This window comes from Scomber scombrus, chromosome 13, assembly GCF_963691925.1.
Source record: "Scomber scombrus chromosome 13, fScoSco1.1, whole genome shotgun sequence".
Classification (NCBI taxonomy): Eukaryota; Metazoa; Chordata; class Actinopteri; order Scombriformes; family Scombridae; genus Scomber; species Scomber scombrus.
In genome coordinates this window covers 12,560,036-12,704,214 of record NC_084982.1, presented here as the reverse complement: position 1 = coordinate 12,704,214, position 144,179 = coordinate 12,560,036, and the positions used below count along the sequence as shown (strand labels likewise).

General features: G+C 40.7%; 4 protein-coding genes across 4 annotated transcripts; 2 read left to right on the top strand and 2 right to left on the bottom strand.

Moving 5' to 3' along the window:
* Nucleotides 1-20,922: 20,922 nt before the first annotated feature.
* On the bottom strand, nucleotides 20,923-33,378 carry LOC133993053 (uncharacterized). The gene is made up of 12 exons (XM_062431896.1): nucleotides 33,132-33,378; nucleotides 31,710-32,000; nucleotides 28,385-28,636; nucleotides 27,708-27,812; nucleotides 27,361-27,384; nucleotides 26,870-27,022; nucleotides 26,184-26,237; nucleotides 25,886-26,050; nucleotides 24,477-24,608; nucleotides 24,097-24,240; nucleotides 23,670-23,822; nucleotides 20,923-22,591 (listed from the first exon to the last, which is right to left on the bottom strand). Exons 1-12 carry the CDS (start codon nucleotides 33,199-33,201, stop codon nucleotides 21,921-21,923), a joined length of 2,214 nt encoding a protein of 737 aa, XP_062287880.1. The 5' UTR covers nucleotides 33,202-33,378; the 3' UTR covers nucleotides 20,923-21,920.
* Nucleotides 33,379-35,893: 2,515 nt separating this feature from the next.
* klhl6 (kelch-like family member 6) lies at nucleotides 35,894-41,399 on the bottom strand. Its single transcript, XM_062431838.1, has 7 exons — nucleotides 41,043-41,399; nucleotides 40,798-40,963; nucleotides 38,805-39,254; nucleotides 38,351-38,588; nucleotides 37,650-37,852; nucleotides 36,595-36,808; nucleotides 35,894-36,367 (listed from the first exon to the last, which is right to left on the bottom strand). Exons 1-7 carry the CDS (start codon nucleotides 41,297-41,299, stop codon nucleotides 36,069-36,071), a joined length of 1,827 nt encoding a protein of 608 aa, XP_062287822.1. The 5' UTR covers nucleotides 41,300-41,399; the 3' UTR covers nucleotides 35,894-36,068.
* A 1,823-nt stretch (nucleotides 41,400-43,222) lies between these two features.
* On the top strand, nucleotides 43,223-49,054 carry LOC133992707 (immunoglobulin superfamily member 3-like). Its single transcript, XM_062431410.1, has 8 exons — nucleotides 43,223-43,345; nucleotides 43,837-44,211; nucleotides 44,308-44,724; nucleotides 44,911-45,315; nucleotides 45,502-45,876; nucleotides 46,893-47,264; nucleotides 47,386-47,769; nucleotides 48,696-49,054. The coding sequence occupies exons 1-8, from the start codon at nucleotides 43,276-43,278 to the stop codon at nucleotides 48,887-48,889; spliced, it is 2,592 nt and encodes an 863-aa protein (XP_062287394.1). The 5' UTR covers nucleotides 43,223-43,275; the 3' UTR covers nucleotides 48,890-49,054.
* A 23,782-nt stretch (nucleotides 49,055-72,836) lies between these two features.
* igsf3 (immunoglobulin superfamily, member 3) lies at nucleotides 72,837-142,308 on the top strand. The gene is made up of 9 exons (XM_062431409.1): nucleotides 72,837-73,795; nucleotides 91,928-92,308; nucleotides 113,734-114,153; nucleotides 117,496-117,882; nucleotides 121,341-121,748; nucleotides 124,554-124,979; nucleotides 135,791-136,201; nucleotides 138,592-139,038; nucleotides 139,765-142,308. Exons 1-9 carry the CDS (start codon nucleotides 73,756-73,758, stop codon nucleotides 140,013-140,015), a joined length of 3,171 nt encoding a protein of 1,056 aa, XP_062287393.1. The 5' UTR covers nucleotides 72,837-73,755; the 3' UTR covers nucleotides 140,016-142,308.
* The last annotated feature ends 1,871 nt before the right edge of the window (nucleotides 142,309-144,179 follow it).

Sequence of the window (144,179 nt, the reverse complement as noted above, 5' to 3'; positions counted from 1 at the left end):
TTGTACCGAACCCATTCAGGTGACGTTCAAAGACGACCACACCGAGGTTATGCAGTTTCATTTGTTTAACTCGGCGCAGCATCCACTGATTTTGGGGTTTCCGTGGCTTAAAAAACATAACCCTCACATAGATTGGCGCTCAGGGGAAATCAAGGGGTGGGGAGGAGACTGTGCACACTCATGTAAAGTTAATCAGGTGAGGCAGACCAACATCCCTGAGAGCCCAGGAAGTGAACACAGCAGGGGCATTGACACTGACTGTCCAGATTTATGTAATGTACCCTCATGCTATCATGACTTAAAAGATGTGTTTAACAAGAGGAAGGCCATGTCTCTCCCTCCTCATCGACCTTTTGACTGTGCCGTTGACTTGTTACCTGGTGCCCCCATCCCCAAGGGGCGTCTCTACTCCATCTCTGGGCCGGAAAGAGCGGCCATGGATGAATACCTGACCTCTTCACTGAAGGCCGGAATAATCCGACCCTCCTCCTCTCCAGCTGGTGCAGGTTTCTTTTTTGTGGGTAAGAAAGACGGTTCACTTAGGCCATGCATTGACTATAGCCCTCTTAATGACATCACCGTAAAGAACCGTTACCCGCTTCCGTTAATTGCATCTGCTTTTGAATTGCTCCAAAAGGCCACCGTCTTCACCAAGTTAGACCTCAGGAATGCTTATCACCTCATCAGGATAAGAGAAGGAGACGAATGGAAGACGGGCTTTAACACTCCTAATGGTCATTACGAGTACCTGGTCATGCCTTTTGGGCTTTGCAATGCTCCAGCTGTTTTCCAAGCATTTGTGAATGATGTTCTGAGAGAGTTTTTGAACATTTTTGTGTTTGTGTACATCGACGATATTCTAATCTTTTCACCAGATGAGGAGTCACATGTGCTTCATGTTCGTCAAGTCCTTCAGAAGCTGTTGGAGAACCAGCTCTATGTCAAAGGTGAAAAGTGACTTCCATGCAGCTACTGTCAGCTTCCTGGGCTACGTTATCACGGCCAACAAGGTACAGATGGACCCAGCAAAGGTCAGTGCGGTGGCTAATTGGCCAACTCCGGACAGCAGGAAAAAGGTACAACAGTTCCTGGGATTTGCCAATTTTTATAGAAAGTTTATTCGTAACTTCAGCTCTGTTGCTGCACCACTGCATGCACTCACCTCCTCCAAGATACTTTTTCAGTGGACCCCCCAAGCCGAGAAAGCCTTTCGGTGCCTCAAGGAAAGGTTCACCACAGCTCCTGTGCTCACGGTTCCGGACCCCCAGCGGCAGTTCATGGTGGAGGTTGATGCGTCCAATCAGGGCATTGGGGCAGTGTTATCCCAGAGGTCCGCCGAAGACAACAGGGTGCATCCATGCGCCTATTTGTCACGTAAGTTGACACCTGCAGAAAGAAATTATGATGTGGGAAACAAGGAACTGTTGGCTGTCAAGGCAGCTCTAGATGAGTGGAGGCACTGGTTGGAGGGGGCAGAACAACCTTTTATAGTCTGGACCGACCATAAGAACCTTGAATACATCAGGAAAGCTAAAAGGCTCAATTCACGTCAGGCTAGATGGACCTTGTTCTTTAACAGGTTCAACTTCACACTGTCTTTTCGCCCAGGCTCACAAAATACTAAACCAGATGCTCTATCCCGTCTTCATGACCCTGAACCTGTTGCCAAAGAACCCGAAACAATCCTTCCACTGAACCGTGTGGTTGGAGCGGTGTCATGGCAGATAGAATCAGAGGTGAAGCAGGCTAATGATGTGAGCCCAGCACCAAGTGAGTGTCCACAAAACCGTTTGTTTGTCCCTCTGTCGTTACGCTCCAAGGTAATCCACTGGGCTCACACGTCCATGCTCACATGTCATCCAGGCGTCAAGCGAACCATCTATGTAATCAAGCAGCGGTTCTGGTGGCCGACCATGGAAAGGGAGGTCTCAGAATATGTGGCGGCCTGCCCCGTGTGCGCACGAAATAAAGCCTCACCTCGGGCCCAAATAGGCCTGCTGCACCCGCTGCCAGTCCCTCAAAGACCATGGTCCCACATCTCCATGGATTTTGTAACAGGACTGCCGCTGTCTAAAGGTAATACGACCATCCTGACAGTGGTCGACCGCTTCTCCAAGATGGCACACTTCATCCCTCTTGTCAAGTTACCCTCTGCCAAAGAGACTGCAGAGGTCATGATGATTAATGTGTTCAGGATCCATGGTTTTCCCAGTGATATCGTTTCAGATAGAGGGCCGCAGTTCATCTCCAGCTTCTGGAAGGAGTTTTGCCGGCTCCTTGGTGCCACGGTGAGCATGTCCTCCGGGTATCACCCACAGTCAAACGGGCAGACTGAGCGCCTCAACCAGGAGCTCGAGACGTGCCTACGATGCCTTGTCTCCCAGAACCAAACCACCTGGAGCGACCACCTCGTCTGGGTGGAATATGCCCACAACACCCTTCCCTCATCTGCCACAGGTCTCTCACCTTTCCAGTGTGTCAACGGCTACCAGCCTCCCCTGTTCCCTGCCAATGAGAAGGAGGTCACGGTCCCCTCCGCTCATGCCATGGTCAGACGCTGTCAGCGGATTTGGGCCGGTGCTCGGCGGGCCCTCCTCCGGAGCTCAGCTCGGATGAAGGCAGCTGCAGATAGACACAGACAGCCAGCTCCTCCCTACAGGGCTGGCCAGAGGGTGTGGTTAGCCACCAAGGACTTGCCCCTTCATGTCGACTCCAGGAAGTTGGCTCCCAGGTTTGTGGGTCCATTTCCCATATCGAAAGTCATTAACCCTGTGTCTGTGCGTCTACGCCTTCCCAGGTCCTTGAAGGTCCACCCCACGTTCCACGTCAGCAAGATCAAGCCGGTCAGGGAAAGTGCTCTGGTGCCTGCCGCCGCCCCCCCTCCGCCCCCCCGGATTGTCGGTGGCGGGCCTGTGTATACTGTTAAGAAGCTCCTGGCGGTTCGTAACCGTGGTCGTGGGAAACAGTTTTTGGTGGACTGGGAGGGTTATGGTCCAGAGGAGCGTTCATGGATCCCTTCACGTTTTGTTGTGGACAAGGGTATGGTCAGGGACTTTTATGCCCACTCTGGGAGTCCTGGGCCGTCAGGAGTCGGCCCTAGAAGGGGGGGTACTGTTATGTCTCGTCAAATTTGTTAATGTCTTGTCTTGTGTCATGTGTTGGTCCTTTATGTTTTCATTTAGTCAAGTCACTCATGTCCCGTCCTGTCATGCACTTCCTGTTTTATTTTGTACTCACCTTTTCCCTCTTGTTTCAGATCTTGACTTCCTCCCTTTGTGTGCCTTCCCTCCGCTGTGATTGTCAACCCCGCCCCTGATTGGTTCCACCTGTGTCCCCTTACCTCATGTTCAAATAGTCCTTGTCTCCCTTGTCTTGTGTCAGTTCGTTTTGTCTTGTCAGCGTCACCGTCATGCAGCCCGAGAAGCCTTGTTTCATTCTGTCCTCCAAGTGAGCGTTTTTTGTTCCCCTTTTTCATCCTCCTTGAGAGCGTTTTTTGTTTAATAAATTCCCTTCGAGTTAAGCGTTTGAGTCCTCCTTCCTGTCTGAGGTCGTTACAGTCACTGGCCAAACCTACCTTGCTATGTTTCTTTAATTCTTCTGATTTTCTTATTTTCATAAGACTACTACCAGTTTTCTGCCATTGATTCTTGATTATTAGTATGACCAAATCAAGAACAGGAAGCCACAATATGTAAAGATAACACATAAAGCAAACATTTTTTTAAATAACCGCTGTAGTGGTCTGAATAAAATCCCTCTAGTAATCTTCTGGCCTCGCTGCATGATCTGTCTTTCATGCGACGACCAGTGTGGACTGCCAAGAATAGCACTCCGGCTGATGTGTCTGGCTCTTGTTAGCAGAGGATAGGTTTCTATCAAGCACAGCTTCTCTTTAGGCTGGGCCGGGTTTGTTGTTGTGGTTCAACAAAGATGAGGACTGATGAGGATGACTGTGTGCGATCGCTCACTGACAGAGATGTCGGGGCTGCTAAATGACACACCTCCAATCAACTGATCCTGTGCCAGTGTGAGTCATCTAATCCTCATGACAGAGGCCTAACAAAACGTCTTTGAACAGGTGTCCAAAGCTGTTGTTGTTCTTTCTCATCACTCTTCCCATATAGCTTCTTTTTTTTTTAACAGTACTGTTTGTGTATCTGATCCCATCATTTCACCCCTCTCACGCACCCACTCACACACTCTCGCTTTTTGTCTTGCTCTTTTCATACAAAAGAATAGCATTAGCCTCTGGCATTTATCAAGGATGAAATGTGTTCAGAGGGAGAGAGACTCTGCCTTTGAATTTGAGCCCATTCAACATACTTTATGAGAAAATATTGAATTGAGTTAAATTTTCATACTGGTTCTATTTTTTTCACAAGACAGGAGGATTATATTTCTTTGCTGCGATTACTTTGCTGCATTCTGATCCTCTTTCACTGGACTAAAACCTCTTATGACTTTCCTCCAAATGCAGTGTCACTGAATAAATATCCAATGACTTCCCTTTCTTGAAGGTCTGCCAGCCATTCAGGGGCTGTTTTTAATTGTCTCATTGTCCACATGGTTGGGATATTCACTGGCATCGCCAAGGGCAGAATTTCTTCTCATCAGAAGCTGCTGTTGGTTGAATATCTCACATCTGAGGCCAGTAATTGAATAGATAGGGTTTTGATTGATGTTTAGAGGAAGTTTCTTTCCTATTTAAATATTCATGGGTCTATAGCCTGCAGGGGTGAGACAGGAATCCAAAGCAAACCTGTGCACAACAATGGCAGCTCAGAGTTCCTCCTGTCTGCTTCTCATTACAGTAAGTACACTCTCAGAGCTACCATCCCTCCTGCATTCCTGCTTCCCACACCCCCTGGCCGTACCTAACGGAAGGTATTTGGCTGCTGAAGATGAACCCAAATGCAGGGAATGAAAAGCTTAATTCCTCATTATCTCACTGTTTTGGTAAACAGAGGTCACCACAGACATGACTGTTTTTCCTTTGGATTTTACTCACCAATATACTTCATTTTCTTGCAGAGCACACACACAGAGCAACTGCGACTTGTGTTACAGGTATTGCCTTTGGCGCCATGTCTCCACTTCAATGCACCCATGTTCTCTGAAAAATCCCTGCAGATCCCACTTGAGAGGTGTCAATCACAACAAGCCTGTTGCTACAAAACAGGTCAGTCGGCTAAAATTCGCCAAAAATATCCAAAACCACTGACCATGAAGCAAGCAGCATTATGCATGAATTAGTTTGTGGCTTTTCCCTCTTGGATCTACTCCCCACATTATATGATATTGCAAGAGGAATGCCTGTTAACTTCATGTTAAGTGGCTAAAAAAAAAAGTGACTAAAACAATTATTTTTAATTGTCAGGGTGTTTGATTGTTCATCCCTAGCAAGCTAGTTAGAAATCAGTGGAATCCCAAAGTTCATCCTCTCGCTCAGAAAACAACCATCTTGAGGACATGAATCATTAGACGCGGTGAAAGCGTACAAATCAAGAATGCAGGCTTTTCCAAGGAAACACCTCCTGACCGTACAGCAGGAAGGATGCCTCATTAGTGTCATAAAACCCACCACATTGTCAAGTATGGAATCCTGGATGCCTTGAGTATTTTAATTGCTCATATGAACCGAATATATGTTTGACTGTCAGCTTACAGCAGTGCAATAACACTGCCACAGCCTTGCAAGATGCTGACAGGAAAAAAAAAGCCTGTTGGAAATAAATTCACTCTCTTATAAGCCAACAAACACAGACACAATCTGGGTTAGAGTGAGAGCAGCCCTCTTTGGGAAAACAAAGGGCCACGGATTGTCTGCAAAAGTGTTTTCTGCACGGAATATCTCCTTTCTTTCAACAAACACTTTTTCAATCGAGGATTTAATTAAGCGAGTGTGAGAGTTCTTTCAAGGAGTGCTGGGAAGCAGCACAATAATAAAAGCTCTGTTAGAGAGCCAGAGAGTCAAGCAGCATGCTGCTAAACACACAGCTCGAGTTTCTGTCGTCTAACTTTTTGCCATTGTGAGTAATTTGTCCACACTCTGAATTTATGAGGTCTGTAGGTATAGAAGCCAGCACATTCCTCCCTAATGTTGATGCAAAGGGATAATGCTTGGCTGTGGGAAATACTAAGTGGAATAAAAAATAAAAAAAAGTTTTTAATGCTTGTTGCACTGTGCAGTTGTTCGATTCATTTTGCTGATCAAGAACATTTAAAAAAAAAATAAAAATGATCAAGTAATACACTGATAAATGTGTTGTATAACTACATTTATATGTTACATAATGTTTCAGTCTAGTTCATAGGACAAGAAAGCTCTCTTACTCTGTAAAATATGTCAGTTGATTACCAGCACTGCCTTTGAAGTGAGAGAATGAAGCATAATATCCCCAGGGTCCTGTTTAGTATTGGAAAATAAACATTTGCCAAGCCTGATCTTGTGTGACTGATTCTATACATACAGGTCTGGGAAAGCAGCCAGTAGTATCACAATATAAATAACATGATAGGTATTCAGAGATGAGTTGTTCTTTGAGGAGTAGTGCTGATTTCATTATTCAGTCATTTTCGTTGACTCCAGAGAGCACGAATCTCATGGCGGACACAGCAGAGACTGTGATGAGTAATGAAGACACGCAGAGTGAAATAAACACAGGGCTACTTAAAACAAATATTGCACATTTGATGGATTTCATATGCTGAACTTTTTTCACCTTACTGTCCGGGTTTTTCTTCAGTGTAATAAACAGAATGCTTTTCAAAGCTGATGTAATTCCAAAATCAGGAATAATTTGAGATATCGCCAGGTCCGTGGCTGTTCTGCATCTTTCAGTCATATCATACTTTCTTCATCAGCGGATAGATTTTGCCCATGTTGCCATTTTCATTTTTCCAATTAGAATATAATTTAATTCAGAGGTGTGTGTGTGGGGAATAATGCGTGACATAGAATGATGTGATTTTTGTGTAGCGCAGGAGGTATTAGGATTAGATTTTATTGCTAACTGAAGATCTGAGGCGGGAAAAGATGAAGTAAGACATACTGCAGTTAAGCTTTCAGAATTGACTCATCAAAGCTTATCTGTGCCTTTTTAATCACATATTTGCTTCTTGGCACTTTTTCAGAGGACCCATCCAAAAATAGGGAAAATAAAAAAATCTTTCTTATGATGGAGCACATATTTTTTTCATCCTTTTCCAAACCCCACACTTTAACCACTCACAATATCCCTGCAAAATGTCCTGATTTATTACATCTTCAAATTTCACAATCTGGGGACAAATTGGTCTCCTCAAAAAATGCATGAACATGGCTAAAAAAAGGAGACCATTTTAGACGAAAATGCATTCCTGATGTTGCAACACGAGGGAATGCGAGCATGGTTGTGTCACTGTGGATTAAAGGAGATGCCATGTTTTATGACCTGCAATACTGTTACTAATTTGGGGACACTTGATATGGCGCATTTCATTAGAGGGAGACACAAACACAGAAACCCACAGCGCTGTTTCTATCAGCACAGACCCTGTGCTCAAGGTGACAGAGACACACATGGCTGGCAGGGTGGTTGGGATAAGCATCTCTTCTAACAAGAGGAACAAAAGCATTGTGAGACGGAACAGGCTGTCATGCCAAAACACTCATAAAAAGGCATGAACTGGCAAGTCCTCGATCTCCACATCTTGAGAAATAATCACTCCCTTCTGGATGTGTTTATGAGGGCAGAGGGGCTGGGATATGACGCCTGTACAATATACTGCGGAGGATGTATACAATGCAGCTGATCTGAGCTTTGGACTCTTACAGGAATTAATAAATTTGATAGATAGAGTTGAATGCAAATTTAACTCAGTACGTCATTGAAAAGATGACTTATCTATCTGTGACCATGCAAAAAAAACATCATGCATTGTTTCATTTAACAGCTATGGCTGTTATAATCATAGGTGTTCTCCACATGTGCTTCAGATCAAATCATAAAAGTCAGGCATACGTTAACTTTTGCAAGAAAATCATTTATCCAAGCATGGGCTGATATAAGGCTTGCAGTAAAAATAAGAATATTTGTCCCTTGACGCAGAGTTATTGTAAAGTCCAAGGACAGAGAGGAGAGAGTTGAGACCTGCTCCTCTGTGACTACACCATCCAGTCAAAAACTATTTTCTGATTCAAATGCATGGAGCCAATGTCTGGGCCAAGTAGTCTGGACATGGCGCAGCATGCAATCACCTCACAAAGCAGCACAGAACTCACGTTCTTTGCACAAGACAACACTGTAGGAGAATTTCTATTGACTTTGTGGAATTATGTGGAAGCATATTTTAAAAGCATGTCATCGTGAGACAAGAAAGATACTGAAAAACACTTGAGCGTGCATGAGATATTTGAGCAGCAGGCTGTTTACAAGGTACCACAGGATTAGGATAGGGTGGATTTATGCCCTGACAGAGATTCAAATAATTCCATGTCAAATCCAGGGATATGTATATTTTGTCCACCCATTCCAAAACAGCCCTTTCAAGCTGATGGATATAGTGAGAGCATATGACATGCAGAGGATTTGCTATTACCTTTCATGATTGCTGCAGGATTGTTTCTGTCTAAGCTTTGCGAGCCTCTGAGGACGTCTGGGGGAAGCCAGCCATGTGTTTGTTTGTCAGACACCCATTTATAATAGATCCACATCTCAAAACAAAAGCAGACCATCAAAGTGTTCATCTTAATCATTACATCCTTGTCAGTACCATTATGAATTATGTTACCATGAGGAAATGAGTTTCAAAACATGAAGGAACAAAAGAGACTTTAGGTTTTAGTGATACTTGATACAATAGAATAAAAATTAGCCTCCATTTAGTAGAGTGGGTTTATATAATAACAACTCAGCTGAGTGTGTCTAAACTTACACCGTTCTTAGAAATGTTAGAATTTGTTTTCAAGCCACTGAACATGATATGATGATTACTTTTTGATTTATTTTTCTTCCAGTTGGATTTGCATTTGAAGGAGGAGAATTCCTCTGAGGATCTGCTCAAAAGAGTTGCATCAACCTTGTTCTCTGGATAGATGAAGGAGGCTTTATGTGTCTCTGCAAGCTTGTTAAAAAGCAAAGGAGAATGTCAAGGAAAGGAACACGTGGATATACCATCCCCAGTGGAACAACCCCGCCTTTAAGAGAGAACTGTTCTCCAAATCTTTTTCCTGAATGGCTTTTGCTATCAATATATTTTATTAAATTCGAAAAGTTCACAAACAAACTGCGCCAATGACCTGAAATATCATAACATTTTCCTGGAACGTAACTCGGAAGTGATATAAAAGTGTGTTTGTTATTGCTGGTTCCGAGTCTGTGCTATTGTTCATGGTGTCATTGACTTTGCTAGCTTCGAGTTGGTATCCAACCTAAATTAAAATGATTTTTCTCCAACATATGACCTTGGTGTAGTGTATTAAGAAGCTGTTACAAATAGATCTTCCACTGTAGCCAAAGCTATATGCAAGTGGAGCAACAGCACAGCAAGTTACCGAATAGAAGCTGCATGAAGCAAGAGGCTACAGTATGTAATGGAATCCAGGTTATGACCTATTTTTGTTTAGATTCACCTTCATTGCATGTCCTGTCTAGAGTAGTTCCTGTGCTGACATTTACAAGGCCCATGATAAATGTGGATGACTGTTGCAGGCTTTATCTTCTCACAAGGTGGGTGCTGAGTAGGGCATAATGTCAGCCTGTCCAGCATCTGCACCAACCACAGAGTATCCTCCTGATACGTCCACGTTACAAATCTGGTGACAAGACATCCGGACTTTGAGCTCAAGCTTCCTTGTAGCACCGTGGGGGGACTTCCTCTAATTAGTTTCCTCATTTATCAGTGACCCTTCAATACATACCATTGATATAAAGGGATGCCAAAACCAAGGTCTTTCTTTTGATATGGAAACAGTGCAATTCATCACCTACTCCGCTTCCCATCACACCAGGCAGCTCAACTTGGACAAGTGACATTGATTGTAATTGTTTGCCTTGTGCAGGTGCTCCCTTGAGTTACTCCTGATTTGACTTTAATCTGAATTTAAAGGTGTGATCACAAATAGGCCAAGAATCTGTATAACATTGCACATGAATGTCTCTGGAACTCATTTCGCTCAGTGTCTGGACCACGCTGGAAGGTGTGGATGGGAAGCGAGAAGCAACACTGTAGCTGAGAGTAGATCTGTTTCTCTGCCAACTGTCCTCTTTGCATCCCTCCTCAGGTTCAAATAGACAGCGCTGAACATGTGCAAGTAATTTGTGTAGAATAAATAACAGGATGATCTTATGACAGTCAGTGCAGCTGCTCTGGGCTTTGTTGTTGGCTTAGAAAAGGCAGCTCTCTGAAGGTAACAGTGCCAGGCTGCTAGCTGTCACTGTTGGAAACATGGAACTGCTTGCATCAGCTCTTTGTAAGTTCAAACTTGGCTCAGTTATACCTTAAAATGTTAACGCATCAAAAGATAAAAATGGGTTTCACCACACAAACTAGTTCTTACATTGAGATTATATTTAGACCCACTAACTTCACAGTGTAACAGTTACTAGCTAACTGACCATTAACTGCAAGCTAACGTTAGTTGGCTAATATAAGATCCATTTAGAGTGAGGAGTAAAAAAACGCAATATGGAATTTGGTCGACACATTTGTCTTGACTGAAATGACATTTCACAAAATAACAAACAACATACTTCAAAAACCAAACCCGACATTTGACCTAATGATGTCAGCTACATTAGCATGACTTTCACTTTAAACTGCGTGATTACTATTAAACTTGAAACACATACAATACATTTCCCCATTTATGTGTACAGTATATAAATAAATTTAACTAATTACAAAGGATTAATTATCCGTTATTATGGATCCCACTGCTTTTCTTGGCAAGACCTGCCCTCCTCTGCCTTTGATTGCCTTACCTTGATATTCTTACCCTTACCCGAACCGATCTCACTTAAACCTAATCAACTCAACCAACAAAGGCAACAAGGAGTAACCAGTAAGAGGCAGAGTATGCTGTGCCAAAAAAAGCAGTGGGATCCATAATAATGCATCATTAACCATTAATCCTTTAGTTAGTGTGTCTCTTTTCAATGGACATTGTCACAGTTTTTTTTTTCTAGCGAAGGATTTACACATTAATAAGGTATTTACTAAAACATTTAATGGTGGGACATGATTTATTAAATCACTATTTTTGAAACTTGTTAGTTACAAAGAACTATATGAACATTATGCCACCTGTTACTTTCATCAGAGATTTGGGAGAAGGGGGCATGACTCAATACATGCTTTCATCATTTACACCATTTATGTTAAATACACTTTCCATACTGAATCTTAGATTGTGTAGAAGTATGAAAGTCTTTTAGCCTATTTGTATGAGTTAATTTAGAGGAACAGTATATCCAGAGGCCCTTTATTATACATAGGTTAAAACACGGGCATGCAAATACTGACAGTTAAACATGGCTTCAGATTCACACACCAGCACACGTGAAGGGCGGGGAACTATTTGGGAATTGTCTAACAGCGTGCGAGTAACGGGCCATAAACCTATGTCTGTAGCAGCATTTCTTTCCCCTTTTTGATGTTTGATGATTCATGATATTGGAGCACTCAGATAGTAAAGGCAGCTTTTACTCTTATTCTTTTTTCACCCTATCATTCCACTGAGATATTTACGCCAAACAAAAATCTCTTGGACAGATAAACCTTATCAGATCAATCATTCATGTCATTACATCAGCTCACCTTGCCAGCACAGGTACAGATTATGGATCTGCTCATTTCCTCTGTATGAGCCAAAGAGCAGATGGATTACACATTAAAAGATTTCAGGCCTGCCAATGGCCATTTATAAAAGCAGGACAGAGGTGACATCCTATCAGGAAGGAGAAAGATTTAAAATGGCGAGATTTCCCAAAGGTCTCAGCAGCAGAAAAGCAGTTGGAGGGTTGACTTAGAGTGAAATATAACCATCTTGAATTTGTGCAATTTGTTCTGTATATGGATTCATAATATTTCAGATAAATGAAGGCTCTATGCAATACAAATTCAATGCAGCTCAAGGTTGAAATGCTTATTAGTTAGCATGGCTCAGGAGGATAAACAAAATACACACTGGGGAATTCAATTGGGTGCAAAAAATGGATGCATGTGTGTTTATGCATAAATGTCGAATATTGATACAGACATAATTCTTACCAAGGCCTTATTCTGGCCCAGCTATTGGAAGCAAAACACTGGCTGATGCAGTACAGAGATTAATAACAACCTTGGTCACACAGTACATTTACATTAGACGGATGAGAGCAGAACATTTTATCAGACATCTGTTCAACCCGGCTAATCTCAGACAGTTGGAAGTGAAGCTCGCCTGCAGAACCAAATAAAGCCGTGAACTGTTTCTAACACTGCACAGTGACTCGTGGTGGACTGTCATCCAAGAATACCACATAAAACCAAATCATTCTTATAAAGCTCTGCTGTCCCCACGGCTTTGAGCTGGGGCTTCAGAGCTTATAAAGGGGATACTAAAACTCCTTTAAGAGACTTTGTGGCCTTGGGGTTAAGGTAACAGCTAATTGTTTCGCTTGTGTCCTGAAGATATTCGCAGTGAGCTCATGAATCAAGCATGTGACTTATGCATCAAGCCATATCCCCTCGTTCTTCTCATGCAGCACGCGGCCTGTGATTTATGGCTGGACAGTGGCCTGCAGAGGTGTTGGATTCAATGAAATTCAAGGGAGAACATCTGGAAAGCTTATTAGCTTGGGCCAGTTTGATAGCGATGGCTGATGCAAGTCTGGAATTGACATGCTGGAGCACACCGAGGGACTGTGTGTCTTTCTCACCGAACGGACATGTGTGAACCTAGGTTGCTCACATTTTAAGCAGATCAATATTAATGGTCCTACTTAAAGCGCCAGGTGAGCTAACAAGAGCCTTAAATGAGCCTCTTCCATGTATCCTAATGTCTCCCAGATGTAGAGTACTGCAGTCATGTTGGCGTCCTTGGTTGGAAGCAAGAAAAACTCTTAATCTGAAAAATGAAAAGGCCTTGATAGGATAAAACATCCATTCCAAAGCTGCGTGACACAGCCAGTGTTACACAAGTCATTCTAGTCAAGGATAATTGGGTAAAAAGGAACATCAGCGGGGAATGTCTGAACAAGGTACCCCTGCCTCTGCTCATCTCAGCCCCGTAATAAGAGCATGGGGAGGTGTGTTGAAATACAACCCCGTCACTATTCATCCTCACCCCCTTGATGCAACAACGACTAGCATGCAGTCTGCTTTTCATTTAAGGGAATTACCTTTGGGAGGCCAACAGACGTCTCCTGAGTTGCTCTGTGTGTGTTCCTCTCATCCCTGCAGAGTTGTCTCATTAACACAGAGCCCAGCAGGCTTGGTTTAGCATAGCCCCATCTCTGTCCTGCTGAAGCCTGCTGCATGGAAGCTGAAAATAATGAGTCACACATTACAACGTCCCTGCACACTGTCCCCAGTTCCAGCACCACTCCCCAGGTTACTGCAGCTCAGACCCCCAGTCTCTCTAACGAGTGGACTTTAGTGTTGAGGCCATTTAAGACTGAGAACAAGAGAACGAGAGAGCCAGACGGGGGGATAAGGGTGTTATGTGAAGTGAAAGAAGTAGCACTGGCTTAGTCTAATTTATGACTTTCATGAGAGATTTTGTTACAGTTTGTGTAGCTAACCTAATGAGGTTTTTGACATGGTACATGAGTTCTTATAGCTTTTCAATATGAAGCATATGACCTGTTGTCTTATTTCAGTTTGGAGTGGAACAGCTATTACTCTTTTCCTCTGTAAAACATGTTTTACAGCCATTGAAACGACCTAATTATTCAATCATCAGTAGGGTGACTACTTCCTTTAGAGCACTTATGAGTTCAGGCGTCATCTCACCGGGGTGTGGCTCATATCATTTACATTTCATTAAAGCACGCTGTGAGACATCATTGATTTCTCAGCAAACCAGGAGTTTCCATGATGCAAGCTCATGGGCGGGGGGAGTGGTAGACGTGTCACCCATCAGGAGCTGTCAAGAGCTGTCAGAGGACAGGATCCAGACCCTTGGCCAGGAGAGGCCAGGCCAGCCAGCTGTCACCCCTCTGACACTGGCTGAGACCATCCATCTGGCTCAGAGAGGCCCACCATGGGTGGAAAGAAATTCGCCAGGTCCCAGACTATATTCACATGAGAGGAGGAATGTGCACACACTAGTAGACATGCTTTACGTGCACATACACACATGACTAAACATTTATGCACTTACAATAACATATACACTTCTCTATGTATTAATGCACATATGATCTTGTACAATGCAACACGCCAGGGCTATTTTGGGTAATCACCAACCCAATCTGTGGTGCTGTCCGCATGAATCATTCCCTCACAGTTCCGGGAAACAGAAGTGACACGCTGCCGTCAAGCTGAGCAGACACAAATAAACAATAACATTTGGCTGTAACGCTCCCTTTCACAAACAGTAACTGTCTGTCTCACAGATTATGCTTTATACAGCATACTCTGACAGTGTTTTTTCCATACACTTACTGTATGCATCATTATGGAGTACATAAAAAGTCCTCTGCTGGCAAGAACATTTGAATCAGTGGCAAGCTGATTACTCCAGATTTAGACCTGCCACAAAAGTAGATCCATCTCTCCTTGTTAGGTTTCATTGGAATTTTTTACTGCTGTGATACTTGTGCAAAGTAAAACAACAACACCACAGCGCGTTGGCCGAGCGTGGAACACATCCACACTAGCATGTTGAAGTAAGAGGGGTCAGTGGAGTTGCCAGACATATGGAGAGCATTTGGAAATATTCAGACTCTACATCGACCACAACAGAGCCAGACAGAGTGTTGTACATCTTGTTTTGGTAACATCTCATTTTCATAAAAAAGCTTAAGTAGCCACAATTGTCCCAAAAATTCTGGATCCATTTTACTAAAAGAACCACATTGAACTCAATTATAATTTAATATTTTCAATATATTTTTCCTCTGAAGACTTAATTCATTCTATTAGGACACGGGCTTTGATGGAAAAGAATATTACTTGGATAATTACCTTGAGTTTCTCTCTTTTGGGTTAGATCTTAATTGTTCAATTCCATTTGGTTAGAGAGTTCTAAGATGAAACAATTAACTGAGGCACAGTTTAAATGTGGGTGACCTCCATGTCAAAGCTTTAGTTTCTACCATCTGCACTGTGTTACTGGAAAAATGTTCCCTTTTCATGCTGCATTTATTTACATTTCCGCAAGTGTGAGAGGTAACTTGTGTCTTCTATAGTTTGAATCTTTAGTTATATTATCAAATTAGCAGCAATGTTCATACAGGCTCTAAAATATTGTGAAATATTTAATTGCTGTGAACAATGCCACTTGGTTCTTGCTGTTACAGAATACCCTACATGGGGCTCTGTGACAGTGGCAGGAAGCCATGCCATCTTTTCAGTGTGAAGACAAAGCAACCATAAATGCACCATCACACTGGCAACAATTATAGAGCTGTGGTCCCGACACATTATTTTCCTCCCATTATCAGCAGAGGCTGTTAAGTTTTAGAGTCAAATAAAAGTGATTATATTATGGGACAAAAGCAGTTAAAAGAACATCTCAGTGTGCTCATGTAGTATGCTATTCTGGTGAAATGATCATCTCTCAGGAGATGAGAGGCACCTGTAGGCCATATGAAATGTTACTGAAAAGCACAACACAGACTCAGAAAGGCAAACACAGACAGAGGAGGGAAGCGGGAGACTGAGATCAATGATAATGTGATCTGATGACATAGATGCGCGAGCTGTTCCCCTCTGGTGGTCTCGCCATCGACCAACTCACAGTCGAAGAGAGTGAATTTTGTTTGGATTGGCTTTAATCTTCTCATCAGACAATACAAAGCAGGCAATGTGCTGCAAGTGTTTTCCATTTTGCCACAAGAGAATTATGTCAGGTTCTGAAAGTGCACAAGCAAAGATACGTCAGCGTGGCACACTGACAGGCAGCTTGTTCAAATAAAGAACTGACAAATCTCTGAACTGAACGACTTGACTCTTGAGAAAAGTATTTACAGAAACACATGCACATGACAACAGAAAACAAAAACAAAGTGATTCCCTTGGTTTGTTCTCAGAAACGGTCTGTCCATGGTGCTGAGGGAATATATATCCATTTGATGAAAAGGGCAATGCATACTTTGTCACTCCAAACTAATTAGAAATGGTTACCGAGTGGGCTACTTTAAAAATGTGAGCAAATGGAAAACAAGGTTTTGTGAAAACTTTGCCGATGCAAAGTCAAGAGCATTCAACAACTTTTGTGGAGCTTATCTTTGACAAATAGCATCATATGGTGCTGGTTGCTTGACACAAACGAATGTGAAATCAGATGAGAAGTTGTACTCATGTTAACATGACATCCAACTATTATATTCTGTCTCAAGAGATGTCCATGCTCTGTAGGACCTTTATCCTTAACAGTAATATAATAGTGCTCATTCTAGTGGCCTGAACCCACAGGTCAGAGGATATCAGATCACTGATTGCACTGATAAATTGCACAAGAACAAGACTGAGCATCTACAGCCAAACTAGCAGCATTGTGAGACTGAACTTAAAGGTCCAGTCGTGCTCTGAGCTACATGCTAATGTTAGCATGTAAACATGCTTACAATGACAATGCTAAAATGCTGATGTTTTGCAAGTAGGCTATAATGTTTACCATGTTCACCATTTTAGTTTGTTAATATGCAGATGGACATTATTTTTGCAGACATTTGGACATAAACGACAGCACTGGACACAGTTTAACATGATGATGGTGCTTAATGAAAGGATAGGAGATCATCAACATTATCATCCTAAGGTGGACAGGAATGTCTGTATCAAATTTCATTGCAATCTATCAAATAGTTGTAGAACTATTTCACTCAGAACCACAAATGTCAACCTCATGGTGGCATTAGATGAAAAGTCAGGGGATTTCCAAAGTCATACATTCCCTTGAAACCATGAAGATCTACACAAATCATTGTACCAATCCATCTTGTTGGATACTGCAAAACAGTATTTCATTATATAAGTGAACATTTTGATCGGCAATCAAAGAGAATTGTCAGGGGATCAAAAAATCCAGAGGAGTCAACAAGGACCATGAATGCCTGTACAATCCATCCATGGCAATCCATCCAATAATGAGATATTTCAGTGTGGACAGAAGTGGTGGACAGATTGAACCACACTGCCAGCTGCTAATATGACTAACAACATACAGCACATTACTTATGTCAACATATTTTCCAATGTTTAACAAAAGATGTTTGCCCATACTGTTTAGATAAAATACACAAGTTAGGCTGGGTTCTGTGTTCCTTCTACAAAGATGAAAGCTGGCTCCAAAACAAATGTTCAAGTGAAACCATAATGAAAACATGTGGATGAGATTTTTCCTGGCCATACAAAGGAAAATATTTACTTATTAACTAAAAAAAAAGAATTATGTTATTGAGGTAAAGTATTATCAAGACATTGTGTGACAGAGAAAAATCTGACTAAAGCCAAGCCAGAAAGGACTTTAATAAGCTTTAAGCTGTCCTGATGTTAAGGAATCCACCATGACTCACACAAATATTGCTACTACAGTGCACACCTTCCTTGAGCCTGGAGGTCTAATAACTGTTGTTTATGCTGTGGTCACCAAATATGAACATGGCAACAGTGCTGTGTTTGATAAGCCATGTGTTGTTCGGGCACAACCAAACAGTACATAATATCCTAAAATTAAATTGCATATTAGTGGAGTAATGACAACATTATAGCTGTATAAATCTCTATAATGATCACATAATAATGACCCCCCCACACACGCACACAAACACACACACTAACAGCAAGGCCTCATTCAAGACGATCACAAAGAAGCTGAGATATATTTGCAGTTACATTAACTTCTTCTGACTACTGAGATCATTTTTGGTTCAGAGAGGACAGTCAAACAACTTTCAATCTACTCTACACCTTTTTTATCTGTCCCATTTGTAGCATTTATAGGAATATAAGTAGTATATTAATACGTGTTTCCACTGTGTAAGGCACTGCTGTGGGTATAATAATCTTTCTCCTTTGGGCGCAGTTGAATTTTACATGATGACCCAATGTTAGCAGAAAAATAAGAGCATACAAATTGGGTTGGACCCAAATATACAGTCATAAACATCATTCCTCAAGAGGTTAATTAAGCCTTGTTTAATACAACGTACTAATAACAGTGACAAACAATGGCCTGTCATTACTCCTCATACGGTAAAAGCAAATCATGTCTTAATAGAGGTCTTTTATAGAAATAGGAAAGGGATATTATTCCATTATAGTGTCTCAACCACACAAAAAATGTATCCACATAATTATAGAGGACGCCCAGGTTGCACACTTAAGTATGGCCCAGAGAGAGCCAAGAACTTTTATTGAGTTGATATTAATTGATTTGTCCTGACCTACCCAGATCTGGCCTCCCTGGGCTCAGCTTCCTCAGTGGAACGATGCCAAGGCTCTGTCCTAACTCTGCATAAAAATAAATGAGAAGCTATTCGGCTAGCCTTTAAAGTCAGAGGATATTGTTCGATTTCACGTCAGCCCTCCAGGAGGCAATTTAAACAACCCAGCATGCTAATCAACCTGGTATAAAAGACCGTTCTGGAGGGTGGCCCATTCTTCTTTTTTCCCCCTCTCTCCTAGTGCAACAGGGCCAAAAAGGACCAACAAATCTGAGGGGAAAAGTAATTGGACTTGTATATGAAGGAACATCACACTCCAGTGTAATGTAACTATACAATGTGGAAAAGGACACAACAACTCTTATATACAAAAAGGCTGGTGATTGTCTATATGTTTCTAGTTGTCAACAAATATTCTATATGCAGACACAAAACAACAATAAACTGATCTTACTTACAAGCAATGTTTGTGTATCCAAAGTCCAAATCCCATTGTCCAAAAACTATTAAAAATATGTAAATGAGCCACACTTCTGCATTGGTTGACATGTTCCTTTGACACGGTGACAGTAATTGGTTTAGAAAAAGCAGATAGCATTGTGCATGCATAGAAACATGGCTCCCTTTATAGTGAAGTTCTGTGAGAAATTTACAATGTAGCACAAAGTCAAGAGGTTGTGATATGTAGCACAACAAGCTAGCAAAGCTCTGTAAAATGAACGGCATTCATGTCCAGGGGTGTCAGCCTTTCAGAGAACTACTCTCGGGAGACTCAAGTGATTGCTAAAGTGATTGCTGTTATTAGTCTTTGGAGCCATTTATCAACAAACTACCATTCCCAAAACTCTTTGTGGTGAAGGAATATGTCACAATGTTTTTAATAGCTTTTGGACAACAATAGAGGTCTACGGAGCAGAGGAATGACACATATCAGACTTGGACACACAATACGTGAGTATGATCAATTTGTTTGGAAAAATATAGCCAGTCATATTAATGCTGTGTAAAATATATATATGTGTGTGTGTGTGTGTTTGTGTGTGTGTGCTGGCATGCCATTGTTACATTTTTCAAAATCCTGAAAAAACTCAAAAAGCCTTTTTGTTGTAGTTATCATTATGCTAGAGCTGGAATTTTTCTATAAAAATATGTTGACATGAAGAAACAAAGCAGGAGTCTGCTGTGGGAATCAGAGCCAGGATGTGAGCTCTCCTGCTGCCTTCGACACATTAACAATGTCTCAGTGGAACCACATTGTGACCCTCATCTGAAGAGGCAGAGCCCCGATCCCCACAAATAATTCAATACTCTAATATCCCCTTGGTATTTGCTGTGACCACAGAAATATGATAGCATTCATTCTCTGCTTGTGCCCTGAACCCACAGGTCAGGTGGTAGCAGATCACAGAGTCTTCTGTGACTCAGAGGTTAAACTAATCATGCATGACTTTCTCACATGGCCTGACCAGTACCCTTAGAAATCCACACCAGCTTGTCATCTAGCCATGGGTGAACCTGCTTTATATGCATTTACATCACTGAGGACTTTAGTTGGTTTGACTTGTGTTTACTGTAACAGCTATGTTGATCCTCATCGAATTCTATTATGTCGACATACATCAGATTGTGCGTGTCAAAGTTTGCGTGTCAAAGCTGCCCAGTATGACACATTTCTTTCAGTTGCACCAACAACTTCTTTGAACGTCTCACCCACAGCCCACACATACCTACATATTGCATTTATACAACTCCTCATGGACACCTTGCTCTGAACTCAAAGCAATGTCACATACTCGTGTGTTCTAGACTTCTGACGAGTTATCTGCAATAAATTCCTGTAAAGCCACATTTCACCATCACATTTTTCAACTTTTTATTTGTCAAGTCTATCTTTATAGCTAAGGATGTCCTTCAACCATGTCTGTGTTAATGTTTTAAAAGGACAAAAAAAAGAAGAAAGAAAATTCACAGCCTATAAGTGGAGGTAAAGGCTGATAAACACTGCCCCCTATTGACACAAACATGTTCTTACAGTTACTTGCAGTATTTCCCCCCGTGCATGTAGGTTATAGATGTGCTGTGTCAAACTGTCAAACACAACACCAGTTCATTCTCTTATTTCGCTAATGTACTGTGTTTCATTTCAATAATCATATTTCCCTTGATGCATGGTTTCTTCTGCACATTTTCTCGCTGTATTTCTCAGCTTTCTTCAGGAATTTTTAAGCAAATCCTGCAAACCTCAATTCTGATACAATTACTACAATTTTCTTATAGTCAATTTAAAGACACTGATATCTGAGGTTTTACTGTATAACAGAGACAGAAACAAGAAATAAACTGCTTACAAATTACAATCAAATTTTACTAGTCGATGCAATAAACAATTTCCAACACATCAGTAAAGAAGTACAGTGAGACAAAAGAATAATCATAAATATACCCTGTGCTCTGAGATTGTTCAGTTATTTTCACAGCAGAAATAAACCAGCTTCAAGATTAAAGAGTGCATTAAACTTTGTTTTAAAATACATTCAAGAACATACACGGTCGCGCATGAAGTTGGAATAATTTTGTTTTCAGACACATTCCTCTTTTTATTTTCTATTTATACACATCAGTAATCACCTTTGACCAGGTGCAATGAGATTGATCAATACCATTTTGAGAATATATACACTTTATCTATCAAGAATAAATCACATTATCACAATCATTTCATGAGAAGAAATAAAAAATATTGTATTCCAACTTTATGGGCAACAGTGTATATACTAAGAACCATCATCTGATCCTTTCAATGTGTGTCATTTCTGTAGGCTCACACAAGCATGCATGTCATGAGAGTGACTGTTTATTGCATGTAGTTGGCTGACACTGCTTTTTTATTCCTTCTTTAGTTTTGTTTTCTTCACCTATGAAGACAGCATACTGGTATGATAGGTTAACCATCATATTTCAACCAACATATTTAAAATACAAGGACTACCCACTGGTGTCCCCAGGGACCCCAAGAATAAACTACTGAATGAAAATACAATGATAGCAAAATATTAATTTACTTCTTCTCAAAACATTATTAGTTATTTAATCAATGTCTCACAAACATTATCATTGTTTTAGCAATGCTACAGTTAATGTGCATATTATATAAAACTAAAACATAAACTTTTCTTTAATACATATTGCAGCTCTCAAGTACAATCTTTCCACAAGGCCTTCAAAATGACCAATTGAGTGCCCCTCCCCCATGATAATGTGTGTCTGCTTTCTCCTTGGCTTTAGTTTTCATTTAGTATAGTTTATATGCAGTTGAAAGCTATTCAACAACTTCACTTTCTTTTATTCTTCTTTATCCTCATTCAGGCTTGTGTTAACTGGCTTTTCTTCTTTTGGGCCACACTGGTCCTCATTTTTCTTTTCCAAAGATTGACCCTCATCTGCTGTGGTGCTGTCTGGCTGTCCCTTAGACTGATCTGAGACACCTATGGTGTTGCCCTTTTGTTTGGGATCTGCATGGGTGTTTTCGATTGGAGACACATCAGAGGTACAGGTGTTACTGTTGTCTGCTGTTGTCAGTGTGGCGCACTCGGGGTTCTGGGAGGTGGCTACAGACTGATTCTGTGCCTTATCTATATCTTCATGTTCACCTACACTTTTAGAGTCATCTTGAGAAACTGGTTTGCCCATTTCTTGCTGGTTATCTTCTTTTGTGTCAGTTCCTCCCTGTGTCAAGTTTGCATCTTGCTCATGTGCTGTTGCTTCTGAACCTTTATGGTCAGAAATGGTGGGTTTCTCCTTGCCAGAGTCATCTGATAAGTCAGATTCTCTGTGATTATTCTCTGTAGTTTCTCCAGTTACCTGGTCTGAGTTCACATCTTCCTCCGGTTTAACAGAGATGTCCTCAGGTGGAGAGCTTTGGGGTGAAGGGGAATGACGCTGAGGGGAAGGAGGAACGCTATTGGTAGGACAATCCATTGCTCCCTCATCCTCTTCTGCCTTCTTTTCTGACTCTAAAAACAGACAATAAAAAGTATAATCAATTGTGAATAAACACTGCATCAGTCTGCTAAGAAGACATTCTTAATAGGCAGCTTTAGTTTAAAAATTAATAAGTTTCACTCCATGGTTTTAAAAAAGAACAGGGAAGTCATCTTTCAAGTGAGCCATGGACTGCACTAAAATGAACAAATAAAGTGAAATAAATCTTAATCGTGCAGCCATTTTTTAATGAAAATCATTGGTTGAGCTTAATTTTAATACTTTTCAGTATGGTTAAAAAAATTAACCATACTGAAAAGTTTCAAGTCAATAATTATAACTCCTGCTGCTACACCCTTTATAATAAAAAAAAAATAACTTAAATTTTGTTGGTTTGTTGGTTTCATCCAATCCACTGTACTGATGATCACTTTCATATCAGATTTCTTTATTGTACAATGAAAGGCTTAGCTTTACAAAGTAATAAAATATATGATAAACATTTGTATGGAATTTCTGGAAATTAAGGACACTATAAGAGTAAAGAAGAAGTAGAGTAGCGTAGTGTTCCCCAGAAACAATAAGCTCAGCCACCTTTGTAATAAAATGTGTTTTCAGGACGACATGAGTCTATGCCAGGGCTCATGAGAAAGCAGCATGTTAGAGATTTTGGGTTTTAAGAGTAATCATTCAAATCTTAAAGTCAATCCTTAATCTCAAAAGATTACCTAACTGTTCACAGATTACTCTAGGTTAATTATCTGCCAGCAGCATTTGGTGGATGGAGGCAGGAGATGGTCTTTGAATAGTAGAGCTGCTGTTATCTATCCAGTTGTTATGAACATGTGAATTACAGGAAATGACAGGAATGCAAGAGCAGGGCCGTTTCAAGGAATTTGGGGGCCCCAAGCAAAAAATTCTCACCATTTTTCATGGTTCTTCTGTAATTCTCTTTTGTGAATCTTCGAGGTGGATTTTCAGAATTTTGGGGGAAATCAATATCTGTGATTTGCAATGGTCCTTTTCTAACAATTTGACAGCGCACACTATCAGTTAGGACTCTTGGCCACTGCGCAGGGTCATCAGCTATAATTATGGAGCTTGTGGTACCTTGTGCTGTAGAGGTAACATCAGTGCTGAGGAGTGGTGCAGTCTCAATTTGTGTTGATGTTGAGGCCATGGTACCACTGGATGTAGTCTCTTCCATGTCTTCTTCTTCCTGGTTGTCTTCCTCATGTTTGAGAGCTGGAGTTGATGGTACAGCTGAGAAAAGAATAACGTTTTTATTTATAAAACACACTTTTCATGTACAGAATGCATCACTGAGTGTCTAACACCTAGACATTAGTACAGGCCCCATATTCACAAATCTGAAATGTCCATGGGCAAAGTGACTGGTATTTTCACAGTTTTGGGGGAATTCAATATCTGTGATTTGCACTGGTCTTTTTTTTTAACAATTTGACAGTGTACACGATCAGTTAAGACTCTTGGCAACTGTGCAGGATATCAGCTATAATTACAGAGCTTGTGGTACCTTGTGTTGTTGAGGTGCTGGGAAGTGGTGCAGACTCAATTTGTGTTGATGTTGATGCCATGGTACCACTGGATGTAGTCTCTTCCATGTCTTCTTCTTCCTGGTTGTCTTCCTCATGAATGAGAGCTGGAGTTGATGGTACAGCTGAGAAAAGAAGAACGTTTTTATTTAAATAACACACTTTTCATGTACAGAGTGCATCACCGAGTGTCTAACACCTAGACATTAGTACAGGCCCCATATTCACAAATCTGAAATGTCCATGGGCAAAGTGACTGGTATTTTCAGTTTTGGGGGAATTCAATATCTGTGATTTGCACTAGTCTTTTTTTCGTGGCAACTGTGCAGGATATCAGCTATAATTACAGAGCTTGTGGTACCTTGTGTTGTTGAGGTGCTGGGAAGTGGTGCAGACTCAATTTGTGTTGATGTTGAGGCCATGGTACCACTGGATGTAGTCTCTCCCATGTTTTCTTCTTCCTCATGAATGGGAGATGAAGTTGATGGTGCAGCTGGGAAAACAATTAAGTCTATGTATTATATTTTTCATGTACAGAGTGCATAACATAGACATTAGGAGGACCCCATATTCAAAAAATCTGAAATGTCCAGTGAAAAATACAGCGAAAAACATGTTTGACCATTTTATCAATGGGGAAGATCACGCGGTAACGGAGATACACTTCCACTACATATTTTGGTGCCACTCAGTGATTAATGAACCGACATTTAAAAACAACATGTCATTTTGTGTGTGCCTAGATGTACTTTAATGGCAACAAAAAAAGATATAATTAAATTAAGACCTTAAATGACCTTGAAGCCAAAATGTGCTCGGTAACGGAGTTACAGAAAATTAACACACTTTTTTAACCATAAAACTCAACATCGTCAAACATGGGGTTCTCAGAATATAACATTTTAAAAAATCATATGGAAATGCTTTTATACTTGTTTTCTATCATATGACCGAAGATCGTATAATTTTGAGGCATTTATGAGACATTTAATATAATATGTCATGGTAACGGAGTTACATGGTAACGGAGTTACAAATGTTTTCTATTATGAAACAAGATTTAATTGCATGAATTGTTCCAAAAAAAACTTTGCAAATCGGTACATATTAATTCGAAATGGTATTTATTATCATAATGAAACAAAAAAGCACTAATAATTTTTATTATTTATTTTACTCCATAGTTCTAATCATAGATTCATAGAGTAACAAAGGATACAGTTAAAGGTACTAACTGAATAACTGAGTGTTAACGGAGTTCCTACAAAGTTGCAAAGTTTGTAAACATCATTATGAATGTAATAACTTACTATGCTTATTTTGTTGTATATATGCAGCCATAGTATTGCGGTGTTCTCAGCAGCACTCAGTGGCATTGTTAAAGATGCTTTAGTACCATGCCATCAGAAACTACACTGGTGATTTCACTCACCTTCATCAGTGGAGGCATAATGCTGAAAATGCTGCAAAATGGAAGGTCCCCAGGAAGGTCCCTCTTCCTGGGGACCTTCCATTTTGCAGCATTTTCTGCAATGACCAAAAAGGCCTAGTGATATTACAGTAAAGGTTATCTGGCTAGGAACAATGATGCAAAATGACAAGTCTCCATCCTCCCACTGATTTTTGTAAGCCAAACCTAATATCTAATTAATAATCTTATGTTCAAAAACTGGAATGTCTTTTTATTGTGGGTTAGTTTCTGCCGTGTTCCCCTGAGTGTTTTCCCCTGCGATTATTTTGAATCTTGCTAACACAATGTAGTTTCCAAACCTGTCTGCTCAGGAGCCTCCTCACATGATGAGACCGCTTTCTCTGTGGGTTCTTTGACTTTATCTGCATCTGCATCTTCTTCTTTGTCCTTGCTAGCATGATGGGCCGTCTCGGTATTCACATCCGGATGTGAGCTTGGCTTACTATCAGGAGTACTAGGATTGTCTGGGTAATATTAGATTATAGATTAGATTATTTTGTTATTATTTTACAACTGTTAGACATACAATGATGAAATCATTAATCTATAAAAAGAGAAAATAAATAAAACATTGTTGCTTTAGCTAACAAAAAATACCTTTAATTTGGTCCTCCTTGCATTCAAAATGTTTTATACGGTCCCGGACACACACTGAAAACAATGAACAGTCAAAATTAATCAGCTGCACCCTTTGCACCAGGTATCAGTTATACAAACTTACAAACAAATATTGCTGTAAAAATATAAAAAAGAAGATAGGAATGAAACATAAAATAATTACTGCTTCAGTACATTGTAGGTGCAATCAATTATGATTTGTGTAATTTCCTGAAATTATGTAAATGTCATCACTCTATTCTGTAATGTACAATATAAAGATAAAAAAGCAATAGATACACAACATAACAAAAACTTAAAATATAAGTACAAGTCATGGATATTTATGATAGCTCTAAAAGGCAGCGTGAAGCATCCACAAGCCAAATACTTAAATACACTGAGGGTTCTATTATTATCATTTCAGATTTAATACAAATTTTGCTTTTTTGCACTCCCTGTGAGGTCTTAACAGCACAAAAACAAATGAAAATGACACAATTTTCTTTATCTATTCTTAGAAATGTGTTCCTAATATGCTTTAATCTTATGTTTTTGTCACTGTAGTAGCACATATATACATGTTAGCAAAACTGAAAAGTTGTTATAAACCTACTGTACCTGTAGCCTAAAACAGAAGCATACAACATTCAAAATCAGAGAGCATAACATAAAGCATCCTTTACCGTTGTTCAGATCTGAGTTTTTGACTTCATTGTGTTCTCTAGCAGAGTCATTAGGGTTCATACTGCTTTTGTTCGAAGGGAAAAGTCGCTGATTAGAGGGAAGTGTGGGTGCTCTGTCAAGGAAACCACGATTTTCCTCCTCATCTGGAGACTCTGAAAAATAAATATAAAATACAATGTAATTCGCAAGTAAAAATGAAAGATGGGACCTTTGAATAATGCAGGAATATGTGATGCTAACAAGAAACTGTCAAATTATTTAACATCAAAGCCATGGACTGCATCAAATAATTAATAATAATTAATAATAATAAATTATACAATCAAATGTTTTGGGAGTTTTGATCTGTTAGTCTGACAAAACAAACAAAGCAGAAGACATCTCCAAGACAACTTGTGATTATATTTTTTTCCTGGCATTTTGTGAACCTGTGAATTAATCTCAAATATAATGAGATGAACTGATGATGAAAACAAATGCTCAACAATACCTTTTTTTCCTTTTTTGCGACATGCTTGAGGAGCAAGAAAAGAAGAAAGAAACAGTAAGTTTTAGCTGTATACAAAACATCAACATGTACATGGTTTTATCTACATTACTGTTGATAGTGCTGTAGGAACTTGGGGTCTCTAAATAAAGAAGAACCTTGTCAAAGATAGAATGGCTCCATGAGTTATTGTTACATTTTGTAAACTGTTACACATCACTCAGAGAATACACAACAATGAATACTGTATATACTGTATAATGTATCAGCTAGTTCTCCTCATTTGCTCAAAAATATGTTCAATGATCGATGTTCTTGGTTAAGGTGAGCTTTTTTTTTTTTTACTGTACCTTCAATACGTTTTCTGCGGAACATGAAGCAAAGGCCCAGGAGCACCAATACAATAATAATTGCAAAGATGGAGCCGACAATCACTCCTACAGATGAACTTTTGTCTGCACAGGAATAAAGAAGTCAAAATTACAACACCCTATTGCTAATATTACATTACTATAACAACAATCACATACTGTAGTACCATGTAAGCATGGACATTTCAACCTATGAACATAAACTTGCTTTGAAAATCTGTTGACCTGAAACTCTGAAAGACCCAAGTCTCTTCACATTCAATGTTACTGTCAATGCAGCAAAGCAGGTATGAAACACATTATTAGTCGATTGATTAACTGGTCGATCTACAGAAAGTTAAATAGCAACTCATCAAATCACTGTTTTACATTTTTTTTAAGGAACAGTGCCAAAAATCTGCTGGCTGCATCTTCTCAAGACATTTGAAGGTGTCACCTTGAAAATAGTGTAAAGTGCCTGCTATAGAGTATAGCAGGCATTTTACACTATTTTCTTTTTAACATTTTATAGACTAATGCAATTCATTGAGAAAATACTCAGAATCAAATGAACCAGTAATGGAAATGTTAGTTGGAGACGTAATCCCATGTGAATTACCGTAGTTTTCTGAAAGTACATTTGTTTGAAATGACAAAATCTACATTACCGCTATTACCTGCGACAGGGTAGCAATCCATTGCAGTGAACGTAGCTGTGTCTTTAGTCAGAGGGTTGCTCACATCACAACTGTATACTTCATCATCGTCCCCCAGAGATATTGTTAAGTTGGGGCCAGGCCGCACGATTCCATGTGAACTCCATTCAATCTTCATCAAGGATTGAGGGAGGCTGGACTTTGCAGAGCACATCAGCGTTGCCTGGGTAACGTTGATCATCTGACAGGATATGGTGGGCTTGGCAACTTTGTCTATATACAAAAACATAAATATTTATACAACAGCACATTTCTGTATAACCCCTTAAAAAATTATTATATGGTATAAAGGGCAAATACAGGACAAAATGTAAATAATACTACCATAAATTTCATTCAGTATTACACAGTAATAGCAATATTTTCTGGAGGGCAAAGTCCCTAAGCTGATAAAGCCATTATAAAACTGAAACGCCAACGCCAGGTATGAAATTCATGTGATAAGTGATGCATTAAGAGATAATACTGGCTTGAGAAGTGCTGGATAATTGTCTCTACTAACTAGAGGCCTATGTGAATGGTCTGTGGGGCTTCCACACTAACCCTCAGTACAAGCAGCAGCAGTGGGTTTGAACTGTGTGTAGTTTGAACACAGAATACCCTGAAAATAAATGAAGCAAAAACTGCAGATTGACTTTAACGTCCCTCTGTCTGTCTTTTGTTTAACAGATTGCTTTAGCTTCCTGGTTCAGGAGCCAGTGGGTGGGATTGGACAGAACGTCAGGAAATTATCATTCTGCACCTGTGAAGTTTGGGCCTCAGTCTATTTAGTTGGCTTCTTTTTTCATTTCTCTTTTCTTTCTCCAAGGCCTCCAACAGTAAGATTGGTTAAGGTTTTGTATTGTTTGCAGACATCACACCTACCTACCTATTTTCTTAAGTTACTATAATAGTCATTTTAGAGGCTTTATTCATGTGTGATTCCCTTTTTTGTTTTGAGCCAGTTCATGGCAGATATTCATTACTGAACTTCACCTTGTTCTGTGACGGGTTCACTGCAGGCAGAGGTTGAAGTAATGGGTTACGAAAGCTCACTTTACTGTAACTGACAAGCTATTTCATTTACTTGTACTTTTTTTGAGTATTTTTAAAAGTAAGTAATTTTACTTTTACTAAGTATGGTTTAAATTAAGTAGTTTGTTTTATTTGTACATGTGATTTATTTGTGCTTTAGAATGATCAACTGATATTGCGAGCTAGAAAAAAACGTTGTCTTGGACCAGACAGTGTGACACATAGCCACAGATGGGACAGAAGACAGTTTGGAAGAAACACCATCAGAGACACAGCGGACTGGCATTGAGGAGTATGGACATGCCTGACTGCACTAGACAGACATATTTGCCTTTGCTAGACAATAAATTAGGTTCCAACCATTTCCTCTTTTCCTTTTTCACATCATTGCATGGGATGCACATGTAAGGTAACCTTGGGGAATAACTAAGTAATTTTTACTTTGTATATTTACTAAGTGAGCTACTTTTTACTTGGGTAATTCTTTGCACAATTACTTTTACAATTTCAGTCAAGTAACAGTATTTCTACTTGAGTAGGGTATTTCAGTACTCTTCACACATCAGTTTGCAGGTGATAAAAGGTTTCAACAAGAGCATCTATACATGAAGTTCACAAGCTTCCTAATGGCTTCTCTGTTTAAATTATGATTTATTAGGTTTGAAAATCAATACAGTAAGTGCAGATGTCAGAAGGGCAGTTTGTATATTTTAGTTTGTAGAGTTGTATTTGCACAATATGAATTTGTTTTTAGGGAACTAAAATGTTCCTCAAAAACATTCAAATCACACATTGTGCATGATTGTGTTTGCAGCGGGTTATTATTATTCATAGCACGTTTTGATCTTATTAGTTTGATTTGCAGTGAGTGTATTTTCTATTTTTGCATGTGATTTTGTTTTAACACATTGAGCAGGTCAGGACAGGTGTGTGCAGTACACTCCCTGAAGACACCAGAGGGACCACATGAGCTGAAGCTGAGACGAGGGACGCGCTGACTAATACGCCTTTTTTACGTTAAGAAACACTTGTCAATTGGCCACAGCCTTATTGTTTGAAGGGTAGGAAAAAATAAATTCCTGCAACACATTTGCTGTTTGGTTGTGTTGTGTTGGCCGGGGATCCTTTAGAGCCTGTCTAAATATCTAGCCCTCTGTTTCAGACTGTGACACAAACAAATTCCTTAATTGCAAATGTCAAATCGAAAAACATTATTTCCTAACCAAGTGATATAAACTGAGTGGACAGTAAAACATGTGTATTTGCCACACCTGAAGGCTACATTATTTAGTTGTAACAGCATTCCAGCCTTGACGCTGAGTGGAAAGGTCTCCATCAGCCTTGCACATCTGACCACAGCAATTTCTTCCTATTCTTTGTTGCTTGAGCTCAAAATTTGAAACAGATTCTGAACTGGATTGTTGAAAAATAAATCATCTGACAAGTCACCATTCCTTTACCAGCTGCAACAGGTTTTCCTCAACATTTCTCAGCAGTTTGCTGTATTTTGTTTCCCTCTCCCTTCACAAGCATTCCAAGGCCAGCATGCTTCTGATGTGGTGTTGGACATCATATAATATGGTTTAGGAGTAGAAAAAAAGGTGTGTTCCATCTTCACTGTGTAGGTCATGGAGACTGCTGTTCAGGGGAGCTTTGTCTTCAGTGTTTAGGGTTCGAAAAGCGAATTAAAGTCCAAAGAAGGGTGTAGCTGCATTTGGTCTTGACTGTTGTGTACGACCATTAAATTGTAAGTACTGTTAATATAGTTACACGTATGTCCCTTCTTTAACTAAGTCATTTTGCAGTTTTTTTGTCGGCTGTTACCGCTGGTCATGCTCATATATGAGTTAAGGTTTAGTTAAGTGATGTACAAGTTTGATTTGTTTTTTTTAACTTTGTCTTTTCTGTTTAAACACACGTGCACAGAAATACTTGTATCCTACTCTGTCACGCCATCTTTTTGACAAAAAAAGTCTCAACTGGAACTGGATTTGATAAGTCACTTCAGTGGTGGGCTGTGACAATCTGGAGCCCATGTGTATGAGAGACGCCACTGTCAGCCATTCTCTCATTTAGTCTCATCAGAACATAGAGCCATCTCCCACATCTTCTGGGAAACCCTAACCCAAACACCATGTGAAGTTGAGGTTTAAAAAAAAAAAATCTTTTGGTTGTTTTTTTAGCAGCTGACTAACATCTACTTATATAATATAACTGTATATCCACATGAGTAAGTACATGGTTGAAAAAGTTGCAAGGGTAAAAATCTTACCTATGACCTCTAACTTGTAAAATGAACGTTTGAAGACTTTGTTTAATACTGTTTCCAACTCATAGCTTCCACTGTCTTCAAATGTGAGTTGATTGATACTGAGCTCTGCTCCATGCCAGTCAAGAGTCAGCCTGTCTTCATACGGGCGGTACGCCTGTTGCTCCTGGCCATTAAACTCTACCACTTTGTTGCCGTTATGTTTCCACAGAATATCATCAGGTTGTCCTGGGATGGTTGGTATAATCTTGACCTCTTTCCCCTTGAGTGCATATATTGTAGATTGTCCTGCAACTGGACAAAGAGAATGGACAGTTGTAGAATAATCAGTATAATGTGGGAAATTGTTTAGTTAGCTTATTCTAATGATTAAAAGGCACAGTAACAACTTGCTTTCAACTGCATTTCATGTTCAACAGTGGATGGAGTTTGCATGGTTGTCATGGAGATTGTTCAGCTGCCATCAAAATTCACATTTGACATTAGAGATTATCTTTGAACAGAGAGAGGGGTTACCATCTCCTTCCCCATATATTACCACCTGTTATCACATCAAGGTCACATGTTAACAACTCCATCCTCTGATGAAGACCATTTGACAGGGTTAAAAGCTCCAGAAAAAGAAAGTAAAAATCAGACCTTGAATATTTTATTTGCATTGTCCAACTGTTTGATATAATTCACTTTAATACAGAAAACATCTCTGTAGAGCTGCGATGGTATGTCGATTAACTGATTAGCTGATTGATAGAAAAATAATCAGCAACTATTTTAATGATCAATTAATGGGTTCAAACATCCCCCAGTTCCAGCCAGTCATTTGTGAACATTTGCTTATTTTCTTATGTGACAGTAAATCAAATATCTTTGAGAAAACAGGCAATTTGAAAATGTCACTTTTTTTCTTCTTCTTCTTTTTTTTCTTTTACTGTTTTCATGTTTTATAGAACAAACTATTATCCCATTGATTCAGAAAATAATCAGCAGGTTTGATAATTAGTATCGTTACCGATTATTATTTGATAATAACAGTTGCAGCTGTAAATCTCTGGCACAGTGTCACCAATATGTACGAAGTTAACAAAGCTGGGTAGTGTGAGGGTATTGCAGAGCTGTTTTATTATAACATTGCACAGGTGTTATTACAGGTGTAACTAAATCAGTGAAATCCGCATACTACACAACATCGGTGTTTTGAGGTATATGTGTCTTTCCCTATAACACGCTGGGCTATAAATGGAGCAGTATTCACTGAAATAAATAGATTTAATACTCACAACTTGAATGGTGCAAAATGGATACATTATTAACATGACATGTTTGTCGAGCATGTGAGGCGGTCGATAGGTTTTAGCCCTCTGCAGAGTAGTTTTTATGCACGTACTATAGAGGTAGGGCAAAGCTCAAAAAACAACCATAACTCACCTAAACCGAAAGAACAGATGAAATAGGCCAGTATATGTCGATGAACCATAGCACGAAAACCACTGGCCATACTTTCGGTCTCTTTCTCGCAGGTGTTGAAGGTACAAACAGGTTAAATCCTTCCCGATAAAATAAGTCGAAAGGTAGTGTTGTTATATACCCTGGACGTAATTTGAAACATTACACTAAAAAATAACCGCAGATTAACTACAGGGTGTGTTCACTGAATAAGAGTTGGCTAACTCAGTGAAAGTTCAACGCGCAGGTAGACAACACCTGAGTTTCCGGTTTCTTTATTTCCCAATTCTTCACAATAAGTGCGAAACCAGACCATTCGTTTCTGCACACTAATAATAGCAGATACATTGGAATGCTGTACCAGGGCTTTTGTTTAAATATATCAGTTATAAAAAACGACGTCATAAATATTAAAATTAAATCAAAGTTGCTATGAAAGTTCAATAATAAGGTTGCTTTAATCAAATTAAGACTGTCTGAGACTACCTGCACCCCCTTGCAAAAATACAAAATGGTTCATTCCGCCTGGTAGGACTTGCTAACGGTTGTTAAGCGACTCATTCCTACTCAGTGCTCTGTATGCAAGCATGTCAGCATACATGTTTCTTTCAAAGAGTAAATAAGGCTGCCAGAAGAGAAAGGAGAAAGAGGAGAAGGAAAGAAGGCAAAGACTAAGCAACCAGATGCTTACAACGTGTTTTTCAAGGAAAGGTTAGTTCAGCCCAAATGTTAAAGCACATTGTGATAGATGAAATACCATGGTTTTAAACAGCTGTGTTGTAACTATTGCAGCAGCCTACTCATTTTGAAACATGCTTAGCAGTTATTATTGATGATATTGATGCTGATAATAATTTAAAAATAAAATGTTCTAGTTTTTGGATATAGAATTGTGTTGCTGTTTATTGTTTATTAAGGATCCAGAGTTTAACATTATCAAATCACAGCATTGTTGGCCAGCATTGTTGGCCATGTGTGGCATTATGGAAACCTGTTTACATTTCTTTTGAAAGTAAAATTTGACTGACTGGTGAGTCTTGTGTGGTTGTATATTATTGTAAAGTAGCCGTAGCAATTTTTTTAAAGTAACCTAGGAAGTAAATTATAACAGTTGTGTTATAGTCTACTTTGGGGGCCATTAATATGCCTGCATTGCAATCTCCAATACTGTGAGCTCAAACTGAAAACAACACAATTCACAACCCACAGTAAAACAACTTAAGGGTAGACTACAGTGTGTGTGTTCGGGGGGCGGCGGGGGTGGGGGGCCCTTCAGGAGGCTTATGTATGGGGGCCCAGAATTTGGTGCTACACCCCTGATAGCAGTACAGTGAGTTGTACGAGAACAATTAAAATTGGTCAAAAACCTTTATAATATAGAGAAATTACAACAAATATGTTGTGACTGTGTTTTTTCTACATATTTTTAGATATTGCCCTCAAATCCTTCTCTTCGTCAGTCTGCACCAAAAGGCTAAATTTCTTAATAAAAAAATGAAGCGTGGCTTTGTGTATAGATATTTTCTTATGAAGAAATGTCACAATTTAATTTCACACGTTTAATGACTTTTTTAAATGGCGATATCATAGCACATGTTTTAGTTTGAAAATACCAGACACAGGACAGTTGATATTGGTATGGATTGTAAAATAATGCTACGGCGGAGGTGGAGATACAGTAGTCTATGAGTTCACATGGAAGTGTGTCAAGAAACACCCAAAAACCTAAAACGGTTATGGCTATGAAACTGGGTTTTTCAGTGGTTTGTTTGGTTGACTGAAATCAGTTTGAATTTGAATAAAGCAAAACTTATGTTCAGTTCACCGCTTGATGGCAGTGTTCACAGGAAGATAGACAAGGCCAAGATCAACAGTAACAAGGGAACAAAGTGCAGACATAAACCACACACTATATTACACACAAAGACTGCTCTCTCTCTCTCTCTCTCTCTCTCTCTCTCTCTCTCTCTCTCTCTCTCTCTCTCTCCGTGTGTGTTGTGAATCAAAAGCACCAGGTGTCAAGGCTTTGGTTTGGTTCCTCATATTTCATTCTGAAAGCAACATTTCACTGCTTAGCATGTTTGTTTCAATGTTAATGTCGACCACTGTAAACTGTACAAGCCAACAATATAACAATATGTTAGTAATTGAGGTGTAATTTGAAAATCATCTGTTATAACTATACATGCATTTTTATCAGTATCAAATCAATTTCAAATAACATTTCCCCAATCATATTGTCATATAATATTATCCAGTCAGGAAAAGGCAGCACTCCACAGTTTAAAAAAAACACTAAAAAGAATCACTTCATGTCAATAAAGTTAATCGCTCAGATTAATATATTCATAATCAAAGGGATGACAAATCTGCTGACATACTTCATCATAGAGCCTTCCTCAGACAATAGTATCATACTATTAGAATATAAACAGGTGAGGGAGTGGGATATTGGAGCAGCTCTTAAATGATGGTTCTGGTGGTGATGATAGGAAAGAAAGAGATCCCTAGTGTTGCAAGTCTGCATGATTTAGCTGATGTTTCACACTTCATTTGTCCACTATTTTTGCAAGTACTGCATTTAATTTCCTTTCAAATGTTTATATTGACTAATTGCAACAATACTGCTTGACTATGATATTGTAATTAAGATGTTACATTAGTTTTTTTATTTAAGGAAGTATGGAAAGAGAATAACTATATCTGAATGTTTATTTAAAAGAAAGTCAGCATACCACTTAAAAATAATATTTTATGTATTTATATTAGTCTTAACCCAATTATTGACTAATATATGACAGTGCCCACTCACATTAAGTGAGTAATGTAGGTAAAATATTCATTTAAACATTTTTCTTTCCATGTATTATTTCACATCCATTCTCTTCAACAATAATGTCCTGTTCACTGGAGCCTGTGTCATTGGCACTCTGAAGCAGGTGCTATCCTGTGTATGTGTGTGTAGGACTTCATGAGCGTCACGCTGCCATGGTGTGACACTCCCATAGGTAAAACACACTCCTCTGTCAACACTCCTCTGTCAACATCCCAGCACATCACTGTGGAGATGACTTGGTTCTTGTTATCCCGGCCCCCAGTGATGAAGAGTTTGTTGCTACAGGCAGCAATGGCACAGCTTGCCCTCTCCCCCAGACGGGTCACAAGCGACCAGGAGTCTGATAGAGGGGAGTAGCAGTACATGGCGTGCATGGCACCACCTGAGTGCACACAGAGAATTGAACAGTGACTATAATAAGTTTCATTAAAAAATATACACATCCAGTCTTTACTCAATATGTCAGACACAGACGACCACAACATATATAACTTGAGCAATGTTTATTTTAAAGTCTGTCTCTCAATTTGGGATAAAACTCTCTACATATTTTCAAAGGCAAACACAAAAACACACTCACATTATCCAAATTTAAAGCCACCAACTCACCAACTATATAGATGCAGTTCTTGAAGGTGACTGCATTAGTGCATTTGGTTTCAATGGGAATGGGCGCCCGCAGTTCCCAGCAATCTGTACCAGGTTCCCAGCACTGAACCTTATCGGTTGCCAGCTTTCCATTCGGCCCACCACCAATTACATAGATCCATCTGTCAAAGCTTGCAGCAGCAAAGGAACTCACACCAACCGCAAGAGGTGCCACCTGCAATAAGTACAGCCAAATGGACAGTAAGGCTATGTGAAGTACAGTCAAATAAATGTAGAAGAAGAATTTGAGGTATATTGTTTAAAAGCAGTATGCTTTATGGAGCATGAGATGTACATGAAATAACAGCTCATGTGCACAATAATAGAACAAAAAGTAATGAGTATGTTATGGGCCCATTCCAGTGTCTGAATAAGACATCACCCCTAAGCTTTTGGTTGAGGGCTATATGACATTTCGAAGATCAAATTATATCCTTAAAACAGACATATGCAAATGTCCAGGTCTATATATTTAATCTGGAATATCTTTGATTTACATTTTTTTTAAACGCCTAATTTATCTTACACTAACTCACAATGCTGCCTCTCAATTAACCCAGCCTCTACCTGAAACAGACTGTTTTAGTTTCTTTAAGGTCCCCCTGCAGATGAGCCCACTCATCAACAAAGGTAACATCAACAAACCATGAAGCAAACTATAGCAGTAGGATTTCACTATTTTTTCTTATTCTATACTTGAAATGTCATCTTCTGAAATGCATCCGTACATGCTCCAGACAGAATCTGATCTGAAATAAGAGCACAACATTGCAAACAACGTATGGAAAAACCTTAGCAACAACCTTATCAACCAAGTACAGAATGGATGGCCATTTATGGGAATGTGCCATTGCAAACAAAGCGTTCAGGTAGCTTACATTGTCTCCACAAAGCTATGGGGAACTGAATAGTCAGTGTCAAAATATTTAAGCATAATTACATCTATTTATACAAAAGAATGTTGTTAAGTTACACATAAGCACCAATATTACGTTTAAAAAAATAATTATGTTTACCTGCGTCCAACGATTGTGAAATGGATCATAAGCCTCTACGTTAGCAAGTCTCTGAGCTCCATCAAATCCACCCAGTGCATACACTTTCCCCCCATGGACTGCCATCTTGTGTCTCCAGCGTCCAATTGTCAGGGGCTCAATCTGAATCCACTTGTCCAGGGCACCATTATATTTCCAAACATCATGTTGTGTCTCTTTACCTCCTAAAACAACAGGAGCATTACAGAGAACAGTCATCTACAGACTAAAGACTAGTTTATTATGTCTTTATTATGTCTGCCAAAATATATATTTTTTAAATTATCAGTCTGGTGGAAAATGTAAAATCCCATGACCCAGATTTAACTTGCACAGTTTACATGTTGCTGAGCAGTAACAGAAACCATGGCTGAGGTGTCAGTTCCTGAGTTGGGAAACATGTAAAAACCACAACTGCAGATGATGTCACATCCCCCTGTTGTTTTGCTCAGTGGATGTACTGAACAAAACAACATTACATTTGAATAAGAGAAGCAACATTTATTTCAGCATTTAAAAAAAAGAAGAAGGACTTAGTAGAGGATGTATTTAAAAATCTTAGAAACATCAACATCATCAATCACTATATGAGCAACCATACACTTTCATCGGCACTAGGCCCCCTACATATTACTTTCCCATTACTAAGCCATTCTATGAAAATGTGAAATTGCATTTCTCACCAGATATGTACAGTTCATTACGGAAAGTAATGCAAGCAAACTCCACCCATTTTCTGTTTCGGGACTCATCCTCCATCTCTGTGATTGGCAGCCTAGCGACCTCCAGCCTGCTGCGTCTGAGAGGGTCCAAACAAGTGACAGTGGAAATGAAGCGTTCATCTTTAGTACAGCCTCCAATAATCAGGAACACCTCAGATAGAAAGTGCTGCACACGGGGTTTGGTTCGTTCAGAGACCACCTATGGACATGGTACATGAAATACACAAGAAACACAGTAGATAATTTGATCACAAAATGAGTGGTTTTAGCTTTTGCCACTGGTGAACAAAGTAATATACATTTAGACCTTTAACACAGTCTATATTGAAGGTATAAGGTTTAGCTCACCAGTATTCTGTAACTCTGTTTATATCAGACAAAAGAAGACATTTTTTGGTCCCCCCTGTATACTGACCTCTCTGCCGGAGAGGTTATAGATGCGAGCCTCTTGCAGCAATGGAAAAACTTCAGTGCAGCGACGAATCAGTTCATCCGACTCCACTCTTTCTACAAAGTATGCTGGCTCCAATAATGGCAGTCGTACATAGGAAAGCAACCTGGCCAGTAAAGGATAGCGTTCCTCCTGCTGGGCTCTGATCCAGCGCATGAGTGCCTCAAAAACACACTCCTCACACTTCACATCAAGATCGTCCCTCTGCAGGATAGTCTCCATCGAGTCTGCTGGCAATTCCAAGAAGTCCTCCTGCTGCACTACCTGGGAGAAGTGAGATATGATGTAGCCCTGAGCGCTGGTCTTCAGAGCCAGCAGCGCATGGCTTTCAGCCAGATTCAGTATTCCAATGCAACTCTCTAGGTGCAGTGATTTGCTCAGAAAGCCAGCACATGCATCCACCACACGGAGGAACTACAAGAAACAAGCAAGCATGTGTATTACACATTAATCTCTTTTTAGCTGAAATGAACTCAGATGAAGATGTACAGAGTTTCTTGTTATTAGTGTTGTGACCACACTGACAAAAAGTATATATACATTTTTAGTATGCAACACAGAAAAACTGACAAGACTACATGGAAATTCTCTTGAAGGCCCAAAATGAGGTCAGAACAGACCCCTCACATCCCATGCTTAATCTGATTATAATTCTAACCTCAAAAAAGTAAAGACCAACCAGAATGCTTGAACTCAGATTGCTTCTCACAAAAATAGAAGTACTTAAACACCTGCCTCATGCGTTATGTAGCACAGCTGTGTAGTTAATTTAAGCCTGTATGGAAAAACTGATCCTGAGTGTAAACAAGTGGGCAACTTTCACTTCCCTCTCAGAGCGAATGATCTTTTTACTTATAAACTGTTTGACTCAATGAAGAGGGGAACAAATATTTAAAGACATGAGGTCAGAAACAATTTGATTATTTTAGATGTAGTTCCACACTATAGTGGTACCATGTCATTGATTAAAAAAATATCACTGTGATATACTGTATTTTTTAATGTAAATAAATACATTTTCTATATTTCTTATGCTTTTTGTTTCTAAGTCTGTTAGTCTACGGTGGTTTCAGTCATTTTTTCTGTGTGCTACATGTAAATTCTACGTCACTTAATCAAAAGGCATCAAAAGGCAATGTTTTCAATCCCAGACAATATAAGGTGATCCACTAATTGTGGCACAGTGTTGAGCATCAGAACCTTCTTTTCATGAATAGATTATGGCAAGGTTGCATCATTTGAAAAAATCTCATTCAGAATGAGGTTGATCAGTATGTGATCAAACTGGGGGTTTAGTTGGAGCACAGGATAATAAGAACATTGAAGATATATTAAATTAGTCTTATGAAAAATCATATATTTGTATGCAGCTTGGTGGGCACATGTAATGTCTGCATGTTTAAATGTGAACATAAGTTTAGGCATGTACGCATGGCTGTGTAAATGCATGTGTATGTAAACTGTATGTGTGCTAGTATGTGTCTTTTCTGTGTTAGTTTATACCAGCAAAATATAAGTCAAATGAATTAAATATCAGCCACACTATACATAATTGTTGCTGTTCATTTAAACCCCCCGACCCCTAGCCAGTTAATTTTTGTTTGCTAAAATAGTGATTTAACCACTGAAGAATCAGGTGATCCTTCTGGTAGTAACATTTACACCAAATGAGAAAATGTTACAAATTTATTGATGATAATGCATTTTCAAAACCAACTAAACCAATGTTCTAACAAGAAGAAAGAACTATGTTTCTCTTTACTAGTTCATTTTTTACTTAGTTGTTTTGAGGGTATTACAACTCTTTACTTGCAATCCATTTTTAATATTAAAAGTTTGTGATTGCTACAAATAATGTGCTCCAGTCTGACTTTATGTGTCTCAAATGATTATTGTGCAAAGTGATCTAATTTAGTATCTTAAAAGTTTTCGTCATTTAAAAGCTGGACTGTTTTACCTGGAATTGACTGGCAGCCTCCAGTATTCTCTGGACATTTGAGAAAGTGAAGAGCGCTTGGCTGGTGTAGGTATATTCCAGGAGAGAGCGCATCGTTACACTGTCCAACCCTTTCATTTCAACACGCTCCTCGTGACTCTCCTTCAGACCACTGCAAAACATTGCCCTACACACAGAAAGGCATTCACTCAGTAAAACTAGTTGTCCCATCATAATGGAGTCTGAAAATTCTTGATTGCTTTTACCTGAAGTACTGACTGGCTGCAGCGAGTATGGCTCTGTGACAAGGGAAGTCATGTCCTTGAACACAAAGTATCACATCAGTCAGTTCTCTGTTCACTCGTAAGGTTTCCATCCCTTTCTGCAGCTCTACAGGTAGACCTCCATCTTCCCAGCGTAATTCACTTGAGCCTATCACATTCCCCCTCTCCTCGTCCGGGCTGAAGTCATCTCCAAGAAGAAGCAAGGGACAGTCTGTAGTCCTCTCGAGTGAGTCACTCATCTTCACACCAGAAGCTTGTCAGAAACTCTTCAACGAAGAGCAACGCGCAGCTACTTTAGGTGCACCTGCTCTGGTAAATAGGAACAAAATAAACCCTTGTGGTTTATGCCTTCAACAGCTCTGTCGCTCTGAAATGTGGATTTGTTTTTTCCTGTCTTCTTCATACTTCCTATTCCTGTTCTGTGCAGAACATGCGCGTTTAGCAATGCTTGTTTCTAGACACTTCCTCTTCTTGTGCTGAGTAAATTTCCCCTAAGTTACCCAATTCTCCTCTTTTTTCAAGATGACATGTTTCATCCACCAGACAAAACAATGACGAAACTCAGTGTCTAATCTTGCTTGGGAGAGAAGCACCATTGAAGTGTCTGATGTCAAACAGTTTTTAAAATAGTAATATGTTCCTGTTTTTCTGCCAATTGCTTTCAACGCAAACTCTTTTTCTGTTTTATTTTCTTACATAACTCTATACTTTAATTCTGGCACATAAGTGGGATAGAATTTATCATAAATATGAAAACTGGATTGTGACCACCAGGTTGTCGGTTTGTTTCGCCAAGAGTAGTGCTTACCCATGACCACCAATGAGATGCCTTTTAAACTCTAATGCAGTGGTGTTCAATTATTTTGTCTTTTTTTTTTACTTTAAAGTGACACAGTGTCTACTTGGCACATGTATATGTATAGTCAAACCAAAGTGATTCCCCTTCCATAATGTTTTCTGAACCCTGAAGAAATTATACTACATAAGCAAATAATAAAGTTTAAAAACAATTATTTATGTGGCAGATTTTTAAAATTGTGTCTACAACACACCTGCTCCTTGTCCATTATATATCATTATTTGTTATATTATTATATTTTATTTTATTATTTTATTACCATTGAAGTAATAGTAACATATCTAACACTATATTACATTGTTTATATTACTTGTGGAGCTGCTCAATAGGCAAATCAGACTTGTACTGGGCTGCTTCCAGATATGTGTACACACGTGTGAACACATATGTGTGACTGTGTGATTGTGATATGCAAAAAGATATTTCTAAAAATAGAGATAAAGAATAAAGTCGGATGAAAAAGAAGGAAAATGGTACAGTATTTGATCCCACGTCTGTGCTACAATACAGTGGTGCATCCTATCAATAGCTGCAGGCTATATTATCATCTTATCCACTAAGTGGCACTATTGCCTCATTCACCCTCAGGTTAATTTCAAATCTGATCAAAACGAGTCACAAAAATGTTCATGTTTCAATGTTTAATCAGCTGCGAAACAGTTCAGACTTGGACCCAAGCTGCTTCCTACGAATGCAATTGAACCACAGAACCCTTGTGTCCAATAATCGTTCTGCATGATCGGCGTATTGGAAGTATCGATCAAGTCAATGAATGATCGCATTCGTGAAAAAAACGGATGCAATATTTATTTATATCTAGTCTGCGGAAACAATAAAATAAATACATTTAGTTCGCTACAGGAGCATAACACTCACAGACATAGGAGGATGCCGATGGAGTATCACCTGAAGGCAGCAGAGACAGGAACATAGAGCATCACGTTTTCTTTACAGATTTTCAGGTGCAACTGAAGTAGAGTGAGTGCCTTTTTTTCTTTTTTAAGTTTAGTTTTTTTGTTTATTTTGTTAACCTATGATGTGAATGGACTTTAACCATGAATGTATCCATCATCAGCCGTTGATTTAGGTCGGAACTGGTCTGGTATATATGTGACTTTCGATCATGCAGTATCACGTGCACTTGCGCATTTAAGTAAGTGGATGTCACATTAGCTTGTGCAGCGCATGAAGTAGGCTTTGACTGCCTGTGAATATTCTATGCAGGAAATATTTCAGACTTCCTCTTTGTGTACCTACAGGAAGCATGAGCCGCTGTAATACCACAGACATCTTCATACAAACAGTCAGTCTGGTAAGGTGTGAACATTGTGTTCCTTCGAGTACAGCAGTCTCAGGATGAGGTGTATCCTACAATCCTTTTGGGGGGCTCACCTGTTCTTCTGTCTTAGTGTACTCTGGCACTTTGGTAAGTCCTATGAACTAAGGTAGTTAAGTTTGATTGAGTTGTTGAGAGGTCATGTTGTGAGAAAATATGTTATAACTATGAGCAAACAAGTACAACCATGAATCATTTGGTTTAAATGATTCATAATTTAAGTTTTACTATTGCTACTGTATTTTAGGTATAATTTAATTGATTTAGACAAATAATACTTTTCATTAAGCTGAAACAAAAGCAACAATTTTTGATTGAAAATGAATGCACTGTAACAGACCATTTCCACTAGTTGCAGGTATTTGTCCTCATGGTTACTTACACAATACATACAGTACTTCACACATACTGTGAATAGTTAATATTTCATGCAATCTGCAGTACAACTTCAATGCTATAGAGTTAAGATGTACCATATACTGAATAATGTGACAGTGGTTAGAACCTGCAGTATGGCAACTTTGTAACATGATGGAAACAAACTTCTAACAATATCTGTGTCTCATCTTTGCTCCTCTTAGGGGAAGCCAGAGTGCATACTGAAGTTCAGGCTGGTCCTTTGTATCGTGTGGTAGGCTCCCCTCTCTTCATCTCTTGCAATGTTAGTGGTTTCGCCAATGAGAGCATTGACAAAAATTTTGAATTCCGAATTTTCAAGCCTGCAAATCCAAATTTACAAATCAACATCATCAGCACAAAAGATCCGGACTTCGGTTATGCCATATATCAAAGTCGTGTGAGAAGCAAGGATATTACTGTGAAACGTATGTCGCCAAACTCTGTTGTTTTTGAGATACAAAACCTACAGAAAAATGATGAAGGGGATTATGAATGTACTGCAGTTAACCACGAAGCTACTTATGGTGGAACCTACAGTGTTAAGACCACCGTCAAAGGTAAGACCCATTCATCAATCTATTTTAAGATATATTTTAAAATATCGTGTATTGTAAAACTATGTCTTTTTCTCTGTTTGTGATGTTGTACCATAGTGATTGACAACTCCCTAAGTGTTTCATCATCCGGCTCCACCTCACTGAACTACGATGAGGGTGATGCTCTCACTTTAACATGCCAAGTCTCCAGCAACACCATCCAGCACACCCATCTGTCTCTCACCTGGTATCTCCTTAAAGGCAATGAGGACAGCGCGCAGCCTATTATTTCTCTTGACAGAGATCTCACACTGAGTCCGGGCCAGGGGTTTGAGGGGCGTTACCAGGCTGGACTCATAATGTTAGATAAAGTTGGAGAGGCCACATACAAGCTGAAGATGGCTCAGGTGGAGCTGTCAGATCAAGGCAGGATCTACTGCCAGGCTGATGAGTGGATCCAAGATCCGGACCGCTCCTGGTACTCTATCGCACGGAAGGATGCAGGGGAAACTACCTTGCATGTCAAAGCCAAAGGTTAGAAGAAGCATCATCACTGATCATGACCTTGATTTTATCTGTTAAATAGCGCTAACATGATAACAACCTTGAGTTAACACCTTCATTTATTTTTGCTCTTCCTGTGCACAGTGGTTATGCCTTCTAGACAAAATGTGTGGTTTGTGTGATTGTCTCACTGTGTTTATTTTTTGCCTTGAGTAGAGGTGGTGGCAGACAAGTCGTCACTGGTGGTGAAAATTTCAGCACAGCAGACAACTCTGCAGGAGGGGCATGAGCTGTCGCTATCCTGCACCGTAGACACACAGAACCTGGAAGAGAGGTTTTTCTCTGTAGCTTTGCTCAAGGGAAGTGTTGAACTGGCAAAGATCGGCCCTACAGGCATTCTGTCTTTGGGGTCTGAGTACAGCAGTCGCGGAAAGGAAGGAGAGCTCAGGGCTACTCGCACCGGGAACAGAGATTACAATCTCATATTGAAGCCTGTCCGAACTGAGGACCAGGGACACTATATGTGTAGGGCATGGCTTCAGGAAAGAGGCCAGGATGGTGCCTTTACACAGGGTGCAGCCCAGGACTCAAACTCCCTGCTGGTCAGCATCTCAGCCACAGGTTAGTCAGCAAGTCATTTATTAAGGGTTTATTTTCTGGGTTTCATTCATAATATTGATTTTTAAAAGCATAAGGTTATTAGTAATTGTATTACTATTAATGAAGTTACTGTATAATCTTCTCCAACATACTTGTGCCCTCTGTCTGTTGTACATAAGACTCACCCTGTGTCTTGTCTCATCACAGAAAGTGGGCTCTCAGTTGAAATGACAAACAGCAATGTGAGTGTTAATGAAGGTGACAGGCTGAAGCTCAGTTGTACAGTGCACGGGGTCAACGGTCAGCTGTCCGTCACCTGGCAGCGCAAATTAACATCCACATCAACAGCCACCTTCACCAATGTCATCGGTCTGAGTCGGGAGGGTGTTATGGAGAAAGCGGAAGAGTTCAAGAATCACAAAGTCAAGGCAATGCGTCCAGCATCAGACACTTTCATCCTTGAACTTGATGAGGTCACACTCGCTGATTTGGGTATCTACAAGTGTGCTGTGTCTGAATGGAAAGTCAATAGTAAGACAAACAGCCGATTTCAGGTTGCAAATGTGAAAGTGGTTCCTGCAGGTAAGATACAGTATGTTACTTCTCTGTTCGTGTAGACAAATTCTTGCAGATCTGACAAATTATTGAAGGCACATGAAGATATTGATTATGTTGACCCACAGGACCTTTCTCATCAAATAGATGGTTATATTTGTCTTTTTTTGCTAAACTTGTTGCATTGCTAAGAAACAGGATGCTAATCAGTCTGCCCATTTGTACATCCATCCAGTCCAGAGTACAATTTACATCTGCTGGTCAGATTACCATTGAAATTCATGATTCCCTGAAGATCATTCCTAATGTTTTGATGATACCCTAATCTTCTCTTTAGCGCCAAAAGCTCAAAACTTTCCATTTGCATGCAAGAAATAGGTATAATAAGTAGAATAAGTATTTAGCTCTTTGTATTTTTAACACTGCATGTGCTCACCTCACCCAAGAAAATATTCAGCATTTTGTTTCCAAGAGAAAAATTGTTTTTGATTTTTAATGATCCTTCCTGGCATCACCCTCAGCACAAAGTTTAAACTTTCAGCCCTACGATGAGTAAAGCTCGTAAAGAATAACCCAAATCAGAATTTTTTATGTTCTGTCCTGCTGGGTTTAATAAATACTGCAGGGTTCTTTACCATGGCTTTAGATTTGAAGGTTTGTAACGGTGCATGTGTTGAAATGAGACAAACTTATCATCTTTGGAGCGCCTCACTGGATACATTTGCATACAACTTAGTGTTGTGTGAATACAAATTTGTGGACATAGAAAAATTTGATATGTAGTGATTGTATGCTAAATTTCAATATATCTTGATAATTATGGGCATATGAACTTTTTCTTGTTTTTGAGAAGGAAATGATATTGACAAATGATGTGCGAGACCATGAGCGCAAGTGGAACTGAGAGAGACAGACAGCACTTTGGAAATGTTATTTACTCATATCTTGTTCTTATTTTGAACACTCACCACATGATGATTGACGGAACCCCATCTTCTCCTTTCTTTGTCGTCACTGTTGACTTTTTTGGCATTGTGTCATAGATTCGCTTGTGAGAGTGAACCTGATAAGTCGCAACAGCATGGTGACTGTAGGAGATAATGTGGAGTTGATGTGCCGCGTCAGAGGGCCGCCCCTGCCAACAGTACTGACTTGGAGCTTGCAGCGTGATGCCTCAACCCTAGATAACATCCTGACTGTGCACTCTGGTGGTACCATCAGCTGGTCTGGAGACCAGCATCGCTACCAGCTGAAAGTAGAAAGCCAACCAAATGCGGTAATTTACTATCTGATTATCAATGGGGCAAGCCACAGGGAGGCAGGACGCTACCAGTGTAGTGTGTCTGTTGTCATGGAAAAAGTGTACAAGAAGCTGCCTGCATCCAACCAGCTAGCTGTGATGGTGCAAAACCCAGGTACTGCTGATATTTGTAAGGCTCAATGTTATATTGCTCAAACTGTTTTGGATGAAATTCATATTGTATGTTTTGTTTCTCACCATGTACTCTATGTCTTAACTTTGTTTCCCTCCCACAGAGAGCAAACTCGATCTGACCTCCACCCCTGGTTTGACAAGAGATATCAACACTGACATAGAAATAAAATGCTCTGTTACTTCAGCTTCCTCTAAATCCTCTCGCTATGCTGTCACCTGGGTACTCCAGCAAAAGGGAGAGAATATGACCATTTTAAGCTCAGATCGGGATTCTTTAGTAACATTTGGGCCACAGGTCGAGAGACAGCGAATCAGCATGAGGTGCACTGAGGGGCCTAGTTTTGAGTTGACTATTCGGCAATCTCGGATCTCAGACAATGGCTCGTATGTATGTGAGGTGGTAGAGTGGCTACAAGATCCTCATGGTGAATGGTATCAACTCTCATTAGTCTCCACAACTACCGAGCTAACACTGATTGAGCCTGGTAAGTTTGTTTATCATTAATTATCTTACTGAAATCTTCAAATTTCATTCAAACATAACACACCTTATCATCCACATTCAGTGCAAACAATTTTGTCAATAATTTGACAAAGTTTTTGATTAACTGGGAGTTCTCCTCTCTGAAAAATCTTTTTCAGACAATGACCTTCATGTAGATACGAGTGGTGTCATGCTTTTTTTACCTACAGTTAGATGAGAAGATTGACACTACTCCTTTGTCTGTACAGCAATATGAAGCTAGCTTACTTTAACATTAATCCATATGAAAACAGAAGTGTGAACACAATCATTTTCTGTTGTAAGGTGGGTTATGTCCTCAGCTTTAGAGGTGATGATAGATGGATTTCGTTATGGCTGAACAGGGCCAGCATAGCTAAGATTATTTTCCCCATTTCCAAACTTGGTGGTAAAATAAACTGACACCACAGTGTTAACTTAAAATTTACTGTACAGACATAATGGTGGAATATGCTTATTAATAAAAAATGTAAGCTATTCCACACTTGCAAAAGCCATTACATTCATATAACCAAACACATTTTTCTAGGTTGTTCTACAGTAAAAGAACCACTTCTCTAATGGTGTAGTCACATGTTTTGCCCGAGTGGGGTTTTTCTGGTTTATGCCTTTTGCTCTCTCTACTTTTGCTGCACCTGTCCTACTTGGTTAGCTTTACTACCTCTTTAAGTATTACCAATATATTTGTGTTTTCGGTTTATGCCCTTTGCAAATACTCCTTATCTTTCTTTTGTGTCATTTCCCCAATTGGTTTGCCTGGATGAACTAAAATCGAATCAAATAAAAATGTGTCTTTTTTTCCTGGAACTTTTTTTACAGAGAAAGAAAGTCCATTGCAAATGAAGATGAAATCATGTAAGATCATATGTTTCTTTGTCTACTTTGCAGGGGAAGCTGCCTCTAACACTGGATGCAACTCAGGTACCTGGATAGGTGCTTTCATTGGTACTGTCATCTGCTCACTGATTGTCATGTCCCTATTGGTGCTGAAGATAATCCGTACCAAGGCGTCAGGAAGGAAGTCAGGCGAGTCTCTGTGGGTGGAGCAACCTCTTAACAATAAACCCAGTGCAGAGAACTGAACACAATAGATAATGCTGTTTTATATGCAATCTGTTACGTGCAATAATGTTTTATAATTTAGATAGTTGCACTTGTTTTTTTGTTTGCTTTTTTTAATCATTTTAGAAGTGTCCAAGAATTCTTGTTGATACAAATCTGTTTTAGTCTTTGTACAGCTGGAAATAATTTTGCCTGTCTGAATTATTAAAATGTATTAAACCTTTAAAATTAAACAGCCATTTCATTTTACAACGAAAGTTTCTTTGCATAATCACCCAGTTCTTACTCTCTGCCATGGATAGTCAAGATAGGCAGCAGCTTTTTACACTACCAAACCAGCCTACTTTAATTGACAGACGGGTTTTTAATGCAGCATTATGATCAGAATAAGTCAGAACATTGCATGAGAAGGAGAGCAGTAAGGGACAATGTGGTAAGATCTGAAACATTCTGAGAAAAAAAGTAGCCCGCCGATGATTCATCCAGGAAGTGCTCTCTGTGTTTTTGCGAGACTGTGGTCTGCAAATCTGCTGAGATGTGTGTCACTGGCATTTGTGCAGACAGAACATCCTCATAGAGGTTGTGTGTGCGTGTGCGTGCTTGTGTGTGTGTGTGTGTGTATGTGTGAAGTAATCTTTTAAACTTTTGCACAGAAGGAAGGCAAGTAGATTTAGAGTAATAAGTTATTACGTTATTGGCCTGGTAAAAAAAAGCTCCATTTGCAAATGTAATAACTAGAGCTGATAACGTAATAATGTACTAATATCACTTTATTTAAGTGTTTATTTAACTGTGAAAATGCAGTGAAAATGTACACACACTCTCTCTGTCTGTCTGTCTCTCTGTATCTCTCTCTATCTGTCTGTCTCTCTCTCTCTCTGTCTCTCTCTCTCTCTCTGTCTGTTCCTCTCAATTCAATTCAATTTTTTCAATTCAAATCAGGTGCTTTATTAGCATGACTGTTTAAATACAGTGTTGCTGAAGAAAGTGCTCCTCTGTCTCAACTTTCTCTGTCTGAAAGTGAACACATATTCTTTGTTCTCTGGGCAGCCAGGTTTTCCTGTGTTTGCCTGTTTCCACGGCTAGGTTGTGGTCACTGAGCCTGTACTTGGTCAGGATTTGCCTCTGCTTCGTATCTGTCTCTCTATCTCTCATAGCATCGGCAACAATGTATTTAAACAGTCATGCTAATATAGCACTTGAGAGACAGAGACAGACAGATGGAGAGAGAGAGAAAGAGTGTGTATGCATTTTCAACCATTATATCCAATAAATGAAACGTAAGTAAAGTGATATTAGTATATTATTATGTTATTGGCTCCAGTTATTACATTTGCAACAGATTTTTTTTTAGCAGGCCAATAACATACTTACTAATTATGGTTCAGGACTTGTATTACGTTATTGGTAAGTTATTACGTTATTAGCTTATTACATTAAAAACGGGCATTGGCTTCCACACCCCTCCTCCAGGTAAGCATTTTTATTTGTATTTTTTAAGTTAAAGTGTTCACATTCAAAGTAAAGATAAAGTAGTAAAATAAGTAAAGAAGTCAACACTTTAACCTTAAAATCAAATGTGCCAAATAACAACAGTGTGTCACTGTCCAAATACATAGCTACTGGCTGCATTGTACTTGTGTATGTTTGCATGTGAATGCATGTGAAGTTTTGAATCTCTCTCATAATGTCGTTCCTGTATTTTAACAGTTGTTCCAACTCAATAAATGTGGATACTAGAGAGTAATCAAATCAAAACTAAGGAAGAACAGAGTATATCTCACTCTCCTTCTCTCCCTTGCTCCTTGCATCAGCCCTATCAATGTTTAACACCCCATCTGTGTAAGAGACTAGAATAGAATCCATTTCTCTCTCTCACTTCTGAAGAAACAGGCCTCGGCACCAGATTACTCCCATACAGAGAAAGGCTCTTGTCTGATGAGTGTATACCAGTTATGTACAACTTAAGGTAAAACCAGCAGTGGCTTTAAAAAAGATGTGAAAGACTAAAAGTACACTGAGAAACTCTAAGGCAGGATGTAGTCTTGTCAGCCCCAGAGACATGATGCAGCACTGTCTTTGGTCTTGAATTATACCAGCTCTTCACAGTCTGGTGGACTGCTTACAGCCTCCCTCTTAACTTTACTGTAATTCCACTCCCTTGTGTTTCCATGGCAATGCCTGTCAGAGCAAACAAAGAAACATCGAATTTGGGAGGTGAATCAATGCTTGTGCCTATGCAGGAGAGACTACGTGGAAGAGGAACAAACTAGTGTTTACAACAGCAGCCATGCTAGAACTCGTAATAAAGTCTGAGCATTAACAGTCATATCATTGTAAGATAATTCCTTGATAACTTAACTTTACTAACTTTAAAGTAAGAGACCGAGAACAGAAGTAGTTAAACAGCCGACTGGGATCTTTATTGGAGATGCGGTGAACACAGCATACAACAACGAAGACTATCGAAAACAGCTGGCGCTTCTCTCGTCCCCTAAGCAATTTATACTACTGGTTTGGCACGTAGGCGTTCTTTGGCATTATGGTGTGTGCGTCCAGCTAAGATCTGGTTTCCTGTAAACTGAGACTGTTCCAGTAATGCTGTCTTCAAAACATCCTTTTAAGGCTGTGGTCATGGCAAAAACTCCCTACACAGGCTTGTTGCGAAATGTCCACAATGGTACATCTGTTGACCTTTATGGTTGTTGTTGTCACGATCTGCCACTACATCATCAGTTCTTGTTGTGACATTGGTGCTATTGCATGCAGTGCATGAAGTGCAAAATGGGATTTCTAACTCTGCATCTCTAATACTTCTCTCTCCAAATATCCAAAATAGGTGACATGTTGGTTCCCAGTTTCCCAGCATGTAGCTGGATGCCCTGAGCCGGTTATCTCCATTGCTATAATCTCATTCCAGATTTGATTTGGCATTAGCTCGATGCTCTGTCCTTCATGTGCCACAAATGCACTGAATTTATGAAAGCTGTGTGGCCACTGTTCCATAATATTTTGAACTACAGCTACCACAGACAGAAACATGAGTGAAACAACACTATGAACAGTACACCACACTGTAAATCAGTAATATCACAGCAGTGTATTATCGGGATTAAAGCAAAGGCTACCTACCTTATGGGCAGTGAAAGTGAAAGAATGTTACCCATCCAAAAACAACATTAAGTTCAATATGCAAAACTGTAGACATGTCAGTCACGTGCAATGAGCAACATTTATAATAGTTTGTGAATGCTGTCTTTCTGGCTTAATGACACACCTAATTGTCACAGTGTCACCATTCATGTTGCACACGTTTTGGTTTTGGTTTTCTCTAGCACCTGTATGCAGTTGACAGTTTCAGTTGAAATTTTTTTTGTAAAATGCCTCACACTAGCAAATCAAGTCAAAATCAAAACCAAAACCAAATTTGTCACAGATATCCATGTGGCCCAGAGGAAGAATGCTAATAGTTTTGGTGATCTAGTGCCACCTACACAAACACGTCTAACACTTTGGTTTATGTACCTAATAATTAACAAAATCAAGTTACTATCTTTCAAAGTTACATTTTAGTGCCAAATTCTCTCTTTTTCTTACATCCATCGAGACACAAAGAGGGAACTCTGGCAGTCATCCACTTTTTTTTTCAGGGACTGGATTTTGTCCCTTATCACTTACATTGTAAGCATATTTGAAGAGGACCTTCTGATGTTAATCTCTGGGGACCACCATTTTGCAAACATTATTTTAATGAGTTGTATTGATGTTGGTAATTAAGTACATCAACCATATATTGTGTGTAACTACAACTTGCATTCATTGATTTAAAACAAAATTCAAGTAGTAACTTAATGAAATTGGCTCAATGACTTCATTTCTCCCCACCTTGAGTGCAGCATTTCAGATACCCCCACCTACCTAATATGTCCTGCAGGCTGAACAGATATCACACAGGGGTACAAAGGACACTTTCAAGGTGAGTATCATTTCATTTTACAAACAAATTCTGCTGAAGTAATGTCTTGCAATGTCTGACGCAATGACCAATAGTGGAATCATGTACAGAAGTTAGGCTACACCTGCTAACAGTTGATTAGAATAATAGAGTTTTATTTGTGTGTGTGGGTAGCTCTGAGAGATGCGTAGGTGCAGTGCATTTTTTCCCCTCAATCTCTTGCCCATTCCTCCAGTGTTGCTTGTATGGCTTTAAAACCTACAGTAAGAGATGTTTAGGATCATATAGGATTTTGGTTACTGTGATATTGTGATACTACTTAAAGTTTCCTGGTCTTAAAGGTGGCATTATATTTTTTCTTAAGATGTCAAGATGTGTAAAATATTTTTAATCTAAACAATCCAATTGATTATCCTAAACATGCTAATCTATCTTTTAAATTGTTTTACACAGAGTTCTGGGCAGGCATTGACAGGCAAGTGAAGAAAACTGCCTTCATCAGTGATTGGTCCCCACAGGGTCTGACCACAAGACAGCAACACTGTGATCAAGGGAAACACAATCCCAGAGGGACAAGCTGCAGTACTTTGCTGATAGGTATAGCATATGCACTGAATCTGAGCTATCCCAAGGAACATAAATGTACTTTTGAAGTGTTTCTTGGACTTGATGGTCTAAAAGTCAATGCAAAAGACTCAAGAACAGAAGACTGGGGACAATTGCAAGTTAATACTTCATCAGCTTTGTTAGCACCTGCTAGATTGCAACTTTGTTACTGTCATTTCATAAAATGTTTTACAAATGATTTTACATTTGGAATTGTGGTTTAAAATACTTTAGGCCTATAATTTTGTTGCAATAGCATAATGTCGTATACTTACTTAATTTCCAAAGGCGATTTGGATATTTGTGGAATAATTTACATTTGTGGTATTGTTTTAAAAAATGAATGTCATGTTCAAATATACAACTGCAGTGGATTTTTTTGCAGTTGATTGCCTAACAATGTTGCTGAATTAATTAATTTATTGGAAACACTAACATGAAAAACAAAAAACGAAAATGAAAAAGCTAAAATTGACTGAGGAAAATGTAATTGGATGAAATCGATGTTTTACTGGTTGTTCACTTGTGTTCATAATTATGTTAATTAAATACATGATACTAAATTTCTTTTAAATATTGTGGGGGAAATAGTTGGAACAACTTAATTATATCAATAATCAACTTAAAAACATGTGTTTATGCTGCCAATTATTAAGTACTTGGTAATTAAAAATATCTTTGATTGTAGAGGAGAAGCTGATTCCCCAAATTGAATCTAATGTGTTGGTTCACCACTGTCATATCTCAAATAGCTTCATACAAACTGTGGTGCCTTTTTTTGTTGTTGTCATTTTTGTTGAGCCACAACATTTGTTTTTCAACTGCGTAAACAAGAGGAATGATTACAGCAAGCAAAATCTATTTTAACATATAGGCACATGACTGTTAAGACTGATCTGGAAAAGTGTGAACCAATCTTTTGGAGCACCATGTATCCTCCCATCAATAGATGTTTTTAAAACCTTGTTACCATGACAAGTCAAAATGTCCACTGTATGAAAGATATTGGGGCTTACTATACATCCAGCACATTCTGACTTTCCAATGCTATTAAAGAATAAGTAATGAAATAATAATTAATAATTTGTGGTGTTTGCAAGCCACTTGACTCTAATGATTTACATTAATTTTGCCTTTTGTCTTCATAAGGAAGCAAGTCCTCACAACATGACTGTGTAAACAGATTTATGTCCCCACTACCTGGACCACACTCACACACACACACACACACACACACACACACACACACACACACACACACACACACACACACACACACACACACACACAGCACAGCTGATCAAAGATATCCTTGAAACACCCTCCTGAGCAGGAGGATAATGTGTCCTTGCAGAGGTAGGGATGACACAGGAGAGACACTCAGACTACCATCTGCACAAATTACGTAACGCCTCTCCTGAAATCTGAAAGTCTTCTCTGAAGCACTTTTTTGCCTCTTCTCACCTCAGCTCACTGAATCTCTTCGCTTATACCCTCAACTCTGCTCTGGTCCCCTATGGCCCTGTCTTGTCTTTGATATGCCCCTTTCTCACAAGAATAAGACGCAGGCCTGACAGAAATACCTTCTGTTCCTCATCTGAGCCAAAAGCTACATGTTTTCTCTCTCTCTCTCTCTCTCTCTCTCTCTCTCTCTCTCGCTCGCTCTATCTCTCTCTCTCTCTCTCTCTCTGTCTCCCTCTCTGTGTGTGTGCATCTCTGTCTCCTAACTTCAGTCTTATCATCTTTCAACACTAGAGGGAGCTGTTGCTGCCCATAGAGACAGAGACCAACAGTAGTCAACAGGTAAACATAAAGGGTGAGTCAGGGTGCTTCAGAGCTTGTGATTGCAGCATCCCGCCTGACATTCTGATAGCATCTTCAACCAGAGGACCATAAACTATTTTTCTGCATTCACTTGTAGATACAAGCTCCCTCAGTGCTCAGAGATTAGTAAGTCTGTATATCAATGCAAGTGGAAGTCAGTGTGAGGTCTCAGAGCATGTGATGGTGTGACTAACCCATCTAGAACAGCAACATTTGAGAAAAGTTGTGGCAAACTGAGTGTGAGTGGCAGCCACAATGTCTCCACAGAAACACACAGAGTATTACCTCCTTTATCCAGCCACACCCCTGTGCACAAATATTTAGACACACATACTGTATACAACTCTCTGTTCAGGGCTGCCTGCCTTTTCTTGTTGAGGCCTGATTGCTATCCCTAGAGAAAGCGCCGGCTGGTAGAAGGAGCTGGGGAGTCCAAAATAAAAACAGCTTAAATGGTGCAATATGAAGTAATAGCCTATTCTGCTCCCTGTCAAGGGAGCTCTCAGCAAACTCAGAGCTCCTATTTTCTTTCAAAGCTGTACTCTCACATTGTGGAACTGCAGAGATGAACACCCCAATGCTGTTGTATCTGTGTGTCTCCTGTAACTTAAAGATATGTTTTTAATGTTTGCGTGTGTATCTCAGCGCACATGCCGTCACTGCTACCTTTAATCATCTTTGCAGAATGTGGTGTGCCTCCCCTGACAGAAGATAGACACAAGATGGAGAGGATGATGACAAGTTCAGATTTCATTTTTTACAGCGTTCTGAAGCATGTGTTGATTCATGTGTCAAAATGAAATGTACTTTTCTTTTCTTTATTTATTCGCTGGAAGCAAATATTGCACCAGTAGGCACATGAATAAAACAATAAATCTTAACTGACTCTTGATTTAGAATATTTCTCCTTTGTCATTCCTTCTTTCCTCGTCTCCAGGGACCACTCCGTTTAACAAGACAGCTAAGACATTTCAATCCCACTGACAAACAAGAAGTAGATTTTTCTTTTTGGGATTAAATACAACAGGGTACTTTTTACTTCTTTATAAGATAACAGGTGCCTTTACTATCAGTCTGCTGTTTTCTGTGGTGTATAGAGCACCCTCTGGTTGCTTTCTTAACTTCATTCACTCATACTAGAATCATTCATGCCTCTATTTGGCTTGCAGGTGATATACTGGAAGGGCATCTGAATCAAGCATCACCAAGGAGACATCAGGAGACAGAAGTAGCATGAACCCACGGATGCCAGCTAGAGCAAGACTTTTTAATTTAGCACAACTGTGATTTCTGGCTATAGCTGCCGATTTGAACTTTCTTGGGTGAAAAAATGGGAAAACAAACAGTTAAGCTGGTTCAACACTGTCTCTGTACAGTTTGACATTATCTGATTTTGATACAGACAGAGCTCCTGCAGAGAAGAGGCCTCTTAGCTGAGGGATGAGAGCAGAGCAAAATGTCAGCTGCTTCCAAATTATTCTATCATTGGTATCTCAGAGCACTGGAACAAATATATCTCTGCAGCTATCAGGGAACTCTATCAGCAGAGGCCATGCCAACTGCGTATCAGCCAGTATATCAGCCAGTACCACTGAAGGCTTTCCTCACACCCACTGCCCATCAGTGCCCTTCCAAAATGTTTTCCTAAAAGGCAGAGGGGAGAAAATGTCATGGTCGGTTTGACATTAACCACATTGCACCTTGTTGTTACACACTGTGTGAAGATGGAACGAGGCCAGTTATGAAATAGCTGTCACAGTGTTGCTGTTGTTTCAAAGCAAATATGGAAAATCCTGCATAAGCGTCTTTGCATTGTCCTCTACACTTTATTTGCTGTGTGTCTGCTTCCATCGCTATCATCTTGTATGCTGCTCATTTCACCTCATGCCACTTGTTTAAGGTATGCTTATCTCTATTTTGATTTGACTTTTAGGTATCCAAAAATCATGGCCATGTGTGACTTTTTACTTTATTTCTTAATGTACACCTACATTACTGTAAAACCCTCTGATGCACATATAAGAAATGTATGTTATTTTTCCATTACTGTAGGTTTCCTTCAAATTGTCATGGTAACAACATAAGCACAATAAGAAAAGTGAATGATTTTCAGCTTTCACCTTTGCTGTTCATCTATTCTATTTCAGCAGCTGTGGATTACTGTATTTGTCTGCATACCCTTATTACGCAGGCAAATACTGTACAGTAGGAAAGACTAAGATGAAGACAACTCAAATCAGACAGATGCATCAAACAAACAGTGTCAATCTGATAGTCTTTGATGTTTTCTTATATTTTAGTTCTGCACATTTGACTAGCTGTGCATTGCCACCAGGACACCACCATTTCTACTGGAGTGAGATGATTGTGTGTTCACAGGCACCAAATGTTTTTGTTCTCTGCACAGGCATGTGTACGTGTGACGATTCTTCTGCACCGTCTCATCAGCTTATTCACGCCACAATGCCAGTTTTGACGTCTGCCTCGTCTGTGACTAAGATGACTTGGCCAGTCAGCAGATGTCTTCATTAGCAGTGGTTTAGATGCTGTCACCCCACTTCCCCCTCCTCCTCCTCCTCCTCCTCCTCCTCCTCAGTAACCAGCATAGATGCTCTGCTGCGCCCATCAGCTCCCATCAGTTTTTCTCTGCATGTAAGGAGCTTTCACAACTGCTGTCGCACTAACTCATGTTGCTAATTAGCTGACAAACACTGTTCAGTTCAACTGAGGGCCTGGCACATCTGCAACACATGTTTGTATACATCTGCAACCTCACACGTGCACGCACACACACACATGCGCGTGCACACACACACACACAGACACCCACACACTCCTTATGATACAGTTGCACATTAGCATTCATACTGCCATGCACACATTCACATCAACAAACATTCTCCCTCAGTGTATCACTTTTTACTTACTGAGCACATAAAAAGTCAATTTAGTCAAGTTAATTTACATTTCTTATTCTACACCCACAGGAGTACTGTAGAAATTCTATAATTAATTACAAATTTTTCCTCATATAGCAAATATACATTATATATTGATGCTTAATGTGCACATAATATTTTCAACTAAAATAGAGGATATGATTATCAACCCCCCTTTCAAATCAGTCTGTGGTTACCATGGTAACCAACTCCGTAGGACTATTACAGTTTCTCACATTTGCTTTAAAGCATGTGTCCATTCAGAAGTTACATTTTAAAGACAGTTCACACACAGGTCTAAACTGAAAACACTGGTTTTCCCGTGCCATATGTTGATACTTTACATAGTTACACTATGTGTTACAAGGCAAGCAAACATATTACAGAATGAATCCTTTTCTTTCCTCCTTTACTAGAGATAACATACCCTGCTGCACTCTGCACCTGCACTTTTTACACTTTTTTTAGATGCCCTGTTGAAATACAGTAAAAAAGAGGCATTTTCTAAGACAGTTTTCATCTTTCATTTTATTCTTGTTTGCAGGTCTTTCCGTGCCCATGAACTGTTGTTGATATGTAAGACTCACACTAAGTACCTACAAATTCTAAAATTCATTATTGTTCAGTTTTTGTTAACTTCATTGTTCTTTCTTCGCTAAGGAATGATTAAAAATGAAATTCAAACTCAGGAATACACAGAAACAACATTTTTCTTGTATGGCATTAGATTTCTTTTTTCCTTACTTTTCAAATTCAGAAATGCTGACTACCGTAAATAAAAATAAAGTAAACATAACAAAACAATCACAGGAAACTTATGGGTGGTAATGTCCAAAAATCTAAATAAAATAAATGGTTGAAATACTCAGAACTTCACATTTAGTCCATTTGTTAATGACAATTAGACCACAGGTTCTCATCACAACTGCTGTTGATTTTTTTCCTTTGCAATGCACCAAGGAAAAAAACCTCCTTGTATGACGTATCCATCCCTCACAGTCCTCTGAACCTATTGCCAGGCAACCAGCATTCATCGGCTCCAGGAGGGACATCTGGTCATATGGCTGGTGATCATATACCGTCCATCTCCTAGTAGAGAAGAATTCCTTAGCTGGGTTCAGAAAAGGAGAGTATACAAGTAGGAATTGCATCATCATATGTGGGTGTTCTGCAAACCATTCATTCATAAGGCTAGAGTGGTTGAAGGCAATATGTCCCAAATGATGACATATAGAATGCCAGACCTCAACAGCTCTCTCTCTTTGGGTGGAACCTGTCTTTCATTCAGTGCATCACGGAAATGTTATGTGATTGCATGGGCTAATAGTTGGTATGTGGTAAAGGACACCATCATTAGAGAAAGCTGCACACATGGTGATACCTGGTGCAACTCTGACCTGGCACTGTAACAGTGGCCCTCTGCCCAATGATGTTCCTCCCACATTTCCTCACTTTAGAAAGGTTGAATCTGGCTTCGTCCCCGTAAAATAATATGTTAGGTGCCCCTTCAGCTTTAAGCTCCATTATTCAACAAAGAGAAAATAGAGTTCAAGTTTCAAGTAAAAATCAGGCAAGAATTACTGACCATCTGATCAATCCTGGCTTGTCATTTAGACAGGCTGGAAAAAGGGTCCAGCCCATTCTGAGTAATGTGACATCTATTGTCAGACTTTTTCAGGAGGAGAAAAGTAAGTCACAATGTTACTGTATACCACTGTGTGTTTCAGCTTTACTGTATTGCCCTGTTGGCAGAACAAACTATGTCTACACTAATGCAATTGTTTCATCAATCCTGTTTATGAGACTGTCACAATGTCAGTTTTGACATGCTTTTTGCATTTACTTTATAGAATCCACATTTTAACTCACACCGGTGGCAGAGGAAAGATTTTTAGTGCTGAACAGGAGGGTGCCATTGTAGATATGTTTGTGTCAAACAATGTGATCAGACTGTGTGAAATTCAGGCAGCAGTAATCGTAGATCAGGGAGCATTTATGCGGTGTGAGTTTGGCTACTATTGATCGAGTCCTTACATGAAACCATGTTGCAATGAAGTGGCTGTACAAAGCTTCATTCCAAACAAACTCTGACATTGTGAAAGAGGTAAGACTCCAATATGTGCAGGTAAGGATTTGTTTTTGCAATGCCTTGTCACACTGTACAATTACAGGCAACTGGCTTGATGTTTTATGAATTTTCTTTTTTTAGAGAATAATGAAGCTTGAAGCTGAAGGGGTACATCTAGTATTAATATCACCATGTGTGCTGCCATCTCCAATGATAGTGTCCTTTGCAACATACCAACTATTGGCCCCTACAATACGGAAACTAATCACATTTCTGTTAAGCCTGGCATATTTGACACTATTTGTCATCATGTGGGACATATTGCCTTCAACTGCTCACTTTGTGAAGACAGAATGCAGAACAAAAGCTGAGCGATAATGTCTGAATTTGTCTAGTCTAGGTGTTGACTGTGTCTCTTACATGTCAACAACAATTCATGGGCACGGAAAGACCTGCAGGCAAGAACAAAATTAATTAAGAAAACAATTCATGCTATGATATGCTTGTTTTCCTTGTTCCTTGTTGCACATACTGTAACTACATAAAGTATCAGCATATGGCACAGGCATACAGCACAAATCATGGTTGCCCTGGTTCATATTGATAGCCGTATTTTCTTGTATTTTCTTGCATGTTTTTAATGTTTTGTGAGGGTTAGAGCATTTTACAAACAAAATGTGTCATTTGGGGCAGTGACTTTGAGTTTAGGCCTGTGTGTTAAAAGTTTTTAAAATATAACTTCTGAATGTACACATGTGTTGGAGCAAATGAGAAAAGCTTTAACACAGTTAATCCAGTAGAGTTTGGGGTCTTGCTATGAAATCTATGTTAACTATTCTGAAAAAGGGTTTAAAAAATGTGTGAAACCAATAAAAAAGTGTAAACACATATGCAAGAGAAGACTTCTGCTGTGCTAAGAAGGTGATGATGAACATGTCTTAGAACCTGTTCACACCTTGCATGAATATGTATGTTGGGTAATCCAATCACAAGTGGACAGCTGTAATATGTCAGTCCACACCTGGCATTAGAATGTGTCTCAAGTGACCACTTGTAATTGGATCTCACTCCCCAATCTATATGCAAGTAAACATGTAAATCATCTTGTCCATCATTATTTCCATTTGCAAAGACCAAATGCATTGTTGTTTTTAACTGGTGGGAGGCAGAAATGCACTTTCCTGGCCTAGTCTCTCAGAAATGTTGCAAAGACCTTGGTGTGCACGCACAATCAAAACTATTCAACCCACATCAGATAGCATGTTTCATGCACATACATACACATGTGTATTCCATCCATAAGAATCCATTTTGCCTGCTGTAGCTTCCTCTTGTTGTTCTGCACTCTAATATGACGCCTTTGGCATGTGAATGAGTAAATACATTGAGTAAGCAGTCCTTCAATGTAGCTCAGGTCAAATCTGCGTACTCACTGTTAAAAATGTGGCCGAATTGGGTCTTAGCAGACAAATCTTAATGCATCCTCGATGCTTCTTGAGTGCATTCACCCACAGTACTTATAGCTGTCCATTTGTGATAAGATCACTCAAGACATATTTTAATGCCAGGTGTGAACAGGACCTTAGCAATGAAAAAAAGCAGTTAGTCATTACCTTTGTTTACATTTCTTAATCTGTGCCACCAGGAGCACTATAGAAATGATACAGTTTATTAAAATATTTCCTCATACAGAAAGTATATATTATATATTGACGCTGGAGTGCAGGACTTTTGTCTCCCCCTTCTTGCAGTAAGAATAACTACAAAAACTTGACACATGCTTAGGTCATAGTCTCTGCTGTAGCATGCGGGTTTAATGTGGACATAATCATTTAAACTAAAACAGAGGGAATGATTACCATCCCCCCATGAATCCACTCTGTGGCTACCATGGTAACCAACTCCTTAGGTGTATTAACTCTAAAAGTGAAAAATAAATGTTTTCATAATAACCAGGTAAACAGACATTAAGCTCTATACATCAAATTCATAATCATTATGATTATATTTTCTCTGAGACTTGTAATTGTTCTATGGTGATATCAGGTACGTATCCAAAGAAATATGAAACTAAATGACTTTAAGTCTTTATCTGTCTGTGGCTCTCTTTCACTTTCTCAGTTGTGCAGCTTCTCTCATTCTGAGCAGCTGGTTGAAGTGACACTGAGGCGGGCAGGCCTGTCACACATCATCATGGTCTTACACTGTGACACGTAGGCCTGGAGGGCAGATAGATGGTCTGGTCCACGTCTATGTGTAAGTATATCATTTTTTTCTAATCCAGAGAAAAGGCATCTCAAAGTCAAAAGGAAGGTAATGAGAGGTCCCATGGTACTTAAATGTGATGTTTTCTTTTATTCACCATATGCCAGTCTGTGTCTAATAACATACAGTACTGGTGCAGCCATTCATGGTTTGCACCCATGAATTAGTAAATGATCTGGCAGGCATTGGCACAATATTACTATTCAGTGCAATTTGCAGGATTTTAATTGCATGTTACTAATTCAGTGCTGATAGGGAAAGTATATAAAACATAATTAAGAAAACTATCATAAAGCGTGTGTTTCCTCTCTTTTCGTCTTCTTTAGGTGGCAAATCTATTACGATTCATATAGGACAGACAAAAGCAGGTGCAATGAGAATCGTTTTGCATCTCCAAGAACAATGTAATCACAAATGTAATAGCAGGCCACTGTCCTTTTTCAAAGCTGATGAAAAACATCAGCAACAGGGGTGTGAGCAGAAATGCAACACTTTTGACAGTTTCACTCACACAGAGAATGTAAATTCACTGTTCACTGTTTTTATTTATTCTTTTGAGAACTAGAATCTCCAAAACTCTTTTGTCATAAACATTTTTTTAAAATCATCTTTCATCTTTCAATTCAACATTTTGACTTTTGATCAATATTACATAACTTTTTCACACATAACACTTCACATACAAGACCAGACTACTGAGCGTTGAATAGGGTGATCATACAGCATACAGGCCATCCATGTATTCACAGGTTAGAAGTGATGCTGCTTGTTTTTTTTTAACACTTTATTGACACAAATATTTTTCTTAGCATTGAATCAAAGCTTGTGAAGCGCAGTTTCAGGAGCTGGAACACACCCCAATTACACCCCTTCCGGCTCCTATATAAACCAGCCTAACCCCTCTTCCCCCTCTTTCGCTCTCGTATTCGAGTTCCCCCACCCCCCCGCCCTCTCTTTCTGTTCTTCTCTCCTTTCTCATAGGTTCCAAGGGGGTCCTCGTTGCCCGGGCGCAGCAGCGGATCCTTCATACGCCCTCCCCACACCGCATCGAGAGCACAAACGATTCATTCAAATCTTGTTCATAAATTTGTCAAACGTATCTCATTGGTGGTGTGGTCCTTGCTCGTGAATTACCTGTTTACAGCAAAGATAGCCAATCTGCTACCAGCTAACATGAAAGGCTGACCCCAGGAGAAAAGCATGTAGCCCACTAGCGTTTTGGTCATGCATTTCTGTGTTAAAATGTGATAGCAAAAAATCTGGGTTACGGTCACTTACTGTAAAGGCAGATGCTGTTACTTCAGTGAACTGGAATATTTTCTACTGTATGCAAGCTGAACAAAAAAAGCACTGTGAAGCTTTGTCATAACCAAGTGTCCACATCAGGTCCTTCAAAACTGTACTGGTAGTTTTCTTACAACAAGTTGCTGAGATACAGGTTTTACTGTAAAACAACTTACAAGTCTTTTATCCTGTGTTTCTCTCTGCCACAGCAGGACCATTAGGCCTCACGATGCAGTGTGCAGTAACTGGTGTTTCTGTTGGTAAGCAGCTTCTTTATCCCAAGGCTGAGCCTCACGCTGTGCAGGAGACTGTATGATATCAGAAAACACATGACTGAACCTGTATAGTGAGCGACACACCAGTTGGATGAACACCACAGAAGATGAACAAACTCCAATACTTTCATTCACAGAGAGATTTGGTTTGGTTTTTACTCAATATCCTGCTGTGGTATGTAAATACACCCCGTCTCTGTATAAGCATGAAAGCAAAAATCCCTCCCCCATTGGATAATGGCTGTTGCATATCTTGAGCATACTCAATAGGATGACCCTGACACAGCTAAGGGGAAATTCATAAATTAGCATCTTTCTAAAATGCTGTTAGTCATCAAAATTGGCAGTTCAGTTTACACAAATGGCAAGAGGGCGGTTACCCCTTTGATGTGGTAATAGGTTTTGATTTCTGTGTGTCAAGCATGTTTTAACGGTGAGAGGCATTCCCAACAGCTACCACTTCAAAATAAATTAAAACCCTTTCACTAACAGCGCTGCCTGGTTCAGAAGGAGGAAAACTAATTCTCTCTCGCAGTCATTTGAAGAATGTGGACCAAGAAGAGCGGGGATAGGGTTCGCCGGGGGAATGAGAGTAAGTCCTGGATTCTGATAGCTCGGGTGCAGTGTTATCTTTAATTTGTGTGCTACTCACAGCACACATAACGTTAAGCATATAGTTAAGGGACATGGGCCAACTGGGCCTTTAGTGACTTAACGTTTTTAACTTCATGATTGCATTTGCAGTGTTGATAATAAATTGCAGAATACAGTTTGTTGTTGCCAAAGGAGTTAAAGCCAATTTACATATTTTCCTCTGATAAAACTCAATCAACCACTGATTGCTTTGAATCGTTGTACAGCTAATGCTCATTAGCCATGCGATCCAAGCCGAATCTGTCAACGACAATCTGATTAATTCCTGAACTTCCTGTAGCATTTCCCAGTCCTTGAATTAATATCCCCTGAAACGGTTAATCAGTTTGAACTAATATAACATGATTTGATAGTGTTGGCTCTAAGTATCCTACTGATTTAAAATGATCATATATTGTTTGCTGATGAAATCTCTAAAACAACATTCCAAAGTGTAATTACTTTTGTGAACAGCTCTCAGTGACAAAGGTTGAATCCAGAAATCAATACAGATAAATAAAGACAAAGATTTGCAGAGTATGGCATGTTATGATTCATAGGAGCGAGGTTCCTCTAATGCGCAAGTGCTCCCAGTATTTTTTGAAAACACAGAGCTGGTTTGGGCAAGATTAGTTTTTGTGCACGAGCATGCATGTCTGTCTGCAGGTACGTGCATGTTTTTTACTTTTACAGCCTTCTTCCAGGTTGTGACATATTGATATTTTGCAGAATCCCTACCTCTCAAGAATAACAGTTCTCCAGCAAGACAATAACAAGGAGCAAAGCTACAGCACTGCATACCTCCATTTATCAATAAGGAAAGACAAAAGTGTATACGAATGTGACTGGTAAAAGCTGGGTGAGATAAAAAAGAAGAGCAGAAAAGCAGACTTAAAAACATGTTAGGGATGTGTTTTGCATGGGAGTGATATCATGAGATGGTGTTTGCATCAGAGGCAGTGCCTTTTATAGTAGGTGTATGCATGTGCTAAACTGCGTGTGCGTCTTTGTGTGAATGTGTCCGTCCACACAGATGAATATGCAAGTGTGTTTGTTTAAGAGAGTGAAGTGCATGACTCAGCCTGAGGTAGGCAGGCAGCTCATGTTTCTCCTGCTTGGCAGGCAGCAGAGAAAACATTGGACTGACCCGATCATTTAAGAAGCCCTGGGCTCCACCTCTGCCAAATATTACGCATGCAGTAGGCTCAGAAATCTTTATCTGTAAACTCTCAGCTCCCATCTGACTGGTTTGATTAAATATCTGTGCACAGATTGCATTGATCTAAATCAAAACAATGGTATTTAATCCTCTATTGTCCTTTTTTATTTAACTTGTCTGACTTCAAGTAAAACATGGATAGATAGATAGATAGATAGATAGATAGATAGATAGATAGATAGATAGATAGATAGATAGATAGATAGATAGATAGATAGATAGATAGATAGATAGATAGATAGATAGATAGATAGATAGATAGATAGATAGATAGATAGATAGATAGATAGATAGATAGATAGATAGATAGATAGATAACATTGTGGGTGTTGAATGTGCTTTATGGTGTGTTAACAATGAATTGAATGGTTTTGTACTTCAATTCATAGGATGTCTTGCTTACATGTATATTTTATTAGTGAATATGTTTTGACTGAATTGAATGATGCAACACAGTGGCTCAGTGAAGGGGTCTGTCACTGTAAAGCAATAGCTCAAAATGTTGAGGGGAAAATGTGCTTATTCTCTTTCGTGCAGAGAGAAGAGAAGATCAATATCCTCTTCATGTTGAAATGTTTCTGTTTCCCTCTCCCTGCCTTATAAATATAGTTAGTATAAAAATGAGAGTATAGTTTGTCTGTCTGTCTGTCTGTCTGTCTGCCTGTCTGTCTGTCTGTCTGTCTGTCTGTCTGTCTGTCTGTCTGTCTGTCTGTCTGTCTGTCTGTCTGTCTGTCTGTCTGTCTGTCTGTCTGTCTGTCTGTCTGTCTGCCTACTGATGAAAAAGCTGTGTGTTTCTATGCTTTGCACTACAGTGCATGTTTGAGAGTGGCTGCATCTTCCATGACAATGTAAGTATTACACAAGTGAAGAAAAAACAATTGACCTCCCCGTATGCTTTATAAGACAGAGGTAAATTTAGATTTTACAGTCCCCACTTATGTGCCAGCTAAAACCCATCCTTTCTTATAGCACTTTCACACATAAACCCCCATTTTAATCAGGTTTGACCTTTTTCTGCATTCAAGGTTCATTTTTAAATGCAGGATTGCACATCGAAATTCAGTTGTAGCCTCCTCCACACTACACACATAGACACACATGTCTTTATAAATATTAGAATATTTTAAATTACAAATAATATCAAATTGGCAATACAATACAACAAAGAATATAAAAGTAACACTTAATAAGAAATAAAAACAGAAAAACTATATTATATATGCAATGAATATACAATAACATATACACATACAAACAGTATATACACTGCATATACACACAACTATTTACATGTACTATGTACATATGTGCAAAATGAATGTAATATTCAAGTTATAGTCCAAAAAAGTAGTTTTATTCATTAGACAAGTTGTCAGTAACATTGTTCTTTAATGCACACTAAATCACAGGCTTATACCAGACATAAACAGAGCAGTAGACTTTCATTTATAGTTTCTTCAATATTTTCATTAGTTATTCAACATCAACAATGGATGAAATTGTTAAGTGAAACATATACGGTATAAAGGATATAGGTTGAATACAAGTAAACATCAACACTCTCAGGCTAATGAAATTTCATGAATTTGATGTTCAAATTAATACAATTGTACATGGTGCCCCTCCTTTGTTGCCAGCTTGGATAAAGCTGTGATTCAGTAATCTGTTGGTGTATTAACTGTGCCTCCAAAAGCCTGTTTTTCCCCCACATACTTCCTCTTCTAGCTATGAGTCATGTCCATTTTTCCCACCTTGTTGTGCAACACAAACCTCTAGTAAGTGTGACCATGAAAAGCAATGTTTTTTCGCCTGGAGATGATAGATAGCATCTGCTTTGTAGATGTTGTTACTCAACAGCAAAAAGGACAAGACTGTACCTGTGAGCGATGATGATGAAACGTGCCTGTTGTGTAATGCAGTCAGTGTTTTGGGTCGTAAAGTCTAACAATCTGAACAGTGTGTCTAACCTCACCTTGATGCCTTTGTTGTCATGAGCTAGTCCCTGAGAATACAATATCTGTGTGTGTGTGTGTGTGTTTGTGTGTGTGTGTGTGTGTGTGTGTGTGTGTGTGTGTGTGTGTGTGTGTGTGTGTGTGCGTGTGCGTGTGCGTGTGCGTGTGTCAGTCTGACCAGTACACTACAAATGAATAATGTATGACATCCAGCTGTGTTTGCACGTTGAGCAACACCCACATGATCAAGATGAGACACAAAGACAGACAGACAGGGAGAAAAGGAAACTCTTAGACATAAACATTACTGGAAATATTTTTTAATGAAAATCCCAGAAAATTATTTCTGCTGCATTTCAAGGAAACAAACAAGTGTAAACATGCTTCATGATACAGGAGCATTTTAATGCTGCCAGGAAGTTTATTTAAAGTAACTGAACATGGCCTGCTTTGTTATTCAATCTGGCCTGGTGGCTCTACTGCTAACAATGGGTGTATATGAACACCTGGTCTAACACAGGGTAACAGCACCAACAGTAAGACAACTCAGGCCGGGTGAAAGGATCTATTGTTATTCAGTTGTTCACAAATTTGTTCACTTCATTTAAAATCCTTTAATTGTCACTTTTGGTTAGAGTTATCACTCGGAATGAAATAAATGTAGGATATTTCTTGCAGCCACCTGTCAGCTAATGATTATGAAAATTACATGTGGTGTTCAGTCCTCTTGTAGCGTCAGTTCTGCTGTAATTTGAAAACAAAGGGGATTTAAATAAACATATGTTAGTCATCTCAACCACCTGCAAATGTACAAGGAAAAGAGTAGACACTTCCACTGTAGTGTTGTAATTACTGCAGTACCTGTGTGTTACTGAAAGCCTGTACATGCTTTCATGTATGTAAGCATGTAAGCAGTGTATGCTCATACAATGGGGGAAAATGTCTGTGCTATCACTTACATTCATGTTAAAAAACTAATACACACTCACACAAAAACACTCACTCACACACACACACACACACACACACACACACACACACACACACACACACACACACACACACACACACACACACACACACACACACACACATAAACATCGGAACATATAATTATCAAGTAATCATGGCAATCAAAGCTTTCAAGTTGAAAGAATAACAGATGAGGTCTGAGTAGCATGTGACACAAAATGACAAAGAAAGGGAGAGAAAAAGTCTATCAGAGATGAGGTATGGAAAATGAGAGAGACAGAAAGATGGCAAAAAAATGGTAGCTTGACAGTTCTTTCATATTAATACCCTGCATTAAAAGCCCCTATGATGAATAATTAATCTGCTGGAAAATGTAGTGATTTGCGCTCCTGGCAGGCTAATGCAAAGTAAAATAAAGCCTTGTTACAGTGGCTGTGAACACATATACTATAGAGAGTAAGTTTGTTGTGCAGTACTGTAGGTTTGGAGAACTGAGCTTGATTTTTAACTTGTTCACAACACTTGGTTTACACTATAAAGGCAAAAATTACATCTCTGACTGCACCACTCTGAGCTGTAAATAATCACAGGTTATCTGGCAGTGCAGGGTGTAATCTTCTGGGCCGATGTGAAGTGTGGCGTGAGAAATTGGAGTGTATTACTTTGACTGTGTTAGTGACTCAGCGCACATTAAATCCTAGATAGAATAACGGCACTGTTGAATCTGTTTGGTTCCAGCTGGAGGGTTGACTTCTGTCCGCTGTCTATATGCCAGGTTGGCACCTTCCACAATACTCTTTATTTGCACTTTTGACCCCTGGATAAATGCTGGTTAAAGGGTAGGTTTCACAATTTTTCAATTATTTTCTAAAACAACAGTCAGGTGCCCATATGAACATTGAAGCAGGTTTTACTTGCTGTGATCATTCCTTCTTTTCATACTGGTCATCCAAAGCTCCCTCCTTAATGTGCTTTCAATAGAAGTGATGTCGGAGAAAATCCACAATCTGAAGCTAATATAAAGTTTCAACTGTACACATTAGCCAAATCAAGGGGATATGAAGATCCTGCTTTTTGGAACAAAAGTCCATCTTTTTATTACTATCCTTCCACTGTAGCTCAGCAAGGAAACATTGTCCAGGGAAACACAAAAATGGATTGTTTTTATTAAAAAGACTAATTTAAGAAGATGCCCACTTGATTTGACTCATTTGAAGACTGTGGAATTTGTCCCCCATTACCCCCTTTGAAAGCATGTTAGAAATTGATTTTTTTAATGGTCCGTATGAACACGAGGGATGATTATAGCAATCAAATCTGTTTCAATGTTCATAGGTACTTGACCGTTGCTTTGGAAAATAGTGACTTCATCCTTTAAAATCAGGGCATATTAGGTTGTGTTTGGGATTATGAGTAATGTTATTTTGATTGTGAATGTGTCCATATGCCCAATCCCTTTTTACCAACCTGACTTGTACTCATCTTTAATTCAGACATTGTAGCATAAGTTTTGTTTGACAATGAAAAGTTATGCCTGGTCTCTTTTCTGTTTATCTTTACCCATCTGGATTATTTCCCTGCATCCCTCTCTGAGAAGTCTTTTAGTGTGAACATGGTCAGAAGTAGTTTCAAAAGTTTTTCCTCTTGTGTTTTGGCTCCATCAGAATAAAGAGCTTTTGTTGACTTATTTATACATTTTTCATTTGTTTCAGAGATCATTTATGTAACAGGAGTCATTGTATAATCTGTGCACACCATTTCACAGTCAGGATTCATTAACAAAGTGGCAGCATGTGTATTGAATGATATGTATGTTTTCATGTGTCAATGTGCTGTCTCAATTAGAAACTTCCCCCAGAGATTTTTTTGGTCTGATCTGCCTGTTTTAATTAATGCATGCATCTGTATGTGGATGTGTTTTTGTGTGAATTGCCTCTTTGTTTAATGAGACTGGCAAATTCATTTGAGACTGAATGATGAAATAAGTGAACAAATCTTTCTCCTTCTCTCTCTCTCTCCACACAGAGCTTCTGTCAGCTCTCCTATGTAACCTTGCTGACACCAGCTCAGCAGATAATGCCGTAAGGGTACTAAAATATTAAGAATTTCAAAAATTAAGTCTCATACAGTGCTTCAGAGGAATGCTGTGGCTACCAAGATTTCATCTGGGTGATGGACTCTGTTATGAAGTACACACAAAGCAGACTCCTCTGTTTCCATGGAGACCTATTGTGATCCCCAGCTCCCACTATATTTGCAAACATTCCTCTGAATCCTTTCCCCCCGACCCTCGAGGGAAACATACTTTGGATAGTTGACAAAACTGGTTTGAGGAGCCAAAGGTTATCTGATCATCAATGTTATAATAGATTTGCCTGCTCATGAAAACTGTGCCATCACTGGGCCGTGCAAGGAGGAGTCTTTGGAGAAATGATCTAAATTTAGGTGCAGCAGTATGTAGACCAGGTGTAACGCACATGGCCTACCTAGCCAGCTCTGTTTGGCTGTGTGTTAAATCAGCTGCGTCGGAACTGGATAGACCTTTGAAGAGACTGAACCAACAGCCAGTATGCTCTATAACAGTGTCTAGTCTCATTTTGGCTCACTTTTTGTTGGCAACAATGTGTGCTAAAGCCTTTGTTTTCTCTATACAAACATGCCAAAAGCTTTCTGTCTTTTCTCTTAATACCATGACACAGTTTTAGACAGAAGGAGGGACAGTGTTTTTCACTGAAGTGATAAACTATAATTCAGATGTCAAGTTGTGGTTTATTAATGGACTGTTTTCTGTTCAGTAAGTTTTTTCTGAGCTGAAATCCATGAGCGCAGCAAACAGAGAATAATTGTTTTTACTGCTTCCAAAATAAAAGGTTTTCATGTTGCATTCAGGCAGTGTTCGAAACTTGCAATTCCCAGCTGAAAAAGCGAAGACCAGATGGATCCATTGCAATTACTTTTTATATGCACATGCAAAGACCTGCTCATTTATTTATGGATTACACAGGAGGAAGCTTTGACTTTCATAAAGCTTTTTAGATTTTATATTTCCCCTTCTTTCCCAAAAGCAGCGCTCTTTTCACAGCTTCACACCAAGAAAGTATTATCTCACTGTGCTATTTTCTGTTTCCCAGCAAACTCCCATTCACCCTGTCTATTTTGAGATCCTCCTAATAACGCAGCAGTCGTGAAAATCAGTAAAACTGAGCGTACTGTATGTCAAAGTAATGCTTAGTTATGATCTGAATCAAAGAGGGATGGAATTTGCTACTTGCTTCCACTGAACAGTTACTGTAATATGTTGAGGGGGGAAAAAGTGTTACCCAAGCAGAGTGACAGCTCATTATGTGTATTTCAAGTTGTGTCTATGGTGGCGTGTGTGTGTGTGTGTGTGTGTGTGTGTGTGTGTGTGTGTGTGTGTGTGTGTGTGTGTGTGGGGGGGGGGGGGGGGGGGGGGGGGGGGGGGTTGATATAAAATTCCTGTCTATAACACACACAGACTGCTGGGTAAATTATTCATGAGAGGGTGACTTTTGTGATCAGCACAAGACAAGTAAACACCACGAATGAAAAGCCTAGTGTTTAATACAATGATTAGTGTCTCTTTTCTTAGAAAGAACCTATCATTATGTACTTAATAGCTCGGCTATACAGTATAATATGATTTTTTGGCATCATGATTCAGTCAGCTTCAAAAGGTGGTTAAACTCTAGTCAGCAAATAAAAAGCAGAGAAAATTGGCACCTTTATACGCTTAATTACCCTCCACTCCATTTAACCTATTCAAACCAGCAACGCCCTGGCCTCTAGAATTTTAAATTCAGAAATGCAAATATGGCTTCATCCACAGCGGCTGCTGGTGTCCCACACGGCCGGGGCGTGGTCTCTGTCTGGGGGGGTGGGGGTAAGCAGGCAGCACGCTGTGAAGTTTTCAAACTGCCGGTCAAACAAAGTGCTTTGCCAAGCAGGAAACAAGGAAATAACCTTGGAGAAGGAAACGCCGGACTCTTCTTTTATGGGATCAGGGGATCAGATCACAATCAAAACAGATTATAATTAACCAGGAGTGTTTGGACTCTTGTTCACGCTTGTTGACGATCAAGCCGTTTGTGGAGTAGATTTTTTTTGTAGTAGTGGTGTATGGATTAGGACACCGGCTCAGTAGTGGTGGCACAACTGAGGAGCCGACGCTGTGAAGTGAAAGTATTCATTGATTCATCAGATTTATTGTGTCAGAGCACAAAGCCTTGTCTGCTTCATCTAGAGCGCCCGCCCATTGGGGTTTCTGCGGAGCGATAGTGGGAGATTGATTGTAGTCTCCGGGATTTGCCGTGGAGAAAGCCAGAGCCTGTCTGGACTGCGATTTGCTCTCTCATCAGAGGAAGAGCTGGATAGGAAATTTGACTTTATTTCAGCCTAGCTGCGTACAGATCTGCCTGTAGGCTACACGTTTAGTTCTCTGGCCGTGTCTTTAACCAGGTATCCGAATAACGCGCGAGTCACGCAGGACTTTTTGTCTTTCACCGAGGAGGCTGCAAGCGTGAATCGCCTCCGCAGTCTCGGATGCGTAGTAAACGGGGAGTGGGTTGGGTCGCCCAGGCGCCTGGCATACGCACACGTCGTCAGCGATAATTAAAAAAAAAGAGAGAGAGATAGGTGAGGGTGAAAGCGAGGGGAAGAGAGACCGGAGGCTTTGTGAAGCAGGAGGACACCGGGGAGGTGAGTCGGACACTGACTGTGGATTTGACTCCCAAATACAAGCCCCGGCAGCTTTTGTCGCCCGGGATTCGTAGATCCTCCTCTTCTTCCTTATTCCGGACAAGTGGTCAAGCACAGCGTCAAACCCGGCCAGGCATCCCCTCGTCATATTGGAAGTGAATCTGCGGGGCAACATACAATGGCAACCGGTGCGCTCCTTCTAGCCTGTGCTCTGTTTGGTAAGTCATCTGAAGGTCTCAGTCTGCATTTCTGCCGTGATTTGTTTAATTTGTTCTCCACAAATTCAGAGTAATGAGGTAAATCCGCATCTCCTGTCTGTGTCTCTGTCACGGCACACCTGTATGACACATTTCAGCGGTTTAGTTGTGAGAGCAACTACTAGTCATCGTGAGTCAGGTGGAAGCAGGGTGCATCGATAATCACTGCAATAATAACAGATGCCTGCGAACAGCTGTGTGTGTGTGTGTGTGTGTGTGTGTGTGTGTGTGTGTGTGTGTGTGTGTGTGTGTGTGTGTGTGTGTGTGTGTGTGTGTGTGTGTGTGTGTGTGTGTGTGTGTGTGTGTGTGATGAACTAGGTTAATGTGATATTTGGACTTTAGTCGCAGATTAACCCTATAGCTACAGTCTGACCTGTGATGCTGATGGGCACCCTGCTATTGTCTGTAATTAATACACACACACACTCGTAAATACATACATACAGATAGGCCCTATAGGCACCCGTACACACACCTTATGGACACACCTGGATCACACATCCACTCAGGATATGAAGTCATCCAGAGGTTGGGAAGACACCCAGTACAGTACGTCACCAATCAAGGTAAAGCCTCAGTGTATTCAGTTCTCACATATTTGTCACTTACCTGTTCCAGTTTATTGGATTTTCACAGACAAATGCCAGTTCGTGCATGTGAAACCTGATGATGCTGAGTGACACATACAAACATTCATACAAGCGTGATTGCTGACACACACACACACACACACACACACACACACACACACACACACACACACACACACACACACACACACACACACACACACACACACACACACACACACACACACAGAGCACATCCTGCCTGTGAACTGTCCCAAACAAACACCAGATGGCTTTTCTGTTCCTGGATGGGAGGCCTGTCAGTGCTGCCGGGGAGGAGGAGGAGGAGGAGGAGAAGGTGGGGTGGGGGGTAGGAGGGGGAGTGGAAGTCGGCCCGCTGGAGGCCCCCACTTGGCCAAGAGGATTACCAGTCTGTGCCTTGTTTTGCCTTCACGCTCCTTTCAGTGCATCAGAAGTCACTTTCACTGGGCAGCAGACGGTCAGCGGTTTTTCCCCATGAAAACGTGAGGTGTATTGTTCTCTGTACTATATAGAGCACTGCACACAGACACAATACAGATGTAATCACAAGTAAAGGCTGGACAAGGGAGGGTTTTGATATTACATAATAATCATGAATCATTTGTTTAAATGGGAAGCAGTGGGAGCTGGTGAGGAACATTTCAGGTGTCAGGAAGGCGTATGGCTTTGTTGAAAGTGGTGTGAATCATAGATACAGATCACAAGGGGGACTCGTGATACCCTCTAATGCTATTATGATATGTTGCCAGCATTATTTGTGATGTTAGACTGGCCGTTCTGCAATATGTGTCATGTAGCAAGTCATTTTCTAGGGCTGGAAAATGAGTCATGTATTGGGCAACAGTTTGACGATCAATTTTAGATTATTATTTTTGTTTATTTTTTTATGCAAGACTGAGTCTAGCTTCATGAATATGGATATTTTCTTGTTTTCTGCATTTTTTATCATAGCGAACTTAATTTCTTTGGAGTTGGATTGCTGGTTGGACAAAACGAGACATTTGAAGGATTCAAATTGAGCTCTGGAGACTTTCACTATTTACTTAAATTAGTAGAAAATCTGCAGATGAATCAATATTTAAAATAATAATTTGTTGCGTTCCTTAAATCATTGACTGCCCATTAAAAAATATTGAACATATCTGCAAAACTGCAAAATTATGTTTCAAAAAAACAAGAATCAATATATATACACAAGAACCTGCAGTGTTGGTTGAAATAGACAACGGAGGTCACACTGTGTGCAACAGTGCATGCATTTGAGTCTTTAGTTAACACATCACAGCAACATGTAATATCTAAATGTAAACTAGAGATACACAGGCAAAAGGCTGATTCAGCAGAAAATAGGGCAATTATAGTACATATTTGAAATGTCTCAAGGAAGGAGGTCGGTGCTTGTGTATTAATAACGTATTACAAGAAAATGTATGCTTTTTTTTGCTATATTGATTTTTTTTATCCTATTCCTATTGTGCATATGCAAGTGTCTGTTGTAAGTGAGATGTGCTCGTGTCTGACAGTGAGTGATCAGCTGTCTGATTTTGCCATGTGTGTCGGCCTGCACACATGTTTGCACTTGGATTTGTTTGTGAAAGCACAAAAACAGAGGCTGACAGCCATGTTAGATGGAGACCATATCAGTCATTGTTAAAACCCAGAGCTGCCACTTACACATTTTTTGGCAGGCAAATCTGATATTGGGGTTATTGATGTTGCTGAGTTTGCAACCAGGTGTGAGTGCATGCGTGTGATTATTTTTGGCACCAATGTATTTGATATAAAGCATATAAAAAGAGTTGCCTGAAGGAACCAATGTTTATTAGCTTTACAAACAGAATGTCTTCCTTCTCCCCCACAGAGAGTGAGAAAGATGTCATCATGCTTTTGGTGTGGTGTGACATAGTGTGCTTTTTTGAGGGGATGAAGGGTGTGAGTGCTCCGGTTTGTGGAAGAGTGTGTTTGAAACGGGGAACCAACCCAAAGTACCCAAGATGTCTCCGTTTATGTAACTAAATTGAAAGTGTAATATGTGTGAGGCTGGCTGGTTTAACTGTGAAATGCCTGAGCGGTTTCCATTTACCGGGCTAAAAGGAGAGCAGCCTGCAGTAGCAGGTTCAGATGAGCTGCCACTGGTCCTGTTTATCAGCTGGTCTCAGAGCAGCCACACATTGTCCAGATAAAAGTCTTGAAGCGTATGTTTGGCAAGATGCACATCCTGCCACCTGCTGTTATTCACACATTTGACATAATGGGATGTCATATACACATATATATATATATATATATATATATATATATATATATATATATATATATATATATTTTGATTAGCTCTGCCAAGTCAGTGACAGGTGCTGTTTTCACCCTTCTCTGCTTGTTCACGTAATGTCCTAAAATTTTAAGAATACATGTGCACAAACTGTAGTGTCAAGCTTTGTTGTGGGGGCAGGAAAGATGTCATACATTTTTTTATATAGCTAGGCCAAAAGAGGGGGGTGGCAGTGGGTGTGGCTTCTCATTCATAAGAACAAAACTTTTGAACAGCTGCACATTAACACCACAATAATCTCCTTTAGTCATTCAAAAGTAACCAATATACTTAACTGTACTTACATAACACAGTATAGCACTGAAAGCTGCATCTTTATCTTTTATCTCAATATACAGCAAGCAGTTTTACATACTTTAGCTAATTTTCTATAACAAAAAAATGTGATTACTGATTTTTATTTGTTTTATCCATTGGTTTCCATTCATTCCTGTAAGATATGAAAATATATGAGCAGACCTACATTTATTTTTGTTATATTGTTATATTATTCATATTTGAGTTAATTAAATGCAGTTAAACAGTTAAACTTCATTACCACACAACAATAATGGAACTCAACAAAGTGTTAATTATTTTTTATTTTATGGCAATATGAAAGAAAACCAGTGGCTACTTGGAAAGTTACAATAATACATTAAAACAGTGGAAACTCTATTGCATGCTTTGATAATCGGTCAATGGTAATTTTAAATCCATGTTTTGAGGTCAAGGAAGAAAAACCTGATAAATCAAGAGCATGTTTGTCATTCATTGTCCTGCATTTTCTGTTCTGTTCTTCTGTGTTTGCAATGGATATATGTATATATATATTTATATTTCCTTTCAGTCATCATTTTAGCTTTGTGATTTTATTTGATGCTATTTTTGATCAATTGCTTCAAGTCAGACAGGAAGCTAAAAAAATAGTGTGTTGTTACCCTGGCTCATCACAGTGCTATTGATTTGAAAAGTTTAAAGTAGTTGTAGAAACACCATCATACTTTGTGCTAATCATTAAAGCTGGCTCTACATAACTTGCACAATCAAACATGAGGGTACTTAAGAGCTCATTTCCATTTTAGGCAGAACTGCTCTGTCAACTTTTTTCCCCAAATAATTTTTGGACAGTGTAAGGAGGACAGCACTTTTTGATTTGATTGTCCATGTGCTGCTGTGACAATTATCACAAATTCTTAAAAGGTTTTTTTTTCTTCCAATCAATCTATTTTTTTCAGTCATTAAAATGTATCAATTTCATAATTTGAAACAAGTTTATAATTAGGAATGAAAGAAATTAGAAATCTGAGACGAATGGTGTGCCAATATTATAAATTAAGTTTAAAGAGGATGCTGTCTGTTTGTTTAAAGACAGGAAAAGAGTATTGAAGTAATCTGTCTTAACTAAATGGAGGCTAAAGTGAGAACAGCTGGCGTTAAAATAAGTCAGACACGCGTTCCATCATCATTTTCTGGGAATGTTGAGGTCAGCTCGGACTTATTTCAAGGATTCAAACTTTGTCAGGATTCAAAGTTTGCAGTGCCACTCCCTGATGCCCACCCCAGCCTCTCCTTAGTCCCACATGACAATGACAGCTGGAAGCCTGTGCTCCAGAATGATAGGGATTTTAACTTGTGTGTGGTCAAGCCATGCGTCCTCTGGCTGTGCATCTTGAGTCAGCTGTTATCACCCCGGGAATGCTGTCCATGTGTTTGTAAGCCTCAGCTGACATGAGAGAGAGTTCTGTCTAGACAGTGGGGTAAAATGTAATAACTCACTGTCATGTTGTTTGTATAGCTGATATGTATATATGTGTGTGTGTGTAAGCTACGGAAAAGTTTGGCATGTGTGCATGTGATGGTCTTGAGTTTTGTTGCTCATTATTTTTGCCTTTTGTCGCCACTAGAAACAGCAGACCTTCTCTCTGTTAGGGGGAATGTGGGCCTGTGCAGCTGTCTGATTTTGGTGCTGTTTGCTCCCCTTGTTATTTACTGTGCCTGCTATATTCTGTAGTTGTATTCATGCTTGTTTGCATCATAAGCACTAGACCCACGTCTTTGTGTATACTCATGACAAGACGCTTTTTGTGCTATTTCATATCATAACATTGTTGACTCAATTGACAAAAAAAAAACAATAGAAAAGCTGAAACAACACTATTAACTTGGCTGTCTTCCAGTTAATATTCATTAAAGACGTGATGCATATTGAAAACACAGGACATTCGTAGGTCGGAGTTCTGCTGTTTGCTGAACACTAAAATGGCATAAATTGTGGATTAATAGGACTGGAAAAGGGGTGTGTAATTGTGCTAGCATCAACATGTTTTTGTGCATTGTTGCATCACGTGATGGCCCACCTTATGGCAAGTCAAAATACTGGTTACTACCGAGTCTACTACCCAGAGGGCAAATCATGGCCCTGTAATGCAGATTTCACAGTCAGCTATGGAAACTCACACCCAGCTACCACTGTAGTCACTACAACCCCACTGCCCTCTGTTATCATAGAGAAATATTGCCTCTCTATTGGTGCCCTTTCAAAGTTTTAAAGTTATTAGGAGTAAAATAACTTTTCGTCCAATTCAGCATTCAAAATGGATCAGGGAGACATCTGAAAACATTTGCGATTGAACTGAATGAACTTTACTGCTATAGCAGAACAATACATCAAAAACTGAAATGTTAGTAGTGGATAACCACAGCTAGTGTTCTCATGCAGTGTCTGTTGTTTAAATGATGATCCCTGTGACCCAGATCTAAGCTGTAGTTTCTCTTCGGTTCACATGGAGGGATGAGTGACTGTGTGTGAAGTGAAACAAAGGTCTTGAGGGACACTTCCTGCCTGCCACAGACAATCAGGAAAGTGGCCCGAGCTAGAGCCAGAGCAGAGACAGCGTCTGCTTTGTGTCAGACTTTTTATCCCGCAGTAGCACCTATGGTTAACTGTAGGCACTCCCCCCACATCACCACTTCCTGCCAGGATCGCATGGTCATGGCTGCACATCTCTTCATGGCCGTGGACATATTATAAGAGCTGGATACTCGACCGAAAATGGCATCCATTCAGTCCAGTAAGAATCACTTCGTATCTAGCTTCCAAGTTTTCTCCTGTGTTGTGCGGCCCACTGAATCTGCACAGTAGTGTCTCTCCTGCTGGCCCTGCCTGCGAGTTCCTGCTCGGCCCATAGACTTTACACATTGTGATGACGTCACATATTTTTAAATAACTTTTCTTGGCTCGAGGAATGTTGCACAAATATAAAACAATTCATAATAGAAAGAGTCATAATTGACCTTATTTGTAGTTTGAGGTGTCCTGTCAGCAGTTTTACAGATGTCTCTTTTACAGTGGTGGTCTATGAGGAAAATGCTTGTTGGTCTGCTGGGGAATTTTTCACTGCAATACCGTAAGTGATGAGTGGGAAATATTGGCTGCGAGGCTGAGTCTGCTCTTATACATCCATGTTCACGCCTGAGATCGTATCTCGTGTTTTGTGATAACAACCCCAACAACAACCCTTTAGCCATTCGGTTTGTAAATTGTTAAGTGTTCTTTCTGGCCGATTTGCATGTATCGCTGCCTCTCCTCACTCACACATAGATGGTACTCCAGCTCCCTCCTCCACCTCTTTCTGCAGTGAATAGGCCCTGACCTCCCTCCCCCACTTCTTTCTAAACAATGCCCAGCCCACCTCCTCTTCAAAGAGCACTAATTAGAAACTGCCCTGAAGTATTATCAAAAACAGATATTTTCATCTCCTTCACAGTGTCAGAGGGAGAATCTGCGTTTAACAGTCATTTATACCTTGGACTGTTTACGAGTACCTTTCTTGCTCACTTCTAGACCCACCCACCCCCTGCCTCTTGGGACTTTTTCTGCTCCTCCCCCCTCCGCTGCTCCGTGTTGAAAGTGATGATGACTGGCCAGCCAGAGGATTCCACTTTACTCCTCCACACACACACACACACACAAGCACCCACAGTGCTATGAGCTGCTGTCCTTCGCTGTAGCTGTACTCCCCTGCTCTCTGCTCGATCCTCCACCCAAGCAGATCCCACACTGGTGGGATACACACCAGGCACTGTAACTATGGCGACCGCTCCCTACCTGCACACCACTGATCCACATTCAGCGGCACACACTTCTCTCAGTGTGCACGTTCAAAGATGAGTGTGTGCACATGAATAGCTACATGTCTGCATCCCTGTTATTTTTCTTCTTTTTAAAAGATACATTTATGTAATAATGAAGAGCACTTCAGTCACTTTGCCATTATGTTCCATTAATGTGTTTCTTTTCCAGTTTACACCTAAAACCAAAAAGAGGTGTGTGTGTGTGAGTTTCTGTGTGTGTGATTGCTTATGCATGAATGTATGAGTTTACAAGCCCATGTATTTTACTGCCTGGAAAGCAAAGTGAATGACAATGGCAGAAAAGTCTGTTGGAAGTAGACTAATTAATAGTTAATTAGTTTTTTTCCCGATCTGCAGCTTAATGAAAAAACATGGGAACTGATAGCAAGCTGCCAGTCACACAAAAACTAACCACTGTACATACAGTAAATACAGCTGTCAGGCTTAATTGTGCACCAGCAGAAGATGGATATTTGTATAGCCTTGCACTCTTTTACAACAGTTCATTCAACAACAACAAAAAAGAAAGAAAAAGTTGATCATCGACAGGATATTATGAGTTGAGGGATGGTTTTTGGCATAATCTCTGTGTAAAAGTTTTGGTATGGAAAGTGTATAGATTTGAGACCTCAGTGCTTTGTCAGTCAGACAGGGTGGGGGATGTTTGTATTTGACTTGGAGTGGGGGTGGTCCTAGATCGGAGTTGGGGGATGGGAAGATGAGGTTAGTGGGGTAGCAGGTGTCCATATAGAGTTAATGGATTTGGCTGAGGGAGTAGATGGAGGCAGTTAATGCACTGGAGGTGTGTGTGTGGAGGGGAGTGTGGGTGTGTGCAAATGGGCTGAAATGAACGAACCAGTTTGACAACTTGCATCTGTCCCCTATCTTCTTGACCTTTTTTTCCCTCCCACACCGTTAAAAACAAAAATAAACCCTTGATGGGATAATGGCCATACTCGCTATCGAAGGATGATTGCCACTTTTAATAACTTCCACTGACAGTCCCGCTTCATGGTCTTTTTATCACATTCTCAATCTAACTGTAACCATCTGCCACACTATAAATGTTTACCAAGCTATATTTGACAAGATGCAAACAATTACATCATACAATTTCTAATATAATTATTACTCTTCCTGTCATAGAGGTCTGCGGCGAATGTGTAGGTCTGAAAATTGCTTCTTTTGTCAGGTGCCTTCAAATATTCCGCGCTTAGTGAGCTGATGAGGCAGAATTAAAGGCGAGTTGACGGGGGCGTTCACAAGGAAAATAATAGGGAGTATTATTCTTTCCTGCATACAGTACTTGATTTTCTTTATATGCAGCTGTTGATTGATAGCTCACATTGTCACTACTGGGTTGAATGAAAGTCTTGTATTCCTGTATATATGGTGTAGTGTAACATATAATGTTTTTTTGATGTGAATAAGCAGTATGTCTGAGTGAACTGGCCTGGCATTGCTTGGCCTGTGACTGTAGGCGTTATTCAGTCCAGTGATTTGATCACAAACGCTAAATGTATTACTTTGGCCTTTATGGACAGGCAGGAGAGTGGCAAGAGAGGCATTGCTACCCAGCTGCAGTTTCTCACTGTCTGCCTCTCTGTGTTTGAATTATTTATCCATAATAAGGTTAGTAAGGAACTGTCTTCAAAAGCACACAATTTTTTAGGCCTTAATTACATTTAAATGTCAAGATTTAGCTGTAGCTGTGCTGTATGTGACTATGGTGTAGTTACTGAGTTTTAGCACAGCACATCCTCTGTCTGTTGATGCACTGCTGCAAAACTAATAAGCAGTCATGTAATCATTCTCTAGTAAAGTTCTTAAGTAATCATGTTTGCATTCTCAGACTTTCATGCAATAAAAATATGTATTATAAAGAGTAGCTTTGTTGTTTGAGGAACCAACTACCTTTGATTGGCATTCACTGATGAGGATTTTGATGAAATTTCTTTGAAAATGTGATTTTAAAAGTTTACAAGAATCACTGAGTGCTGATAATTGGTTTTTGAAATGGTCATTCAATATTTAAACAGTAAAGCTGTTTTCCATCATGGTCCAACAGGAAGTCAATGCAGCTGAGGATGTAGGAGGAAGGATGAGGAAGAGAGGCAGCTGTTTAACAGAGAAGAATAGATCACGATCTGCTCTGTGATGTTGACACCATCGACAAAGACTGCCGGCACTGGGAAATAATAGGAGAAAAATATGAATCAGCCCACATAGACCAATCACATGCTTTGCTCAGTGTACAGAGCCCCTACGCTCAGTTACATTTAGAGCACAGTGGCTGCCGACTCCTACAGTGTGCAGCAACACATCGACACAGGAGTATGAATCAGGCATGAAACCCCCCCCATTGCTCGATTCCTGGTCTCACCAGCTGTTATGAGCAACAACGCAGGTGGGGTTATGACTGTTGTAGCCCTGGGGGTCCATAAATTAGGACTACTTAGCATAGTGAGTGCAGAGGACAGCATGACCCAGGTGTGACACAAAACAGAAGTCCCAGTTCAGGGCTGTAGACTTGTGAATAGGATTTGAATTAAAACAAACAAAACAATTGACTTGGACTTGATTGCTGTGAGACTTGACTTCCAAATGATTTGACTTGACATGAGACTTGAAAGCAAAAACATTTGTGGCTCATTTTTTAACACTCTAATTATTGCTTGTATGGTGAATGTAAGACTACAGCCAGCAGACAGTTAGCTTAGCTTAACATAAAGACAGAAAAAAATGAAGCAGCTAGCCTGGCTCTGTAAGTAGCCTAACCAAATAATTTCTTGGCAGTGAGCAATCATTCGAAGACTTCAGGAAATTACTGCTTGCAGCATAGAAATATTCCAGGACATAACCCTTAGTAAAGCTGCAACTTCTTGTTGCAAACAAGCAAACAAGATAACATGTTAATTAGTGAGCTTTGTTGTTCATAAGCGCATTTTGTTACCTTTGGACAGAGCCCGGCTAGCTTTTTACCCTTATCTCCTGGCTCTGCATTCAGCTAAGCTAATCAGCTGCTGTAGCCTTATATCTACCGTACAGACGAGAATAGTATCAGCCTTCTTATGGAACTCATGGCGACAAAGCAATAAGCATATTTTTCCATAGCGGTTTCTTTAAAACTCTAGTTAAAGATAGAGGGATCCTCACATTGTGCATAAATATGCAGTACATGCATGGGCATTTGCTGGCTTCTCTCTTTACCCTCTGCTTATGCTAATGTGGAGTCCTCCTTCAGTGCTGCTTACAAATACTCCTTCAGTGAGTTATTTTTCTCTCCATGTAACTGTCTTTATCTTGAAATCCTTGCATGTGTAGCGCAAACATCACCTGGCTGCTTCTCTTTACTTGAGCCATATAAAGATGAAATAGTGAGGCACAGTATATCCACTTCATCTCCCCCCACTCTCAAAAGGCTCCTGTACTCTCTTGTTCTCCCTCTGATTAAAGCTGTGTGGGTGTAATGGGCAGTTGTTGTAACAGTTTGTCAGCTGTTAGAGCAGCCTGCTGGCCCGTCTAACTGGCCCTCTAATGGGAGTTGACCACTCAGCCTCTCTGTCTCGATTTGTTTCTCCATGTCAGATACTCACACACACACCTGTCTCGCAGCTGACAGACTTCCAGCGCTCAGAACATTCTGCCTCCAACGCTGTAAAATGATGTCGCTTTTTCTATTGTGTTGAAGAAACGCACAGTTTTCTTCATCTGCCTTTTTAAAACATCCCAGTAAATAAATCATGCGGTGGATATGGGATTTGTTGAAGGTTTTGAAGCTGAAAAAAAAAAAAGTCAGAGGTTGATAATGACAGCCCTCGTACACTGATGTCTGCATTCTGACGCAGATGATCATTATTACCACGGGAAGGACAAGGAGTCACAACTGGGAAAAGAGTGAAAGGAGAATGCTTCAATTGTCATATTTTATGCTGCGTTGAGCCCATCAGTCAAAGATCCAAGAATCTGAGGAAGCTATGAGGGGAAAAAGGATTGCCATTGATCCATTACGTGGTTTACATTAGGATGACATGCTTACTCAGTGTCATGTACAAAGATTCACTCTCTTTCTCAAGGACAGAGTTTTTATAATTTCTCATACCGCTACACTACTGCATCAAACCAGCGTCAGCACACGCACAAATTCATGTTGTTAAATTTAGATGAAGAGGATGAGAGGCAGTGACAGAAACGCTGATTTATTATCTTGCAACAAAGCAGATACAGGCTTACTTTGTTGCGTGATTTCAGGAAACAGGCATGATTCGTACTGTACCATGACCATATCCTCTCTAAATGTTAATGTTTCCCTTATATAAAAAATGTCTCCTCTTTCTTCTGCTTTCATCTTTCTCCCTCCAGTTTTCTCTCCTCTTGGAATCTCCCTGTTTCTTACACTCTTGCTCTCTGGTAATGATGTTAACAGGGTCAAATGCTTTCAGGGGCCTAGAGGGAGAAAGACGCGGAATGAATTTGAAGAACAGTTAACCAGCACTGAGAAGTGTGGAGAGGGAGATAATCTTACGTTCTTCATCTTTCCTCAGCGTTTATTTCTCTCTGTCACACATATATGTACCACACATAAAGAAAGTGGTACACTCATATATTCACTTAGTTCTGTGCATTTCTATGGTGTTCAGCATCCTGAGGGCAGCTGTCGTTTTCTTTTCTTGCTTCCTCCCTCTCACCCCCCGCCCCCACTCTCCCCCTCTTTTTTTCCTCTCCTCTCACCATGCCTTCCTTTTCTCTCCTCATTGCTACCAGGCTGTCTGGGAATCTTCACAAGACTTCAGATCTGCGGTTTGAGTCTGAACCTCCCTTGGGGAGATGGGACATTGACTGGGTCCATTTTCTAATGTCTAACTAGCATGTTCATAATTAATTCATATTTCATTGCTTCGAGTTATTTCAGTTTCCCCTCTGTTCAACTTTCCCTGGAAAAGTTTTTGTAGAAAAGTTTATGGGTGGTATGTTCATTCTCACACCAATGCCACGATATTTGGTTACAATCTGATATCAAGTAAAACCACTGCCAGAGCCAACATTACTGACGTGGTTAACAATATGTCTTATTGTTAAAGCCCCCTGAAAACTTGGTCTCGGATTGCAGAAGTATTTCTCCTCCAGCACATTAAATATTCATGACTAAATGAGCAACACTTAGACAAGGCACGTTTATTTATGTAGCACATTTCATATACAAGGAAATTCAAAGTGCTTTACATAAGAAAAAGAATTTAAGAACAGGAATTAGATCAATGGAAATAAAAACATGACTTAAAGAAGCAAGTGGAATTAATAGAACATAAAAATACATTATTGTAGTCTTTGTTAATGAAGAATTCAACACTCCCAAACTCAGCTAATCAGCTTCAAAAGGTGTGTGTGTGTGGTCAGATTCGATTTACAGTGTCTTGGCAACATAAGGAAACTACAGATTTTGATTCATTCAGATATTGCTAAATTCAGGTTGACGCACAGAAGTTGTTGACATCACCTTTTTCGAACTGAGCCCCGCCCATTCAGACTAGTGAGAAAAACACAAATACAGAAGTCTCTCATGTGAAACAACCATAACTGTTCTGACCTTTGTGTCAAGTAGGACCCAGTTTCTCGACTGTCTTGTAGGGGGAAACAACCTCTGACCATAACCCAGTGATTGAAGTAATGAATGTAACATTTTTTTGGTTATATGTCAAACATTAAGCATTTCTATTTACTGTTGACTTAAAAATGTTGCATGTAGAATTTAGTGGCATCTAGGGGAATGGCCTCGGCAAAAAGGCTATATAAATATTCATAAGTATGTTTTAATTGGTGTATAATCACGTGAAACTGAGAATAATTGTGTTTTTTGTTTTATTTTAGCTTAGAGTGAGCCGTTTATATGTGCACATTGAGCAGATCCTCTTCCATGGAGTCCACCATGTTGCACTGCCGTGTTTCTACAGTACAAACCAAACACTGGCTGTAGAGAGGGCTTTTGCATTTTTCACGGGTATCGCGGTCACTGTAGGTTCTCCTACAGACTTAGAAGTGAAGGGGGAGGGGAAGGGAACGGGAACTTCACTGCTGGATGCCACTAAATCCCACACACTGGTCCTTTAAGTACTACTTAAAGCTTACTTAATCACATAACTCACATTGTGAAATAATTCCAGCTGATGTTCCTCTTTCATTCATTGTGTCTGTATGTATGTGTAAGTGTGTTTGTCTTCTCTGAAGTAACAAGGTGATCGCTGTCTTCATGCACACAACAACAACAACAGCAGAGTCAGGAGATGACAATGAAACATTGTTTGCCAAGACAGTTTCTACTCTAAATAAAAGTGGGTACAAGATAGAGGAGACAGAGGCAGATCGCTTTTTCCCCCTTATCCATCCTGTTGTCGCTAGTATTAATCATCTAAACAAGAGTTAGCTTTTGTATTGCAGGATGTTGTACTGCTGGTTTCCTTCTTAGTGTTGGTGTTTTAATTAGGAATGGAACAAAATGAGAAGCCGTGACAGACTACTAGAATTTCTGCATTAGCACATCTCCACACTGCTGTGACTGTCCTCTAAATTACTTTCACCCTGCCGTGTTTTGATTATACACCTTTTAGGTGTATAATTATCATGTGTCATAGAAGAGTGAAGTTGTGAGTAGGCATGAATGCTAGTGGCCTCACTGCTGTTTCCACTGAGAATAAGACACTGGCCACAAATGATTGGATTAGTGTTTAACCCCCCTTTCACTTAGCATAATCCTCTTTGCAGCTTTCCGTGTGTGTGTATGTGTGTATATGTTTTTGTTTGTGTGTGTGTATGGTTATGTTTGTGTATTTAGAATCATCTAGTTCCATTTCTCTGTATGCTCCAGCCGATGAACGGCAAGGTCGGTTACAGGCCCTGTCCATAGACATTGACCATTGCCTAACATGGGATGCATGTTGTCTGAGCTCACTCAACAAGCTGTGTGGGAAGCAACTCTCAGCAAAGATGAGAGTTAAGACACAGGAGAGGAAAGCCAGAGAGCGTGAAGGCGGGAGGAGAGGTAGCAAGACATCCGCGGTATGCAGAGATGGAGATGAGCGTTAATAATAGAAAATCTGAGGCCTTGTTGAGCAAATATGGGCACTGCGCGATCCAGGCAGCGCAGCCAGAGGTGACGAAGTGGGGGAGGTTGTGGGCACAGGATTATTCAGGAAGGGTGGTGGAATACAGCAATCAGTTGAAGGTCTGCAGGGTTTGGTATGTCATTGTCAGTCTTTCTAAACAGCCCGCAGAGCGATGGGCACTTTGAAGTTTCACAGAGCGGCTTAAATCCTGCCTGAAAAGACGCAGAGAACCGCGAGGCAAAGAGAAGAGACAGGAGAGAGAGAGAGAGAGACTGTATGGGCAGGACGCAGGGAAGGATTGATGATGGGTGAAACATGGAGGAAGGGAGTGAGAGTAATCAGAAGTAAGGAGGCAGCTTGTTTCAGAAGGATGACAGGAGATAGGCGAGCGGAGGAAAGCTCTTAGTGCGCCAACACAGTATGAGTAGTATGAGGGTTTTTTTTTTTGGATGTATGAGTAATATGTTTCCAGCAGTTTTTAGATGAGTAGCTGCAACATGAGAAGTAGTGATGCAGCGGTACAGCTCTGAGCTGATCTGAGCTGAATGTGGGTAGACCCGGTGCCGCCAGATTAGCACACTGACATCACAGTGAAGAAAAGCAGAGAACGGTGGTCTGAGTTTGGTCTGAAATAAATAATAATAAGCTGAATGGGCTGTCTGTGTACCATTCATATGACCTACTGATATCATAAACCTCATCACAGTTTAATATAACACTATTTCAAACCTATAACATTTCTACTCATGTATTATGCTTCTTAAGTGGCTTATTATGGATTAATATGCATTTCAGAAAAATAGCCTAAAAGGTGAACTTGTGTTATTATTACATTATCTGATATATTTTATAATATTTGCAGGAGTGCAGTGTGCAACACCTGAATAAATACAGAGCAATAGTTCACTTAGCTTATCATTTCAAGCCTTGTATGATGTCCCTGCAGTATTATTTCATAAAGAGAAAAAGAGAAGAAGCTCACAGGATACAAAAGAATAATTTTATTTCATGTGAAAAAAGCGACACAGTAAAAAAATGTGACAAAAAACGAACATTTCAGTTAAGGGACCAGTGTGATGAAATAAATTGATTCTTTGCATGCTGGGAGATTGTTCTTTTGTTGTCAGTGGGCAGTCAGTCTCTTTATAAAATAGGACTGTTGTCTTTGGCCATGCACACCTGACGCCAGCTTTTCAAAAGCCTGGATTTAATAGTGCAAACCGTGTAACTTTTCTTAACCATTACTACAGTATTTTCTCAATATACATAGTGAACATATCAGGCAGAGCTTAATATACCTTTCAATATTTTATGTATTCTACACCAGCAGTGCAATTTAAGATATTCCTTCAATAATTTAGAGGTAGCTGATATGAAGAAAATTGTGTCATTCAGCCAAATACAACAATTTTCTCAGTCCCTTTCTCCCATTTTTCTTTCTCTTTTCCTCCAAACAGAGTTAACAAGTTTACATTTTAAAATCAAAGCATTCAGAATACCATTTCAGAATTTATATCCTGATTAGTCCTGTGGAGTCCTTTGGGAAAAATCAAACCAGAAGGAATGATTACTCTAATCAGTTTTCACTTTTGCTAACCCACTGTGACTGAGTTTAAATCCCAAATCAGAGATTTGTAAAGATTTTATTACCCCATAGGTTGAATGTGCTTCCAAATGCAAGAAATAGAAAAAAATACCTGATGCTCCAAGCACAGGAAGGAAATAAGATGTATGATCCACACACAGATATGCAAAACTACACACACACACACACACACACACACACACACACACACACACACACACACACACACACACACACACACACACACACACACACACACACACACACACACACACACACAGACATACACACACAGGAAAATGAATGTGGACCTTCCTCCCATTTTCCTTCGTTTTGCCGACTCAGTGAGCACAATCTGCAAAGGTGTCTTAATTTTTCAACGAGATAACCTTTTGCAATACAGACACGCAGGCTCATGCATGCCTGTGCACAGTCACACACATACACAGGCTTAAATGGACTTGCACTAATAATGGAAGATGGGGGGTGTTGTGGAACTGTGAGAGAGAAAGTTATTATGAGAGGATAGAGGATGTTGAAGTTAAAAAGCTGTTCTAGTGAATTATTAATGCCAAGCATTGTGCCCACAGACACAGCCTCTTACAACACTCTCACACACACACATGCACATGCATACACACACACACAGCTGCAATCCCCAGTTGCTTGTGCAGGCAGGAAACGGCGTACTTGTCGCTCTGTCTGGATTTTGGATATGTGTAAGTGCTCTGTTGTCTCCGGCCCCAAATGAGAGGGGCGTTTGTAGTTGTTCCCTGAATGGTGAATGCTCTGTGTGTGTTTGGTGTATGTGGATGTGGGTGTGCATGTGCATGCAAGGAGTTGTGGCATAATTCACATATGCTGTCTGCCTAAATATAGGCTACAAAGCAATGTACAGGAAAGTAATAATCAGTCTTCACTTGGGATTTAAGCCACAGGCTGCTCTCAGTCTTTTACAATACTCACTACATGTTCATTGTTCAATCCACAAATAATACCCATTGTTTAAATTAAAATATTGTATTATAATAATAGAATATTTCTGATCTATTCCTTCTTAACCATATAATTTGCAAAAACTGTAGTAGTGTTTTGAAGTTCAGTAGTTTTCTGTTTGCAAAATGCAAATTATAGAATCTCTTAAATAAAAAATAAGCCCACAGTGGTACAAGCAGATCCTCATAAAACTGAAAAAATGTTAACAAGAAGCAAACTGCTAAACTTAGTTGGAATAATGTCCCCAAACACCTAAAAATCAAATTTAAACAATTTCAGAGAAATATGCACTTTTTTATCTGATGTATAAATCTGTATATGAACTTTTTCAGGTTTGACTTATTACAATAAAGTGTTAACGTATGTAATTAAAGTGCACCATTTATTTACTCATGTAAAAAAACCCAATGCAATCGATTTGGAGGCGTAGTTGCAAAGATTTAAGTGATTATGACAATACATACTGATAAATTATGACATATAGTGGCGGATACTCATATTTTTACATAAACGAATAACGGTCTTAATTACAATCCTTTTAAATTTGTCTGTTAAATACATTAATTAGTTGAAAAATAAATATGTCTGTGCTCTCTGGTAGGCAAACTGATGGTGAAACAGTTTCTAAATTGCCTCAAACATATGTTTGGCATTTCTGCACTGAGAGTTCTGGTTACTAATCAACACCATATGTGTTGATATATCGGTGATAAGCCAACATTGGGCTATATATCAACCTGGCTACATTTATTGGTCTAGCTCTAATCAGTAGTCTTCACACATCCATGCTCAGGAAACATGGCAAGGACTAAAGACTATGGAGGTGTCAGGCAAAGGATTATTTATTATCCATTTCACAAACACCTGTACTCTGTACAGCTTGACACATTTTACATGCCCGGTTGACTTGTGTTTTACCAGCTCACACTGACCTCTCTCCTGACTCCCAGATGGCTGACTTCCACCTACAGTACGTGTAGTACAGCTGCAGTGCTGTCCTGGTGTTGAAGGGTTAACGTGAGTGTGTGTAATAGCAGTGAGCGTGATTGGATGACAGCTGTTAAAAAGAGTTACTGTGAATGTTTTGAGCGGTTAGTAGTTCTAGTTCAAAAACTGCCTGTGTATGTGCACACCTCAACCTCAGTAAGGGCTCTCGAGAAAGCTTAGCTGCACATGTCAGGCTGTTTGTGTATTTCCTAGGAGATGTGGGGAGCATAAACTCTGCTAATGCTAAATATTTAAACCACATTTTTGTAACCCATGTTCTCTGTTTCCTCTCTCCTTCCTTCACCCCATCCACTCTCCCTCTTTCTTTTTCCCCCTCTCCATCTCTCTCACCACATCCGTCTGTAGCCGGTGTTGCCGTGGCCCAGAGAGTTGTAACTGTGCAGAGTGGACCGTTGATACGGACCGAGGGCTCCCATGTGACCATCTTGTGCAACGTGACGGGCTACAAAGAGGGGCTGGAGCAGGACTTTGAGTGGTCCATGTACCTGCCATCAGTACCGGACAGGGAGATCCGCATCGTGAGCACTGCTCAGCCAAACTATGCCTACGCTGTTTATGCCCAGAGGGTGAATAGCAAAGAGATCTATGTGGAGAGGCTGAGCGGCGACTCATCCATGCTTCACATCACCAAAGTGCAGGCCAAGGACCAGGGTCTATTTGAGTGTTACACACCCAACACAGATGGCCGGTACCTGGGATCCTACAGTGCACGCACCAACCTCACTGGTGAGTCTCTCAGTGCACACACACAAACACACTGTCAGTGTACAGATAAACCACATGTTGTTACTACAGATGCTTATAAATTTACAGCTGTAAATGTATCTGGCTTATAAAAGATTAAGCTGTTAAACACAAACCCAACCCTAGTCAAAAGTTGAACCAGTTGGCGCGCATTTGGTTGAGTGGATAGAGCGCACAAATTACCTCTCCAACCACCTAAATACATCATATGGATATATTTGTGCTAATAGAGAGCCTGCCTGCAGTTCTTTTAAGGTACCCTGTTTTTTTCACTATTGGTGCTATAGAGTAATAGCAAATGCACAAGGAAACATGTCCCATAGGAGCATGCGGATGAGGCACACACATTCAAACATAATTGGAAATTTATGCTGTTTATCAAATTGGCATTCAACCTCAGCAAGGCAAATATGTTTGTCTAGTGCCTTTCAAAAACAATTCAAAGTGCTAATTTAGGGCCAATCTAATATGACCCATTTTTGTAAGAGTGTTGTGATTATACCACTTGACAGATTTGAGTTATGTTGGAGTATTTACACTATTTTCAATGCCGGATTAACAAAGTAGAGCTGTGAGCCTCTGTTGACCCCTTTTCTCGTATGTATCCTGTTATTTCTAAGTACTGTCAGTTACAGTGCACATTGTAGTCTACACATGGCAGTTTTATTACATTTTGCCCAGAGCCCCAAAAACCAACCAGTACTCCTTCTGTTCTTCTCTCCTACTACCCTAACCCAGGCTTGCTGTGTGTGTTAGTGTTAGTTTGTGGTAATTTGATTAAACATACATTTATTTAGGATTAAAAGATTATTTGTAAGCACAACATCAATTAAATTAAAAAGGTGTTAAAATTAGATGTTGGCACAGGGCCGCTACATAAAACAAAGGCTCATGATTAGGTAAAAATGCAGAAACTGCTTTGAGTCATGTCAGTACATATTGTGCCTTAATGTTGCATACTCCGAAACACATTTACTGCAACATTTACAGCATAGGGCCTTTTATCCCCATGAGGTTTTTGGAGCATCAGGCAGCTGCCCTGCCTGTGTATGTGCTGTGAACTCTTGTTGTTAGTGGTTTGTAAGTACAAGTAAAAGCAAGGCACATTCAGTGACGGTAACACAAAAAAAAGCTTTGGAAAGAATGTCAGTGAAAATGTTGCACTCCAGTGTCCCACAGAGTCTCACCTGTTCTGAGCATGGAGAATCAAGCTCTCCTTTCTTTCTCCCTCTCTCTCTCTTTCTCTCTCTTTTTCAATCTCACACGCACACACATCACTTCTTCCCACACCTATTGTTTCCTTGCCCTTAGCTGTTTCAATAAAGCACCCAGTGTGTTGGCGTGATGTGAGTGTTTCAAACAGTGGGATGAGTTTCCCTCTTCCACCCCTTTCCAATCTCTCTCTCTCTCTCTCTCTCTCTCTCTCTCTCTCTCTCTCTCCTCTCTCTCTCTCTCTCTCTCTCTCTCTGTCTCTCGCTCTCTCTCTCTCTGTCTCTCTCTCTCTCTTTCTCCCAGAGACATATATCCACCCCACATGCCCGCTGCATTGAGGACACAGCTGTCATAGTTTGGAATTCCCTTGCCTTCATAACTTCATTCTTTTATCCCATACGTGACTGACCTTCCTCTCGGGGTCAAAGTGCAGACCAAATGCTTATTGGCTGAAAATACCAGTTGCACTTATTTGTGTCCCAGTGTATCCAGGTCACTCTGTGCTGAGAAACACCAATACTGTCTTTCTTTCATTTGAGTCTGCATCATGTAATCAATTGTTTTAAGAAACAAAACAAATTATGCTCTTAAACAGAAATGTTTTAGTTTTTCATTGAATAAGTGTTATTATTAGCACAGTTGTATTTGTAGTAGGAGCTGTATGATTTGAATGTGGAGCAAGGCTCAGGGCACTGTAAAACAGCACTGCTGATAGCACACAGTATTTATAGATCTGTGTGTGAGAGAGCTTGACAGAGTATGCGAGCGGAGGTGTTGAGGGACTTTGTTATCTGAGCCTTTCTGTGTCTCTGACCTCTTAACCCAGTTTCAGAGGTCAGGGGTCTCCTGTCTTTTCTCTGCGATTTTCCCCGGCAGCTGCACATCTTCTCGGACAATTGTGGGCAAGCAAAAGCTTTTCCTCCCACCCCCACATTTCCTTTTCCTTGTACCATCTTTCACACTCTAGTCACCTTTCTGTCTCCATTCATCAGCCCTCGCCTCTTTCACTAATTTGCTCAGGCTCAGTTGTATTAGAAAGCTCTTTGATAATGCTGCCTTTAAGGATATGTGTTTCAAAGGTGATTTCAAAGCACAACCACAAGCAGAGAAGGGCAGACAGAAGGTGTGTGTGTGTGTGTGTGTGTGTGTGTGTGTGTGTGTGTGTGTGTGTGTGTGTGTGTGTGTGTGTGTGTGTGTGTGTGTGTGTGTGTGTGTGTGTGTGTGTGTGTGTGTGTGTGTGTGTGTGTGTGTGTGTGTGTGTGTGTGTGTGTGTGTGTGTGTGTGTGTGTGTGTGTGTGTGTGTGTGTGTGTGTGTGTGTGTGGCTAGAAGGCCATACAGTAATCTGTGCCCTGACTGCTTCATGAGGGCTTACTCACAGGGATGTGTCTCATCCACAGTCATCTCTTTGTACTTCGAGACCACTGTACCTTATCCCGTGACAGTGTTGTATTGTCTGTCACATACGATCAGACTTCTCAGCTGTGTGTGTGGTTGATTGCCTGGTAAAATGATCCCCTCTTCTGTTTGTGTATCTGTTACACGTCAGCAGTCAGAAAGTGTGTGTGTCTTTTATACCCTCTGTGAAACTTAGATTAATCAAATGAAAATGTAGCAGTGCTCAGCCCCCAAATACCAATACTGCCTTAGGCGGTGCAGTTATATTACACATGAGAATAGGTAATTGGCCATCACAGCACAAATACCAGATTATGTGGGACACAGAGATGCAGTACCATCACCTTTCTGTAATATAGAAAAAGGTTATGTTTGACTTTTCATTTGTTTTCATTTTAATTTTCTTCTAAAAGTTTGAATGGGAAGGCAGATTAGCCTACTGGCAAATAAGCTTGTCACAAGCATGTCTCCACTGTGGCCAACCATACCTTTCAGTGAACTAATGGCCTAAATTCTCAACACTGTTTTACTTTAAGCACCAATTCTCTCTGAAAACACCAAAACCATCAAGGAAATGTATCCTACTAGCAAATATTGTAGTTAGCATTGTAGTTAATATTTATTTGTTAAAGGGAACATGTGATGATTTTTGTGATTTATACACTATTATGATGTTGGATGTCCTAGTTAACGTGATTACAATTTCAAATCTTTAGGTGTAATGTATGTAATATGCTACCTGCAAGACAAAAGCACAGGTTTCAGTCTGCCCTGAATACTTTGATTGCAATGTTTTTTTGTTTTTTTAAACTTTCCCAAAAAATGACATTAGCTTGTTACGCATGTCCGTAAATGGCTTATTCAGTCTTTGTTGCTAAGGGTGTTCCACGGGTTATCCATGTCGTCCACTCATATTTTTGGATCGCATTTGGACCTGAACCTGTACAGATATATTTGAGAAGTTGCCATTTTGAGCAAAGAACCAGAAAAACAAGTCCTACTACTACTACTGTTTGTTTATGTAGCCTCCAAAGCTGGAAGCTGGCCATTTAGAACTCAAAGATTAGATTAGGCAAGACAACAAGATTGATGAGTTGGAAGGAATAAACTAAACTTGTTGTGACTGTCATACTGAAGGAACTTGAAGGCAATAGTCCTCTCTTTTTTCTGGCTTGATGCACTTTTTATGTGTATTTTTGTTTTGATCATGCAGTTCTAAAGCATGGAGGTATAAGATATATTGTTGCTACACAGGCAATGCTCAGTTAGTTAGTTAGATTAATTATTAAATTTGTTTTTCAGATGACTCATTGATAAGAATAATAAAAGGGAACGTATAGTTGCAGTGTTTTACTTTCTCCAGTGGTGCTATAACATGATTGACCTTCTTGGTAAATGGCTCAACTGACACAGCTTAACTTCTTTGATGTATTTTTCTTACTTTGTGAGTGTGTGTCTCAGTCATTGGTTGTTTTCCACTGTTTTTGGTTAAGTCTTAGACAAGGCATCCATTACCCTGGGTTTTATGAAGCTCTTTGAGGTCAGATGTCACCTGTAGTTTCTGTGTGCACACCTCCATTCTCTGATCTCAGAGTTTATGGCTCCTAAAGAGGAGGTTGAGTCCCGAGAGATTGACTAAGCTCCGTCTGTTGCATGTGAGTGTGTGTTGTTGTTGTGTACTTGTTTGCGCTTTTATGTGTCTGTTTGATATCCTCCTACACATCAGATTGCAGAAGAAAAGGACAACAGCCTGACACGGCCATCATGGTTGTCCTTATCCTACGCACCAGCCTGTGTGTGAGCGAGTCCAACAACTAGCAGAACAACAAGCCCTCGCTGAGACAAGTATCACATTGCTCTTACTTATAAAGCCCCCATATCCCCTCGCTGTCATAGAAAGCACCATAGGACTCACCGTGCTGGCAGATATACAGATTCTAGCCTCCGCATTTGGCAGCAGTCATCCATTCCCAGTATTGTAGTAATGTAGTAATAAAGCTGGAGAACCAAAGCCTTGTTGAATTCTCAAACAGAAGCATTTTTGCTCTTCTGTTACTCACCACCCGACGAGAGAAAGGAAGAAAATGTCAATCTTCAGATTTGTGACACTGGAAAAAAAGAAGTTTTGCAGTGAGCAGTTTTTAAGAAAAGAAAGTGAGATGGATTGTACGAAAAAGCCGAGATGAAGATATTAGAAAAGAGAGGAATGGGGACAGTGTGGGCAGTATTGGAAATGGGTAGTGGGGCGATGCTTAATAGTGTGTGTGACCAATAAATGATGAGCTCTTCCTCTCAGCTCCAGTGTGATTGGTTACACCTCCCCCAGGCATTACCCACAATACATCTGGCGCTATAGGGGTGCCTTTTAAATAGTCTCTGCTTAATGTGACTCCTAAGGTTAATGCAGATACTAACCGCCATACAAGTTCTAAATGCAATTAACCAGCACAAATTGAGGAGACTGAAAACGAAAAAAGGAAAAGGGGAGTGATGAGACCTAGAAATTTCAATTAAGGCAAACGAAAGCTGTTGGGCGAATCATTTTCCAAACAAGCCACGGCAAAACACTACATTTCTGAAGTCACACTTTTCATTTTCATTATATTTATGGCCTATATTTGATTTTTTTCCATCCTCCAATGAAGTAAACGAATCTTTTCACCTGATGAAACGGTGGCCCATGTAGGCTAGAAATCTGTTTATATAGTGAAGCAATGCCATTGCCTATCCAAGGTCAAAATGCAGTTATCTTTTGTGTGTTTGTATGTGTGGGTGTGGGTGTGTTTTTGTACATGTGCGGCCTTCATGTCTGTATGTTTGTGGAAAGGGGAAAGAACAGGGGAAAGAGTGTTGATTTTTCTTCGACTAGTTGAGCCTGTGCACTGCTAAACATACATAGAGTGTAGAAGCAGCTGGATCATGCTTCTGCTGAGCTCAGCGTTGTGTGTGTGTGTGTGTGTGTGTGTGTGTGTGTGTGTGTGTGTGTGTGTGTGTGTGTGTGTGTGTGTGTGTGTGTGTGTGTGTGTGTGTGTGTGTGTGTGTGTGTGTGTGTGTGTGTGTGTGTGTGTGTGTGTGTGTGTGTGTGTGTGTGTGTGTGTGTGTGTGTGTGTGTGTGTGTGTGTGTCTCTTCACGAGGGAGTTTCCACTGCCAAGTTACACTCCTCTCCTTCACTTAATGAGATAGACGGAATGGGCAGATGTCATCTCGCATTCTCGCATTCTTTACACCGTTTGACACAGAGACCCCACCCACCAATTTCCCTGTTCTCCATTCTAGCTCCCCATCTGAATTCTGCTCTCTCCATCAATCCAAAGCTCCACAGTCGGGTCCCTGGCCCGGCCCTCAACTGGAGTTGCTCATGCAGGTATATGGTTTTGTCAATACAGCTGTTCATTGAACTTCATCACAGGAGAAAGGCACGAGGGTGATTGAAGCACATAGCATGAGAAGGTGGAGGTAACCAGTGATTGAATGGAGACAGAGGAGGAGGTATTGAGAGAGAAAAAAGATGAGAATAAGCATCTTTGTAGCAAAAACAAACAAATGGGTGAAGCCTTGTCTCTAAGAACAGATATATAGCAGGACGAACATAAGGAAAAGGTGGAGAAAGGAGAAGAAAGTGCAGATAAATAGACAAGGGAAGTTGTATTTCTGTGTCTGTTGGTATTGATTGGGAGCAGAGGCCCATGTGTGACTGCAGCATTTTATCTCACAGTGACACTTGGAGCCTTTTCTGTCCCCCCCCCCCCCCCTCACTGGCCTTACCATCACCTCTCACTTTCATTTACAATTACTTTCCCCTTCTCTGCCTTTTGTGCGTGCGTGTGTGTTCACATAGTGTCTCTAAGCTGTGGACCAGGCAAGACTCCAAATGGAAAGAGATTTTATCACTATGTCTGGCTTGCCATTTCCTTGCACATCTCATCTACTTTGGCAGACAGGGCTTCCTGCTCTATAACATTACTGCTGTTCGGGCCCAACGTACACAGGCACATGCATATACCCACACAGAAACACAGTTGCAGTCACACAGTGTAGCACTGTCAGTCAGGACAGATGTCGCACCCATAATTGAGTCTGAGAGAGACAGTACTGTAGTGCTCCCATCGGAAAACATGCTTTCTGCTGAACATCACTGAAGAGGGCTTTAACAACCCAGCGGATCACTGTGTTAGACAATACAACTGCTGAATATAATGTGGAGCACTGTGAATAAAACTAGCTGTTGAACAAGGCAAAGCAGACGTCTTGAAACTCTGTAGTCCTGCAGGGAAACCATACTCTACTGTATACCCATACAGTGTAGAGTTTTGGGACCACTGCGCCCCAGGCACAACCAACCAACCAATGAGCAAAGTGAACATTCTCACATGGTTTTTTAGTGATGCATTTTGTTTCACTTAAATTGTTTCTGTGTGAAAAGAAACAACCAATGGGAAAACACAACACGTTTTGCAATTCATCCACTGATTCAGACAAGAGTAAACAAATGATAGGTTTGAAAATGCCCCGTGTAAGAATGAGTTTACGGTCTCTCTGGACCTGAGAAACTGCATATTATTTGTGGTGTTTGGATCCACTCAGCTGTTAGACTTCATGACACACGAACCCAAGGCTTCCAGCAATGCACCCTGCCAGCGCCCTGCCAGACCCACTTGAAATAAATGTGATTTGGACTTGACCCAACAAGGGTCCTGGGTCAAGTCTTGATACTAGGGGAGAACGAAGAGGACCTGTGACCTCTAAATGAGGAGGTGTTTTTGTCCTGCGTTTTCTCCAAATATTGCTGTAGAAAACTACAGTTGGTCAGTTAAGAAGCTGTGGCTTTTAAAAATGATATAAATGCTCTTGTACCCTACAGACAAACTTTCAAGCATACACGGCCTTGGAAATGTTGGATTTTACCCGTATGAAAACATAAATGATGTCAGAGATGCATTTAGCTCAACACCCACGCTGCTGAGCTAGGCTAATGAGAAAGGATTTAATAAGTTAACAAATACACATGTGTGTGGTTGTGTGTGTTGGGTGTATATGTTTAATAATGTTTATATAATGGGCTAAAGATGCGCCACTCTTTCTCTAGTCGATTTGATTAGCTTAGCTAAGCGCTAACCCTCAGGGGGCTACTGCCTCCTCTCTGTGAGATTAACAGAACACAGCCACAGTTTGAATATGAATTCAACATGAATATGGATGTGCTAACGAGTATCTGTGTTCATGCTGTTAAAATGTGTGTTTGTAAAGAGTGGAACTTGTGGTATAATAGCCTCCAGGAGTCATGCGTTGTGAGTGTGGTCTAGGACAGGCTGCTACTTCATTGTTTGATGTTGGCAGCGGCTTTGAAGCCTTATCTGAGCATGGGGCAGGAGGTTTTTCTTGGTTCAAGTTATACATCTGATAACCCCTTTTGACACTAACACACACACACACACAAGCATGAAAATGTATTTTCACACATTCACAAGCACAGGCATTTGCACTCATTTCACTCAGGGCAGGTGATTCAAGCACTTAAAGACACACTCTCTCCAGTGATCTAACCTGTGTTTGGAGAGGTGGAGAACTGGCTTTTTAGTAAATGTACCCATACCATCTTTCTTGTAATGTCAACTGCTGATAGCAGCATATTTTCAGGATGCTGTTGTATTATTAGTATTATATTTTCACAGCGTCTAAGAGTTACCAGAGGGTTATGGGGAACAAATATAGACCACATCTGATCACACCTAGCTATGATAAAGGGTGTGGTCAGAGGTTCAACCCTTACCTCTCAACCCACAGAGGTACAAAATCCGGAGTGGACATGTCACCTCCTGGGGTTTTTCCATTGGCACTTTTGGCCACGCCAAGGCAAACCATGCCACTGATTTGCGTTTCCATTTCCAAATTAAACACACCAAGTTGTGCCAATTTGCTTTCTTGGCATGGATATATAGTATATAGTATTGGTACAAGTTTAAAGATTAGCATTTCACCCACGTCATTGCATGCTAATCACAGCCTTATTATTTCCAATGGGAAACAGAGGTTTAGTCAAAACGTCTAATGTAATGGATTTGACTGTGGGCAGTAGAGCCAGCCGCAGGCCATTTTTGAGTGCTGGTGTGGAAGTGAATAAAAAAGCAAAAGTGAAGAAACCAGGGAGGTTACTCATTTTGTGTGAAGCATCACCAAACAACGCAAACAAGCTGATGACCCTCAATCTCCGTCTCAGGGACACGCCATAATCTGCAGCACAGAATCTAATAAGGCACACAGACTTAGACATATCTAAAAGCTTTTGCAAAGACTTTTGACCTTGTGTAAAGACACACTGCACACACACGTGCACACACAGACAGACAGAGGAATGACTGGTCCCACCCTCTCAGTTGACTGAGGAGTAGACAGCAGACATATGCTGTCACCTGTGCCCCCGTGCCAGTGCGGCCACCTCGGGATGTGGGTAGAGAGATGAGTGTGAGTGTGTATCTGTGTGTATATGTGTGTGTGTGTGTGTGTGTGAGAGAGAGGGGGGGGTGGGTTTAGCATATGCCTAATTCCCCTCAGTGCTGGCAGCTCAGACAGACAGTTGCTCCCTCATCTGCTGCCCTGCTGGATCGGTGCCTTGTGATTGAGCACTGGCTACCTCCCTTAGCTTCACTCTGTTTTTTTCTTTTCTTTTCTCCCTCAATGACACAATAAATGCAAACCAGAATACTCTGCCATTTCTGTTGCACCTTTGGCCGGCCTCCACACTCTGCACCACTCAACCTTACCTGTGCTCTAATGAAGTGATACTCTAGATCTTGTCATTGTGTATTTATGCACAATACAAAAAGGCTTTAGATATGACTGTTTTCATGGACTTATATGCCAATGGACTCACAGGCGTATGGTACTGGCCAAAAGGCAAGGCTTTGTACACTGATTGAAACACAGTGATATGTTTTGTAAGGTTTAACCACACGCACACACTTGCACACAGACATGGTCAGATGGCTGAGGCTATAACTGGTTCTATCCTCAGGGAAGTCTTTAATTGGTCACAGTGCTTTACCATCTGGGGCTGGAGCGACGGTTGGAGGGAAGGATGAAGGGAGATGGTTGGAGCTCCTGTAAGGGGTATATAGAGAAAAAAGAGGTGGAGAGACAGTAAGTACAGCATAGGGATGAAGCTTATTAGTTTTAATACTTGCACCTCCGGTAATACTAGAACCATAATATACTTGATAAATGCTGTTTATAGTGTGTGTGTGTGTGTGTGTGTGTGTGTGTGTGTGTGTGTGTGTGTGTGTGTGTGTGTGGTGTGTGTGGTGTGTGTGGTGTGTGTGGTGTGTGTGGTGTGTGTGGTGTGTGTGGTGTGTGTGGTGTGTGTGGTGTGTGTGGTGTGTGTGTGTGTGTGTGTGTGTGTGTGTGTGTGTGTGCATGAAAGCACCAGGTGTATTTGTGTGCATTCATGTATGCCTCTAGGTAGACAGGTTATTGCATGGCGACGTGTGTGTGTGTATTAATGCATGTGTTTGAAGAAGTGGTAATGACTCTGGGGTGTGTTTTTGCTGATGTGGGCAGACGGAGCAAAACCCTGCACATGGGCTAACAACCTCCAGGACAGCAGAGATGGAGAAGACAAACAGACACACGCAGGGCTGGCTGTGTGTATTTCTCTCCTCTTGAGCACCGAGTGTTTGCTGTGATTCATTTTATTTGAGTACGTGAGCAGATCGAGTCAGAAAATGGTGAAGAAAGCGTATGACAGATGAAACGATGGAGAAAGTGGGTCTAAAGCTGGTGGAGATGAGGAGAAAAAAATACAGGGAACGAAAGAGAAGGAGGGTGTACTGAATGTGGGGTGGTGGTTGTGGTAGGAATATTTCATGTGTTTAGGCATGTTGAGTAAATCTTTGATGCTCTAAAGGATTTCAGTCAACGATAGCTTTGCACACAGCTCTTCTCAAACGCTCTTAGGAAGATTTGTCTTTCATACTCCCACCTCTCTTCAGACTACCCCTCCTCTCACGCCTTGCCTTTTAATCTCCCGCTTACTCTCCATCTTCCTTACACACTCACTCAGGCTCATTTCCTGGCCGGGCCTCAGTGAGAGGTAGTGCCATACTGTGTGTGTATGTGTGTGTGTGCTTGCCCATGTGTGTTTGCGTGCGTCTTAGTTAGTGTTGAATCCTCCGTCTCTGCCTTTGTGTAAACAGCGTCTCATATTTGAAAGCTTCTCCTCACCAAAGATCCCCTCTCTTATCGCAACATTCAGCCTTTTAAATCCACGTCACCATTCTCCTGCTACAATAACAAAGCCCACTCCTTCACTGACTGCCCATCTTTCTTTTCTTCCCTCTCCCACTTTCTCCTTTTGTTACACCTCTCCCTCTCTGCTTGTGCTTTCGAGTTAGAAAACCTGGACACATGCACATTAATTCAATCAAACAAACTTGCAGGGTCAGTGAAAAGTGCTTTACATGTATGCCTATGTGTTCTTATTTACTATTATATTTTCTATCACAATATATTGATAATGTAAAACAGGTAAGCAAAATGGATGCTAAAGAAGAGTGATACTGAATGCATGCGCTAAGTTGTAGGTTTTTTTTTGGCCACATGGGGGCAGTACAGGGGCTGTAAACACGAGCAGGTGGCACATGTGAGTACAATATTCATACTCCTTTTTGCTCAGTTTTGGTCTCCACCAACTGTTGAGGAAATGTTGTCAGTGTTTAGTTTCTAAATACTCCACTAGCCTACTTTGTGTGTTGTTTGGTGCTGGGCAGTAGGTGTACATTGGGTTTTTAGAGAGAGCTAGAGAAAACAACTGCCTGCTGCATCTGGAAATGGGGTTGATAACATGCCTGTTAACAATCTTGACAAAAACAAAACAATGAGCTGAAAAGAGGAAGCTATAAGACAGCTTTAAGTCAGCTTTAAGAATGAGCCTAAAATGCCAATCAGTGTCAGTCTAATAAGCAGCAACACAGAGCTATAAGGACGCTTTGCTCTCACACACACACACACACGCACAGACACTCTCTAGTGCGCGCTCTGCTCGCTCACTCCAGATTCCGGGAGATTGTGTCTCATTTGCGGACGTCAGGGAGCCGCTATCAATATGCCAGAACTTCAAATAATAAGATTGATGAATAAGATGAATAAAAGGTACTATGCTTTAAACACTTTCAAAAAATGCTGTTGTGTATATTAAGTTAAGTTAAGCAGTGTTAGATTTTGTAACCATGTAAATTCATGCATTTTCCATCTCAGAACATGCTAGAAAAAAATTCTGTGCCAGTAAGTTTTCATATGATTAACCTACTGTATGCTCTTTAAACATATTTTAAACAAGTTTAAAAACTAGCACAGCCCTTTAGTGCTGTGTGTGATTCAGTGACCCAGTACAGCTGAGTCACAGCTCTGGAGGAGATGTTTGGGCAAGCAGAGGGGAGTACCTCCGTCATTTATACTACTCTGTGTGTGTGTCAGAGAGCAGCTGTCCCCCCAGGCTTGACTATCAGTGTGTGTTTGGGTGGGTGCGAGAGAGAGACAGAGAGAGAGAGAGAGAGAGAGAGAGGTTGTCTAATTTTGATGTGTCTCTCCCTCTACCTTTTGGTATAATAAGCTGTAATAGCCATAAGGTTCTTGCTGTGTTTCTCTCTCCCTCTTGCACAAACTAACACACACGTGCAACAGATGTTGCCCTTTTTACTTTAGTTTTATGACCTCCTAGGAAAAAACAACAAAATGTGCAATATGAAGTACCTTTAGAGTATTACAAACTGGTTAGAGACGGCTCAGATCTGACTGTGTTCTAAGATAGTCTTGAAGAGGACAAGTTGGAGGAAGGAAAAAAGGGTGATAATTGGGTGCTGACAAGCAGCTTGTCTAACGAATCAGAAATGGGTTGCATTACATGAAAAAAACCTTCAGTGAAGAGAGAAATGGGACAGAGCCTGAATAAGAATGACGGTTTAAGGAGACAGAAAGAAATGCTTCAGAGACCCTTTTATTAAATGAAGAAGCCTTTTGCCTTTCAGTCATTGTGACCTCTCTGTTATAGCACAGGACACACTTGCACTTACACACCCCCACTGAGAGTGATGTTCCATTAGCGGGGGACCTCACAGCCCCTCACTGAAAATCTCATAACAGCATTTGTAAGATATCCTATCCTCTCGTCCCTTTCATCTACCCCCCCATTTCTATTTCATCTCTCTTCACATTTTTAGAAGATTGGATGTGGTGTGTTATGATAGGACTGTGTGGAAATCTCTTTGATCAGAAGGGATAGTATAAGACATTCAGCTCATAGAGCCTCATTTTCTAAGCAAGTTACAGAGTCATTTGTTTTCATTTGTACCAGTTTGTTTTATAAAATCTCGAAATCAGGCCGTTTACATTATGAGGGCTAGACAATTGGGGTGTCCTGATAATAAACAATTGTTACAGCATTCATAATGTATAAGCAGCCTATTTGGTTTGCACATACTCAGCTCAGAAACTATAGCTTAGTTTTGGTCTAAATATATTTGCTCACCCATTAAAGCAAATGTACTGTTTGCATAGTGATGGTTTCTCCAATGGTTCCTTTAGGCACTGAGCTATTAGTTATTAGACATCTCTGGCATGACTCTAACATTTACAGATTTGCTTTGGTCTTTTGGCCTTTTTTCCTTGTTATTTGACAGTTGACAATGAACACAGTCAGGAAATGTGGGGGCAGATGTTGATATGCGATACAGAGCTGGAATCAAAACCTTTTCAGCCTTCTAATACACACACAAGTGTTGAGTCTGCATGACCAATCTTCTGCACAGGGAAGATAATTGTTTCACAAAAAAATACAGAATTTTAAGACAACTTACTGATTAAACAAACTCTGTGACTGTTGATGAGCTAAAAATGTATGTAATCAAGGCCAGTCTCACATTTTGCAGATGCTATAATTATGTGGTAGTTAAAAAGGTCTTGGATCCATGGATGAATACGATGTGTTAATGTAACATTTAGTCATTATGCCAAAATGTATTCAGCGATGTGAAAATCATTCCTGCCTCTGACCAATGCCTGTGTCAGTGTCAAATAATTGTGACAGCTTTGCTAGTTGTTAGCCAGTCACAAATAATTACAATCAGGTCCACACAGTATCATTCACATGCAGACTAATGAATGTACTGAATAAAGCTAAAGATAATGATGTTGAAAAAAACCCAGATTTTATCATCTGCAGCATGAGTCAGTTTGGTGTGAATTTCTTACTCACTTTTGAGTGAATTCAGAAACTGTGGTGCCATGTTTTATTTACAATTTCAACAACGAGGCATTTTAAATTGCTCAAATTCACTCTTCTGACTGGCCTCTTCTTCATAGCAGTGGTGTCCATCTGCCATTGACTAAATCACAGACAAAAGGTGATTTCACAGTTTCAATTATTTCAAATTTGGTTATCAAAACATTTTTGAAAGTCCCTACACACTTGAACATGTTGGGAGGAAAGTTTCCTCACACTGCACCTTGGCTTGCTCACTACTGGTATATTTATTAATTTGCAATATTTATTTATTTATCTGTGTTGTAAATGAATAAATGTACTGTGGCATATCAAGTATATAGCTCCAGTTTACCAGATACAGACCAAACTGTTGTAAATTATGAGTGTGGAAGTTTTTCCTTTGATTCAAGATGAGCTGTGGCTATTGCAAGAGGTCCTAGTTTACAGCGGCCAGCACTTCTTTCAGCTGGGAACACTATGCTGTCGAGCGTAAAATCCCAGGGTACTGTTCATTGTGGATTAAAAAAACATACATATAAATAAAATAAAACCATCAAGCCCGACTAAGAATGGCACTGTAGCGACACAGCATCATAAATTCACAGGAGAACATCATCATGAACAAACACAACATTTTGACATCAGAACTTAAAAAATACATAATCATTTCCCTGGGTCCATCTGCACAATGTCTTTTATGCTTGTATTACATAACACATAAATATGTTAAAACACAGAAACAAGCAGATGAAGGACTGTTGTTCTCTATCTCAGACTCAATTAGGTTCAGGGCTCATCTGATCGTGTGCGTGTGTTGTATTATGGATGTACCCCCTGCTGTGGGCTCAGATCCCACATCGCCAGCCTTCAACTCCTGCTTTTTCCCCCTCACACACCCCTTTCTTCTCTGCTAAAGAGGGCTCCCACATGTCTCCTTTCTGGCTCCAAGGCATGATCCATACACCCTTTTTCCCCTCACTTTACTCTGTCTCCTGTCCTTATTATATACTTGCTCTTGCTGGTGTGTAGACATCACTCTGTGTGTGTGTGTGTGTGTGTGTGTGTGTGTGTGTGTGTGTGTGTGTGTGTGTGTGTGTGTGTGTGTGTGTGTGTGTGTGTGTGTGTGTGTGTGTGTGTGTGTGTGTGTGTGTGTGTGTGTGTGTGTGTGTGTGTGTGTGTGTGTGTGTGTGTGTGTGTGTGTGTGTGTGTGTGTGTGTGCGTGCGTGCGTGCGTGCGTGCGTGCGTGCGTGCGTGCGTGCGTGCGTGCGTGCGTGCGTGCGTGCGTGCGTGCGTGCGTGCGTGCGTGCGTGCGTGCGTGCGTGCGTGCGTGCGTGCGTGCGTGCGTGCGTGCGTGCGTGCGTGCGTGCGTGCGTGCGTGCGTGCGTGCGTGTGCGTGTGTGTGTGTGTGTGTGTCAGAAAAAAGAGTGACAAGTGCACAGGAATCATAAAGAATTGCTGTGTGTTACAAGCAAAATTGCACGGCCTCTTTGTTCTTCATCTTTACTTTTCCATTTCCTACATCTTCATACTGTTCTTCTTTTCTCTTCCTCCTACTTAACCCTCCTCTCTACTCTCTACCTAATTTCCCAGTTGAACCACTTCATCCCTCATTCTGACTCATCTACAGCTCTCACAGAAAAGAACAAAGAAGTGGAGGATGTGAATGGGCAGGATAATGGATAATAAGGATGAGAAAGACAGGTGTAGACACCATTAGTGTGTTTATCGCTCTTACTATTTCTTCCTGACCTAATGCAACTGCATGTGTTGCCAGCATCCTAGGTCACTAAGGGACATCTCCTTTTGATGAGGCTGGAATCACATGAAGTAGAGCTAAGGATCGCCCACTCGCTCTGTTTCCTCTCAGCAGTACTCTCAGTTTCACAGAGTAATTAACAATAATTAGCCTACTGGCTTTGCCAAATGGCCAATTGCTTTGCAGCAACACACACATGCACAAACAGACACTTAAGGCCATTACACACTGAAAAGCAGTACCCACTTCAGCTATGGCTGAACATCTGCAGTGCCAGTAGTTTGAATGTCATACACTGTAGTGCCAAAAGTATGTGGACACCCCGGTTCATACTCACTCTCAGTGAGAACCAAAGGAAAAGATTTCCAGGTTCTGTGTGGAGGAACGTAACAGGACTGCAAAAAATCCTGACTTCAACCACATCAAACACCTTTGGGATCAATTTGAACATACTGCACCCAACATCACTGATATTTTTTATAGCTGAACAGAGAGAAATGTCTGCAGACAGGTTCCAAAATCTTGTGGAAAGCCTCCTAAGAACACAAGCTGTTATGGCAGAAAAGTAATGCCCATGGTTTTGGATTAAGATTGTCAAGAATCACATCTAAAAATAATGTCTGGGTGTCCATGTATTTTGCGTGTCTGCATGATTTTGACTATGTTGTGGAACTAGCTGTGTCAGTGTAGCAGCTCTCTTAAGAGTTACTATTGAATACTTCACTGTGCTGTTTGTTGCAGTATTTAACAGTAGGCATACATAAAATATATTAAGTGCCAAAGAGACAGATACACACAATCACAAACACACTTTACACTAGCTTCACACTTTAATATTAAGCTTGGGATACAACAAGTAAAGAAGCAGGTCCTTAATTGCTAGACACCTGGCATGAACTCCTTCATTTTGATTGGCCATCAGCCAGTGGCAGCATTTGTACACTACCAAACTGAGGCCAAACTACCAATTGACTTTCAGCGAAAACAAGGAAACGTACTGCTTTTTCCACTTACGCATTTTAGAGGGGCACATAAACACTTAAATACACAAACAAATGCAGAGATCCACACAATGACATTACATCTGTGTGGGTGTTGTTTGTGTTGTTGAAAGGAAAGATACTTAAGGTTTATACTTGTGGGAGTCAGAACATTTGCAGCAGTGATAAAATCCAGAGGGCAGTGATCCCTGCCCCCCACCCGCTGCAGTTCCCCCTATAATCATCTTTTCCCATGTCAAGACCACAAGAGAGCAGAATGTGTCAGGTGCTTGGTTCTTCACTTTTCATTCCATCTTCTTTCTTTTTTTTAAACAAAAAAAAAACATTCCCACATGTGAAAAACAGTGTTGGCACAAACTGTTATTTGTTTCCTGTTGTTTCTTGTTTTCTGTAAGGATCCTTTTCTGCCTGTTCAACTTCAATAGACAGTGCACACGCTGCAGGGAGTTGTTAAGAGTTTGGGTGTAGGCAAAATGTACAGATCAGACTGTATAAATTATCATTTATTTTTTCTTTTCTTGTGTCGTCTTTGCGATCATCTCCCTTCCTCCGATTCTGTTACCTCGTGTCCCCCACTCTTCTATCCCTGTGTGACTGGACTTAAAAGGCCAGCTTGAGGGATGACAACCGTCGCTCACTTCAGAGAGCTGAGAGAGTAGGGGGAGATCGGGAATGGGGAGGGGATGAAAGCAAAACTTGCAGATGAGGTAGAGCAGGAGGAGAGTAGTTTTAAAGATTTAAAAGGGATTGACAGCTTCTATGTCAGTCAAAAAAGCAGAATTACGCAGATCATGTTTTTCTTAATTTTCACGTGTGAATCTTGTGGTGAAGAATATAAGCCTCAATCATGAATACTTTGAAAATCATTTGTATAAGTCTATGCTAAAAATGCAAAATATTAACTTAAATCCTTATTTCCCAAAGATATGAATAGGCTTGATGTAGTTTTGCCATGAACACACAGTTTTTTGCATTGGTAAAATGACAGTGCCAACCGTTTTAAATATGTTAAAATGTACTGATTGGACAACACATTTTAATGTCTGCGTTTACACTTAGGTAATATTATGGTAACACCTACATGAGCTAGGAAGATGTACAGCTTCACACCTTTTTAGCTTGGCAAAGTGGCTACATTTTCTTTGGACAAGTCTTGCATTTGTATGTGTGTGTGTTTGCTCTTGTCTATCACAATGTGGGGACTTTCTATCTGGGGCCAGAAAGGTGGTCCCCACATATTTTGAATGGTGATGATTTTTTTCTTTTTCTAGAATTAGGCTAAGGTTTTGAAAAATGGCATATGGCAGGTATGATTACGATAGGATAAGTCAATACAATGTCCTTCCAAGTGACAAAAATGAGTGTGTGAGTGTTTGTGCCGAGAATGCCATCTCATTCTGTTCTTAATCCTTCCCAGATTGAGGTCAGTGAGGCTATTGCAGCATCTCGGTGTGTTTATAACCTCATCCCGACCCTTTGAAATGCTGAGATTGGCTGGTGTGATCTTATTGCTTCTGTCTCCCAGACATATCTGTGTGTAGGGATCTGATTGGCCCAGAGGATTTGAGATGAAATCAGAGTGTTAAATATGTTAATAAGAAGACAGCCGAGTAGCGCTTTGGTCGCCGCGCGTGCTGCATGGTGGCAGTGTCCCTCGTTCGATTCCAGCTGGGGACCTGTGCTGCAGGTTGCAGGGTCCTGCATTCCCCCATGCGTCTCTCCCTGTTTCCTGCCTGCCTCTCTGCCACCTACTGTGAATGTGAAGGCAAAGGCTAAATAAATAAAAAGAAGACAGCCGAGGGGCCGGAAGTAGGGGTGTGGGTTATGACGATATTAGATTGTGAACAATTAAAATGTCTCCACGATCTGCCTTTACAGAGAGATTGTTAGTATTGTACTACTTTTCACATTGTATCAATAAAGCTCTGTGACGGAGCGCAATCTGCTAGCAGGAGGCTAACAGGTAGCAGCAGTTGTTATAGTAACTCCCGGCTGTTCTCAGGCCCTCAGCTTCATGTGGGAGGGTTGCTATGGCAATGGCAGGTTGTAGCGTAGGTGTGTTGTTGTGGTAACAGTATGTCTATGTGAGGCTGCCGCTTATTCAGTGTTGAATTCAGTGTTGCTGAAGAGTCAGAGTGAGAGGACTTGGCAACACCAGGTCCTTGAAGAGTTGAATCAGACTTTTATGATGCTTGCATAATGAAAATGATTTTTTTTATGATCTTTTTTTTGTTGCCAGAATGCCTAATGGTACAAGAGAGAGATTATACTAAGGATAACTGACATTTTTACTAAAGTACTTGGTTAGAATCTATCACAACACTTGGTATTTTCTGATATCTATCACAACATGGCAAATGTATGCACAAACACATATAAAAAAGAATTATCAGACTCATGTCGAAAGCAATTACCTTGGTCTCCAAAAAAATCTCTTCATGTCTGTAAAACTCCACCTACTTAGAATTTAGACAACACAAATCAGCAGAGCAATAAGAAAAGATTACATCATCACAATATTGTTCCACAGAAAGTTCAGAAAATATATTACTAAAGAATTTGAACCATTAGGAGAGTCAGATTGCTTACCCTGATACTATAATGAATAAAGCATCTCAATATTACCCCTGGAACAGGTCTAATTAAGATTCCCGTGTTAACTATTTTATCATACAAGCAACAAACAGATTTATCAGCAGAATAGTTTTACTGCTGCCCATGACTAACATTTTGCCCCTTTGCTGCAAGACAGTTTCTTAAGTACTCAAGGTTTTTGAGAAGTGGCTCAGAAGACATATTCGGTCAGATCTTGTCAGTATTTTCAAGTTTGCCTCTAACTATCGCAGGAAACTGTTTACTCTTGTCTGGACTTAAAGTATACAGCCACAGAATGCGGCATCTCATTAGAGTGTTACAAACTCTGACCCACCTGATTACTCATCTTCCTTTCCTGCCACTTCCGTTTCTTCCTTTGAGTATCTTGTTAAACTTCAGTAACCAGATGTCAAGCCTCTTCACTCCGCGTCTGCTATCTTTTTTCTCGAATCTCTCTGCCTTTGTTCCCCCCTCTCTTTTCCCCCTACTCCTCCCCGTTTGTTTCATTATTGGTATCTGTGTCTCTGTTCTCGCAGCCCACTCTGTTTTTCTCATGTTCTCACGCACAGACACATTGAAGATTAATATGGACACACACACACACACACACACACACACACACACACACACACACACACACACACAGATATATACTTACTGCGTTTGCATGTATGTTTAGTGTGTATTTGCATATATCAAATGATCGCAGAAATAAAGGAGAAATTCTCCCTCTCTGTGATTAGTCTTAGCAGGTGACGTGAGGAGAGGCACAGACCTCAAACATGCTGATTTGTAGTCTTCACAATGACAATCCCTTAAGAGCCTGAATAGCCAAACGTGTTGTCAAAGCACTCCACCGCTGTAAACCCACACAAAGCACTTCCATTTTCTGCCTTCTAAGAAGAGCTCACAGTCACTACATAGCAATGCAAGAAAGCTTCTCTCTGCATTATTTGCTCAATACACTTTATCTCTTCCTATTTTAAATGGTTGACTGATGTCCGTTATGAGCACCGAACACCAACATCTTTGTATATTTTCATTTTTTGAGGCATTGTGTATATGTGCATATTACATGTGTGTCTGTATACACCCCACATTGAATGCCTGTAGCCTCAACCAATGAGATCACTTCAGGATATGTGTGTGTTTTGCAAACACACACATACACAAAGAGAGCTCACACTTGGAGTTATACAGATAATTCTTGTTTTCTTATTATGATTTTATGACCTCTATGCCTTTGGTTGCATGCGTGATGCTCCAGTATCTTAGGTCCAGCACTCTGTATCACTTTCAGTCTCTCACTGTCTCTTTTGCACACATTCACAAACACACACTGTCACCCTGGTACTGATCCAAAAATACTCCTTTTAGCTCTTTTTTTTTTTTTTTAACACTATGGGTGTTTATTTCCGTAGATGTGTGGAGCTCTTCCAGCCTGTTTTCTGAAATTATCACATCTTGACGTCTCTGTTGCTTCTTTGCACTTGACTGTCCCCCTCTCTCATCTCCTCTGTTCTCATCCATCTGGCTTGAAGTCTGTCCTCTGTTCTCAGTTGTATGTTAGATAGAAGGGTTGGGTGACATTTTTACCGCAGTTTCAGCTAGCTGTTTTGTATATTTAGTATGTGTGATCAAAAAAATGTTTGAACAGTTTAGTGAGATGGAGTGCATCTGTAAGGTTGAGTGGAGCTGGTTTTGTTTGCTATAGCAAACTGTATGTCATATAATCAGTCTGAAATAAGTGTCGGAGGGCTCTCTGCAGGCATCTGGCTATGTGAGATAGAGAAAAAGCCATCAACGCGCAGTGGCATGTGAAAGTCATGTACAGTATAGAGCAGGAAATAGAGGGCAGCCACCTCCAAACAAAAGCTTGGTTGCATTAACACCTTTTCCTTACGCTGGGGTGTAAATCAGATCTTGAACCACTTATAGCAGAATGTCTGTTTATTTTCACTTCCATAATAGTAGGCATAAACCAAAATAGTCTGCTTTATTATGGTCCTCCATATTTAGCTGCAACAACATTACATGGTATTTGAGATATATATTTATAGAGTATTAAAGGATTCATATGATTTTATGAAGGGACCAGATTACACTTTTACAAGATTAGTCATTGTGACCAGCCCTCCAGCAGCCTCTACAGTACATATTCTAACTTTCTCCCTGTTTTCTTGTTTTTGCAGTTATTGCTGACTCATTGACAGTAGCAGCTCAAGTCCAGACTCTGTCCAAGGTGGAGGGCGACACACTGCAACTTACCTGTGAAGTGTCTCGCACCACAATGCAACACACTCACTTGTCAGTGGGTTGGTACCTGCGGTCCCCGGAGGACGGAGCTGCTCCGCCTCAAGAGCTGGTCACTCTGTCAAGGGATTTTGTTCTGCGCTCCGGGGGATTGTACCGGCAAAGGATGATCGCAGGGGACCTCAGACTTGACAAAACCAGTGCCACGTCCTACAGGCTGACCATTCATAAGCTGCAGCCAGTGGACCAGGGCCTGCTCTACTGCCAGGCTGCTGAGTGGATTCAGGACCCAGATGACAGCTGGTTTGCCATGACACGCAAGCAGAGTGACAAGACTCAGCTCCGCGTTCAACCCACTGGTGAGTGAAGGGGAAGAGATATTTTAAAGAAAGAAGGAGGTGGGAGGAGAGAGGCTAAAGACGCTGGTTTACTCTGCACTCTTAGGTCCCCCCTTGTCCTTTTGACAGGCAGGCACACACGCATGTGGGCAGGCCTCCCCTGATTGCTGATGAGTATCTCACACTAAGCTCATTAGCTCACTAAAAAGGGCTTAACTCAACCTCCACAGACTCCCCACTTTTGTACTTGTGTCTGTTTGATGGGCAATATTACAAGCACATCCAGGAATAATTTAACTAGCTCCAAACAGCGTGAGAGATTGTCACAGGAGACCTATGACTTCCACATGTACCATATCTCCAGGCAATGGGTGGCCCAGAGATCAGAAGCCAGAAATTGTGTTTTTCACCCACTGCTGATGTGGAATTCCTTGCCAGTAATTACACCATTCTAGTTTGTGCTTGACTGCATTGGTTTACTGCAGTTTGAGGGAGGAGAATGTCTAATTGGGGCGGAGTTGTAGAAGGGATACAAAGGGTCAAGTAACAAGGAAGTAAGAAAGATTGGTTTGGCTGGTTGTTGGTGGAATGTGCCTCATATGACAATGATCTAATTAATTGTCAACCTCTAGACTCGATGGACCAGAAACAAAGACAGCTTTGATTCAAGTCCAAATCGGCCTACTGCCAGGCTGCTGAGTGGATGCACTGTGCTGTATCCTACACACAAAAAGTATTCCTTTGTATGCTCCTAAGGAAGGGCCATGGAGATGGGCGATAAACTGCTTTGACATTAGCTCAATTACCAAAGCAGCACGCAGTGGCGAGTGTCTCATACCAGTAATTCACTTCAAAGTGGAATCGTTTTGCCTTTCTCCATTAAGCATCAGACCCACACAACATGATGGTGCCCCAGATAGTGCTGGGTGGATGAGAAGAAGAGTGAAAACGTGGATGTAAAGCAGGTTTGTCAGATGAGTTCCTGCTTCTTCAGGGAGTAGACAAAAGGCACAAAGCGCTCCCCTTTCAGCACCCTTCGTAACTCTCTGTCTCCTCTCTGATCTATAATGGATGGAAGTGTTGTTGCGTTACAAAGAGAATAAAGCTGAGTTGCGCTGCCGTGTGTGGCTGTGGGTTTGAGTACTCAAACTTGATGAATGTGCATGAATTAATTTCTTTTTGTGTACTTTTATCACATGGTGAGGGCACAGCTTGCCTATCTTTGGGCTGAACTTGACTATTTTATGTTGCACTTGTCCATGCGCATATTTTACAGAGGCAGGGAGAGAGAAATTTACAAAGGAGAGGGAGTAGCTCCTCCATTAGACTCTGATTATAAAAGATGGAGTAGATCTCAAGACAGGCCCCATCACAAGCTAATCACCCACAGCCGGCATCAGAGAGAGCAGCCATGGACTGAATCCTAATGTACCTTGCTTCCAGTTTTTACCATCGCTCTCTGTTTCTTTTCTCTCACCTCCTCTCTTGTTCCTTGCACTCCCATCACCTCTCATTTTCTGCAGTCATGTCTCATCACTGCATTTTTTTCCTGCATCCTTAAATATTCTCCCTCATGAACCCCCCCCCCAGCCCCCACCCCCACTCCCCGCTCAATCTGGTATTTGTGCACAGTGTACACGTTTTTTCTTATTAGCTCTGAACACTAACAAATGCCAGACTTGTGAGGCCATTTTTTTATCCCAGGTCTCTGCATCCTCTCAACTGAACTCTTAAGTTTGTTAAATTTGTTTTTTCATCTGTGTGCTGTTCTCTTCACCCCTGTGGCATTATTTGCATGTATGTGTGCACTACAGCTGCAAGTCATAATTATTTCCATTAGTGATTCATTTGGCTGTGATCATTATGTGTTATTCATTTAGTTTATTAAATTAGAAAAACAATTGTGAAAAACACCTAAGTAGACATGCAGCCATTCGATTTATTTATAAAAAAATTAAAAAAAAGTCCTCATATTTAAAGAACTGGAAATGAACAATGTTTAACATTTTTTATCAAATTAGTAACCTGAGTGATAACTTATCAAAATGATCATCAATCAAGTTAATGTTTATTGTTTATTGATTGAAGAGTTCCTAGCTATGCTACTAGGATTTATATGCTGTGCTAAAAGGTGGCTAGCATTACATTTCACATCTCTGAATAGACAGTACAGTATTTGTTTGTGTGTCATTATTTCCTATGTGTGTGTGTGTGTGTGTGTGTATATGTGTAAACAATACCCCCTTCCTCCCATCATAATGTTCCCAAGCATAACAAGCTCTATACCAACGGCAGGCTTTGAACTTTTCCACATGAGTGTGTTTCTCAGGAAGTCTGTTTAAAGTCTTTGTAATTACAGCTTGAGGCTACCACCTCACTGAGAGGCAGCACAGCCGTCTCTGATACATACTGTGCTCGTCATCTGGAAATTAATACAGCAAATACAACCACAGCTATATACATACAGTACAAGCACAACCACACATGCGCTGACAACATGCATAATTTGGCCAAGCGCAAGAGCTAGCATTAGCTATGTTTGCTTTGTCTGTCTCTGTCTTAGACCACGCAGGAGGAGGAGGAGGGGAGGAGCGCCTGACTCTGTTTCAGACTGCTGGAGAGAATTTTAATTAGATGTGGGGTTTTTTTTTATTGCAGAGGTGATACCAAGGGGGGAGAGAGAGCAGAGCACTCTGAAAGATCAGCGTTTTATCATAGCGATGCGCTGTGTGACCTCAACCTACTCTCCTTTCTCTTCCCTCTGTGTCTCTAGACAGAATGGCAATAACTCACACTAACTTTGGCACTAACTGACACCCTTTTAATGCCCTCTCCCAATCTTGACCACCTACAACCACAACCCACCTCACACATACCCTCAGCACTCCCGCTCTCTCTGTTTTAGCATGCAGGTTCAGCATCCCACATTGTAGACATAAAAAAAATTTTTTTTAAATTGCAGCATGTTGTGCATTTCAATCGTAGCCCATTTTTAAACATCAGTTTTGTCTGAGAAATCACAGACAAGTTGTTTGGGAATTTAATGAATATCACATTCTTGAAGAGATCTCCTCCACACCTACACTCTTTCCCTTCAGTTACTTAGAGTGCTTTATCCAAGGGTTTTGTACATTTACTGGTATTTGAAAAAAAGCCTAAATGACGTCCAACATTAGAAAAGGAATCATGAATTTTATGTTTTCTATGTGATGCCTGACTTTGTATTTTTGCAGCCGACTAACCACATTTCTGATTGTTCTTCTATACATGTCTTTACATTCCTTGTAATGTCCTTACATTGTCATTCCCTCTGACATTCCCACTTTTACCCATTCCTTGACATTCACTTTTTCTCTCTTTCAGATCGGGACTTCAGCATCCAGGTGAGCACGGAGCGACGGTCCTTCACGGCCGGTGAGCCGCTGGAGCTTCGCTGCACCATTGAGGCCCAGAATGTCCCCGAGCGCTTCTTCTCGGTGTCGTGGGTCTTCAGCAGCTCACCGGTGGCCGTGGTGGGCCCCAGTGCCGTGCCTGTCCTGGGCTCCGATTATGTCGACCGCGAGGCTGCTGGTCACATGACTGTGCGTAAAGAGAGCAACAACGTGCACCTGCTCAAGCTGCAGCACCTACGCCCTGAGGATTCTGGAAAATACATTTGCCGTGTGACGGAGCGAGAGAAGACACCAACGGGAGACTTCATCGACCGCAGCAAGAGGTCCCGTAATGTTCAAATCACAGTCCAGCCACTCAGTAAGTGATAATATATTTGCGAGGCCACTGACTTAGTTGCCCTGTTCTTAGTTGTCAACTACACCAAGAATGATGAGCTTTTCATAATAGCAGTTTTATCTTCATATAGGCAGTATAAAAATGTCATGCTGTGCTCCTCTCTAGCCGCTCTCTCTCTCTCTCTCTCTCACTCTCCAAGGTGGCCCATAACAGATAGCCGCACAGCCTCTATTGTTAGCTGTGAGTAAGTAGGGAAAGGATAATGCTGCTCTTATTCCTGATGTATTTTCTGTTTGAGTGGATTGCTAAGGATTGGTAATGCAGCATTATGGTCCTTCCCATTTCCTTGACTTAGCTGGGGTTTGGTGGTGGGGGGTGTAACACTATAGTAGCATAATGGAGAGCAGAAGAGTCCAGACTCAAGGAAGCTGAGCTAACAGCCATGAAATGAAAGCGTGGAGAAAGAAAAGAAGCAGAGAAAGACCCCAAGCTCTCCAGGGCCCTCTAAGTGGTTCCCCGGGCTAAATTAATGTGTTCTGCTGGGCTAGACCTTTTCAGCTGGGTTAAGCAGGGCAGGCTGGCTGGGTTTTGTTAGGCTTGCAGCTGATCAATGTAAATCTGCAGACAAACCTTCAACACCTCACTCACAGTCCCTGCTGTCACTGAGATTGTTATTCTTTCAATGGCAGCAAGAAAAACGCCCCCTTCACCGGCTTAGGTCGTTTGCCTCATCCCCTCTCCTCTCTGTGCTTCTATGTGTCTCTGGACTGAAATGGTGTGCGTGTGTGTAGCCAGCTGCTACCAGCATAATAAAACATAATAACCACAGAGTAGTATCTCCTCTCAAGCAGCCAACGCTACCTTTATCCTGACTGTGCTGCACCCCCTGCTAAATGAGCCCAAAACAATGGCCCTGAGCCTGCAGCAGTGTCCAGGGGACTTCTCTGTTTGGGAGGTTTTGTTTTTCCAACAAAAGACATTAATGCCCCATAAAAGATGTTTATAGGGTTTACACAGGATAATAGCCATGGTTATTGAAGGAGAACTTCCGTGAAACGCAGCAATACCACTCAGGCAACATGTATATCATGCACAAACAGTCCTTTCATGCCTGTTTTTTCTCACCTGCACACACACACAGACAGTTTCAAGATGTGCTTCATTACTCTAATTGGGGGAATTGGGTGAGGGTTGGTAACAGGGTGTGACATGGGGTTAAAGTTGATGAGTCAGAGGCAGGCAGAGGTGACAGCAAAGGGAAAACAGAGGTAAACACTTCTGACAAATCACTGTTGATGGATGAGTTTACCTGTGATGAGAAAAGGAGAGAGAGAAAGAGAGAGCTTACTTGCCACACTGAATCTCTACAATACAGCTAGAAAGAACAAGATGAGGACTGAGAAGAAAGAGAAGACATTTTGTAGAAAAAAATAAAAGAGCTGGTGGAAAAATGTTGAAATGTAAAAAATCTCTCGACTGTGTATGTACGTATGTACGTATGTATGTATGTATGTATGTATGTATGTATGTATGTATGTATGTATGTATGTATGTATGTATGTATGTATGTATGTATGTATGTATGTATGTATGTATGTATGTATGTATGTATGTATGTATGTATGTATGTATGTATGTATGTATGTATGTATGTATGTATGTATGTATGTATGTATGTATGTATGTATGTATGTATGTATGTATGTATGTATGTATGTATCTATTGAACCATTCATCCGATCAACACACGTGGCAGGTGTATGGCCGGCCTTAATCAAAAATGGACACTCTTACCCCGTGACAGAAACCGTAGCGTTATCATCAAGTTCAGCAGATCAGTAGCAGTAGCAGTAGCAAGTGACTACACAGAAGGTATTGTTGGCCATTGTTGAGCGTAGGTCACTTGCATTATGAAAGCACTGAGAGCCCAATACACAATGAATGTAGTTACTTGCATAAAACAGAGTAAATATTTCCACGGGCAGTTCAAAACCAGTTTGCCTCATATGCTCTGAGACTGTGGTGATTGTGAAGCACCACTACAGACAAAGCACAAATCTTTTAAGCAAACATAGCGTGAGCAGCACATCTAGCAGGTCAGCAGCAAGTGAACTGTTAAGTCTACACAGGAAGCGTTCAGGTACATGGTTGAGCGTAGGTCACCCGCATTTTGGAAGCACTTAGAACACAATATACAATGACTGTACTTTGCACAGACAGTTCAAAATTAGTTTGTCTCATATGCTCCAAATACTGTGGAGATTTGAAGTGCAGACTGAGTCCTGAATCGTCACAGACGAAGCACAAAGAGCCCAATGTGATCAATCCACTTTATTTTAGAATACACATTACTTTATTTTTAAATGCAGCCCTATTTTACTTGAAATAATAGGGAACATTTACTTACTACTAGAGTACTTAGTTGTTTTATTTACTCACATTAATTGTATTAATTTTTCAATGCATTAAAGCAGTGGCCAGAGGCCAAGCAATCGCCTGTTCCAAACAGGCACATTTTGAACGAGCTCTGCACTAGTAAAGTAAAAACAAAAACCAAAGGGAAAGTTAGAGCTGTCCACAAACTGTTTAAGGTGAAGCAAGTTGTGTCTACATGTCCTCTTGTTACATTTCAGTGTGAAAAAGTATTAGAATACAATATGTTCTTAGCTGTGAAACCGCTCAAATGAAAGACAGAAAAGAAGAAGGATGAAGGGCTTTCCCTTTGTTCATTTGAGTGTGATAGAAGTAAGAAGCAAGTTTATTCCATATTCACAGAGAGCTCATGCTTATTAGGAGGACTGGCAAGCTGAGGGAAGCAGCAGAGCTTGGCCTGAGGGGAGAAAAGAAAAGGAGAAACCTTTAGCCACATCACCTAGTGACAGCAGTGCTGCCCTCGCAAGGCTAAGAAAGCTTTAGGGTCAATCAGAGCTCCATGATGTATGATGGACGTTGAAGTGATGAGAGTCGCGATAAAGCAGAAAACCTAGCAAAAGGAGCCAGTAAATACTTTTATCCTCCTCCTCTTCTGAGTTGCCACTGAGCCTTGTGATCTGAGCTTTCTTTCCTGTGCCCCCATGGTCAACAAGCTACACTGGGTTCAGGCTGTCACTCTGAAATGCCTGAGGCCAGTTACAGCCCAGCGCTATCGTCTCTAACGCGCCCTTACATACATGCATACGCACACATACACACAAGCATGCAAACGCACATGCACAGCACTTGCACAGGATTGTGTTATACTCCCGGGAACAGGCTGAACGGTTTGTTTTATTGCCCGCAGCCTCCTGTGCTCTCTGAATGTTTTAACATAGAAAGTATTACTCTTGTTGTTTCTGAGATTCAATGTGAGAAGAGATGTTGAGTAAGGTTTTGAGTAACTTTTTCTTACTCTTTCTTTACTTGTCTTCATGTCTCCTATCTGAGATATATGCTTGTTGTGCTCACCTCCATGTCTATCTCTTGTTTCTCTTCCCTCTCAGAGAGCAACATCACAGTGTTGCTGTCCAGTAACTCCTCAGAGGTCCTAGAGGGCAACGTGATGCAGTTGACCTGCTCAGTGCACTCTACGACAGGCCCCCTGTCTGTCATCTGGCAGTGGACGGACAAGCAAACAACCGGACCAGCCCAAGAGGTGGCCTCTGTGGATCGGGATGGCACTGTATGGCATAGCCCCAATTACAGAGAGCGCTCCAGCTATGGAGAGATTCGTGTGGAGAAGGTGCGGGCTGACACATTCTCTCTGTCCCTGTATAATGCCTTGCCTGGAGACGAGGGCCAGTACCGCTGCACAGCCACTGAGTGGTTTCAAACCGGAACTGAACCAGATCTAACCTGGGAGAAGATAGGAGAGAAGTCAGCCACCAAGACAATCACTGTTAAGACTGTTGGTGAGTTACAGCCTGACCTAACCCCAATATTGTGTCTTATCTTCAAGTCAGTGAGGCGTGTAAACTCTTACAAGACAGTCTGTCTCCATGCATGCACACCAAATGAAAAAGAGGCATATGGTTTGTGATTTGCTAAAGACTGATGAATGGCTCAGGCAGAACAGGCAGTCCACATAGTAGAATACACCATGGTTTATTCATGCTCCACCCTGGGGTAAGAGCTATTATGACACACACACACACACACACACACACACACACACACACACACACACACACAAACACACACACACACACACACACACACACACACACACACACACACACACACTCACACACATACATGCACACTCGCACACCACCTGCCACATGTCAAGAGCAGTGCTTCAATGACACTCATCATAAATACACACACACACACACGCACACACATATATGGATTAGCCTGAATTATTAAAATGGAAATGCAGCTGCAATGTGTTTCACAGTCTGTGGGTCTCCTCTGTCAGTGCTGAGTTAAGCTGAACATCCTCGGTACAGACTGAGGAAGCCAATGGAGCGGAGCAGTGAGGAGCTGGCTGGCCAGGAGCGCAGGGCTCAGTACACACACACACACACACACACACACACACACACATGCACAGCCATACAGAGCCAACGGATTAGTTCCTTGCAGTAGCACACAGCGGTTCTGCAGAGAAGAGATGTCAGTTTTTAAGTGGCCATTTGTTAAGTTCGGGCAACAACAGAAACATTAGTTTGAGGAACAAGGGACGCATTATGTAAATCAGGGAAAAGAAGTCCGAAGCTGCTCATCTCTCTCAGTTATACTCCTCGACATCCTTTCCCCTTTCCCCCCCCAAAGGATTTTCTAAATGTGTGCTGTTGTGTGACAGTCATTGTGTGCGTTTTTACTTCATCTCAGATTTGTTTTGGTCTTTTGGCTTTCTTACTTTAGCTTCCAGCTGCAATTACTGGACCTAAACCTGCCATACAGATAGAGCCATTGCTCTTTTTTTGTTTTTCTTTTCCACAACTCTTGGCTTGCTTCTTTAGTTGCACCTATAAAACAGAAGAAGGGAAAAACTCCCTCTACAAAGCTAAGATCGGTATCTGCACTGACCTGTCCTCTGAATGAACTAGTCTATGGGCTGGAGCTCAAGATATTATATATGATCACTGTGCCTTTAGTTCATTGCCTCCTCCTTAATGGACTCCCTCTGCTTGCTGACTAGACCTGGAGGGGATGGGAGAGGGGGTGTCCTCTGGGAACCTTGTGTTTTTGTTACCACATCGAATAAAAAGGTGCTCGCTAGTGAGGCTTCCTTTCCAGCTGATTGGCTTAAGGCCCTCAGGGCGTCTGGGGTGGCAAGTGTGTGCAAGTGAGAAGCCCATATACTCACACACATACACACACACACACACACACACACACACACACACACACACACACACAGATGTTATATATAGTAGACACTCATAGACACACTCTCCCACTCAAGCACACAGACTTTGTCCAGCGCAGGCATTCATGTCTATTCACACAAACAAAAAGGCAGAAAGAACGGATTCGTGTGAACTCCTCTTTTCCGTCATAGAGGCAGGCAGACAGTGAAGTGGATAGAAGGATCGATGGATGGATGGAAAGAAGGAAGGAAGAGGAGCACAGGGAGATGAGAGAAGAGTGAGAGGGTAGAGTTATTGTCTCTTAGAGAATTATGGCCCCAGGCGGCTGTCCCAGCAGTAGCCAAGTCTGGACAGAAAGCCATTGATTACACACCCTGAAGGACAACGGGGATGATGGCTGTCAGAGAAAAAGAGAATGACGGACAGAGAGAAAGTGACAGCACTGTTGACAAGAAAATAATGGAAAAATCTGCAAACTCTCAAGGAAATAACTGATCTGATCTAGCAAAAATCTGGCTTCAACATCTCCCCATTCCTCCTCCATTTTTTTTATTTTTTTTATTTCTATCTGCATAATCCTCTTTCTCACATTCAAGCTCAATCATTCACATTCATTGAAATGCCTCAATTTTGGCGCAGCAGGGCCAGGTTATTAAAGGACCATGGAGAAAAGGGATTTCTCTTTATCTAGTCTCTCTAGTCTCTCCCTCTCCCTTGTCTCCCTTGGTTTCCAGTGGAGGTGTATCTTAGCAATAATATATGAAGCTGGGTGAACGTTTTTAGCTTAATGAGGATAGTTTAGACTTGGCAAGGAGTTGGGCGTCGATCGAACAACGGCGCTTAGAGGAAATCTCTCCCGTGGGATTTCTTTGTTGCATCACCATTAATTTTGAAGCACACTTTCACAGTCAAGCATACAAACTCATACTTACACACAAGCTCAAGGTAGTACATACATACACGTGCATACACATGCACAAGCTACAATAAATGGCTTTCCCTAGGCGCTCTCACTTACAGCACATACTGCACTTGCCACACTGACGGAGGAAAATGCTAGTGAAGATTAAGAAGTGTCTTACTAGTATGTCAGAGTGGGTCCAGTGCACTTTCAGTAAATGCTCTCTGTATTTGTTCCAGCAGGGGTTTTTGTTACTCATGGTAGCCATGCTTAAAAGAAAATTCCATCCTGAAAATGATTACAAACACTATATCCGTTGCAGAGGTTTCAGCTTATAGAGAAAACACTCAATCATACACCCACACTCTGTAGTGCTATTATGCTGCTATTATGTATTTATTTTGTTAAAGTACTATATGTTCTTTATTAGTCATATAAAAAGACCATTTCAAATACTGTCCTCTTAACATCAATTCTCCTCTTTCTCCACCATCTAGAATCCTCCTTCATGGTATCCGCCTCGTCACGGACACCATCCGTAACATTCGGAGACTCCTTTGACCTCCTGTGCCTGGTCAAGCCCCGTCACAACCCTCGTGTCCCCACATCCGTCACCTGGCGCTTCATGCCAGCTGGCTCAGAAGTGGACGACGAGAGCCAGGGAGAGTTCAAAGATCTGGTGACTTTCACCCGAGAGGGCACGCTGCAGTGGGGGGAACAGTTGCTAGGACTGGGTACTCGCACCACGGTGGACCGTTCCCACTCCAACACAAATTTCCGGCTATCAGTGACACGGGCAGGACGCCGCGAGGCAGGCAAATACCAGTGCACTGCCGTCCTGTGGAGGAAGAATTACGACAACAGCTGGAGCAGAGTAGCCAACCGTACATCCAACCTGCTTGGCATCAGCGTCCTACAGCCAGGTAAATCTGAATGGCCGCTTGCCAGGCAGACACACACCTAATTGGAACAGACACAGAGCAGTACACAAATGGAGATACACACACACACACACACACACACACACACACACACACACACACACACACAAAGTGAATTCAGCAAAGCTTATAGGGTTTCTCCTGGCTCTAATTGCTCTAAGTCTCTGATTTAACTACTAATTGTGTGTGTGGACGTGTGCGCATCTGTATGTGCAGGCCAGGGTGGAGTCTCCTAATGGAGCGCAGTGAATGGATCACTAAATAATATAAAAAAATAAAAGCAAAGGACGGAGACAGAGAGAGTGAGAAAGCGTGATGAAGAGAGTGAGCGATTTGTCCTTGAACTTTTTTTCTCGGAGGAGGCATTAAACTGTCTACACCCCCCCCCCCCCCCCCCCCCCCCCCCCACACACACACACACACACACACACACACACACACACAGAGAAAAACACATTCAGACACAGCCCAATTAGTGGCTAAACTCAAACAACAAACAGCCACACACAGACGTACGAGCACACACTGACCCAATTTAGCCCAGTTTGGTATACTATAACAGCATGATACTTCATTTACTCAGGTGAATGTGCTTGGAGGCGAATACTCATCCTGCTGATTTAAAAAAAAAAAAAAAAAAAAAAAAAAAAAAAAAACGCTGGTTTTGTGTGGCTTTCAAAGCAGTTTACCAAGGCATTGAGCCACCTGGAGCAACACAACTGCATGGACCTGGTTGGAGCAATGTGAGCAAGTAGTCAGCAATCATGCAGCATCATCTGAAATGCCAAATGTGCTATTTGACACCATGAGCATGCATGAGTAGACATGTGAAAGCTTGCCTGTCGAAAGGCCTCTTCCATGTTAAGGTGAGGATAAGTAAGATACCCTTCAAAGACAGACTTTGGTGATCAATAACGTTTTCAGTGTAGACACATGTACAGTTTAGTATCTTATTCCCCGCCGCAATTGATTCAGATACACACGAATGCAAACAGATGTAAACAGGCACACACATACAGAAGTGCAGAGAGAGAGTTTTATTTGCTTGACTGACTGTGCTCTGACCTTAACCATTCATGCAGAACATATAGCGTCCGCGGGCCCTTCAGGAGTTATTAAGAAATCGACTTATCATCCTGAATGCTCGTTTACCTCCCTTCTACTTGTTTGTTTATCCTTCACCAGAAAAATCTGAGGACACACACACACACACACACACACACACACACACACACACACACACACACACACACACACACACACACACACACAAACACAAACATTTTGCTGGGAAGTAAATACCAGGTCCTCCTCCCGCTCTCTTTTCTATCAGCCTCTCCATGACAAAGTGATCAGTTATCTTGGTAATGCCATCAGTAACCGTGACGATGTGATCAGTTGCCGTCTGAAAGTCAATCAGTAACCGTAACAGTGCGATCATTCTGTGTGTAAGGGCACTGTCTCACCGGGGAGGGAGAGTGAGTAAATCCCTTCTGTTATTAGTTGCCTAGGCCTGGCTCAGTCCTGGTCATGCTGTGCTCGTCTCCGCCAACTATTTTGGTTGTGCAGCAGTCAGACCTTCATTTAGACTGATGATTCATTTGTCAGAGTGCTGGATGTCTCTCTGCCTCACGTCTCTTCCCCCATCTTTTGCTGTTTGCCTTCTGTTTTCTTAAATGTTAAACACTCCTGGCTAAATGAGCGGCTGGCATTTTCAGTCCCTCTGTCAAAAGAAGTGGGATAAAGGGGAGTGTGTGTAATGAGGTGTGAGCAAACACAGCATCTGACCAGATACATAATTGAGAGACTCTAAATCACTCTTCCAGAGGTACCTGCTCAATATGTATGAGCTGCCTCACCAGTATAGTGTGTGCACATACATGTGTGCATGTCTAAGTTTAAGTTTCAGCATGAATACTGATGCTACCATGTTTCTTGTGACAAGCCTCTGAGAGCTTTCATATGCTTACTATGCATATATACAGGACCATACCTCACCCCTGATGCTCAACGACACAACAGCAGAAGTGTTTCTCTCAGCTTTCTGATGGTCCATTACACCACAATCTTGTATTCAGACGAAAGAAGGGAGTGTTTGCCTAGCATAAAAAGGTTTGAAAATGCAGAATGATGCTCCTCATTAAATTATTGTGGAACTTCAAAAGCAGAGAGTGAAAACTAGCATCATAAATAGCTCCCTTGATCCAGCATACATGCATCTTAGATCAGCAAAAGTTGGATGTAGATAAAATCTGGACCAAACCCCTACAGAAGCCTGTGAGTGTCACGTTTGGTCAAACTAGCGAGGTGCCTGTAGCCCAGGCCAGGCCTACTTCCTGTTCCAGATTACATTAGCAGCTCACTGCCTGTATGCAAGTCCCCTGGGTCATATCAGAGAAGTTCACCACTGTATCTGCACCAACGCATAATTTTTTATGTTCAATGTGAGGACAACCTTGTGTAGCAGTTGAGCTTGAATTATCCACCATAGACATATGTGCAGGGGAGAACCATTTAGCACAAGCAAGAGCACAAACACCATCATGCTGAAGTCTACACACATGCAGTACACACATACACAATGGGGGGTTTACCTCCCAGAGCTAAAGTGTAATTATCTTTTGGTAGAACAAGATTCAATATTAGCCCACACAGCAGAGGATCTCCACAAACACACTCTCAAAAAACCCATAAGCATATGGTATACTGTTCCGCATACAGTGGCAGTAATATTAAATTTCACCTGATTGAGTTTTCTCTTTGTGTCTTTCTTAAATGCAATAATAGCAACACATGTTCAGCGTGGCAGATCACCAGGGAAGCCTCTGTCTCTACGACACAATCTAATATCATCTACTCATAACTCATAACTGCACACACACACACACACAGACACACACACACACATCTCTTTATAACACACAGACACACTAAAAATACACAAAACTAATTATGCAGAATCTTCCCTAATGGAACCGGAGTTTAGATTAATGATGGTTTTGGGAGTTCAATACATTTTTCTAATCATTTGAGTGTGTGCACCTGCACATTTGTGCACGTGTGTCTGGCACGAGGAGTGGAATATTAAGACTGTCTGGTTATTGGTTGAGCTAGAATGATGATGGTGATGATGGAAGGTAGGGTGGGGGGGTCCACGGGGGGTGTCCCACTTAGAGTTTTTCCTCATCTTTCTTCAACACCTACGCTTGCCTGGCTACCTTTCACTCATATGAGCAAAAAAGTCACATTGCTAGAATGGATTCCTTCTTCCACTTCTTCTCTTCCCTTGTTTTGTTCTCTTGTGGTTATACAAGAGGAGTTAAAGGATATATGCCTTGCTACTTTCTCCTACTTTATCTTGTCTTGGCTCATATCTCTGTGTCGCACTCTCTCTCTAATAGTTCTTGAGGGTATCGCCTCATTTAATATGGGCTGGCACTAGCATATGCCGCATGTGCTCTCCTTTCATGCCAATGAAGTACTTGCCACCCAGCTGTTATTGATAGTGTTGGCGCCACTGAACTGATTGGAGATTCCTGCTTATCAAAGCATGGATAGGAGCTGTCTGTCTTCATTAAGGCCCAGCCTATCACCCTCATGTCCTCCTTTCGTGCTGCTGCTCTATCTCTGTCTGTCTACATTTTGTTCTCACTCTCCCCATAAGTCTCTTTTAATGTCTTCTTTCCCCTTCGCTCTCACTTAGCTGCATGTTTTCTTCCACGCACGCCCCCAGCTTCTTTCTCACTCTTGTGATTTTTAAATATTTTATAATTCTCTGCTTCCCTCCGCCTCCTCATAATTCTCTCTATTATGTTTACATTTTCCTTCAAATAGCTTCTTCACCATTGTCAGTATTTCATGAATAATAAGGATATGGCAGCTGTGCTTGTTTGCACATAATAGCAGATTTATCACAGTGTTATTGTTGGTGACAGGGTTGTAAATCTTTTCTGTGCCCTGTTTTTTTTCTCTTTTTGATGTAGTTTGGGTTTGCCCACAAGCTCACCTGAGGCTGCACTCTGTGTACAGGCTGCCTCTCCCACATGCAGTTTATATGTTGCATATTCAAATTATCCAAATGCAGTCTTTCCGACTGTTGTGCACACACCTGCACATGAACACACAGGTTCATAATGGGTACTAAATGAAGAGCCTTTGAGGGGTGCACTGAAACTGAAAATAATTTCATAAAAGGTTTTTGATTAATCACGCCTCTTTCAGACATTCAAGGTCAAGCTCCTTCCCTTTGTCATCTTCCATCCTCACAACAGCAAACCCCTGTGCTCTCACGCACACATGCACATTTTTCTGTCAAATCCAATCCAATCTGGGCCTCATTTCCTTGTTCGGCCAATCTGCAGACACAATGAGATTCTCTGTGTTGTGTCTCTCCATCTCTTTTAAGCACCTCTCTCTGTGTGTGTGTGTGTTTGTGTGTGTGTGTGTGTGTGTGTGCACACGCACATTTATGTTTCCTGCTGCTGCTGTAATTGAAGTCATAACTCAGAGCTAGCTACAGTGCTGCTGCTCCCTATGTAAATCAATAGCTAATAGTAGGAGCAAAGCAGGAAAGGCTTAAAAGTGCTGCCTCCTGAATACACATACACATGCACACGGACACACACAAACACACACGCACACACCAGCCTCTTGCCTGCACTGACTGAATGACCACTGTTCTCTGTGGTTTAATGGGTATAATATGTTTAATACTTATTGGCACACCCCCTCTCAAACACACACACACACACACACACACATACACACAGGCGCATGGCTCAATCAGATATGTCTTTATGCTCTCCCTTCCCATTCCGGCTTCTTTTGGGTCATTAATCTATCAGAGTTCCCCTGACCTGACCTCCTGTGTCACCCCTTTCTCGTGCATCCGTTTCCCGTCAAGCTTGTCTGCGTCTAGTAATCACTCTTTCAGACAGGCTGGCAGGAAGAGGGAAAGTGCAGTCGGTGCATCTGTGTGTTGCTACTAGTGGTGAAGAATAGAAATTATATTGTTGGAGATTGCGTTTGTGTGTATGTGTGTCGCTGTCTGGGTGTGTTCAAAGCTGCTGTTATGTGCACATAGCCCTATAATTAGCCCGGTCTTAATGATATTGTAGAGGGAGTTCGAAAGGGGGAGGGGTGAGGAGAGGTAATATCCATCTGACACAATGGGATCATAGATACATCGCTGTCATTAGCATAGAAATTAGTCTCCCAATTCGACATGGGCGCTACTTTTTAGTCAAGGGGAACCCCATCCCTCATTGCTTGTGACTAGCATCTCGCTCTCATCTGTGACAGAGTTCCAGATGGGCCAGAGGGGAGTGGGGGGATGGAGCATTTTGTTTGTATGTGTGTGTTTGTGTGTGTGTGTGCGCGCGCGCACGCGTGTGTGTACCCAGTGGCAGGGATTGGCGAGGAGCAGCAAGCCAAAGTGAGCTGTCTGCAAGGGATCAGGAAGGCGTCTAAGCCCCTCCGTCCTGACATGCTTGGGGTCCTGGCCGTGGATTAGCCCTGGGCTTTGCTAATGCTAATGCTAAAGGAGGAGCAGGCAGCCATTAAGACTATAAGTCCTCTGGAGTGGAGCTGGAGAGACTGCCTGCTGCTTTCCAAAATCCCCCCAGGAGCATGTTCTCACTTTCTGTCTTTTACATCTCTCTCATCTTTCCCAGGCTCTCTCCCTCCCTCTGCACACTCACTCTCACTCCTCCGCTCTCTGTTGGTAGGTGTGTGTGAATATGTGTTCAGTTTGGTGATATATCCCTTAACTATCCTACTTTTCTCTCATCAAGTATTTTAAAGAATCTCATCCCTCTCTCCCTGCCTACCTCCCTCTTTTTATTCATCCCTCTCATCTCTTCATCGCTCATATGTCTCTTGCCCTCTTTCAACTAAGTGGAAGCATTACATCTGTGGCCCAGTAGATAGGTTGTCAGCTCAGTGGTCATTAAGTACATATTAGACTATATTTAAAAAGAGCCAAAATGTTAGGCAGAGACCCACCAGCACCTCTGGTTAGGCACTTCATTTAGGTTTCATTAATATTGATGGTCCACAGGTGAGGGTGCTAAATATTCATGTTAATGTCAGGTGATTAGACAGAATGTCATCAGGAGAGACAGAAATCTTCACAGGAAAGGTGAATGATGAATGGTCAAAACAAAGACTGCCAAAAAGGGGAGAGATGAGAATTAAGTGCAAGGGTGACGCAGACATTTCAACCCTAATGTCTGGAGCCTGTTTTGTATTAAAAGACTTCACCTGGAGCAAAGGCAAGAAAGAGAGATGAGAAATGAATTGAATTTCCTCTCCAAAAATAAAGGATAACACTCTTTGACTTACAATCTCAGGCTGTATCCTCCTCTTCTGAACACTTGGCCAGACAGATTCTGAACTCCTTTGAAGTTATACTCAACTTTTTTTTTTACAAGCGCGTGTGTGAGCAGCGGTTAGCGTGCGTTGACATGCCACTGTAGCATCCTTAGCTGTGCACTTCTCCTCCCCCCGGACTCAAAGATGTTTTCATCTGCTCTGCTGCTCAACCTCATAAATAACAGTTGTGTGGTGCAGCTTTTGGGGTTTTGGTGCACTTTGGGTGCTATCTTACTTCCTTATCAAAACTGGGGCTGTGTTGTCTTACCTTTACTGAAAAATAGACACAAATGCATACACACAATTTTTGCCTCTTGAAAAATTAAGAAGCATTTTCACTCCCATACACTGAGGCAAAGTTTGACTGGCACTTGAACTAATGCAGAGCAGTGATAACAACTGTTTCCAGCTTTATGAATGTGACCCTCGAGGCTCATTAAAAAAACACAGCAGCGAAGACCATGTGATCACACTTGAAATAGGTATTGCCTTGCTGTCACACACAGAATTACTCATGCTGTTTGGGGAGTTTACATACAGTAGCTACATGATGACCAGCCTCATTAACAATTTGTGAATGAACTGGCTTCCTATGCAGGGTCTATTCCCACAGCATAATGAATCTGCCCTCATCAATACGGCATACACAAAAACACTGCATGCTTCATGTAGATCATATTGAATTTTTATTCCCTTTCCTACTGCTTGCGTCAGCAGATGCATTGATGTAACTGGTGGTACAGGAGGATGGCTGCAGCTGAAGGAAGAAACCTTGCTCTCTGTGGGAGTGGGCACATGTCAAATGATGTGACAGCCAGGCTGGTCAGTGAAAGTCGCTGTTCTCTACTGTGACATTTCTTAGCAAGTAGTAGTATTCTGGAGGGAGCGGAGAGTTAAAGGCTGTTTTGGGAAAGAAAAGACAGTGTTTTTCTTCCCCTTATTACTCTTCTGCTTTTCTGCCCATTTTTCCTACATATTAATCGTCCTCCTGTTTCTGCTTGAGTGAGTGCTAATTTATAATGATGCTACTTAATAGGGCTTGGATAATTAGCCTATTTTATCTTTAAAAAGGCATTTCTGTAAACACTGATGAACGGCAACAGGCTTTCAGCCTCCAGTTTATTTATTCTCCCTGCTGCGGATTCAAACTTCAAATGGAAATGTCAGAGAATTGCTTTGTCCTGTGCCAATCCAATCCTGCATGGTTCCACTTTCGTGAGGTTCGGCGGTAATTCTCCTGCAAAAAAAAGTGATTGCCAGGATTCCGCAGGGCTCGGCAGTAATTCTTGATGGGGAGATTGTCAGGCTTTCTACCACATCTCTAGTGGGTACCGAGGCAACAATGATGACTAATTCGAGATGCTAGCTTGAAACGTCGTTGCACAGCATGGTGGTCCTAAAATGCCTCGTAGCCACGCGTCTTTTCAATGTGTGTATTCTGTATGTACAATGCAAATATGCAGGATTACAAAGAGCGATCGCTTAAACATGCTCACCAATCTGTGGATAAGGGTGAAACATTTTGGGCAGATGGCTGTGACCCTAGGCAGTCAATCAGTCAGTCAGTCATAGCAAAGCTTAGCGTGAGCTAGCAGGGTACATGGAACATAAAATGAGGGAGATGTTTTAAGAATGCAGGAAAAGCACAGAGAGAAAATGGGAATGCAAAGTTTCATATGGGATCAGATTAGTCAGTAAATCCATCAAAAAACAAGATTCTACTGGACAAATGTCTGTATGTCGAGTTAGTAGAAAAACCTGATTTACATGTATATTCCTCATTAGGTGTGGGTATTATTTGAAATTGTAAATGCAGATACAATACCTGAGTTTTTGTACCAATATGATTTTGATGTACTTGTACAAATACATGTTTTTCTATAAAAACCCTTTTTCGCTTGGCACTAGAACAGCCACAGTTTTAAAATTGTACACTACTATGTTTTAATAAAATATTCACGTCCCCCAGTCTTTTAATCTTCCTAAAATAATGTTGTGTAGCATCTCCTATACTGTAGTTAAAAATAATGAAGATGAATGCATATTAAAACATTGGCATTTATACCTACAACTGCCACCAGGTAAAATGTACTCATACATGAAATGCATTTATTTCCATGTGGTTTAAGTTTAAATATTCCAAGTTGCTAGGCAATGTGTGTAGCAGTGTGTGATCTGATGACTACATCAAGTCATAATTAAATTAAAAAAGGAGCAGAGGAGAATGACCTGCAAAAGAACTTTAGCCATGTGCTTGAAGTGCAGGAAATGTGTGTGTGGAAAATGCAGTCAAAGTGCTGATTGTCTGCTCAGAGTGTATGAAGGACACATATAATCAAATGTGTTCAAATGACGATGATTTAGCCTCCTCACAAACGTTCACTGTGTGCAAAACGTATTTTTAATTAAATGATTATTTATTCATCATTGTTTTGCCATGCTACCATTTATTGTTTATAGGATATTTGGCCTAATTTGCCCATTGCCCTACTCTGTTGTCATGAATAGCAGAAGAACAGAAGAACAGAAATGATACATTTGCATTATGATGTTAGAAATTAAAAGAAGCTATAATGGTCAGGCCTTCCTCAAGTTTCTTGGTGATGTTCTCTTATTCACAAGTTGCTGAAATGCCTAAATTAATAATTGATTAGGTGAAATTATACGCTTGACTCTGTCATGTCGACTTTGTTGCGACATTAAATCAGCTGTAAGTGCAGTGGTTTTTTATTGTTGTTATTATGACTCATATTGTCCATTGTCCGTAAGGACCAAAACACAGGCAATGATTAAACAAACTAAGTTTGTGTCTTCAGACATGCCTTTGTGAAGACAGTGTCTTAATACAATGATGGAGTACATTTTAGTAGGCTTATTGGAAATGCAGTAACTAGGTGCACAGGTATGCATTTTCAAAGGGAAAACAACTTTTTCAAAAGTTGGAAGTTTGTTTTTCTTAATTTATACACTACAAATTATAGAAAAGTTATATTTTAGAGGTTTCCTGTGCATATTTACATTAAAAAAATATGTTTTCCATGTATCTACTGCTTGTCAGTAAATACACCCAATCACCTAATAAATGTGTTTTTAGTCAATGCTGACAGATATCAGTAATCTTCTCATCCAGCAGCAACAAAATCTTGGCTTACTGACTGTGTGCTAAATGTTGTTTAGGATAGAGATGGTTAATGCTGGGTTTGACCCATGGTCTGCATTTAGTCTTCCAGTGAAAGATGCCAGAAAATGCACTTTAGAAATACAAGTGTGTTGAATAGCTTGATGTGTATTAAAGCTTGGTGGCATTTGTTTGTGTGCAGGTAAATAGCATTTTGATTAGCATTTTAGGTGTCTAATAATAATCTCAATTCTTTCAACATCTCCTGAAATAGCAGAGCTGTCCCAATTCATGTAATATAAAAAATATATACAAATACAGCTCTGTCTGTTTCTGTTTTTATACATCTTGTTTCAGGGGTCTGTGTGTGTGGGTGGGCGGGCACACACGCACATGTATTTCTATCATTGAGAGAACATTTTTGGCCAGCCCTCACAACTTCAAAGGGCAATTTGAGGGTTAAGACTTGGTTTTAAGCTTAATGTTAGAATTTGGTTTAGGTTCAGTTTAGGGTAAGGGTAGGGTTTAGGCATTTAGTTGTGATGGTTAAGTTTAGGGTGAGGGGCTAGGGAATGCATTATGCCAATGAGTGTCCTCAAAAGGATATAAAGACAAACTTGTCTGTGTGTGTTGTCTACATGCTTTGTACTGAACTAATCCTCCCCCAAACATGTGACAGCGGGGCTCTGGTCACGGTCACACCTGATGTACCTGCAGCTAATCCTATCCCAGTACCGATGTCACTGTAACCAATCCTGTCACAGCACTCTGGGCCGCCTCGGCTCCTTCCTGACATCTCAGTCACAACTCTCTATCGTCTCCTCCCTCTCATATCTGCTCTGTACCCATCCTTGCTTGACTTAATAATTGCATCCCTTTTTCTTTCTCTTTCTGGCAGGCTGACAGAACCCCTGCCCTGCTTTTGTCTTGTATCTTACCTGATAATATCCATACCCCCCGTTACGCCCCCCTCCTTCACTCTTGTCTCTTTTGCTGTTCTGCATCTTACCTTTTTTTACCTTGATACCAACAGACCCCCGCATCCCTTCAGCTTTGATTTGCCTGAAATCTCCCCCTTCTTTCTCTTTCCTTTGTATGTCTTTCTTTTTATTTGTCACCTGCTGCACCACTATCTTTTCCTGCCCTGCTGTCACCAGAAATAAACCCAGCTACAGGTCGTCTGTCACAAAACAGAAACTGGATGGTGTACCTGTCACCAACGCTCACATTTTCCTGCACCCATATGAATGACTGTCTGTTCTTCCCACCCACCCCCCCAAATCCCCTCTCTAATTCTTTGCAGAGAGTAAGCTGCGAGTGCAAAAGACCAACCAGTCTCAGGTGTACCTGGAGGACAGTCGTGTCAGGATCAATTGCTCCATCGCCTCCCAGACCAGCCAGGACTCCCAGCACGCTGTGCTGTGGTACGTGAGGCGCGCAACGGGGTCAGAGGCTGATGAGCTCCTGCTGAGAATTGAGCGCTCTGGGGCCTTTGAGTATGGCGCCTACGCGGATGAAGAGAGACTGCGACGCCGTGTACAGGCGGAGAGGCTGTCACCTCGCCTCTATGTGCTGACACTGAACAAGGCAGAGAGCAGCGATTCTGGGACATATTACTGCCTGGTGGAGGAGTGGCTGAATGACCCAGATGGAGCATGGTATCGACTCTCCCGGGAGTCCTCAGGGTTCACGCAGGTTCTGGTTCGACAACCAGGTGAGCAAGCAATCAGAAATGTTCTCTTTAACAGTATGCTTATTTATTCCAACTGCAGGGAAGCAGCTGCTACTTTAGCCTCACATGTTGTCTGTTTTGGACCAGTTGAACATTGTAACCTCAGTGTTCAAATCCCTCCTCTAAACTGCTTTCCCCTCACCTTGCCTCTCTCTCCCACATGCTCTGCTCAAGGCCTCAAGGCTGTCTCGCTCTGATGACCTTACACCTGCCCCGGGCAGTGCTCAGGTGGCAAAAAAATGGGATGAAGCCATGCCAGCTGTCATATGCCACACCAAAGGGCACAGTCTGGCTTAGATGAAGAACCTAATCCTCTTGTCCAGTACTCAAATCTTTCAAAGTGCCCAAAGCCTTGATGTTTCTACTGCCACCCAAACCTAGAATTTACAAATCAAGATAGTTATCTTAAATAAACTCAAGCTAATTTTTTTTCCACTTTCTCAACTCAACTGAATCTTCATGCCCAGAAAGGGCAAATAAATAATCACAACTCATTTACCCTCTTGACATTTCTTTATTTGGCATGAATGTATTCCATGTACCAGATGAAGGTCACTTTTTTCAGATGTCTCTTAGAACCATGATCTTCTGCCAGGTATCCTGTTTATAATGCAGTGTGAAATCTTTGATATGGCTTCTGTCCAACCAGAAACTGGGGATCAGAATGCCTGATCATAAGCCAGTATGGCAGGGAAAGCACTTTTTTTATGTACACAGTGTAGTTGACACTGCTCCCACATTTAATTGAACTACCGCACACATACTGTATAAATGCAGAGATACTGGAATATATATGCACCAATATTAGTTTTTGGTGATGATAAGGACTTTTTGTCTTTCATTCTTTGATTTAGTATCAAATTTGATTAAAAAGTATATATATATATATATATATATATATATATATATATATATATATATATATATATATATATGGTGCGACCATGATTCATCTTGAAATAAATTAATTTACTTAACACGCTTCACATCTTTTTTTACAATTTTCAGTAATATAAAGTGTTTGGAAACAAAGTATTTGCATTTTGTTTTTAAATTTTTGTAAATGATGATCTTTTATTTATATAAGATATTTCAAGATGAATCAAGGTCGCACCACATGACACTTTTTTAAGGCCAGTGCCAATTAATCTTGAAAAACACCCACTAAAATCACTTTTAAATTGTAATATGAATTTTCAGGTACCAGCACTCTGAATGTTTGAACAACTGCATTAGATATGCTTGTTTTTATTATTCTAAAATTGAGTTGTTGAAAATCCTTATACGTCATTGACCCATATATATATATAATAAGATTTTAAAAATACATGGTTGTTTGTTGAAGCTCACCACAAGACTTAGTTGTCATTATTTAACACTTAAATCACAATCAGGAAGGTGTAGTTTATTATTCATACACATGTTGATTTATATGAATAAATCACATACCATACATAGAATATGCTGTATAAACATCATGGATATTCATTAAAGTGCTTAAAAATACAGTCATCCAGAAATCTGCCTGTCAGGAGGAAAGATGAGTGGAGATGTGTGCCAGCACTAGTATTTTTTTCTCTGCTCTCCCGCTGTCTTTCCTGCCTCTCATTTTGCTTTAACAACAGGATCATTTCAATGTATGTGTTGAGGAGCCCAAGCAAGCCAGGTTTTCGGTGCCTCTTTTTTTTTTTTAATTATTATTATTGCAGAAAAACTGGTTCATTGTAACACCCCTGAAGGGCTGTAGCATACCCATACAGACAGAAACAATGGCTTTGGGGAAGGATGTAACCTTGTTGGGGAGCTGAAAGACCAGTGATGGCTATGGGCGCAGTGGGACATTTTTTACTTTTTTTTACTTTTTAATTTTTTTTCTTTTGTTGCAGATTTTGAAAAGTGTGTTCCTGCTTGCTGAATCATTTGCTGCTTTTGTTGTGTTATTTTCAATTATTTGTTGTTTATTTTTCAGTAGAATGTCAGAAAATGTCGTCACAGTTCCACCAAGTTGAAGTCTCCAAATTGCTTGTTTTGTCTGCCCAACAGTCCAAAATACAAAGATATTCAGTTTACTATCATATAAGACAAAGACACATTTTCACATTTGAGAAGCTGTAACCAGCAAATGTTTGGTGTTGTCACTTGAAAATGACTCAAATGATTTGCTCTGTTGATTAAGCAATGGATTAATAGACTAGTTATTTTAGCTCTTGTTTAGATACTATCCCAAAAAGCAGCTGTCAATGTTGCTTTGGGTAAATATTGTGACGTGTGCTGTATTGCTGGACTATAAGAAATACATTTCAATACATATCCACTTTTTATGACCTTTGACTGTTTCTTTTTCTCTTCATTATCTTCTTGCACATCTTCAGAGGTTCGACTGCAGGTGGAGGAGATGGAGTCAAACGTCACAGTGCCGGAGTCTGGCTCTATCCGACTGGGCTGTAGCATTCCTTCTCAGTCCTCCCGGGACTCCCGCTTCTCCGTGTCCTGGTACGTGGAGCGCTCCGAAGATAATGATGTGGAGGAACAGCCGGGCGATGAAGAGAGAGAGCGGGAGTGCGTGTTCTCCATAGGACACGATGCTGTTTTTGGAAATGGAAACTGCAGCCCCAGAGAGGAAGCAGGGCCAAATTCACGCCTGCAGTTCGAGCGGATGACCTCCGACCAGTACAGCCTAACCATTCAAGGAGCACGGCCAACAGACACAGGCCGATACTACTGCCATGTAGAGGAGTGGCTGCTTAATCCCCGCAATGCATGGTACCGCCTGGCTACCAATAATTCTGGGCTAACTATCGTCAATGTACTGCAACAAGGTAAGTCCTTTTTAAACTAAAACTGCTGCTCTTTTGAATGTTTTGTGTCATGGTGGTTACGGTATATTGCCCAATTCTACTGTGTCATCTGTGTTGTAGTTCAAGTAAAAAATAATATTAATATGCCAGTCATGTAGTTCTTAGGTATTCTATATGTCACCTCTGCCTTGGATGTTCTGGCTTCCCCAGTCACGACATTTAGTTTGAAAATAGGAATAAACCCAGTTGAAAGTGGAGCCAGAAGCGGGCCACCCACTGTTAATGATTAAAGCTGAGTGATTAAATGTGTCAAATACAGCACTGAGATCTAAAGAAGTCAAAAAGATGAATTCACAAATGTCAACAACTAGATGAATAATATTTACATATTTTTGTACATATTTATTATTGTCACTTCCTTTAGTTATATTTCTATCTTTCACATTTTCTATTGTTCTCAGCATATCTGTTCTTGCCATTTGCTGCCTCTCTTTTCATTTTTTGATTGTGTGGCTATTTTTACTTGTTTTAACTTGCCTGTTTTTATTAATTCTTGTTTCTTCACTTTGTTGTAAAGCATTTTAAACTTCATCTCCTGTATGAAAGGGGATGTAGAAATAAAGTTTTATTTTTTATTATTAATATTATTATTTATAAATGTAAGAAGAGCAAACTACACTAGAAGTCCATTTCATTATATAAAAGTATAACAAAAAAACCTTGATTTTCTGTATTCTCTGTCAACAGTGTCCACTCTCCAGTCGGTTGTGTGCTCCAATGACTCCCTCTTCTACTTCGTCTTCTTTTACCCATTCCCCATCTTCGGCATCCTCCTCATCGCCTTGCTGCTAGTGCGCTACAAGAGCCGCAACAATAGCAAGAGCCAAGAAGGCAAGAACGGTGCCCCGCTCCTGTGGATTAAAGAACCTCACCTTAGTTACTCTCCCACATGTCTGGATCCACCTGCACTCAGCTTGCACCCCGGCTCCGTTGACTAAGCGAGGGTCCTGCATTCTGCCACGCGCACATCGCGGATCCAGCCAACAGAATGTCAGGGAGCGTATCTGGACTCCACCTTCAGACCTTACTGTCGTTCACTGCTGTGTTGAGTTAGTCAATCAGTTGATCAGTTTAAAAATTCCAACCCTGGTGGATGCCTGTTTTATGGTGTGCGTGTGTGTGAGTGTGGACTGGAATGGGTGTGCCGTGTTACCACGAGTAATTGTGCGAGTGAGAATCGAAGGGCAAGAGAGTACCATGAGCCTCTCAATTATTTGTTTTCTGTGAAACTTAGTCTCATAGCTGCATTTTGATTTTTATTATTCTGAATATTTGTCTATTTTTCAAAAGAAAAGAAACTGTGCACATGGGATCATTGGCCAATCTGGGAAGAACATTTAAGAGAAGGAACTCTATAATCAACTCCGGCAATGAGTGGATGCCAAAAAAGTCTTCGCAATGATCCAAGAGCAGCCTGGCCCACTATGTTGGTTGCCATAGTAATGCTCTGCTCCCACTGACTCCGTAGCTGATGACTTGGTTGCCAGCCTGCATAGAGACAAAGCAAAGGACACACAAGTCTGTGTCCTAAGTGAGGATGTGTGTATGTGTGCCGGCCCACCTGCCTCCACAATGAATTTGCCTTGGCAGACAGAAACAGGTCCTGGTGCGCCACTTAAACACTGCCAGACACTCTGGCCTTAGTGAGAGACTGCTCCGCTCTTCTCTTCTATCCTCCTCCTCTCCAAAAAGAGACAGCGAGAAAAGAAAGAGGGAGGGAAGGAGGTCGGAAAGGATGGAGAATAAATGAACAGCTCTCCTGCTGAGATATACGTATTTTGACATAAGGGATTTTTTTTTTCAGTGCCAAGACCTCCTTATTTCCACGCTGTCCTCTGCAGCTAATGTTTGAAGTTTTAAAGAGAGGAGGAAAGCGGATTGGTTCTGAGGCAGATTGAATATGTCTGCTTACCTCCTGCTGTGGGTTTAGGGGCCTTGTAGGCAAAAGGGCAATTTTTACACTCATGTTAAATCAGTTGAATTGTCCTGCTTACATTACACAGTGGGGGTTATTGACTGAAATTAAATTCTTGCACATTTCTTTAAGTTGCCCTGTACAACCACTATGTCCTGTCTTTGAAAGATATCAGAATTTGAAAAGATGCATATTAGTTTAAAAAAGACTTTTGATTTATTAAGAGCCACACTGAAGATTACTGATATGTAGATGTGTAGGAAATCACTCTAAAAATGTTATCTGCACATTACATGAAAACTCATTTATGGGCGGGGGCAAATGTTTGACTTTTGTGTTTATTTTAAAGATTTTTCTATTTATTGTTTTATACTACTTTGCATAGCTTTGTAAGATTTTCTTTTTTGCTTTGAAATTCCTTAAGAACTGTGCTGCTTGTGTTGCCAGGCAACTGCACCAAGTAGATTATGTCAATAGCCTGTGTGATGGCAATGTGGTAGATGTAGAAATGCTAGATTTGTCCTGCGCATTGCAGTCTGTAGCATTTCATACCAGGTTGTCAAGTTCGGTCAGTGTCAAAACACTGTATATCTATACCTATAATGAAATTTACTGTGGCTTTACATGTACAATAGTTGAACAGAAAAGTCACAAAAATGGATTCACTTGATGCTTTTTGCTTGAGTCGCTTTTATTTAGTGAAATGTGATGTAACACCTAGGTAGGATGTTTGATCAAAGACTGATGAAACTGAACTGTTAGAACATCTTCTAATCATGGATTCTAGCTGAGGGCGTCCTCCTCAGCTCCCCTGACACAAGGCAGAAGGGTTGCAAATCTGTCACCTTTCCCTGGAATGCAACAGCCAGGAGAGGTGTGAAATCCTCTACCCGATCTGGGCCTAACCCTCTCACTGCCAGACTGGACATGAAAACTCTCGAAACTTGACATTGTTCTTTCAATCGTGTCAACATGTATATTGCATGACAATATTGCAGGAGGAATTTTGATGTTTTGTAAACTTTGAACTCTTTGAGCATTGTGTTTGTGTGACAGAGCAGTGCCCAAACCCCCCCAACTTCCTGAGCCAAGCGCCAACGCAAAGCCTGGTCCCTCGTTATTTACGATATCTGACTGCCAATTCCAGATGTCCTTCAATCATGTGAAGTGGTTTATTTCAAGAATGGCTGTTGTGGAGATTGTGTTTGATATTATTGCTAATAGTTGTCTTTTTAAATGCTTTGCTTCTTGCAGCATTCATTAAACAGATTTGTGTCAAAACACCAAAAGCAAGTAACTGATACTCACACAAATCATCTGGTTGTGATATTTCAGCTTCCTCCTCTGTTTTTCAACCTGACTAGTCCATTTCAAGTAGAGCGCACTATTCCATGTGAAGAATGGCCAGCACTTTTAAGTCAAGGAAGTTAGACATGCAGGGAATTCAGCTACAACTAAATTGATCAGTGTCTTCAAAGGAAGGGCCCTTTTAATTAGATGTATGTCTGCTCATCATTACTTGGGTGTTTACAAGTGCTTTCACACCAGAGATATTGATGTAGATAAATTGCCTTCAGCAGAGAATTGGGATACTGCGCACATCGAACGTCAGTTGGGTGCAGGATAAAAAGCAGTCCACAAGTAGTCCACACAGAATTTTGCTAGAATCCAACTATTTAATGAGGCAACATCATGATATTTTTCCGGCAAACGCCTGTGTGAGAGAAAAACTAAAACTCCATACAGAATTAGAAAAACGCGTGATACAAAAAATACCATAAGCCAAGACAATGTCCACTACAGTACATATGAAGTCAGATGGCAACCATCTCACAACTAGCTAATAGACTATGCAGGGTATATATTGTAAATTACACATTTTTGACAAATGTACAATTATAGAAATTAGTACATTGAGTAAATGTACAGGAGTACAACATGAGTACATGTTGTGATTATGCATAAGGAAGATAAATCTGTAAAAACGTTAATCTTTTGGTATCATGTGATATATATGTATATATATATGTGTGCATATACAGAACATATAACCTGTTTTGTTTTTTTCTCACATGGCTGTTTGCAAAACAGAGCTTAATGGTTGAAATGCTCCCTCATTAAATTCCAATATTCAGTGTGCAGCCTACCTCTCTTTTTATATGATGAATAGTCTTCAACTTCCTGTTTTGTTGCCATAACACCAGGGATAATTGATGACTGAGCTGTTGGAAAGGGTCTGTGATTTGACAGTAATTGTATCATATCTTATTTACAAGTATATCCATTGGCAATAAATGCTGATAGGGACCTGAATTCAGTTTTTCATAAGCAAAAACTACAGGAACTTGTTTGTTGGTTTGAATGATTGCCTTTTATAAATCTTGAACATTCCCTGAGATGCAGGTTGGGTAATTGATTGCCACTGAACAGCAGCTTTAGCTTCCGTGTGTAAATCTCATAATCCTGGACTTCATTCATTCAAAACTGAACTCATTCCGTCTTTCTAGACCTGAGACGGGAAGTGGAGGGTATGGTCGCTGTGTGTGAGTGTGTGAGTGAGTGAGTGAGTGTGTGAGTGCGTGCGTGCGTGTGTCACAATGCCACCACCATCATTGGAGCTGTACAGTTGTGCTCTGAATGATGTTTTTGTAGTAATAATATTAATGATACCATCCATAGCTGCCTCCCAAGGTTCCTCCAGATGATCTGACGGTGTTGTAGCTGTGTTTTGAGGGCTGCATCTATTGGCTGTGTGCTGGCTCCAGGTTTAGGTGTAAAATAGTTTGTGGTGATGTTTTTAGTTCAGCCAGTGATGCTTTATTTTTCGGTGATGTATTTTTATATGACCATGGTTTGTTTATTTTCTCTTCTGTTATTCTGTCAAATAGTTGCCATCGTGACCATTAAAAAGGCACTTTGCTATTGTCAGTTTATTGCAATAAAATACATTCAGAGCAAAACCCTGTTTTCCTTCCAACCTTATGCATTTTTCAGTATTTGGAGATGATTAGTCAAAACCGAATATCGATCCACTATTCTCACAACAACCATAATGTTCTAAATAGTACTGGCAACCATCCTAATCATCTAGTTCTGCTTTAACCATGAACTCAAGATCAATGCCCTGCAGGCAGCTGAGTGTTGTTGCGTAGGATTTTGACCTCTGAGCCCCTGAACAACATGAGGG

Coding starts and splice junctions, on each gene's coding strand:
- igsf3 (XM_062431409.1), top strand. CDS start 73,756: ATGGCAACCGGTGCGCTCCTTCTAGCCTGTGCTCTGTTTG. Junction 136,202..138,591: donor GGTTCTGGTTCGACAACCAG/GTGAGCAAGCAA, acceptor GCACATCTTCAG/AGGTTCGACTGCAGGTGGAG. Junction 139,039..139,764: donor CGTCAATGTACTGCAACAAG/GTAAGTCCTTTT, acceptor CTCTGTCAACAG/TGTCCACTCTCCAGTCGGTT.
- klhl6 (XM_062431838.1), bottom strand. CDS start 41,299: ATGAGTGACTCACTCGAGAGGACTACAGACTGTCCCTTGCTTCTTCTT. Junction 39,255..40,797: donor AGGCTGCCAGTCAATTCCAG/GTAAAACAGTCC, acceptor TGTTTCTTGTAG/TTCCTCCGTGTGGTGGATGC. Junction 36,368..36,594: donor GAACTGCATCTATATAGTTG/GTGAGTTGGTGG, acceptor GTGTGCACTCAG/GTGGTGCCATGCACGCCATG.
- LOC133993053 (XM_062431896.1), bottom strand. CDS start 33,201: ATGGCCAGTGGTTTTCGTGCTATGGTTCATCGACATATACTGGCCTAT. Junction 27,023..27,360: donor TCGCAAAAAAGGAAAAAAAG/GTATTGTTGAGC, acceptor TTTATTTTTCAG/AGTCTCCAGATGAGGAGGAA. Junction 23,823..24,096: donor CAGCACCTCAACAACACAAG/GTACCACAAGCT, acceptor TTCTTTTCTCAG/CTGTACCATCAACTCCAGCT.
- LOC133992707 (XM_062431410.1), top strand. CDS start 43,276: ATGAGGTGTATCCTACAATCCTTTTGGGGGGCTCACCTGTTCTTCTGT. Junction 43,346..43,836: donor TAGTGTACTCTGGCACTTTG/GTAAGTCCTATG, acceptor TGCTCCTCTTAG/GGGAAGCCAGAGTGCATACT. Junction 45,316..45,501: donor GGTCAGCATCTCAGCCACAG/GTTAGTCAGCAA, acceptor GTCTCATCACAG/AAAGTGGGCTCTCAGTTGAA.